The sequence below is a fragment of the Gossypium arboreum genome, chromosome 6 (assembly GCF_025698485.1).
Source record: "Gossypium arboreum isolate Shixiya-1 chromosome 6, ASM2569848v2, whole genome shotgun sequence".
In the NCBI taxonomy this organism is placed as follows: Eukaryota; Viridiplantae; Streptophyta; class Magnoliopsida; order Malvales; family Malvaceae; genus Gossypium; species Gossypium arboreum.
Window position 1 is genome coordinate 77285008 of NC_069075.1, and position 144179 is coordinate 77429186.

Below are 144179 nucleotides of genomic sequence, written 5' to 3' on the forward strand. Positions count from 1 at the left end.
CTGACTGGTTTATAATTTATACTGCTCTATTTCATCGGGTAGTTTGAGTGCTTAACAAAAAGGATTGGATGTGAGTGGTGTGTGAGAATTTGAAAAGGATGGGTCTTAGCAACTTCATGAAGTGTTCGGCCATGGTGCTAAAATGTTGTATTGTGTTTAAACTTAGAATTTTTAGTTATATGGCTAGTATAGATATGGATAACCGAATATGAGAGCATGAATAGATGAAGAGTTTTGTAATTATAAAAAAAATGGGTTAATTGATATGTGGTAAATGTTAAGTGTTAAATGAAATGGAAATGATATCATATTGGAATATGTATACTCAACCACATGAATGAATACATAGATTGGTGTTGCATGTATTTGGCTATAGCTAAGCATATTGATGATTCTATCTTGATTTAGATAATCGGCTAAAGGAGAATATTAGCTAATATGTTGAATTTGATTCATGATTTCATATATATGACTCTAATGTCTAATATATATATGGGCTAAGTACCTTGAATTTCTCTTGATGTTCAAGATGATTAAATCAGTTTATTTGTTAAATTAAGCTCAAGAGCAAAGGGGAACTAAATCCGATAAAGGAAAGGAAAAAGTAATTGAATAGCCGTTGAAGTCATTCGACAACATCCGAGGTAAGTCTTCGAGTAATGAAACTTAGTTTATGATTTGTTTAAGTCATGACACATAAGCGTAACAAATAAGCGGTGATATAATGATTCTACTTGAGTTATATATTGAGGTAATTAGTTTATACTTATGACGGGCAGTCGAATGTGTATAGAGATCATGTTATGAAGTAAATCAAAATCATGCTCTTTGTATGTGGCTATTGAGCTGAAAATGGTAATGGTTGATAAGTGTCTTGTGTTTGAGTTGTAGTAATAAAAATGAAATATAGATGTGTTATGATTTATTGATATATGTGCATGATTATTCGAATGATAACCGGACTAAGATCCGAAGGCATTTGTGCTAGTGATTATATCCGGGCTAAGTCCTGAAGGCATTTGTGCTAGTGATTATATCCGGCTAAGTCCCAAGGCATTTGTGCTAGTGACTATATCCGGCTAAGTCCCAAGGCATTTGTGCTAGTGACTATGTCTGGGCTAAGTCCCGAAGGCATTCGTACGAGTTGCTATATCCGGCTAAATTTCGAAGGTACTTGGGTTTGAAATGAGCGATCTTGCTGTAATAATTTCAATTAATACGCTCATAAAATCCAAAAGATAAGGTATGTTTCGTATATGCATCGGAAAAGTTTATTCCTTTTTAATAGTATTCGCTCAATTGATTAACGATCTTCCGGCCTTTAGATAGGTTTGATTCCCTGTGTATGAATATAATGGTTGAAGCGTGAAGTAAGTATGATTTTGAGAATATGCATATATGCAATTACTCATTTGGTCATATGAACGCTATACTTTAGTCGTAAATAATTTCATTACTCAAAACTTACTAAGCATTAAATGCTTATTCTGTTTCTTTAATTCTCTTTTTATAGATTTTGTTCGTCACCATCGACTCGGATTGTCAAATTGAAGTCGCCCACACTATCTAAGCCCTTTTGGTACTCTTTTAGTTGAACTTCGATAGTGGCATGTATAGGACTGACCTTTGTTGTTAATTAAGTACCTTTTGGTAATGTATACATTCGGATAGCCATGCGAAAATGGCTTATATATTTTGAGCATAGCATTATAATCATTTTGTATATATGGTTATTGAGTGGTATGGAAATGCTTGGTAATGACTAGCCATTGGAATGGTTAATCAGGATCATATTTGGTGCTATGTATGTCAAGTGGCTAGTTGAATCATGGAAACTATGAAATAGGTGAGATTTACCTTAAAGTATAGATGCTAAGAGCAGCAATGATGTGAGTTTGAAAAATCACTAAAAATAGTAAAAATGTAATTAAATAATGAATAAATTATGTAATCGAATCTTGATGAGTCTATTTTCATATGAAAGAAACGAAACGACCATATGAGCCGTATTTTATGAGATGTTTAAGTTTTCGTGAAAGCAGGGCGAGCAATTTCTGGATCCCTGTTCGACTTTGGAGATTCACCATAAATTAACCAGAGATAATTAGAAGTCATGCTTTATATGTACAGATTCCTTTTTTAGTCTAGTTTCATTAGAAATAAACGGCATAAGTATTGAATCCTTGTATAGGGAGATATCTAAGTCGTAATGCATGAAGGTCAGAGTAGTCGAACCCTGAAACAGGGGAGACTTTAACTAATAAAATGTACTAATTGGCCTGACCAAAAATTCTAGAAAAAAATTTGTAGATGGATATATAAGTCTAGTTTCAGGGAAAATTTACAGAATCAGTTTTCAAGTTTTGGAACTCAAGATATGATTTTTAAAGTGATTGTGATGCAGTTAACCAGCTTGTCTGGAAATTTTAAAATGAACTGTGTAATAAAGGAATTAAGTCTGTTAACACCTCGTGTTCGACTCCGGCAATGGTCTCGGGTACGGGGCTTTACAATTTTATTGGTATCAAAGCTACGGTTTAGTCGATTCTAGGACTATCGTAATACGTCCGGGTCTATCTATACATGCCATTATGTGTTTATTTGATAGTGTGGAGATTTCTGACAGTTAAAAATGTGTTTATTTATAGTAATGGATCCGGTCCCAACCGAGTGGTAGCTGATGATCTTGAGAGTGTAGCGCCTGCTCCCGCACAAGGGACAGCACCGGGGGACTCTCAACCTATTGCTAGTAATCATAATGATGAAGCTAGATAGGCTTTTTATAGCGTGATGAATGATTGGTTCAATCAGTATATTCGAACTAATACGGCTATTCCACAACCTCCATTCCCGACTAATATAGCCCCCACACCTGCGATACCTCCGGTAACTGACCAGATAAGGTTAAATAAGCCCTAGTTGATGAATCCAAAAACATGGGGCTACTCAATTTAAAGCTACGAGATAGCGATTTGCCGAGCAAGCTGAATTTTGGTTGGACAACACTATTCGGTACTTGATGAACTATCTTGCACACCCGATGAATGCCTACAGTGTACGATCTCCTTGCTTCGTGATTCCGCCTACTTTTGGTGGAATACGTTGATTTCTGTTGTACCCAGAGAGCAAGTAACTTGGGAGTTTTTCCAAACCGAGTTTCGAAAAAAGTATATCAGCCAAAGATTCATTGATCAAAAACGGAAAGAATTTCTTGAACTTAAACAAGGTTCCATGTCGATTACTGACTATGAACGAAAGTTTGTAAGGCTGAGCCGGTACGCGCGAGAATGCATTTCTTCAGAAGCCGTGATGTGCAAACATTTCGAAGATGGACTGAACGGTGATATAAAGCTGTATGTTGGCATTTTAGAAATCAGAGAATTTGTGGTACTTGTCGAGCGAGCTTGCAAAGCCGAAGAGCTCAATAAGGAGAAAAGAAAAGCTGATATGGGAGCAAAGGAGTTTCGTAAGAGATCTTTGGGAAAGCCCTTCCAACAGTCATCGAAGAAATTTAGAGATGATTTAGGCTGATCTAAAGACACTTCGGGCTTTTCTAGACGAGATCGTGATCGACCCCCTGTGAGTACACGAGTCACTTGGTTGCCGTGTTGGAAATGATCGTCGAGACGAACAGTGCCCGATTTGTGGTAAATGGCATTCGTGGAGTTGTAGATTCCATGACCGCTCTGTTATAAGTGCGGATCAGTGACCACTTTATTAAGGATTGCCCGAGACCGTCTCAACAAAATGTAAATCAGAGTGGGAAACCAGGTGCTACTACTGCTCGGGGTAGACCATCTAGAAATACGGGGAATGCTAGTGGTGGTCAGAGAGGATCTAGAGATGCTGCAACCAGATCTGAGGCTCGTGCTCCTGCTAGAGCTTATGCTATACGCGCACGCGAGGATGCTTCCTCGCCAGATGTTATTACCGGTACTTTCACTCTCTTTGATACTAATATGATTGCTTTGATTGACCTTGGTTCTACTCATTCATATGTATGTGAGACCTTAGCATCCAAAGAAGACTTTACTGTTGAGTTCATCGAGTTCGTAATTCGAGTGTCGAATCCCTTGGGTCGTTATGTGCTTGTCGATAAGGTGTGTAAGAAATGCCCCCTAGTAATCAGAGGTTCCTGCTTTCCGGCCGTTTTAATGCTTTTACCGTTTGATGAATTTGATGTTATTCTCGGTTTGGATTGGTTGACCGTACATGATGCAATTGTGAATTGCAAAAGTAAGACTATTGATTTGAGGTGTGCAAATAATGAGATAATCCGAGTTGAGTCTACTGTTTTGAATGGATTGCCAACAATAATATCCTCGATGTTAGCTTAAAAATATGTGAGAAAGGGGTGTGGAGCGTACCTTGCATACGTACTTGATAATAAAGAGTCAGAAAAGAAACTTGAATCGGTACCAGTGGTTTGTGAATATCCGGATGTTTTTCCCGAAGAATTACCGGGGTTACCACCTGTTCGGGAAGTAGAGTTTGGCATCGAACTTGTACCGGGGACTACACCGATTTCGATAGCTCCGTATCGTATGGCACCAACAGAATTAAAGGAATTGAAAGCTTAGTTGCAAGAGTTGATGGATAGAGGTTTCGCTCGACCGAGTTTCTCACCTTGGGGTGCACCAGTATTGTTTGTGAAAAAGAAGGACGGAACCATGAGGTTGTGCATCGACTATCGTCAGCTGAATAAAGTGACAATAAAGAATAAATATCCGTTACCGCGTATTGATGATTTGTTTGATCAACTAAAGGGAGCCTCAGTGTTTTCAAAGATAGATTTGAGATCGGGTTATTATCAGTTGCGAGTTCTAGACTCAGATATACCCAAAACTACTTTCAGAACGAGATACGGTCACTACGAGTTTTTAGTGATGCCGTTTGGGCTCACTAATGCCCCGGCAGTATTTATGGATTTGATGAATCGGATCTTCAGACCGTATTTGGATCGATTTGTAGTCATGTTTATCGATGATATCTTGGTCTATTCAAGAAATATTACTGAAGTTTGGAGCTTTTTGGGACTTGCCGGTTACTACAGACGCTTTGTAAAGGGTTTCTCGATGATAGCCACACCAATAACGAAACTACTTCAGAAAGATGTTAAGTTTGAATGGACAGAAAAATGTCAGGAAAGTTTCGATCAACTGAAAACTTATTTGACTGAAGCTCCAGTACTAGTGCAGCCCGAATCAGGCAAGGAGTTTGTCATTTACAGTGATGCATCCTTACTTGGGTTGGGTTGTGTATTGATGCAAGAAAGTCGAGTTGTAGCTTATGCGTCGAGACAATTGAAGCCACATGAGAAAAATTATCCAACCCATGATCTTGAACTAGCTGCCATCGTATTCGCTTTGAAAACATGGCGACATTACTTATTTGGTGAGAAGTGCCGTGTATATTCGGATCACAAAAGTCTCAAATATTTGATGACTCAAAGAGACTTGAATCTGCGACAAAGACGTTGGCTTGAGTTATTAAAAGATTATGAGCTTGTCATTGACTATCACCCGAGAAAGGCTAATGTGGTTGCGGATGCTTTAAGTCGTAAATCACTGTTTGCTTTACAAGCGATGAATGTACACTTGTCTGTTCTATCCGACAATGTGTTAGTAGCTGAATTAAAGGCCAAACCCTTATTGATTCATCAAATTCGTGAAGCTCAGAAAGTTGATGATGAATTGGTTGCAAAACGGGCTGAATGTGTTTCGAACATGGAATCATAGTTTCAAATTGACGATGACGATTGTTTGAGGTTCAGAAGTCATTTGTGTGTCCCAAGAAATTCAAAACTTATTTCGATGATTCTGAACGAAGCTCACTGTAGCCAAATGTCAATTCACCCGGGGAGTACGAAAATGTACAACGATCTGAGACGTCAGTTTTGGTGGCATGGTATGAAACGAGACATTTCCGATTTTGTTTCGGAGTGTTTAATATGTCAACAAGTGAAAGCGGAACATCAAGTGCCTACAGGTTTACTTCAGCCGATCATGATACCTGAATGGAAATGGGAACGAATCACGATGGATTTTCTATCTGGGTTGCCATTGTCGGCAAGTAAGAAAGATGTGATTTGGGTTGTTCTTGATAGACTGACTAAGTCGACTCATTTTATTCCCATACGTACCGATTATTCACTGGATAAACTAGCTGAATTATATGTTTCTCAGATTGTGAGATTACACGGGGTACCTATTTCTATTGTGTCGGATAGAGATCCGAGATTCACCTCGCGATTTTGGAAGAAATTGCAAGAAGCTTTGGGTACCAAGTTGCATTTTAGCACCGCTTTTCATCCACAGACTGATGGTCAATCCGAGCGGATAATTCAGATACTCGAGGATATGTTGAGATGTTGCATCCTTGAGTTTAGTGGTTCATGGGAGCGGTATTTACCTTTGATTGAATTCGCTTACAACAATAGTTTTCAATCAAGTATTAAGATGGCACCTTACAAGCCTTTGTACGGTCGTAAATGCCGTACACCATTGTTATGGACCGAGCTCAGTGAAAGTAAAATTTTCGGAGTTGATTTGATTAAAGATCTTGAGCGAAAGTAAAATAATTCGTGAAAGTCCAAGGCGAGATCGATCGTCGAAGTCGTGACGCGATTTAAAACGAAGAGATATTGAGTATCAGGTGGAGACAAAGTGTTTCTTAAAGTTTCACTGTAACGCCCCCATGCCCGAAACCGTCGCCGGAGTCGAGCTTGAGGAGTTACCGAACATAATTTATCAAATTAAGAACTTCAAATCTTTTGTTTCTACATTCACAGCTTTCTAGCTACTCGCGTCACAGTTACAAGAAAAATCATATCTCGAGTTATGAAACTCAAAATCAAGATCTGTAAGTTTTCCCTAAATCTAGACTCATATATCTATTTACTAATTTTTTTTTATAATTTTTGGTTGGGCCAATTAGTACAGTTTATTAGTTAAAGTCTCCCCTATTTCAGGGTTCGACTGCTCTGACATATGTGTATTACAAATCAGATATCTCTCTATACAGAATTTCAATGACTACGAGGTTTGTTTCTATTAAAACTAGACTCAATAACGAATCTGTAAATATAAAGAATGACTTCTAATTATTTTTGTAAAATTTATTATGAATTTTTAAAGTCAGAATAGAGGATCCAGAAATCACTCTGGCCCTGTTTCACAAGGTTTCAAATATATCATAAAGTATAGTTTATATGCCTCTTTTTTTTTATCCATATGAAAATAGACTCATTAAGCTTAAATTTCATAACTTGCTCGTCATTTAATTCCATTTATACTATTTTAGTAATTTTTCAAATTCATGTCATTGCTGCAGCAATATTCATTTTAAGGCAAATTTCATCTTTTCATGAGTTGTTATGAACTAGATAACCTATTAAACTTCCATGATATCAAACATGATCTAAATTTAACCATCACCATGACTTATCAATATCAAACATTTTCTCAACCAATCATGGCCATATCATAAAATTATTTACACAAAATAAATATATTGCTATACATGCCATACTTAAGTTTTACAAGCCATTTACCCGATGAAAGTCCTTTGGATAGTGTGATCGAACCTTCGACCCGTCCCCGATTCCCGAGCTGGCTTGTTCAAAACTACAGTAAATAAAGAGGAGGAGTAAGCATAAATGCTTAGTAAGTTCATATGTAAATAACAAGTAACATAACAATACAAATATACCAAACAACTTTAGCATGGTATCACCAAAACATATATCATATTTCTAAATATCACTCATCATCGTACTACCTTATCGTTGTTGTATCTATTATCAACCCGAGGGTTAAGAACATACCTGTCCAAAGTGTCCATTTCACAACACTTAACAAAACGCCACTTGCATCTTAAGTGTTCTTTTATTTCACTAGAAATTTCACCCGTTGAACACATCGGAATACAACTCGGATACACGGATAATTTGCACATAAGTGCCTCATATGTAATCAAGAAATCATGTAACCGCCCCTAAGTGAACTCGGACTCAACTCAACGAGCTCAAGCGTTCGCATCCATAAGTGAACTCGGACTCAACTCAACGAGTTCGGATGCCTAGTTACATTTCACGAACTCGGACTCAACTCAACGAGTTCGGACATTCGCATCCATAAGTGAACTCGGACTCAACTCAACGAGTTCCGATGCTCAACCATCCTAGTGACATGTCACTTGTATCCTAATCTATTCCTAAGGTTCAAACGGGCTTTTTTCCTCGATCTCACATTGCCGTCTTCCATGGAATATCGGAATCGATACTCGGTAGCAATTCATACTTATCAAGTAGTAAACATAATTTGCATATTACTCAACATTAAACCACAAAGCATAATATTTCACGACAAAAAAAATCAGCATATCATATAATTAACATCAATAACTTAAAAATAACAATTATGCTACATTATTTACACATGAACTTACCTCGTATGCGAAAATGGCTACTTTTACCATTTCGTCCACAACTTGGTATTTTTCCATTTTAGCCCGAATTTCAGTTTTCCTTGCTCTATCATTTAAAATATAGTCTAATTAGGACTCACATTATTCAAATTGACCCAAAATCATATTTTGGGAAAATTACAATTTTGCCCCTAAACTTTTTCATATTTACACTTTTGCCCCAAAGCTTGTAAATTAAACTTCAGCCTATTTTCTTATGTTTTATGACATGCTGATCATTTTTCCCTTCTATGGAAACATCAAATTCTCACTCTAACATGTACTTATGACTATTAGGTATTTTTACCAATTAAGCCCTTTTGCTAGTTTTCGCTTAAAATCGATTAGCACAAGTTGTCTAACATAATTTAAAACCCCATATTCTATCATAAAACACCAAAATACACAAATTTCACCTATGGGTATTTTTCCAAATATGAACCCTAGGTTGAATTATTGCTAGCATAAGCTTAATCGAGCTACCGGGACTCCAAAAACGTAAAAATCATTAAAAACGAGGCTAGAACGGACTTACAATCGAGCTTGGAAGCTTGAAAACCCTAGCCATGGTTTCTCCTTGCTATATTCGGCCATGGGGTTGAAGATGAGCAAAATTGGCTTTTAATTTTGTATTTTAATTCATTTTACCCTAAATGCCCAAAATGCCCTTACTACTAAACTTTCCAAAATTCCATCCATGTCCAATTTTGTCCATACACTTAGAAATTGGTAAAATTTCTATTTAAGACCTCCTAATTAATATTTCAAAACAATTTCATACTAGAAACTTCTAGAATGCAAGTTTTACAAATTATTCGATTTAGTCCCTAATTTCAATTTAAGCACTTTATGCATAAAATTTCTTCACGAAAATTTAACACAATCATGCAATCATATCATAGAACTCAAAATAATCATAAAATAATTATTTCTATCTCGGATTTTGTGGTCACGAAACCACTATTCCGACTAGGCCCAAAATCGATATTACAACTCTCCCCCTTTAGGGATTTTCGTCCCGAAAATCTTACCGTAAAAGTGGTCTTCACTTAGATTCCTCAATTTCATATTCGGTCGGAAGAACTTTCACTCAAAGATGCCTCCAATATATCTCAGTAATTTCTCATATATTCTGAAAGTTTACGAACTCATCTCTTAATTGTTCTTAAATTTTCAACCCTTCTCCGTTTCCCTTGTCATCTTGACATAAAACCAGATCTCAATTTGGTTAATGGAGACTAGAGTTCCAAGAAATTCAACAATCAAAAAGACCTGAAATTCCATGAATCTGATGAGTAGGAATTCATTCAATACCGATATGATTTATAGATCTCGCCAAACATTTAACAATAGGATACATCACATTTTCCTTTTTCCGCCATGGAAATAATTCTGATATGGCCTCAAGAATAATCCTTCTCATTTCCATCCCAATATCAACACCGGCAAGGATAATTTTGATAGATCCCATTGCTCGGCTTTAACCTCTTTAACAACTCAGATTTTATGTAACATCGAATGCTCTAAACTATCACATTACCTCACTGTCTTGAAACACATCACAATTCATACAATGGTACATTACTGAAAGTCAGGAAGTCTTTACTCAATGTAGACTAGTCTAGTTCAGATGCTTCGGTTATCAATATTCTCATCTATCCGAACTCTGTCAACATATAATAAACTTTTCAGCTTTCACAAGACGAAAACCTTATCATTCGTAGTGACTTTAACTAATATCCAACTCTTTCTAATAAATATACACTTCTCGTTCAAACTATTTACTCTTTTATCTGTACAAAATGAAATTCTATTATCAGACTTGAGAAAAATAATCCGGACATAATTGTCACATGAAATCTTTCAAATAAATAATTCACCATACCGACTGAAACTCGCGCTTTTATCACCTATGCCTTTACTGATGTCAAATCCTTACACAGAAATTAGAAAAAATCCCAATACTAAAATCACCACATTACCAAGATCAAATTAGAAGTATAGTCATATTTGACATGATTATAACGAGCTGAAGAACATTCTTCGAACACGAGTCATAATTGACAAATTATGGAACAAAGATAACAAGGAAACCGAATAAAGAAATCCAAGATAGAGAAATCCAGAATAAAGGAATCCATAATAAAGAAACCCAAGATACGATACTATACCGGAGAATCGAAAACCAAACTCATAGAGAAAATACAGAATACCCCGATAATTCTTCAAAGAAAGAAAGTCCAGAAGAAAACATCATTTAATCCCATCAAATCAAATATAACAAGATCAATATATCTTCCCATACATATATATCAGATGAAGCATCAAGTAGAAGAAACAGAATCATAATATCATATGTATTCTCTCATCAATTCTTATCAGACGAAATGAAATAGAATACCCGATGAAATAGAGCAATATAAATTATAAACCGATCAGACTACCAATGCTTTCATCCAACACCAGGATTAAAAGACATTCCCATATAACAAGAATTTGTTCAGAAGATCAATAGCCATAGAAATATTTCTGAGAACGGGTAAACACATAGAACATCTCAAAAGAGACTGCTAAATCTGTCCAGTCATAACTGTCACACTCAGATAGTTCACATTTCAATTATCATTTCCCCAACTAGTTCTGCCGTCACAAATTTCATATTAAACCATTCACTAAAGAAGGCCAGTTCTGAATAAATTTCGATTTACACTTTTCTCGACCTTGCACCTGAGTAATTTGGTTTACCAAGGAGAATTCCTTTTCTAACTGGGACAGTGCATAACTCTAATAATCTTTACGTCAATCCGATACTTTACTGGCTCTAACTTTACTTATCAGCTCATTTTCAATCTCTAATCATACTTATAATTATTCTATCACTGAACTCTTTGGGTTCTCAACCGAAAACTTATTCAATACAAATCTCATGAAATTCCATTATAAGTACCACTTTGGTAAGGGGGAGGGGTTGTAGGACCTCTGACTCGACTTTCTTATACATACACATATGACACAACTCCCATCATCATAGCAACATCATCAAAATCATGTCATTCATTCATGTTGGCTTACACCAATTTTCCTATTGTCCTATTTAGACAATATACTTATGCATACATTCTATGTTTTCTAGATAGCTTTACTTATCCATTCATTTAATTAAATTAATTCATGCTCATGACATCATATAAGGCCAAACAAACATAGATATTTGCATCACAATCACAACTTTCATTTCGTGCATCATCATGTACATATCATTACAATCATATAATTCAGGTCCAACAATTTAACATAGATAAGTTCATTTCATTATAATCCTTTATCTCATAAAAATTGTATATCATTAACATTTATCAACATTCAATGTCCAATCAAGACAAGGACATTTTCATTCGTATCATGATATTATGACCTTTATTCATACCTCTACTACTTTCTATTTATTCCGTTCATCTTATCAAGTAAGCCACATACACTACATCGTATGAGCATTAAGCAAATATGGATATTTATCACAACATGAACTTTCATCTCACATATTATCACATATGTATCATAAACTTTTATTCATACTTTTCTAAACCGAGACTTATCATAATCATAACTTTACTCAAATACCTTCGCATAACATTGAACATGGTCAGCACAGCTCGGTTGGAGAGTACCCTGTCTAAATAAGACGGTACTCATACGCGTCGGAAGACATCACACTATCACAGATCAGTGGCATGTATAGCTAAACTTTTACACATGCTAGGTTAGTCCAAGAATCGACTAAACCTGATCTGATACCACTAAATGTAACGCCCCCACGCCCGAAACCTTCGCCGGAGTCGAGCTTGAGGAGTTACCGAACATAATTTATCAAATTAAGAACTTCAAATCTTTTGTTTCTACATTCACAGCTTTCTAGCTACTCGCGTCACAGTTACAAGAAAAATCATATCTCGAGTTACGAAACTCGAAATCAAGATCTGTAAATTTTCCCTAAATATAGACTCATATATCTATTTATTAATTTTTTTTTATAATTTTTGGTTGGGCCAATTAGTACAGTTTATTAGTTAAAGTCTCCCTGTTTCAGGTTCATTGCTTCGACATATGTGTATTACGAATCAGATATCTCTCTATACAGAATTTCAATGACTACGAGGTTTGTTTCTATTAAAACTAGACTCAATAAGGAATCTTTAAATATAAAGAATAACTTCTAATTATTTGTTTACAATTTATTATGAATTTTGAAATTCAGAATAGAGGATCCAGAAATCACTCTGGTCCTGTTTCACAAGGTTTCAAATATATCATAAAGTATAGTTTATATGCCTTTTTTTCTTATCCATATGAAAATAGACTCATTAAGCTTAAATTTCATAACTTTCTTGTCATTTAATTCCATTTATACTATTTTTAGTGATTTTTCAAATTCATGTCATTGCTGCAGCAATATTCTGTTTTAAGGCAAATTTCATCTTTTCATAAGTTGTTATGAACTAGATAACCTATTAAACTTCCATGATATCAAACATGATCTAAATTTAACCATCACCATGACTTATCAATATCAAACATTTTCTCAACCAATCATGGCCATATCATAAAATTATTTACACAAAATAAATATATTGCTATACATGCCATACTTAAGTTTTACAAGCCATTTACCCGGATGAAAGTCCTTTGGATAGTGTGATCGAACCTTCGACCGTCCCGATTCCTGAGTGGCTTGTTCAAAACTACAGTAAATAAAGAGGAGGAGTAAGCATAAATGCTTAGTAAGTTCATATGTAAATAACAAGCAACATAACAATACAAATATACCAAACAACTTTAGCATGGTATCACCAAAACATATATCATATTTCTAAATATCACTCATCATCTTACTACCTTATCGTTGTTGTATCTATTATCAACCCGAGGGTTAAGAACATACCTGTCCAAAGTGTCCATTTCACAACACTTACCAAAATGTCGCTTGCATCTTAAGTGTTCTTTTATTTCACTAGAAATTTCACCCGTTGAACACATCGGAATACAACTCGGATACACGGATAATTTGCACATAAGTGCCTCATATGTAATCAAGAAATCATGTAACCGCCCCTAAGTGAACTCGGACTCAACTCAACGAGTTCGGATGCTCAACCATCCTAGTGACATGTCACTTGTATCCTAATCTATTCCTAAGGTTCAAACGGGCTTTTTTCCTCGATCTCACATTGCCATCTTCCATGGAATATCGGAATCGATACTCGGTAGCAATTCATATTTATCAAGTAGTAAACATAATTTGCATATTACTCAACATTAAACCACAAAGCATAATATTTCACGACAAAAAAAATCAGCATATCATATAATTAACATCAATAACTTAAAAATAACAATTATGCTACATTATTTACACATGAACTTACCTCGTATGCGAAAATGGCTACTTTTACCATTTCGTCCACAACTTGGTATTTTTCCATTTTAGCCCGAATTTCAGTTTTCCTTGCTCTATCATTTAAAATATAGTCTAATTAGGACTCACATTATTCAAATTGACCCAAAATCATATTTTGGGAAAATTACAATTTTGCCCCTAAACTTTTTCATATTTACACTTTTGCCCCAAAGCTCGTAAATTAAACTTCAGCCTATTTTATTATGTTTTATGACATGCTGATCATTTTTCCCTTCTATGGAAACATCAAATTCTCACTCTAACATGTACTTATGACTATTAGGTATTTTTACCGATTAAGCCCTTTTGCTAGTTTTCGCTTAAAACCGAGTAGCACAAGTTGTCTAACATAATTTAAAACCTCATATTCTATCATAAAACACCAAAATACACAAATTTCACCTATGGGTATTTTTCCAAATATGAACCCTAGGTTGAATTATTGCTAGCATAAGCTTAATCGAGCTACCGGGACTCCAAAAACGTAAAAATCATTAAAAACGAGGCTAGAACGGACTTACAATCGAGCTTGGAAGCTTGAAAAACCCTATCCATAGTTTCTCCTTGCTATATTCGGCCATGGGGTTGAAGATGAGCAAAATTGGCTTTAATTTTGTATTTTAATTCATTTTACCCTAAATGCCCAAAATGCCCTTACTACTAAACTTTCCAAAATTCCATCCATGTCCAATTTTGTCCATACACTTAGAAATTGGTAAAATTTATATTTAAGACCTCCTAATTAATATTTCAAAACAATTTCATACTAGAAACTTCTAGAATGCAAGTTTTACAAATTATTCGATTTAGTCCCTAATTTCAATTTAAGCACTTTATGCATAAAATTTCTTCACGAAAATTTAACACAATCATGCAATCATATCATAGAACTCAAAATAATCATAAAATAATTATTTCTATCTCGGATTTTGTGGTCACGAAACCACTATTCCGACTAGGCCCAAAATCAGGATATTACAACTCTCCCCCCCTTTAGGGATTTTCGTCCCCGAAAATCTTACCAGAAAAGTGGTCTTCACTTAGATTCCTCAATTTCATATTCGGTGCTAAAGAACTTTCACTCAGGCGGTGCCTCTAATATATCTCAGTAATTTCTCATATATTCTGAAAGTTTACGAACTCATCTCTTAATTGTTCTTAAATTTTCAACCCTTCTCCGTTTCCCTTGTCATCTTGACATAAAACCAGATCTCAATTTGGTTAATGGAGACTAGAATTCCAAGAAATTCAACAATCAAAAGGACCTGAAATTCCATGAATCTGATGAGTAGGAATTCATTCAATATAGATATACATCACATTTTCCTCTTTCCGCCATGGAAATAATTCTGATATGGCCTCAAGAATAATCCTTCTCATTTCCATCCCAATATCAACACTGGTAAGGATAATTTTGATAGATCCCAATGCTCGGCTTTAACCTCTTTAACAACTCAGATTTTATGTAACATCGAATGCTCTAAACTATCACATTACCTCACTGTCTTGAAACACATCACAATTCATACAACGGTACATTACTGAAAGTCAGGAAGTCTTTACTCAATGTAGACTAGTCTAGTTCAGACGCTTCGGTTATCAATATTCTCATCTATCCGAACTCTGTCAACATATAATAAACTTTTCAGCTTTCACAAGATGAAAACCTTATCATTCGTAGTGACTTTAACTAATAGCCAACTCTTTCTAATAAATATACACTTCTCGTTCAGACTATTTACTCTTTTATCTGTACAAAATGAAATTCTATTATCAGACTTGAGAAAAATAATCCTGACATAATTGTCACATGAAATCTTTCAAATAAATAATTCACCATACCGACTGAAACTCGCGCTTTTATCACCTATGCCTTTACTGATGTCAAATCCTTACACAGAAATTAGAAAAAATCCCAATACTAAAATCACCACATTACCAAGATCAAATTAGAAGTATAGTCATATTTGACATGATTATAACGAGCTGAAGAACATTCTTCAAACACGAGTCATAATTGACAAATTATGGAACAAAGATAACAAGGAAACCGAATAAAGAAATCCAAGATAGAGAAATCCAGAATAAAGGAATCCATAATAAAGAAACCCAAGATACGATACTATACCGGAGAATCGAAAACCAAACTCATAGAGAAAATACAGAATACCCCGATAATTCTTCAATGAAAGAAAGTCCAGAAGAAAACATCATTTAATCCCACTGAAATCAAATATAACAAGATCACTATATCTTCCCATACATATATATCAGATGAAGCATCAAGTAGAAGAAACAGAATCATAATATCATATGTATTCTCGCCTCAATTCTTATCAGACGAAATGAAATAGAATACCCGATGAAATAGAGCAGTATAAATTATAAACCAGTCAGACTACCAATGCTTTCATCCAACACCAGGATTAAAAGACATTCCCATATAACAAGAATTTGTTCAGAAGATCAATAGCCATAGAAATATTTCTGAGAATGGGTAAACACATAGAACATCTCAAAAGAGATCATAAATCTGTCCGATCATAATCGTCACACTCAGATAGTTCACATTTCAATTATCATTTCCCCAACTAGTTCTGCCGTCACAAATTTCATATTAAACACTAAAGAAGGCCAGTTCTGAATAAATTTCGATTTACACTTTTCTCGACCTTGCACCTGAGTAATTTGGTTTACCAAGGAGAATTCCTTTTCTAACTGGGACAGTGCATAACTCCAATAATTTTTACGTCAATCCGATACTTTCTCGGCTCTAACTTTACTTATCAGCTCATTTTCAATCTCGATCATACTTATAGTTATTCTATCATTGAACTCTTTGGGTTCTCAACCAAAACTTATTCAATACAAATCTCATGAAATTCCATTATAAGTACCACTTTGGTAAGGGGAGGGTTGTAGGACCTCGACTCGACTTTCTTATACATACACATATGACACAACTCCCATCATCATAGCAACATCATCAAAATCATGTCATTCATTCATGTTGGCTTACACCAATTTTCCTATTGTCCCATTTAGACAATATACTTATGCATACATTCTATGTTTTCTAGATAGCTTTACTTATCCATTCATTTAATTAAATTAATTCATGCTCATGACATCATATAAGGCCAAACAAACATAGATATTTGCATCACAATCACAACTTTCATTTCGTGCATCATCATGTACATATCATTACAATCATATAATTCAGGTCCAACAATTTAACATAGATAAGTTCATTTCATTATAATCCTTTATCTCATAAAAATTGTATATCATTAACATTCATCAACATTCAACGTCCAATCAAGACAAGGACATTTTCATTCGTATCATGATATTATGACCTTTATTCATACCTCTACTACTTTCTATTTATTCCGTTCATCTTATCAAGTAAGCCACATACACTACATCGTATGAGCATTAAGCAAATATGGATATTTATCACAACATGAACTTTCATCTCACATATTATCACATATGTATCATAAACTTTTATTCATACTTTTCTAAACCGAGACTTATCATAATCATAACTTTACTCAAATACCTTCGCATAACATTGAACATGGTCAGCACAGCTCGGTTGGAGAGTACCCTGTCTAAATAAGACGATACTCATACGCGTCGGAAGATATCACACTATCATAGATCAGTGGCATGTATAGCTAAACTTTTACACATGCTAGGTTAGTCCGAGAATCGACTAAACCTGCTCTGATACCACTAAATGTAACGCCCCCATGCCCGAAACCGTCACCGGAGTCGAGCTTGAGGAGTTACCGAACATAATTTATCAAATTAAGAACTTCAAATCTTTTGTTTCTACATTCACAGCTTTCTAGCTACTCGTGTCACAGTTACAAGAAAAATCATATCTCGAGTTACGAAACTCAAAATCAAGATCCGTAAATTTTCCCTAAATATAGACTCATATATCTATTTACTAATTTTTTTTTTATAATTTTTGGTTGGGCCAATTCGTACAGTTTATTAGTTAAAGTCTCCCCTATTTCAGGGTTCGACTGCTCTGACATATGTGTATTACGAATCAGATATCTCTCTATACAGAATTTCAATGACTACGAGGTTTGTTTCTATTAAAACTAGACTCAATAAGTAATCTGTAAATATAAAGAATGACTTCTAATTATTTTTGTAAAATTTATTATTAATTTTTAAAGTCAGAATAGAGGATCCAGAAATCACTCTGGCCCTGTTTCACAAGGTTTCAAATATATCATAAAGTATAGTTTATATGCCTCTCTTTTTTTATCCATATGAAAATAGACTCATTAAGCTTAAATTTCATAACTTGCTCGTCATTTAATTCCATTTATACTATTTTTAGTGATTTTTCAAATTCATGTCATTGCTGCAGCAATATTCTGTTTTAAGGCAAATTTCATCTTTTCATGAGTTGTTATGAACTAGATAACCTATTAAACTTCCATGATATCAAACATGATCTAAATTTAACCATCACCATGACTTATCAATATCAAACATTTTCTCAACCAATCATGGCCATATCATAAAATTATTTACACAAAATAAATATATTGCTATACATGCCATACTTAAGTTTTACAAGCCATTTACCCGGATGAAAGTCCTTTGGATAGTGTGATCGAACCTTCGACCCGTCCCGATTCGAGCTAGCTTGTTCAAAACTACAGTAAATAAAGAGGAGGAGTAAGCATAAATGCTTAGTAAGTTCATATGTAAATAACAAGTAACATAACAATACAAATATACCAAACAACTTTAGCATGGTATCACCAAAACATATATCATATTTCTAAATATCACTCATCATCTTACTACCTTATCGTTGTTGTATCTATTATCAACCCGAAGGTTAAGAACATACCTGTCCAACGTGTCCATTTCACAACACTTACCAAAACGTCGCTTGCATCTTAAGTGTTCTTTTATTTCACTAGAAATTTCACCCGTTGAACACATCGGAATACAACTCGGATACACGGATAATTTGCACATAAGTGCCTCATATGTAATCAAGAAATCATGTAACCGCCCCTAAGTGAACTCGGACTCAACTCAATGAGCTCGGGCATTCGCATCCATAAGTGAACTTGGACTCAACTCAACGAGTTCGGATGCCTAGTTACATTTCACGAACTCGGACTCAACTCAACGAGTTCGGACATTCGCATCCATAAGTGAACTCGGACTCAACTCAACTAGTTCAGATGCTCAACCATCCTAGTGACATGTCACTTGTATCCTAATCTATTCCTAAGGTTCAAACGGGCTTTTTTCCACGATCTCACATTGCTGTCTTCCATGGAATATCGGAATCGATACTCGGTAGCAATTCATATTTATCAAGTAGTAAACATAATTTGCGTATAACTCAACATTAAACCACAAAGCGTAATATTTCACGACAAAAAAAATCAGCATATCATGTAATTAACATCAATAACTTAAAAATAACAATTATGCTACATTATTTACACATGAACTTACCTCGTATGCGAAAATGGCTACTTTTACCATTTCGTCCACAACTTGGTATTTTTCCATTTTAGCCCGAATTTCAGTTTTCCTTGCTCTATCATTTAAAATATAGTCTAATTAGGACTCACATTATTCAAATTGACCCAAAATCATATTTTGGGAAAATTACAATTTTGCCCCTAAACTTTTTCATATTTACACTTTTGCCCCAAAGCGCGTAAATTAAACTTCAGCCTATTTTCTTATGTTTTATGACATGCTAATCATTTTTCCCTTCTATGGAAACATCAAATTTGTAACACCCCGTACCCGAGTCTGTTACCGGAGTCGGACACAAGGTGCACACAGACTTAACTTAATTAATTTCACAGTCCATTTAAAAATTTCCGGACAAGTCACATTTCTTGCATCACCGTCATTTAAAAATCATATCTTGAGTTTCAAAACTCGAAAATCAGTTTCGTAATTTTTCCCTGAAACTAGACTCATATGTCCATCTACAGATTTTTCTCTAGAATTTTTGGTCGAGCCAATTAGTACAGTTTATTAGTTAAAGTCTCCCCTGCTCCAGGGTTCGGCTACACTGACCTTCATGCATTACAATAATGTGTTCTATTTGATTAATCTGACCACTCTTCACTACGAATCAAATTTTTCATTGTACAGAACTCATAATGTGTTCTATTTGATTCCATTTGAAACTAGACTCATTAAGGAGTCTAAGCATATAAATCTTATCTTATAACCATTTTTGTACAAATTATAATGATTTTCCAAAAACAGAACAGGGGATTTTGGAGTCATTCCGACACTGTCCCACACAACTTTAAATATCTCTTTATAGGAAATTTCTTTTCTTCCACGGTCTCTTTTATAAGAAACTAGACCAACTAAGCTTTGATTACATATTTTATTCAGCCTATAATTCCACACCAACAATTTATAGTGATTTTCTAAAATCACATTACTGCTGCTGTCCAAGCAAATTATTACAATTTACTCTTAAATTCCAAGTCCAAACACTTATGAACTTACCATTTGGGTTTAAGACATATCATGGCCACATCATATCTTATTAAATCAACTCATTATGTCCTATTATGATTGAATTTACTCAACGATTAATCGCTTAAAACTTACCTCGGATGTGGTCGAACAATTTCGGCGGCTATTCGATCATTTTTTCCCTTCCCTTATCCAACTTTGGTCCTCTAAGCTCTTGATCTAATTCAAACAAATTCAACATATTAAAGTCTCATTATGCTAGCTTATGGCCGAATATGACAAGGAATTTGATAGGTCATATGGCCACCTTTAGCTCAAATACAAAATGGTCATACACATTTTTAATCATATTGAGCAATTTAACACAATTAATCTAACATTTCCTCATGTACACCTTTATGACCGGATACACCTATCATTAACCTAATATCACTTAACTAAGCACTTTAACAAGTTTTCTTTATCTATACACACATTCGGCAATGACAAGGACAACTTAACAAACCTTAAATTCAGCTTATAACGATACATACTCAATATTCAAAGCATTTAACATCACTTCATCATATTCTTACATCATGGCCGGATGCTCCTTTTAAACCATTTACCCTTACAAAGCATAAATTTCATCCTCAAGCTTACAAGCTTATAATCCCATGAATTTTAACCTCATAATATTCATCCAACTCTCACTCATTAGCTTCTAACATAAATCTCAAAATCTATATTTTTTTCTACCCATGGTCAAACCTCCATCAACACCAAATAAAAAAAATATACTCCATGGATCTAAGGTAGAACCAGAAAGGAACTCATAAATACCAAGGTGTAAGCAACTACTATTGTTCATCTAGATTTAGCATGAAACATAACCATCACCCTTATTAATCTCCATAGCCGAAAACCTTACTCAATCCAAAATCAAAATTTCAACATGGGTTACCAAAAATAACTTGATATCTCACTCAATATCCACTAAAATTTCAAGAACTAGCATAAACTTTCTTACCTTAATTTTGCCTAAGATGACAAAGTGCTTCATCTCCTTCTTCCTCTTTTCTATTCGGCCGAGGAGAACCGATTTCCTCTTTTTTTTTTCATCCCACTTTCATTCTTCTTTTTCTTTTATTATACTTAGTATTTCTTTTATTTTATTTCCTTTCTTTTGCATAAAATAATGGCCAGTTCATGGAGATTTACCACATATTCGAATATATGCTCAATCATGGCCGGCCACCATGTATAAAAAGGAGTATTTGACATGCAAAACCATTGTTTTCACTACATGCTTTAATAGGTCCTTATAGATTAACCTGTCACCTTTCAAAAGTGTCACACATAAGTCCTATTAACTAAATTCACATGCAATCGACTAAATCGACGCCTAAAACTTTCACACATTCTTATTCACATACTTTAGACAATAAATATCATATTCAAATACTTCGGTGACTTGGTTTAGCGGTCCCGAAACCACTTTCCGACTAGGGTCACTTTAGGGCTGTCACAACTCTCCCCCACTTAAGAAATTTTCGTCCCCGAAAATTTCTACCGATGTATAGTTTAAGATAACGTCCTCTTACTGAATTATATTCATATAAACATTAGCTCGTCGATAGCAATTGTAATTCATTATTGATTTCACATCGATCTATAAAATCATTTTCTTATCTTAAAACAAATACATAAACATTTCTACAAGTATGCACATATGTCTCATTTCATTGATTTCATAAGCAATAATCACTTAATTTAATTCACAATTGCATTTCAAACACATATCAAGCACATATTAACATGTATAATTCACATCATCAACCCACATATTTGTAACCCACATTTTCATCCATGTATAAGCTGTAACCTGACCGAAAGTACACATATACTCAAACATCCCATAGACTAAATCCTTAACACATTTATAACATGAATTCATTTCTTAACAACATATCCACCATCTTTTTACGTATTCACTTACTTAGTATACATAACATAATATAATATGAACTCACAAATTTTTACTTTCATTTGATTTTCACATACCTTCCGTACATACCCGTATCGCTTATTCTGATCTTACTTTATTTATCATCTTAAATATACCCGTTGAATCATTCGAAATCACTACGGATACTCATTAAGCACATATAGCTCTTACAATGCCATATCCTAGATATGGTCTTACATATTCTCACATATCGAGCCGATGCCATGTCCTAGACATGGTCTTACACACATGATCTTACACACTATCTCAAATCAATGCCTTCGTCCCAGACGAGGTCTTACATGAATTCCACTTTGCACACTTAGTGCCCACTGACCGATCTCGCACCCATAGTGCTCGGTTAAAGGAATTCGCACACACACAGTGCCTCTAATCATTCACACACATAGTGCTCTTATTCATTCGTTATCACACATTGAAATGACTTAACCAAGTCTATAAACATCATGTATGTACACTTTTAAACATATCATCTCATTCAAGTTTGAATTCGTATAGTAATGAACACTTAAACTTTGCTCAAATTACCGCAGACGAAGCCTACTAGGCACGAAGGCGAATACACGTCACCAAAGATGATTGCTCTTCGGGACCTAGCCGGATACATCACTAGCACGAATGCTCTTGAACTTAGCCGGATACATCACTAGCACGAATGCTCTTGAACATAGCCGGATACATCACTAGCACGAATGCTCTTTGGAACTTAGCCGGATACATCACTAGCACAAATGCTCTTGAACTTAGCCGGATACATCACTAGCACGAATGCTCTTGAGTTTAGCCGGATACATCACTAGCACGAATGCTCTTGATTTAGCCGGATACATCACTAGCACGAATGCTCTTCGATTTAGCCGGATACATCACTAGCACGAATGCTCTTTGGGATTTAGCCCGGATATATCACTCTCAATTCTCATGTACATATACACATATAGCAATACACATTAGTATATCATTTACATTACTTGAATACAAACACAACATGCTTATCGACCATTCAACTTCCAGTTCCATAGCCACATACAAAAATCACATTTATAGTCCTAACACTCTTTCAAAATTGCATCACTTATACCCTTAATTCAATCCAAATCGAAATTCAAATACGAGTACATGATACGTACCTGATCAACTTAATAATTTAGGCATATCTAAGTGAAGTTATATCGCAAATTCTCATAGTCAGAAGCTTGCTACAGCTCGATCGGGATCAAGATTCATTACAATACAGCAACCACATTTTAATAGTCGAAAATCATCACACTATCATTTTATCACTTTATGGCATGTATAAATTGACTCACGCGTGCTACGTTAGTCCTAGAATCGACTAAACCGTAGCTCTGATACCAATAAAATTGTAACACCCCGTACCCGTGTCCGTTACCGGAGTCGGACACAAGGTGCACACAGACTTAATTAATTTCACAGTCCATTTAAAAATTTCCAGACAAGCTGTTTACTGCATCACTGTCGCCTTAAAAATCATATCTTGAGTTTCAAAACTTGAAAATCAGTTTCGTAATTTTTCCCTGAAACTAGACTCATATGTCCATCTACAAAGTTTTCTCTAGAATTTTTGGTCAAGCCAATTAGTACAGTTTATTAGTTAAAGTCTCCCCTGCTCCAGGATTCGGCTACACTGACCTTCATGCATTACGACTTAGATATCTCCCTGTACAGGGCTTCAATACTGATGCCGTTTGTTTCTGTAGAAACTAGACTCAAGAAGGAATCTATAAATATATGGCATGACTTCTGAATGTCCCTGGTTAATTTACAATGAATTTCCAAAGTCGGAACAGGGAATCCAGAAATTATTCTGGCCCTGTTTCACGAAAACCTAAATGTCTCTTAACATATAACTCATATGACCGTTTCGTTTCTTCCATGTGAATGTATATTCATCAAGGTTAATTTAAATAATTTATTCACTATTTAATTCCATTTCTACTATTTTTAGTGATTTTTCACATCCACATCACTGCTGCTGCCAGCATCTATTTTTAGGGTAGACTTTATCTAACACATAGTTTCTATGATTCAACTAACCCTTTTGCATATATAGTCCAAAATATAATCATGATGAACCATTCTAATGGCTGATCATTGCCAAACATTTCCATGCCTCTTAATGAGCATATACATACCAAATGATTATAACATTATGCTCAAAACATTTATAAGCCATTTTCGCATGGCTATCCAAAATTGTACAAATCCAAAGGGTCCATGACCCACAACAAAAAGGGGTAGTCCTATACATTAACCAAAATATCCTCTCACTACTAGTCTATTCTATACATGCCATAAGATATTCCTAAACATAGCAGTACCAAACAAAGGATAGTGATAGTGTGACTAGTTCTTGACGATCCCGAACCTCGTAGCTTCCAAATGAGATCTATAAAACAGAGAAAACAAAGTAAACGGAGTAAGCATTTCAATGCTTAGTAAGTTTTAAGCAAAGTCAACAGATAACAATCAAATTATAACATAGTTGTTCGTATTTTTATTTCACTCTTCCCTCGGGCATACCATCCCTTTTACCGAATATGCACATCTCATCATATACAATAGGCAGATAAACTTTCACATAAAAGTGAGCTCATGTGACATAGATATATTGTATGATTTCACATAACCTCTCACACCGATCCGATGTCACATACTCATAGGAATAGTCTCATGGATTGCTCTCGTATGCATCACATAACTACCTTATGATTTAGTTCAAATCAAGCTCGCATATAAACTTGGAGTACATACTGCTTAACCTTTCGCATTGAATATATTTATAAGCAATTCTTATTACGAAGTTTTATAGCTTTAACCTCTACTCAGATTATCGACGAGACCTTTAGCTCGATTTAAATCTCCACACGGTTATCGGGTCTCACCGGACAAAATCTCCACACGTAGTCATCGGGTCTTACCGGACATAATCTCCACACGTAGTCATCGGGTCTTACCGGAATATATTTCCAAATTTCATGTACATTTAATCACATGTTACAACATTCACATTAGCCATTCCGCTTTACCACATATTCATATCTCATACATATTTCACATTCGCCATTCGGCTTTACCACATATACATATCACACATATATTTCACATTAGCCATTCGGCTTTACCACATATACATATCACACATATATTTCATATTAGCTATTCGGCTTTACCACATATACATATCTCATACATATTTCACATTAGCCATTCAGCTTTACCACATATACATATCACACATATATTTCACATTAGCCATTCGGCTTTACCACATATACATATCTCATACATATTTCACATTAGCCCTTCGGCTTTACCACATATACATATCACACATATATTTCACATTAGCCGCTCGGCTTTACCACATATACATATCACACATATATTTCACATTAGCCATTCGGCTTTACCACATATACATATCTCATACATATTTCACATTAGCCCTTCGGCTTTACCACATATACATATCACACATATATTTCACATTAGCCGCTCGGCTTTACCACATATACATATCACACATATATTTCACATTAGCCGCTCAGCTTTACCACATATACATATCACACATATATTTCATATTAGCTATTCGGCTTTACCACATATACATATCACACATATATTTATTTATCTTGTACATCAATTTCAGCCATAGCTTATAAGCAACTCAATTAGTTTGATCAATGTTTGCAACAAATTCAAATATTCACCACAAGCTGTTTTCCTGAGCAATAGTCACTAAATTATTTATAACTGGAGCTACAAAACTCAAAATCAATCGCCGTTAATTTTCCCTGAATGTAGACTCATATATCTTCCACCCATTAAATTTTCAGAATTTTAGGTTTGGCCAATCAATACCAGATTTTTCTTAAAGTTTCCCTGTTTCACTTGTTTGACTAATCGACCACTCTTCACTACTGAATCAAATTTTTCATTGTACAGAACTCAATGAGTTCTATTTGATTCCATTTGAAACTAGACTCATTAAGGAGTCTAAGCATATAAATATTATCTTATAACCATTTTTGTACAAATTATAATGATTTTCCAAAAAGCGAGCAGGGATTTTGAGTCATTCCGACAATCGTCCCCACACAACTTTAAATATCTCTTTATAGGAAATTTCTTTGCTTCCACGGTCTCTTTAATAAGAAACTAGACCAACTAAGATTTGATTACATATTTTATTCAGCCTATAATTCCACACCAACAATTTATAGTGATTTTCTAAAATCACATTACTGCTGTTGTCCAAGCAAATTATTACAATTTATTCTTAAATTCCAAGTCCAAACACTTATGAACTTACCATTTGGGTTTAAGACATATCATGGCCACATCATATCTTATTAAATCAACTCATTATGTCCTATTATGATTGAATTTACTCAACGATTAATCGCTTAAAACTTACCTCGGATGTGGTCGAACGGTTTCGGCGGCTATTCGATCACTTTTTCCCTTCCCTTATCCAACTTTGGTCCTCTAAGCTCTTGAGCTAATTCAAACAAATTCAACTTATTAAAGTCTCATTATGCTAGCTTATGGCCGAATATGACAAGGAATTTGATAGGTCATATGGCCACCTTTAGCTCAAATACAAAATGGTCATACGCATTTTTAATCACATTGAGCAATTTAACACAATTAATCTAACATTTCCTCATGTACACCTTTATGACCGGATACACCTATCATTAACCTAATATCACTTAACTAAGCACTTTAACAAGTTTTCTTTATCTATACACACATTCGGCAATGACAAGGACAACTTAACAAACCTTAAATTCAACTTATAACGATACATACTCAATATTCAAAGCATTTAACATCACTTCATCATATTCTTACATCATGGCCGGATGCTCCTTTTAAACCATTTACCCTTACAAAGCATAAATTTCATCCTCAAGCTTACAAGCTTATAATCCCATGAATTTTAACCTCATAATATTCATCCAACTCTCACTCATTAGCTTCTAACATAAATCTCAAAATCTATAGTTTTTTTCTACCCATGGCCGAAACCTCCATCAACACCAAATAAATAAAAAAAATATACTCCATGGATCTAAGGTAGAACCGAGAAAGGAACTCATAAATATCAAGGTGTAAGCAACTACTATTGTTCATCTAGATTTAGCATGAAACATAACCATCACCCTTATTAATCTCCATAGCAGAAAACCTTACTCAATCCAAAATCAAAATTTCAACATGGGTTATCAAAAATAACTTGATATCTCACTCAATATCCACTAAAATTTCAAGAACTAGCATAAACTTTCTTACCTTAATTTTGCCTAAGATGACAAATTGCTTCATCTCCTTCTTCCTCTTTTCTATTCGGCCAAGGAGAACCGATTTCCTCTTTTTTTTTTCATCCCACTTTCATTCTTCTTTTTCTTTTATTATACTTAGTATTTCTTTTATTTTATTTCCTTTCTTTTGCATAAAATAATGGCCAGTTCATGGAGATTTACCACATATTCTAATATATGCTCCATCATGGCCGCCACCATGTATAAAAGGAGTATTTGACATGCAAAACCATTGTTTTCACTACATGCTTTAATAGGTCCTTATAGATTAACCTGTCACCTTTCAAAACTGTCACACATAAGTCCTATTAACTAAATTCACATGCAATCGACTAAATCGACGCCTAAAACTTTCACACATTCTTATTCACATACTTTAGACAATAAATATCATATTCAAATACTTCGGTGACTCGGTTTAGCGGTCCCGAAACCGCTTTCCGACTAGGGTCACTTTAGGGCTGTCACAAAATTCTCACTCTAACATGTACTTATGACTATTAGGTATTTTTAACGATTAAGCCCTTTTGCTAGTTTTCGCTTAAAACCGAGTAGCACAAGTTGTCTAACATAATTTAAAACCTCATATTCTATCATAAAACACCAAAATACACAAATTTCACCTATGGGTATTTTTCCAAATATGAACCCTAGGTTGAATTATTGCTAGCATAAGCTTAATCGAGCTACCGGGACTCCAAAAACGTAAAAATCATTAAAAACGAGGCTAGAACAGACTTACAATCGAGCTTGGAAGCTTGAAAAACCCTAGCCATGGGGTTGAATATGAGCAAAATTGGCTTTTAATTTTGTATTTTAATTCATTTTACCCCTAAATGACCAAAATGCCCTTACTACTAAACTTTCCAAAAATTCCATCCATGTCCAATTTTTGTCCATACACTTAGAAATTGGTAAAATTTCTATTTAAGACCTCCTAATTAATATTTCAAAACAATTTCATACTAGAAACTTCTAGAATGCAAGTTTTACAAATTATTCGATTTAGTCCCTAATTTCAATTTAAGCACTTTATGCATAAAATTTCTTCACGAAAATTTCACACAATCATGCAATCATATCATAGAACTCAAAATAATCATAAAATAATTATTTATATCTCGGATTTTGTGGTCATGAAACCACTATTCCGACTAGGCCCAAAATCAGGATATTACATTCACCTTGGAAAAAGATACTCAGATTTGGCCGTAAGGGCAAACTAAGTCCGAGGTTCATAGGGCCGTATGAAATATCCGAACGAGTTGGTCCAGTGGCATATAGATTGATTTTACCCCCTGATCTCGAAAAGATTCACAAAGTTTTTCATGTTTTGATGCTTCGACGTTACAGATCCGATCCTTCGCACGTAATAAATCCCTCCGAGGTTGAAATTCAAGCCGATATGAGTTATGAAGAAGAACTGATTCGTATCCTAGCCCGTGAAGTGAAAGAGTTGCGAAACAAAAGGGTTCCGTTAGTAAAGGTGTTATGGCTCAAACATGGGGTCGAAGAAGCTACTTGGGAAACCGAGAACTCTATGAAAGAATGATACCCAAACCTATTTACCGGTAAGATTTTTGGGGACGAAAATTTCTTAAGTGGGGGAGAGTTGTGACAGCCCTAAATTGACCCTAGTCGAAAAGCAGTTTCGGGACTGCTAAACCGAATCACCGACGTATTAGAATATAATATTTATTGTCTAAAATATGTGGATATGAATGTGTGAAAGTTTTAAGCTTCGATTTAGTCGATTGCATGTGAATTTAGTTAATAGGACTTAGGTGTGACGCTTTTTAAATGTGATAGGTTAATCTATAAGGATCTAATAGTGCATGATGTTAAAAAAAGTGTACTTGCATGTCAAATTAGCCAAATCTTGGATAGTGGCTGGCCATGGTATGGGCTATTAATGGTAATATGTATTTTTCTATTAACATTTTTTAATTACAAAATAAAATAATGAATTAAGAATAATAAAACATGAGGTGAGTGGGAGGAGAAACCAAAGTTGTTTCATCCTTGCTCCTCCATTGCCATGACTTGAGGGAAGAAGAAGAAAAGAATTCTCTTGCTTCATGTTCGGTTGGTTGGTGATTAGGAAGAGGTAAGTTTGATGTTATTCCATGAAATTCATGCATATTTTTAGTTGTTAGTTTGAATTCTACCTAGCCCATGGTTTAAATCTTTGCTATTTGATGGAGATGATACTCGGCCATGGATGTTGTCTTTCTTGGTTGGTGTTTGATGTTGTGTTGATGAGGTATGAAGATGATAGAGTTTGAGTGCTTAACAAAAAGGATTGGATGTGAGTGGTGTGTGAGAATTTGAAAAGGATGGGTCTTAGCAACTTCATGAAGTGTTCGGCCATGGTGCTAAAATGTTGTATTGTGTTTAAACTTAGAATTTTTAGTTATATGGTTAGTATAGGTATGGATAACCGAATATGAGAGCATGAATAGATGAAGAGTTTTGTAATTATAAAAAAAGGGTTAATCGATATGTGGTAAATGTTAAGTGTTAAATGAAATGGAAATGATATCATATTGGAATATGTATACTCGACAACATGAATGAATACATAGATTAGTGTTGCATGTATTCGGCTATAGGTAAGCATATTGATGATTCTATCTTGACTTAGATAATCGGCTAAAGGAGAATATTAGCTAATATGTTGAATTTGATTCATGATTTCATATATATGACTCTAATGTCTAATATATATATGGGCTAAGTACCTTGAATTTCTCTTGATGTTCAAGATGATTAAATCAATTTATTTGTTAAATTAAGCTCAAGAGCAAAGGGGAACTAAATTTGATAAAGGAAAGGAAAAAGTAATTGAATAGCCGTTGAAGTCGTTCGACAACATCCGAGGTAAGTCTTTGAGTAATGGAACTTAGTTTATGATTTGTTTAAGTCATGACACATAAGCATAACAAATAAATGGTAATATAATGATTCTACTTGAGTTATATATTGAGGTAATTAGTTTATACTTATGACGGCAAATGAATGTGTATAGAGATCATGTTATGAAGTAAATCAAAATCATGCTCTTTGTATGTGGCTATTGAGCCGAAAATGGTAATGGTTGATAAGTGTCTTATGTTTGAGTTCTAGTAATGAAAATGAAATATAGATGTGTTATGATTTATTGATATATGTGCATGATTATTCGAATGATAACTAGACTAAGATCCGAAGGCATTTGTGCTAGTGATTATATCCGGGCTAAGTCCCGAAGGCATTTGTGCTAGTGATTATATTCGGGCTAAGTCCCGAAGGCATTTGTGCTAGTGACTATATCCGGGCTAAGTCCCGAAGGCATTTGTCCTAGTGACTATATCCGGGCTAAGACCCAAAGGCGTTCGTGCGAGTGGCTATATCCGGCTAAATTCCCAAGGTACTTGGGTTTGGAAATGAGCGATCTTGCTGTAATAATTTCAATTAATGCGCTTATAAAATCCAAACGATAAGGTATGTTTAGTATATGCATCGGAAAAGTTGATTCCTTTTTAATAGTATTCGCTCAATTGATTAACGATCTTCCGGCCTTTAGATAGGTTTGATTCCCTGTGTATGAATATAATGGTTGAAGCGTGAAGTAAGTATGATTTTGAGAATATGCATATATGCAATTATTCATTTGGTCATATGAACGCTATACTTTAGTCGTAAATAATTTCATTACTCAAAACTTACTAAGCATTAAATGCTTATTCTGTTTCTTTAATTCTCTGTTTTATAGATTTTGTTCGTCAGCTATCGGACTCGGGATTGTCAAAGTCGAAGTTGTCCACACTATCTAAGCCCTTTTGGTACTCTTTTAGTTGAACTTCGATAGTGGCATGTATAGGACTGACCTTTGTTGTTAATTAAGTACCTTTTGGTAATGTATACATTCGGATAGCCATGTGAAAATGGCTTATATATTTTGAGCATAGCATTATAATCATTTTGTATATATGGTTATTGAGCGGTATGGAAATACTTGGTAATGACTAGCCATTGGAATGGTTAATCATGATCATATTTGGTGCTATGTATGTCAAGTGGCTAGTTGAATCATGGAAACTACGAAATAGGTGAGATTTACCTTAAAGTAGATGCTGACAGCAGCAGTCATGTGAGTTTGAAAAATCACTAAAAATAGTAGAAATGTAATTAAATAATGAATAAATTATTTAATAGAATATTGATGAGTCTATTTTCATATGAAAGAAACGAAACGACCATATGATCCGTATTTTATGAGATGTTTAAGTTTTCGTGAAACAGGACCAGAGCGATTTCTGGATCCCCTGTTCTAACTTTGGAGATTCACCATAAATTAACCAGAGATAATTAGAAGTCATGCTTTATATGTACAGATTCCTTTTTGAGTCTAGTTTCATTAGAAACAAACGCCATAAGTATTGAAGCTCTGTACAGGGAGAATCTAAGTTGTAATGCATGAAGGTCAGAGTAGTCGAACCCTGAAATAGGGGAGATTTTAACTAATAAACTGTACTAATTGGCCTGACCAAAAACTCTAGAAAAAAATTTTTAGATGGATATATGAGTCTAGTTTTAGGGAAAATTTACGGAATCAGTTTTCAAGTTTTGGAACTCGAGATATGATTTTTAAAGTGACTGTGATGCAGTTAACCAGCTTGTCTGGAAATTTTAAAATGAACTGTGTAATAAAGGAATTAAGTCTGTTAACACCTCGTGTTCGATTCCGGCAACGGTCTCGGGTACGGGGCGTTACAGACTTCCTAACTTTCAGTAATGTACCGTTGTATGAATTGTGATGTGTTTCAAGACAGTGAGGTAATGTGATAGTTTAGAGCATTCGATGTTACATAAAATCTGAGTTGTTAAAAAGGTTAAAGCCGAGCATTGGGATCTATCAAAATTATCCTTGCCAGTGTTGTTATTGGGATGGAAATGAGAAGGATTATTCTTGAGGCCATATCAGAATTATTTCCATGGCAGAAAGAGGAAAATGTGATGTATCCTATTGTTAAATGTTTGTCGAGATCTATAAATCAGATCGGAATTGAATGAATTCCTACTCATCAGATTCATGGAATTTTAGGTCTCTTTGATTGTTGGATTTCTTGGAATTCTGGTCTCCATTGAATCAAGTTGAGATCTGGGTTTTATGTCATGATATCATGGGAAACTGAGAAGGGTTGAAAATTTAAGAACAGTTGAGAGTTGAGACTCTAAGCTTTTAGATCATATGAGAAATTGAAGAGATATATTGGAGGCACCGCATGAGTGAAAGTTCTTCAGCACCGAATATGAAATTGAGGAATCTAAGTGAAGACCACTTTTCTGGTAAGATTTTTGGGGACGAAAATTCCTAAAGGGGGGGAGAGTTGTAATATCCTGATTTTGGGCCTAGTCGGAATAGTGGTTTCGTGACCACAAAATCCGAGATAGAAATAATTATTTTATGATTATTTTGAGGTCTATGATATGATTGCATGATTGTGTGAAAATGTCGTGAAGAAATTTTATGCATAAAGTGCTTAAATTGAAATTAGGGACTAAATCGAATAATTTGTAAAACTTGCATTCTAGAAGTTTCTAGTATGAAATTGTTTTGAAATATTAATTAGGAGGTCTTAGATAGAAATTTTACCAATTTCTAAGTCTATGGACAAAAATTGGACATGGATGGAATTTTGGAAAGTTTAGTAGTAAAGGCATTTTGGTCATTTAGGGTAAAATGAATTAAAATACAAAATTAAAAGCCAATTTTGCTCATCTTCAACCCCATGGCCGAATATAGCAAGGAGAAACCATGGCTAGGGTTTTCAAGCTTGACTCGATTGTAAGTCCGTTCTAGCCTCGTTTTTAATGATTTTTACGTTTTGGAATCCTTAGCTCGATTTAGCTTATGCTAGCAATAATTTAACCTAGGGTTTATATTTGGAAAAATACCCATAGGTGAAATTTGTGTATTTTTGTGTTTTATGATAGAATATGAGGTTTTAAATTATGTTAGACAACTTGTGCTACTCGGTTTTAAGCGAAAACTAGCAAAAGGGCTTAATCGGTAAAAATACCTAATAGTCATAAGTACATGTTAAAGTGAGAATTTGATGTTGCTATAGAAGGGAAAAATGATCAGCATGTCATAAAACATAAGAAAATAGGCTGAATTTTAATTTACGAGCTTTGGGGAAAAAGTGTAAATATGCAAAAGTTTAGAGGCAAAATTGTAATTTTTCCAAAATATGATTTTGGGTCAATTTGAATAATGTGAGTCCTAATTAGACTATATTTTAAATGATAGAGCAAGGAAAACTGAAATTCGGGCTAAAATGGAAAAATACCAAGTTGTAGACGAAATGGTAAAAGTAGCCATTTTCGCATACGAGGTAAGTTCATGTGTAAATAATGTAGCATAATTGTTATTTTTAAGTTATTGATGTTAATTATATGATATGCTGATTTTTTTTATCGTGAAATATTATGCTTTGTGGTTAATGTTGAGTAATATGCAAATTATGTTTACTACTTGATAAGTATGAATTGCTACTTAGTATCGGTTCTGATATTCCATGGAAGACGGCAAATGTGAGATCGAGGGAAAAAGCCCGTTTGAACCTTAGGAATAGATTAGGATACAAGTGACATGTCACTAGGATGGTTGAGCATCCGAACTCGTTGAGTTGAGTCCGAGTTCACTTATGGATGCGAATGTCCGAACTCGTTGAGTTGAGTCCGAGTTCGTGAAATGCAACTAGGCATCTGAACTCGTTGAGTTGAGTCCGAGTTCGTGAAATGTAACTAGGCATCCAAACTCGTTGTGTTGAGTCCGAGTTCACTTATGGATGCGAACGCCCGAGCTTGTTGAGTTGAGTCCGAGTTCACTTAGGGGCGGGTTACATGATTTCTTGATTACATATGAGGCACTTATGTGCAAATTATCCGTGTATCCGAGTTGTATTCCGATGTGTTCAACGGGTGAAATTTCTAGTGAAATCAAATAGCACTTAAGATGCAAGCGACGTTTTGGTAAGTGTTGACAGGTATGTTCTTAACCCTCGGGTTGATAATAGATACAACAACGATAAGGTAGTAAGATGATGAATGATGTTTAGAAATATGATATATGTTTTGGTGATACCATGCTAAAGTTGTTTGGTATATTTGTATTGTTATGTTACTTGTTATTTACATATGAACTTACTAAGCATTTATGCTTACTCCTCCTCTTTATTTCATGTAGTTTTGAACAAGCCACTTCGGGAATCGGGACGGGTCGAAGGTTCGATCACACTATCCAAAGGACTTTCATATGGGTAAATGGCTTGTAAAACTTAAGTGTGGCATGTATAGCAATATATTTATTTTGTGTAAATAATTTTATGATATGGCCATGATTGGTTGAGAAAATCTTTGATATTGATAAGTCATGGTGATGGTTAAATTTAGATCATGTTTGATATCATGGAAGTTTAATAGGTTATCTAGTTCATAACAACTCATGAAAAGATGAAATTTGCCTTAAAATGAATATTGCTACAGCAATGACATGAATTTGAAAAATCACTAAAAATAGTATAAATGGAATTAAATGATGAGCAAGTTATGAAATTGAATCTTAATGAGTCTATTTTCATATGGATAAAAAAACAGCATATAAATTATACTTTATGATATATTTGAAACCTTGTGAAACAGGGCCAGAGTGATTTCTGGATCCTCTGTTCTGACTTTAAAAATTCATAATAAATTTTAAAAAAATAATTAGAAGTCATTATTTATATGTACAGATTCCTTATTGAGTCTAGTTTTAAGAGAAACAAACCTCGTAATACACAGATGTCAGAGTAGTCGAACCCTGAAACAGGGGATACTTTAACTAATAAACTGTACTAACCAAAAATTCTATAAAAATATTAGTAAATAGATATATGAGTCTAGATTTAGGGAAAATTTACGGATCTTTATTTCGAGTTTCGTAACTCGAGATATGATTTTTCTTGTAATCGTGACGCGAGTAGCTAGAAAGTCGTGAATGTAGAAACAAAAGATTTGAAGTTCTTAATTTGATAAATTATGTTCGGTAACTCCTCAAGCTCGACTCCAGTGACGGTTTGGGGCATGGGGGCGTTACACATATTTCCAATATTATTATAAAATATCATAATACAAGTAATATTGATGTATTACTTACATATAAACTTACATCTCATTTAATATCAAGGCAATAACATTAAATTACACATTGCCTTATTAAAAATCATATGAACTTACAATTTCCCATAATATCCATAATCATAGAAATCACATTTATGTATGATAATTCAAAGCACTTCATGTACCATAGACATAATTTTAAATCAATTCATAAACTAGGCACCATAATCATTTAATTTAACATAATTCAATTAATTCACAAAATTTAACTTTCAAATATAAATTACAGCATTATTGTCAGATTACTATCATACCAACTTACATACTTTCAACACCTCGGAAATCATAGTAAATATATCAATTTTACATTGAAATATGCATAAATTAATGCTTATTATACATATGAACTTACCTCGATACTAAAACGGCCATTTAACCAACTTTCGATTTTTCTCTCATTCTAGGTTCAAATCTCGTTTTCCGGGATCTAAAACATCATATTTTACTTATTTAATTAATGTACTATTCAAAACAGTCCTTAACTCAAACTTTGGAAAATTTACAATTTTGCCCCTAAACTTTTGCATATTTACACTTTTGCCCCTAGGCTCGGGAATTAAACTTCATCCCTTATTCTTATGTTTTATGACATGTTGATCACTTTTCTCTTCTATGGCAACATCAAATTCTCACTCTAACATATACTTATGACTATTAGGTATTTTTACCGATTAAGCCCTTTTACTTGTTTTCACTCAAAACCGAGTAGCACAAGTTGTCTAATATAATTTAAAACCTTATTTTCTATCATAAAACATCAAAATAAACACATTTCACCTATGGTATTTTTCCAAATATGAACCCTAGCTTAAATTATTGCTAGAATAAGCTTAATCAAATTACTGGGATTCTAAAAATGTAAAGAACTTGAAAAACGGGGTTAGAACAGACTTATTATTGAGCTTGGAAAGCTTGAAAACCCTAGCCATGGCTTCCCCCATGCTAATTTTTGCCTCCATGAAAAAGATGATTCAATTTTGGCTTTATTTTTGCTTTTTATTTCTTTTAATTACCAAATGACCAAAATGCCCTTCCTTACTAAACTTTCAAAAATTTCATCCATGTCCAATCTTTTTCCATCACTTAGAAATTGGTAAAATTTCTATTTAAGACCTAATTAATATTTCAAAGCAATTTCATACTAGGAACTTCTAGAATGCAAGTTTTGCAACTTATTCAATTTAGTCCCTAACTTCAAATTGAGCACTTTATGCATAGAATTTCTTCACCAAATTTTCACACAATCATGAATTCATATCATAGACCTCAAAATAATCATAAAATAATTACTTCTATCTCAAATTTTTTGGTCCCAAAACCTCTGTTCCAACTAGACCCAATTTTGTGCTATTACAGAATTTGCCTATTGTGATATCATTAACGTCTGCCCGGAAATGTTTGAGGAAAGGTTGTGAAGTTTATTTGGCTGTTATAATCAATGCTAAGGAGTTTGAGCTAAAGGTTGAGATAGTACCAGTTGTATGTGAGTATGCGAATGTATTTCCGGAAGAATTGCCCGGGTTACACCCTAATAGAGAAGTTGAATTTGGTATAGAGCTAATGTCAGGGACAACGCCTATTTCGATTGCTCTGTATCAAATGGCTCCAACTGAGTTGAAAGAACTAAAGTCACAATTACAAGAGTTGGCCGATAAAGGCTTTGTGAGACCAAGCTTTTCTCCATGGGGTGCTTCAGTGTTATTTGTGAAAAAGAAAGATGGGTATATGTGGTTGTGCATAGACTACTAACAGTTAGATAAGATGACAATCAAGAATAAATATTTGTTGCCACGAATTGAAGACTTATTTGATCAATTGAAAGGAACAGCATGGTTTTCTAAGATTGACTTGAGATCCAGCTATCAACTGAGAATTAAGGAGTTAGATATGCTTAAGACTGCTTTTAAGACGAGGTATGGCCACTACCATTTAACAAATGCTCCCGCCGTGTTTATGAATTTAATGAATAGGATATTTCGGCCATACTTGGATAAGTTCATCATTGTATTTATCGATGACATCCTGATATATTCTAGAGATGAGGTAGAGCATACTAAACATTTGAGAATCATTCTACAGACTCTGAGAGATAATCGGTTGTATTCCAATTTCAGTAAAAGTCAATTTTGACTTCTTGAAGTCAGATTTTTGGGTCACATCGTCTCGACTGATGGCATTAGGGTTGACCCCAGCAAGGTTTCTGCAATTGTTGAATGTAAACCACCAAAGAATGTGACCGAGGTTAGAAGCTTTCTGGGTTTAGCTAGTTATTACAGGCGATTTGTAAAGGATTATCCATGATTTCTACTCCTATGATGAGGTTATTGCAAAAAGAATTTAAGTTTGAATGGTTAGAGATAAGTGTCAGCAGAGTTTCGAGAAGTTGAAGAAGTTGTTGATTGAGGCTCCAGCATTAGTACAACCCAAATCAGGAAAGGAGTTCGTGATTTACAGTGACGCTTCTCTGAATGGTTTAGATGCATGCTTATGCAGGAAGGCAAGGTTATTAGCTTATGCCTTAAGACAATTGAAACCTCACAAGAATAATTATCTGACACATCACTTGGAATAGGCCACTATAGTGTTTGCCTTGAAGATCTGGCGACATTATTTGTTCAGAGAGATATGTCATGTATACACCGATCATAAGAGTCTTAAGTACTTGATGACTCAGAAGGATTTAAATTTGAGACAACGGAGATGGTTGGAATAAAGATTATGAGTTGATTATCGACTACCATCCAGGTAAGGCGAATGTGGTCACCTATGCATTGAATAGAAAATCATTGTTTGCACTAAGAGCAATGAACGCCCAATTGGCCTTGTCAAAGGATGGTTCGAGTCTAGCTGAGTTAAAAGCTAAACAGACATTTCTCCAAGAAATTCGTGAAGTTCAGATGCGTGACAGTGAATTGTTAGCCAAGAGAACTCAGTGTGAATCGGGTATTGAGTTAGATTTTCAGATTGATTCTGATGGTTGCTTGAAGTTTCAGGATAGGATTTGTGTTCCTGAGGATACCGAGTTGATTCAAAAAAATTTTAATTAAGGCACATAGTGGTTGTTTGTCGATACACCCCGAAAGTACGAAAATGTAAAATGATTTGAAGAAAATGTATTAGTGGCCGGGTATGAAAAGAGACATTTCAGAGTTTGTATCAAAATGCTTAGTGTGCCAACAAGTGAAAGCCGAGCATAAAGTACATTCGGGTTTACTTCAGCCTATCACGGTCCCCGAGTGGAAGTGGGGTCAGATTACTATAGATTTTGTGATGGGTTTACCGGTAACTTCGAGGAAGAAAGATGCCATTTGGGTCATGGTTCAAAGTCGGCTCACTTTATCCTAGTACGAACGAATTTCTCACTTGGTAAACTAGTCGACTTATACATTTCTGAGATTGTGAGGCTTCATGAAGTGCCCTTGTCGATTATTTCAGATAAGGACCTAAGGTTTACTTCGAGGTTTTGGAAGAAGTTGAAAGAAGCTTTGGGAACAAAGTTGAATTTTAGCACTACTTTCCATTCGCAAACCGACGGTCAGTCGGAGAGAGTAATTCAAACCCTTGAGAATATGTTGCATTGTTGTGTCCTGAAGTTCCAAGGTAGTTGGGAGAAGTATCTACCGCTGGTCGAATTCGCTTATAACAATAACTATCACTCGAGTTTGAAAATGGCACTTTACGAAGCCTTGTATGGGCATAAGTGCCGAACGCCCTTGTATTGGACCGAGCTTAGAGAGAATCAGATTCACGGGGTCAACTTAATAAAAGATATAAAGAAAAGGTTAAAGTGATTCGTGATTGTTTAAAGGTCACTTCAGATAGACAAAAATCCTACGTGGATTTGAAACGAAAGGAGATCGAATTTCAAGTCAACGACAAAGTATTTTTGAGAGTGTCTCCTTGGAAAAAGGTTCTCAAATTTGGTAAAAAGGGTAAATTGAGTCCACGTTTTATCGGACCTTATGCGGTGATAGAGAAAATAGGACTGGCAACCTATCAGATAGCCTTACCATCGAAATTGGAAAAGATCCACGACATGTTCCATGTGTCCATGTTACGCTGATACCGCTCCGACCCTTCACATGTGATTTCTCTGACTGAAGTGGAGATTAGACCGAACATGTCTTAAGGGGAGGAACCCGTTAAGATTCTAGCTCGAGAAGTTAAGTGATTAAGGAACAAGAACATTCCCCTTGTGAAAGTGTCATGGAAGAGACACGAAGTTGAAGAGGCCACGTGGGAAACCGAGGATACTATGAGAAATTGTAACACCTCTTACCCGTACCCGAGGCTGGGATAAGGTACGAGGCGTTACTGGACAAACATACAAACATTAAACTAAAATACGGGCCATAAAATTTCATTCATATTTCAAAACGTTCATTCACTTACACATAGTCCCTTATTTGAGTTTACGGAGCCCAAAACATACTTTAGAAAGGGTTCGGGACTAAACTAAAAACTTACGAAAATCTTGGAAATTTCATGCTTTAAGGCTCCACACGCCCGTGTCCCAAAGTCGTGTTCCATACACGGCTGTGACACATGGTCGTGTCTCTGCCTGTGTGGAATATACCTAGGCTATTTTCCAAGCTTTGGTCAACCTTAATCTTTTACACACTTATACATTTATACCAAGATTATCATCTTACCAAATATCTTAAGCTTAATCATCAAGCATTCATATTTAAAGCTAGATCATATCTTTATAAAATACCACAATTCAGATGCGCAGAATAACATGTTTTCCTGAAACATTTCAATTCAACTCTATACCCAACAAGCATTACATTAAGACTAGTCATATATATTTATATATATATATATATATATACATGTCATGATACATATCATTCTCTTTCTGTTTTCTTATAAACACATATCATTTATTTCATTATATCAATATTTTATATACCATAGTTTCCATGTATTCCACATATATTTATTTTTCTCCTCCTCCTCTCCATTCCACATCCTTAATGTATATAGCATTCTTGTAAGTACGATTTCACAATTTACTAATAAATGCTCACATCAAACTGTCCACACGAATCATAGTCACTTACTTATTTATAATTCGAGCTACAAAGATCCAAATTAGTACAGTTTATTCATTAAATTTTCCCCTATTTCACTTTCTGACAGTTATGACCTCTCTTCACTAAAAATTAATTATCTCACAGTACAGAACTCGGATAATGTTATTGTTGATTTATCATGAAAATAGACTCATTAGGGATTTTAAAAATATAAGTTTGAGCCTCTAATTATTTTTCTCCAAATTTTTGTGATTTTCCAAATTCAGAACAGGGAATCACGTAATCATTCTGAACCAGTCTCACAAAAACAGAAATATCTCAAAATATAGAACTCCTTTACTTGCTATCTTTATTTTCTATGAAAATAGACTCATTAAGATTTAATTTTATATCTCATTTAGTCTCTGATTCAATTTATACTATTTTTGGTGATTTTTCAAAATCACGTCACTGCTACGGTCCAAAACAGTTTTATTGCTAATTCACTCTTTCACACTTTCTTTGTATTAACCTCATTTTAACATACATATCACAAATCATTTTCACCACATTTCATACATCACAAGTATAGGCCCATGATCACAAGGTCACTATAAAATCATCCTCACATATAACTTACTTGTTTATAACCTTACCACATCCCGGTCACTTAATGTACACATCATTCACATAACCAAGTTCCTGCACTTATTCATCACAAAACTCACAAAGCAATACACAGAGAGTCTCCCGTTGAACACTTCGGATCAATCCTCGATACTTGGAGGTTTCAGCACATAGCTCCACCCATCATATAATTCGGCTCTCTTGTACACATGGTGAACACTTAGTACCACCCATGTGACCTAGCCAGTTTATCTCGTAGCTCTCTTGTCTACATGGTGTCCTTCACCTGGAACCACGCATGCGAGCTAGCTACATATATCCCGTAGCTCTCTTGTCTAATGGTGTACACATAGTATCACCTATGCGACCTAGCTACATCATAATGTCTTGTAGCTCTCTTGTACACATGATATGCACTCAGCACCATACATGTGACCTAGCTACATACCATCTGTATCATCCAATCTTTCTGAAGGTTCAACCGGGATTTCTCTCTCTTTTCCAACAATTTCACCAATCAAGTAATTATCAACAAAAATATTTCCAATATTATTATAAAATATCATAATACAAGTAAAATTGATGTATTACTTACATATAAACTTACATCTCATTTAATATCAATGCAATAACATTAAATTACACATTGCCTTATTAAAAATCATATTAACTTACAATTTCCCATAATATCCATAATCATAGAAATCACATTTATGTATGATAATTCAATGCACTTCATGTACCATAGACATATTTTTAAATCAATTCATAAACTGGGCACCATAAACATTTAATTTAACAAAATTCAATTAATTCACTAAATTTAGCTTTCAAATATAAATTACAGCATTATTGTTGTTTTATTATCACACCAACTTACATACTTTCAACACCTCGGCAATCACAGTAAATATATCAATTTTACATTGAAACATGCATAAATTAATGCTTATTATACATATGAACTTACCTCGATACTAAAACGGCCATTTTACCAACTTTTCTAATTTTTGATTTTTCACTCATTCTAGGTTCAAATCTCGTTTTTCGGGATCTAAAATATCATATTTTACTCATTTAATTAATGTACTATTCAAAACAGTCCTTAACTCAAACTTTGACAAAATTACAATTTTGCCCCTAAACTTTTGCATATTTACACTTTTGCCCCTAGGCTCTGGAATTAAACTTCATCCCTTATTCTTATGTTTTATGACATGCTGATCACTTTTCCCATCTATGGCAACATCAAATTCTCACTCTAACATATACTTAAGACTATTAGGTATTTTTACCGATTAAGCCCTTTTACTCGTTTTCACTCAAAACCGAGTAGCACAAGTTGTCTAACATAATTTAAAACCTCATATTCTATCATAAAACATCAAAATAAACACATTTCACCTATGGTATTTTTCCAAATATGAACCCTAGCTTAAATTATTGCTAGAATAAGCTTAATCAATTTAGCGGGGTTCCAAAAACGTAAAAAACTTGAAAAACAGGGTTAGAACGGACTTACTATTGAGCTTGGAAAGCTTGAAAACCCTTTCCATGGCTTCCTCCATGCTAATTTCGGCCTCCATGAAAAAGATGAGTTAATTTTGGCTTTATTTTCCGTTTTTATTTCTTTTAATTACCAAATGACCAAAATGCCCTTCCTTACTAAATTTTCAAAAATTCCATCCATGTCCAATTTTTTTCCATAACTTAGAAATTGGTCAAATTTCTATTTAAGACCTCATAATTAATATTTCAAAGCAATTTCATACTAGGAACTTCTAGAATGCAAGTTTTGCAACTTATTCAATTTAGTCCCTAACTTCAAATTGAGCACTTTATGCAAAAAATTTCTTCACGAAATTTTCACACAATCATGCAATCATATCATAGACCTCAAAATAATCATAAAATAATTATTTCTATCTCGGGTTTTATGGTCGTGAAACCTTTGTTCTAACTAGACCCAATATTGGGCTATTACAGAAATCAATACCCAAACTTATTCACCAGTAAGATTTTCGGGGATGAAAATCCCTAAGGGGGGAGAGTTGTAACAGCCCGATTTTGGGCCTAGTCAGAATAGTGGTTTTGAAAACACTATTCCAAAGCCAGAGAAATTATTTTAATATTATTTTATGTGTGACGGAATGTTTATAAAGGTGCATGAAAATTTTGGTGAATTAATTTTAGCGTTTGTGAGCTTAATCGCGAAAAAGGACTAAATCGCATAAAGTGCAAAAGTCCTATTATTATAGCTAAGGGTGTCAAATAACTAGAGAACCATAATTGAGGGTCTTTAAAGGGCAAATAGACCCTTAAAAGAAGCTTGGCCGGCCACAGGGGACAAATTGAGTCATGTTGACTAGGGTAGGTGAGCTTTCGGTAACTTATTTGACTAAAATAAAAATAAAAGAAAAGAAAGCTATAGTGTCATCTCCTCCACCGATTTTTCAGCAACAAAAGGGGGGTTTAGAGAGCTTAAAATATCAACAATTTGTATCTCTTGCAAGGAAGTCATTCAGAAGGTTATTCTTAGTGATTTTTGTTTTTTTGAACCCCTTGTAGCATGAGCTTTATAACAAGGAGACTATTTTGCAAAATGGTTGAAAGTCTAGGGTTTTACCATGAGTGTGTTCATGTTGTTTTCTAAAATTTTATGTAACAAAATGAGCTATGGTAGTGTAATAAACAACTTTTGTGAAGTAGTTTTCATGAAAACCCTAACTAAGGACCATTTTGCATAAGTTATAAAATAGGTGATAAATGTGTGAAATAATGAGAATTGTGGGCTGCTTCTAGAATAAAAAGTAATCGGCTCGGCTTGGTTAGTGAGAAAATGTGATAAAATTTGATTTTCGAGCCTAGGAATTGTAACACCACTAACCCGTATCCGTCACCGAATTAGGGTTATGAGGTATTACCGATCTTATTGAAATCCATACAGATTCACATTATATTACAATTCAAGATTTATGTTCACATCAATGTTTATAACAAAATCAACTATCAAAGCTTAAATATTCAATCATTCATAACATAGCATAAACAAAATATAATCCAAGATATATCAAACAACTTATACATATCTGAACATACAATACATCAACAACTCCATTATTGAATATTAAACCTATTTTTTATTATTTTTTATATGACATATTCTTACAGGATATACATCAATAGAAATAAATTTCCCTATCAACCCTTTTATTTCATATATGTGGCATTAGCATATTAATCTATATGAAACTCATATATTTTACATATTAATACCAAATAAAAACAAGCATTCGGTTATAAGTAAACTCGCTTCATTTCCTGGTCTATTCGGCTAATATAAATCATTGTACACATTCACAAACTTACACATAATTAGCAAGTTCATATAGTCATATACATATGTATATGGCATCCATAAATATGAACATCTTTGTGACAGCCCTAATTTGGCCCTAGTCGGAAAGTGGTTTCGGGATCACAAAATCGAGTCCCAAAAATAATCAAATGTTATATTATGTGTTTATTTCATGTGAAAGTGCATGTGTGAAAATCCCATGCTTTGATTCTGCCATTTGTGAGTGAAATTATGAAATAGGACCTATGTGAAAATTTTTGAAAATGCTATAGGCTAATATGTAGTGGCCTAATAAATAGTAGTGCAAAATAGGAAGATTTCCATGTCAAACTCCCCATTTTATGTGTAGTGGCCGGCCATGGTGTTAATGGTTGACAACATGTGCAAATTTTTTTTATTGAAGTTATGGCATAAGTATGGCACAAATAATATATGTTATTTTGTGTCATAAAATGTTTAGTCATAGAATTATAAAAAGGAAGAAAAGGAAGGTTTTTGTTCATTCTTGTTCATGAAAGCTGAAAATAGAAGAGAAAGGAGAGGAAAAGAGCTCTTGAATGTTCGGTCACTTGGGGAAGAAAAATCCAAGGTAAGTTCATGGTAGTTTGCTTCTATCTTGATGTTCATGAGTTCTTCTTGATTCTACCCTAACTCATGAAGCATATTTTGATTTTTGGTTGTGTTGTGAGCATTTGGTCATGAATTAAAATGAAGGAAATGGTTGTTGTTTCATGTCCTTTTGATGAAAAATGGAAGATAGGTGAAGTTCAGCCAAGCAAATGAGCATGCATGTGCCTTAGATGCTAAGGGAAAAATCGGCTAACATGTTGTGCTTTAAAATGATGAAATGAAGATTATGCTTAAGTAAAATTATAGATATGTGATGATTGATTGGTGATATGCATGTTTAAATAACATGCATGCAAGGTATGTGTGAAAGAGTGATTTGGTAATAAATCTGTTTGGGACAGCAGCAGTAATGTGATTTTGGAAAATCACCATAAATTGTGGGAGATGAGTTAGAAGATGAATAAATTATTTAATTAAAGCTTAATGAGTCTAGTTTCTTATAAAACAAACAGTGTAAGCAAAAGAATTTCCAATAATGAGATATTTGAAGTGATGTGGGACAGGGTCAGAATGACTTCTAGATCCTCTGTTCTGTCTTTATAAAATCATTATAAATTGTAAAAAAATGTTCATAAGATGAAATTTATATTCTTAGACTCCTTAATGAGTATAGTTTCAAATGAAATAAACGAGAACATATTTTTGAATTCTGTACAATGAGAAATTTGATTCGTAGTGAGGAGTGGTCAGATTAGTCAAACAGTGAAACAGGGGAAACTTTAAGAAAAATCTGGTATTGATTGGCCAAACCAAAAATTCTGAAAAATTTATGGATGAAAGATATGTGAGTCTATCTTCAGGTAAAAGTAACGGCACTTGATTTGGAGTTTCGTAGCTCGAGTTATAAATGATTTAGTGACTGTTGCTCAGGAAGACAGCTTGCAGTGAAATTATGATTATGTGGTAAACATTGACAAAAATTTGTTAATGAGTTGCTTATTGATTTCTTATATGATCACTAGGTGTGAAAGTCGAATATATATATATATATATATATATATATGTATATATTATATTTTGAAAGTGATGCTCGAATAGTCGAATAATGACTAGTTTAAAATCTTTGAATTTAAGCTCAAGAGCATAGAGGGGCAAAATTCGGATAAGGGAAAAGAGAAAGTAATCAAATAGCCATTGTAATCGTTCGGAAATATTCAAGGTAAGTTCTTAAGTGTTTAAGCTTGATTCCTTTTTATATGCCCAAGAGTTAAATTAATATGGAAGAGGGAATGTAAATTTTATTTAGTTAATGTGCCGAATATGTAATGATTTAAGGCTATAAGCCGATCATGGCTATTATGCTTAAGTTGAATTGGATTTGGAAATTTGATGCACTAAATGAATGTTACAATGAATAAACTGTGCCGTATATGTGCTGGTGGAGATATCACGATTTGTGATTATTAAATACCTAAAGGAAACCATGATGTGTATAAAATTATTATTATTAGTCCTTTGTGGTAGCTGAATATGGATTGGCACTAAAGTGATTAAATGTGAACTTCGATGAGGTAAACTATTAAAAGTGTGGTGCTATAAGACTATGGGCTAATACGATATGTGGATTCGTTCCGTAAAGTAAATTATTAAGGTATGTGATAAGTACTTATGCATGTTAAATCGATTGGAATTGAATCATGAATGTGAATTGCGAAGCATAGGTAAAAATGCCTATGACATATATGTGAGTAAGGGTAAAACCATCGTAAATTATCGATAAGGATGGGCTATGTGCGGAACCATCTTATAATTGCTAATTTGAAAGGTTGTGTGTGAATCAGTGAGCAATATGTATATATTAGATGAATCGTGACCTTTTGGTTCTACTTGAATTAAGTTGTGCGATAAATAATTTATGTATATGACTTATAGTCGAATGGTCACTATGGGTTAAGTTTGAATGGTGAAATGGATATGTGATATGTTGAATGAGATGTATTAATATATGATTAAATATGCATGATATTTGATGTGTATTCGGTTAAATCCCGAGCTTCGTCTTTGGTATTATATTATGGATAAATCCCGAGCCTAGTCTTTGGTATTATATTCGACGCCGTGCCTAGCGTGCTTAGTGCTTGATGTGTATTCGCCTTCGTGCCTAGCGAGCTTAGTGTCGATGATGTGTATTCGCCTTCGTGCCTAGTAGGCTTCGTGCGATGATGTGTATTCGACCTTCGTGCCTAGCGGCTTCGTCTTGCGTGATGTGTATTCGCCTTCGTGCCTAGCGGGCATAATGCCGGTGAAATGATATGTTATGTGAATTCGGTGTTCCTTATAAGATAAGGGTTTAGCCGAATGTTAAAGATGAAATGATAGTGTATTGTGTCATGCTTATATGGCCTAATGGCAAGTATAAAATGTTGGTAAAAATGCAATATGCTTTTATAATCGAATGATAAGTTTGAAACGAACGTGAGTGAAATGTTATGCATAAGCTATCAAATGCTAAGTGTGAAAATGAGATGAAAGAAAAGTGTTTGAGATGTATAATTATATACGTTCGAATGATGTTAGTACTTAATTGATATGAATATGTTATATGGAACTTGTTGACTTGATTATTCGGCCTTTGAGCTTAGCAAACTATAATGCGGGTGAGATACTATTCGGGCTTTGAGCCTAGCGGGCTATAATGCCGGTGAACTGATATCGGGCCTCGAGCCTAACAAAGAAATGCTGGTGATTTGAGAAAAGTCCATGACTAAGGTACCTCGTGTTAGGTTGACAAATGAATACATTCAGTATGTTAAGTGGGCCAGGTACGCATTATGTACTCATATATGAGTTTGATCTGCAATGAATCATAAGCGTGCATTGTGATACATACTTGAATAAATGTTATAACTATATCTATGATCATGATACACCGGGTCAGGGTGTGAAAGTATGTGAAAGTATTCGATTTAATTATGTTATACGAATTCAGATTAAGTGTGATAAGAATGCTGAACGTCCATTATGTGTTTGTGAATTCGGCCACATGGCAATATACCTGGAATATGGCCACTTAAGAAATTGAATAATCGAAGTATAATTGCGTTTATTTGTTTGCATTGCTTAAGACTTACTAAGCTTATGAAAGCTTACTCCGTTGTTACATTCCTCTGCTTTTATAGATTGTTGACTTGATTTACTGCTCGGGTTGGAGTTCGCCGGAGATATTACCACACTGTCGAGCTCACGCTATTGGTGTAAGTAGATCCTAGTATTTCGAGTCTATGGCATGTATAGGGTTTTAATGTTGAGTATGTTATATTATAATTTAGCCAAAGGTGTTGGCTAGTGATGTTTTGGGCCTCGTAAGCCCATATATGGGACAGATTGCATGTGAAAAGAAAAGTTTTAAATTGATTGAATTTTTCGGCACTGTTTTTGTGTGATTGACTGAGTTTAAGTCGGGCAACACCTCGAACCCTATTCTGGCGAGGGATATGGGCGAGGAGTGTTACAATCTTTATACACATGCAAGGCATATAAAAATCCAACTAATATGATAAGGCCAAAAGTCATGTACACATAACTTAACTTAATCCATAAGTGAACACCAAAATTTGTATCATGCATATGTCTTAATCTTTACTTAACGATTTCATAATTTACCTTAACTCAATAACATCCATAATGAACCATACGGCCGAATACATAACATCATCACAAATATCATGTATTTTGGTTACACTCCTGTTATAGACTCAATACAAGACAGAACATATATATAACCTAATCAATATATTCATGCCACATCCGGATTCAACAACTAACCACAGAATGCAATCACATTGCATAAGTTATAATCAACCATGACACATTACATAATAATCAAAAAGAACTTAAATCATAATCCAACAAAACCGAAACTAAACATAGAAATTAAGCCATTTTTGTATGGCCTTATACATAACCAAGGTTCATTATTTCAAAACGAAATCCAGCCTATACACGCCATAGTTCCAAAACGCAACTTATAAAATACCGAAAGTGCTCGATAGTGTGATAAACTTTGCTGACCATCCCTGAGCTTATAACTTGAATCCAAAATCTATAAAACAGAAGCAAATATACACACAATAAGCTATTATAGCTTTGTAAGTCATAAGCAAATAAACAACCCATTGATCTTATTATCTTAATTAAATTAAACCATAATATAATATAGTTATTACATTTAGTTGCAACTACCATGTTTCAGAATTAATGTGTTTTCATACACAAATACCACCTTGGCCAAACACTAATATAATCCAATAATTATTTATCATTCAACGTTCAAGCCAAAATGTCAACATATATATATGTGCCGAATATACATACACTTATATACTTGAGCTCAAAATCATAAAATAACATCATATATATACATATCTATATGGCCGAATATACATGGTCTTGTATATACCTATTCAAAAATCATTTTATAATATTCATATCATTTATTCATAAAACCAAACACATATATCATAGTCACATAAATCCTTTATTTGTATCACACATGATTTACAACAAATAACCAAATTACTTACTTACCTTATTTTAGTTAGGTAGCCAACTATTTCATACCTGTTCGTTTCCACTCATTTTACACTTTCGGTCACAACTTATCGATGCCCGATGAACCATTCAAAAGTGGATAGGGCACTCGGATAATCACACATATATCGTACAATGCCAATGTCCCAAACGAGGTCTTACATGTAATCACATTTTGATGCCACTGTCCCAAACAGGGTCTTACTCGCACACATATATCGGAGTCACATATAGATGCCGTGGTCTTACTCGCACACTTATATCAGAATCCTATGGCATGAAATATGTATCCTAACTAGTCCTAAGGTTCATACGAGACTTTCAGACGTCGTAACTCAGTCAAAACAAATTTGGAAACATAGTAACCAAGCTTATTCACATTCGGCTATAGCATGTATAAAATCATATATTTCATTTCAGCATATATATATTACATTTAATTAGAAATAAGTACGTCTATTTGCTTATAAACTTACCTCAGACTAAATAAAACGCAACGGGACAGCTAGTTGACAACTTTCATTTTTCCCCGACCCAAATCTGATTTCTTTGGTTCTTGATCAAAACATATTCAAATTAAGCTCATTCAAACATATTTTCTTTCAATTTAGTCCAAAAACACATAAATGGGCAAATTACCATTTTACCCCTGAATTTACACTTTTTACAATTTAATCCCTATTGCACAAAACACAAAATATGCAAAATTTCAATATTCCCATGTTTGGCCGAATATTCCTAGTATTCATACAAGCCTATATACTTCATTTATTTCACATTTTAGTCCCTCAAATTATTATTTTTACAATTTAGTCCTAATTACTCAAAATCATCAAAAACTCCGATACAAAACATGTTAATCTAAAACATATCGTTCATAGGTCATCATCAAACAACAATAATCACAAGCTCTCAACAATGGCATAACTCAAAATATTCACCAAAATAAAAAATTCAAGCATGGGTCTTGAATATAACTTAGCAATGATCTCAAAAACGTAGAAATTATAAAAAACTGAGCTAAATACATACCTTGATTGAGCTTAGAAATGGCCGAAACCTAGGTTTCTCTTTTTCTTTTCTTTTGTTTTTAGTTTCGGTGCAAGAACAAAGAAAATAATCTGAATTTGGCTTATTTTATGTTTATTATATCTTCTATTAACATTTTACCTAATTATACTTTTAACCTTAATTAAATTATAACAAAACTTTATAATATATGCCTATTACTGTCCATTTAATATGTCAATGGGCTATTTACAACTTAAAGATTTCCATTTAATAAACCAATAGCAATTCGACCCCTTATACTTTTAGCTACCAAATTTTTGTTTTACGCGATTAAGTCCTTTATTGAATCAAACACTCAAACGATAAAATTAAAGCACAAAAATTTCACAGATATAAATTCACACAAAATAAACACAGAAAATAATTTTTAAATATTTTCTGACTCAGATTATTGGTCCCAAAAGCACCATTCTGATTAGGGTCTAAATCGTCTGAATCAACTTTAAGTTCCTCGGGACACATACTCAGTTTCTGAATCTCAAACAGTCATCAGCATCAACTTGAAACTCTGAATCAACATTTGCATCACATTGAGCTCGTTTTGCTATCAACTTATTATCAACCTTCTGGGCATCACAAATTTTTTGTACAAATAGAGGTCTTGCTTTCAATTTAGCTATTATCGAACCATCATCAGACATTTCCATATGCGCATTCATTGCATGCAAGGCAAACAGTGATTTTCGGCTTAAAGCACCATAAACCACATTAGCCTTTCCCGGGTGATAGTCAATCACAAACTCGTAACCTTTTAGCAATTCTAACCATCAGCGTTGTCTCAAATTTAGATCTTTCTGAGTCATTAAGTATTTATGACTTTTGTGATTAGAATAAACATGACATTTCTCACCAAATAGATAGTGGCGCCATATCTTCAATGCAAACACAATAGCTGCCAATTCTAAGTCGTGTGTCAGATAGTTTCTTTCATGTGGTTTTAACTGTCTCAAAGCATAAACTATAACTCTACCTTCCTGCATCAAAACACAACCCAAGCCATTTAAAGATGCATCACTCTAAATAACAAATTCTTTACCCGATTCTGGCTGAACTAGTACTGGAGCTTAGGTCAAAAGGGCTTTCAACTGATCAAAACTTTTCTGGCACTTTTCTGACCACTCAAACTTAACATCTTTCTATAATAGCTTTATCATTGGGGCTGCAATCATAAAGAAACCTTTCACGAACTGTTAGTAGTAACTCGCAAGTCCTAGAAAACTTCAGACTTCAAAAACATTCCTCGGGGGTTTCTAATCAAGTATAGCTGAAATTTTACTTGGATCAACCCAAATACCCAATGCTAATACAACATGGCCCAGAAAACTGACTTCGTTTAACCAGAACTCACATTTACTAAATTTCGCATACAACTGTTTATCTCACAAAGTCTATAACACCAGTCTCAGATGTTCAGCATGTTCGGTTTCATCACGGGAGTAGATCAAAATGTCATCTATGAACACAACTACAAACTGATCCAGATACTATTTAAAGATTCGATTCATCAAATCCATAAAAACAATAGGTGCATTAGTAAGTCTGATAGGCATAACCAAAAACTCATAGTGTCCATACCTCGTTCAAAAAGTAGTCTTTGGCACATCGGAGTCTTTAACTCGCAATTGATGGTAACTTGATCTCAAATCTATCTTCGAAAACACTGTAGCCCCTTTCAGTTGATCAAACAAATCATCAATACGTGGCAACGGGTATTTATTCTTTATAGTCACCTTATTGAGCTGTCTATAATCAATGCGCATTTTCATAGTTCTGTCTTTTTTTTTCACAAATAACACTGGTGAACGCCAGAGTGAGAAACTCGATCGTGCGAAACCTCTATCTATTAAGTCTTACAACTGAGCTTTCAATTCTTTTAATTTAGTAGGTTCCATTCTGTACGAAACTATGGATATCGGTGTCATCCCATGAATTAACTCAATACCAAACTCCACCTCCCGAATAGATGGTAAACTCGACAATTTTTCAAGAAACACATCTGGATACTCGCACACAACAGGTACCGATTCAACATTCCTTTCAGCCATTTTGCTATCAAGCACATATGCAAAGTAAGCTTCGCAGCCTTTTCTCACATATTTTTGGGCTAACATCGAAGAAATCACTACTGGTAACCCATTCAGATCATTAGATTCAATCCGAATAATCTTATCATTCTGGCACCGTAAATCAATAGTCTTTCTCTTGCAGTTTACAACAGCATCACCCAAAGTCAACTAGTCCATACCCAGAATTATGTCGAACTCATCAAATGGAAACAACATCAAGTCAGCCAAAAAGCATGAATTTTGAACCATAAAGGGACAATTCTTACACACTTTGTCAATAATAACACACCAACCCAAGGTTTGACACTCTAATCATAAACTAAGTAGACTTAACAGGCAAAGTCTTACTGATTACTAAAGTCTCAAACATAAGAATGAGTCGAACCAGGATCAATTAATGCAATTACATTAGTATCATAGAGAGTGAATTTACCAGTAATGACATCTCGGGATGAAGCCTCCTCTCGTGCGTGAATAGCATAGGCTCTGACAGGTACACGAGCCTCAGATCTGACTGCTGTATCTTTAGTCCCTCTCTGACTGCCACTCGCATTACCTGTATTTCTGGGTGGTCTACCTTGAGCTGCAGTATTACCCGATCTCGTATTCTGCACTGGATTCTCTTCAACTAACATTAGGCAATCATGAATATAATGATCCATTGAACCACATTTAAAACAAGCCCTATCATGCAATCTGCAACTACCGGGATGTCTTTTACCGCAATGTTTACACTTATGTTGATTTGATCTGACATTACCCACACTAGCTATTGAGGTAGCTCTCGAGCTCATAGGTGGTCTACTCTGATCCTGTCTAGAATAACCCGAAGTGGCTTTAGAACGGCTGAAATCATCTTGGAACTTCTTTGGTGCTGATTGGAATGACTTACCAGATGTTCTTTTATGTGCATCTCTAGCTTCAAAGTCAGCTTCTCTTTTCTCTTTCCTGAGCTCTTCAACTTTCTAGGCTCGCTCAACCAGTACTACGGACTCTTTTATCTCAAGTATGCCAACTACCAATTTAAAGTCTTCGTTTAGCTCACCTTCAAATCTTTTACACATTATGGCTTTGGTAGAAACACACTCTCGGGCATACCGACTAAGTCTCACAAATTTTCGCTTATACTCTGCTTTTTCAACTCCAAAAATTCTTTGCGCTTCTAATCGATAAATCTCTGGTTGATATATTTCTTATGAAACTCATTCTGAAAGAATTCCCAGGTCACCCGCTCTTTCGGAACCACTGATACTAGAGTATTCCACCAGTGATATGATGTGTCTCGAAGCAAAGATATGGCACATTTTAAACATTCATCTGGGTACAGGACAGCTCATCAAACACACAAATAGTATTATCAAGCCAGAACTCAACCCGCTCAATATCCTCATCATTAGTAGCTTTAAACTCTTCAGCCCTATGCTTTCTCATTTTATCAACAGGTGGCTTATGTAATCTTAGTGGATCACTTATTTGAGGTATAGTAGGCATCGAAGATGGATTAGTCGGGGGTGGAGGTTGTTGTACAGCCAGGTTAGTCCGGATATACTGAGTAAACCAGTCATTCATCATTTGGTAAAAGGCTTGTCTAACTTCTCCCTCCTGGTTACTCGAAATCGGTCGAGAATCAACCGACGTTGTCCCTTGTACGGGAGCAGGCGCTACACTTTGGACATCATCAACTACAGCTCTGTCGGGATCCATTTACTATATGAAAATACATTTTCAAATGTCAGAAGTCATCACACTATCGCAATATATAATATGGCATGTATAGCTAGACTCATATGCGTTACTTTAGTCCTAGAACTGACTAAACCGTAGCTCCGATACCAATCAAATGTAACACCCCTAATGTATATCCGTCTTCGGATTAGGGTTATGAAGCATTACCGATCTTATTGCAATTCATACAGATTCACATTATATTACAATTCGAGATTTTATGTTCACATCGATGTTTAAAACAAAATCAACTATCAAAGCTCAAATATTCAATCATTCATAACATAGCATAAATAAAATATAATCCAAGATATATCAAACAACTTATACATATACAGAACATACAATACATTAACAACTCCATTATTGAATATTAAACCTATTTTTTTATTATTTTTTATATGACATATTCTTGCAGGATATACATCAATTGAAATAAATTTCCCTATCAACCCTTTTATTTCATATATGCGGCATTAGCATATTAATCTATAAGAAACTCATATGTTTTACATATTAATACCAAATAAAAACAATCATTTGGTTATAAGTAAACTCGCTTCATTTCCTAGTCTATTCGGTTAATATAAATCATTGTACACGTTAACAAACTTACACGTAATTATCAAGTTCATATAGCCATATACGTATCTATATAGCATCCATAAATATGAACATCTTTATACACATGTAAGGCATATAAAAATTCAACTAATATGATAAGGCCAAATGTCATGTACACATGACTTAACTTAATCCATAAGTGAACACCAAAATTTGTATCATGCATATGTCTTAATCTTTACCTAACGATTTCATAATTTACCTTAACTCAATAACATCCAAAATGAACCATATGGTCGAATACATAACATCATCACGAATATCATGTATTTTAGTTACACTCCCGATATAGACTCAATACAAGACCAAACAAATATATATAACCTAATCAATATATTCATGCCACATCCGGATTCAACAACTAACTATAAAATGCAATCACATTACATAAGTTATAATCAACCATAACACATTACATAATAATCAAAAAGAACTTAAATCATAATCCTGCAAAATCGAAACTAAACATAGAAATTAATCCATTTTTGCATGGCCTTATACATAAGCAAGGTTTATTATTTCAAAACGAAATCTAGCCTATACATGCCATAGTTCCAAAATGCAACTAATAAAATACCGAAAGCTGTTATAGTGTGATAGACTTTGCTGATGATCCCTGAGCTTGTAACTTGAATCCAAAATCTATAAAACAGAAGCAAATATACACACAATAAGCAATTATAGCTTAGTAAGTCATAAGCAAATAAACAACCCATTGATCTTATCAGCTTAATTAAACTAAACCATAATATAATATAGTTATTACATTTAGTTGCAACTACCATGTTTCATAATTAATGCACTTTCATACACAAACACCACATTGGCCGAATGCTAATTTAATCCAATAATTATTTATCATTCAACCTTCAAGCCAAAATGTCAACATATGTATATGTGTGTCGAATATACATACACTTATATACTTGAGCTCAAAATCATAAAATAACATCATATATATACATATCTATATGGTCGAATATACATGGTCTTGTATATACCTATTCAAAAATTATTTTTATAATATTCATATCATTTATTCATAAAACCAAAAACATATATCATAGTCACATAAATCCTTTATTTGTATCACACATGATTTACAACAGATAACCAAATTACTTACTTACCTTATTTTAGTTAAGTAGCCAACTATTTCATACCTGGTCGTTTCCACTCATTTTACACTTTCGGTCACAACTTATCGATTCCCGATGAAACATTCAAAATTGGATAAGACACTTGGATAATCACACATATATCGTACAATGCCAACGTCCCAGACATGGTCTTACATGTAATCACATTTCGATGCCATTGTCCTAGACAGGGTCTTACTCACACACATATATCGGAGTCATATATAGATGCCATGGTCTTACTCACAGACATATATCAGTATCCTATGTCATGACAAATGTATCCTAACTATTCCTAAGGTTCATACGGGGCTTTCGGACGTCGTAACTCGGTCAAAACGAATTTGGAAGCATAGTAACCAAGATTATTCACATTCGGCTATAGCATGTATAAGATCATATATTTCATTTCAGCATATATATACACATTACATTTAATTAAAAATAAGTACGTCTATTTGCTTATAAACTTACCTCGGACTAAGTAAAACGGAACGGGACAGCTAGTCGACAACTTTCGTTTTCCCCCGATCCAAATCTGATTTCTTTGGTTCTTGATCTAAAAATATTCAAATTAAGCTCATTCAAACATATTTTCATTCAATTTAGTCCAAAAAACACATAAAGGGGAAATTACCATTTTACCCCTAACATTTACACTTTTTACAATTTAGTCCCTATTGTACAAAACACAAAATATGAAAAATTTCAATATACCCATATTTGGATGAATAATCCTAGTATTCATACAATCCCATATATTTCATTTATTTCACAGTTTAGACCCTCAAATTATTATTTTTGTAATTTAGTCCTAAGTACTCAAAATCATCAAAAACTCCAATACAAAACATGTTAATCTAACATATCTTTCATATTTCATCATCAAACAACAATAATCATAAGCTCTCAGCAATGGCATAACTCAAAATATTCACCAAAATAAAAAATTCAAGCATAGGTCTTGAAGATAACTTAGCAATGATCTCAAAAATATAGAAATGATCAAAAATCGAGCTAAACACATACCTTGATTGAGCTTAGAAGTGGCTAAACCCTAGGTTTCTCTTTTTCTTTTCTTTTGTTTTTAGTTTCAGTGCATGAACAAAGAAAATTATATGAATATGGCTTATTTTATGTTTATTATATCTTATATTAACATTTTACCTAATTACACTTTTAACCTTAATAAAATTATAACAAAACCTTATAATATATGCCTCTTACCGTCCACTTAATATGTCAATGGGCTATTTACAACTTAAAGACTTCCATTTAATAAACCAATAGCAATTCGGCTCATTATACTTTTAGCTACCAAAGTTTTGTTTTACGCAATTAAGTCCTTTATTCAATCGGACATTCAAACAATAAAATTAAAGCACGAAAATTTCACAGATATAAATTCACACAAAATAATCACAGAAAATAATTTTTAAATATTTGTCTAACTCAAATTCGTGGTCCCTAAACCACTGTTTTGATTAGGGTGCATGTCGGTCATTACGGGGTAAATCATAATTTTTATAAAGTTCAAGTGTAAAATGGTCATTTTACCAAAGTATGAGTCTTAAGTTGAATTGTGTATTAAATAAGCTAATTGCGACATTATAGATCAAGAGAAATGTGATTCGGGTCTTGATCGAGGGAAGAGCAAAATTTATGAGGATTTGGCTCGTTCCTATCATTTTGTGCTGAGGTAAGTACATATGTAAATAATGTGTTATTGTATATTATTTTTAAATATTTTATAATTTTTCCATGTATCATAATCTTACTCGATACCATGAAAGTATAAAAAAAATGTGAAATAAGAGTAATCCACATTATGAACAAATGCGACAACATCAGGTTAGACACGAGATCCCGTCGATCCTTGGAAATAGTATAGGATATAAAATATAAGTCATGAGAAATTGAGTGTAACACCCCATACCTGTAACCCATGCTGGAGCGGAATACGAGGCATTACCTAACTCGACTTCATGCACACAATCATTCCCCAAGTCACCAAGACTTGGTGCAATTTAGAACTTTTTTGATTTCTACTTTAAACTTCTTATTATGGGCCTACGAGCCTCAAATCGACCATTGAAAACTATTCGGGATCAACCCGGGTCCTTAAACCATCTACAGAAAATTTAACTTTGAAACGGGGCACACGCCCATGTGGCCATTTCAACATGGTCGTGCTGTGTGGCTCACATGGCCTAAGAAATATAGGGACACACCTGTGTCCTCCACCCGTATGAATTAATTCTAAATGAACACCTACAGGGGTTTCACATGGCCTGGCACATGCCCGTGTCCCTGGCCCGTGTCCTTCACACGGCCATGACACGCCAGTGTCCTAGCCCGTGTACAAAAGCATGGACATTCTGTTTCTGACTTCAGCATCCCCAAAATGTCACTCGGCCAAGGCACACACCCGTGTGCTAGTCCATGTCCATCACACAACTGAGACACACCGCCGTGTCTCTGTCCGTGTGTTTACTACCTCATATACTGGCTTGAAATTTTTACGTGCAGGGGACACATAGCTGGACCACACGCCCATGGGACAGACCGTGTGTCACATACGGCCTAGACACACACCCGTGTGTCTACCCGTGTTGACGATATAAGGCTATTTACCAAGCCTCTTTGCCACCCTTACTTACACAGCCTATACAAAAGCAACCAAACCAATACAAGAATAACTTATTTAAACCAATCAGCCACAATAGACTACATATCAATTAAGCAATTACTCATTCATGAGAGTAACTTCATTTGCATATATCAAAATGAATATTTGCCATCATTCAAGGCTTAATACAAAATGAAGGGTTTCCAAGCGAAGCCAACACATTTGGCCAGTTCTCAATGACACAAAAATAGTGAAGTCTGATCCCTATACATGCCATATTCAAAAATATAAATCAAACTATACTGAATGCTTCAATTCATAGTGTGATCGATATCTCTGACTTCCTTTGGTCCTTGAGCTAGATAGGCGACACTATAAGAAAATGAAAAAGGAGAGGGAGTAAGCATAAAGCTTAGTAAGTTGCATATAAATAAATATACAACCTAACTTTACCATTCATCAACAAGTATCATAATATACAAGTGGCATAAGCAAAACTTACTCATCAATATAGCAACTCCAAATTCCACTACATCACACATTTATCATCTATTTTACAACTTATGCAAAATAGTCCTTTTAGGTGTTTTCATGCTAACACCTTTCACAAAAGTTGTTTATTAGACACCCAAGACTCATTTTCTTCCTTAAAAACTCAGCAAACATTACAAATCTTTTCATGGGAAAACCCTAAACTATTAATAATTTGGCAAAATAGTACCCTCATTTGAAAGCTCATGCTTCAAGGGTCTCAAAAATGTAAAAATCATCAAGAAAAACTATCAAAATCACTTACTTGTGAGGATTACAAGTTGCTGAACTTTTCAAGCTTTCAAACCCCCATCAATGATTGATTTTTGGTGGAGAAAGAAGATGAAAAAGGGATGATATCGTCTTTCCTTTATTTACTCCTATTTTAGTCAAAATAAGCCACCTAACTTACCAAATTTTGAAAATTTGACCACCTTTGTCTCCTATGGCCGGCCATGCCTCCCTAAATGGCCTAATTGCCCTTTGAAGACCCCCAATTTAGGTTCTCTAGCTATTTGGCACTTTTAGCTATCAAAATAGGACTTTTGCATTTTATGCGATTTAGTTCTTTTTCATAATTGGGTTCACAAACATCACAATTAACTCACCAAATTTTTCATGCACTCTTAAAAACATATTATAACATTTAAATAGTTATAAAATAATTTATTTGAATCTGAATTTGTGGTCCCAAGACCACTACTTTGACAAGGCCCTAAATCGGGCGTTACATTTTTCCCCTTTCGGGATTTTCGTCCCCGAAAATCTTACCGGCGAATAAGTTTGGGTACTGATCTCTCATAGTCACCTCGGGTTTCCATGTGGCTTCCTCGACTCCATGTCTCTACCACAAAACTTTCACGAGCGCTATGCTCTTATTCCTCAACTGTTTGACTTCCCGAGCTAAAATCTTGACTAGCTCTTCGCCATAATTCATGTCCGAATGAATCTCAACCTCTGTTGGTGCAATCATGTGTGAAGGGTCTGATCTATATCCACATAGGATGGATAAATGAAACAAGTCGTGTGTAACACCCCTTACCCGAGACCGTCGCCGGAGTTGAGCACGAGGCGTTACCAGACTTAGCTTACTAATTTGGGGCATAAAAATTTGCTTTTAAAATTAATTTAGTTTCATTCATTCAATATGTCCCTAAAAAGGGTTCTCGAGACCCTAAAACATGAAATTGAAACGGTTCGGGAACAAACTGGAATCAATAAAAACTTTTCGATCACTTAAACAAATCAAAACAATTTATTTCATCTTTCATAAATAAACTGTCCATTTGCGTCATATTCACTAAATAAATCAAAACTCATGTTACGAAACTCGAAATTTAGATCTGTAAATTTTATCTAAAACTAGACTCATATATCTTCTTATTAAATATGTTTCAGAATTTTTTGTCTGTAACATCCTAATTTTCGGGTTTTTCGCAATTCTTGATATTTTAAGTAAGTTTCTAAAATTTGGTATGTGATTATGGAATTCATAATTTGAGTATGTAAATGGGCTTATGGAAGGCCCATGTGTTGGCCAAAACCCGGTAGAATTTTCAAAATTTGGACTTAAGAGTTAGGGGTTCTGGCTAGGTGATTTTATGTAAAGTTGTGGGAGAAATGTATCACAAAAAGAGCTGTAGTAAAGTGGCAAGGGTGACGCCACTAAGCTCCTAAAAAGGTGGCATGTGGAGCATAGGGGAAGACATGGGATCGATTCCCTGTGTTGGAAAATAAGGTTATTTATTTTTATGAGCAGGAAGGGTAAGTGATGGAACCCAGGTGGATTCTGTTGGAGGAGTTTGAATTAGTCAATTGCATGGATTAAGGAGTGATAAGGGGAGAGATTTTAGGGATGATGGAGAGATAAGGGGGAGCATATCTAGGAGAGATTTTAGGAGATTTGAAATGGGGGAAGTGATGGCTGGCTAAGGGGGAAGGTTAGTGTAAATTCGGCTATTGGGTTTTAGAGTGGCATTTTCCTCTTTTGTTTTCTTTCTTTCTTCCCACTTGTGCTGATTTTTCTTAAGCAATTCCTCTCTTTTCTCTTCCATTATTTCGTCCATAAACTCTTTACCCCCATTCTTCCTCTCTTTCATTTATAGTAAAAGCCGAACTCATCCTTCTTTTCATTGCTAACCGAATAGCAACAAGCCAAATCCCGAAGGAGGCAAAGGAAGTCGATTTCTCCATAAAGGTATACACTTGTTCTTTTTTTTCTTTTAGTCGATTCATGTTATGTCAGAAGCCTTTCAACTCTTTTGTCAACACTCTTTTTGGTCCATAACCACTTCTTCTTCAGTGATCCAAAAGCTGAAAGCACAACATCCTTGGGTGACTTGGTGGCCGATTCTTAGGATCCTTGTGGTGCGATTTTTGCTAGTGTTTTGAAGCTGGGACTACGTTGAATCAGAGTTGACACGGTATTGGAACCGTTTGGGTAGGTGAACCTTGGTAAGCGCTCGTGGCTTTAATCAATTCGGTATTATGGAGGTTAAGAAAAGCCGAAACCCCTCTAGTTTAGGGAGGTGGCCGAATATGGGTATAGGCTTTATGGGGTTCTTCTTTTAATTTTTTTATGGTTTCTATAGTGGAGGGGTAGCAAGGTGTAGTGTCGATTTGGATTAGCTTAGATCACCGGAGTGGCTAGATCTCGTCATAAATCTCGGCAAAGGTAAGGTGCCTAAGGCCATTATGGATGGTGGCCGACTGTGTAAGTGTTAATATCAGATGGTTCTTGGTTTGGTTCAATTATTGTGAGCTGATTTATTAACGGTTGATTATAGGAGAAATCGTGTAAGAGATCTCGTCGAGGAATATCACAAAATAGGTGTGTAACGAACCCTTTTTCATAGCTTAAAGCGATAAATCTTTGAAAAGCGAAATCTCAAATTCGGCATTTCGAGGACTTGTGAGTAAGCGAATGCTCATTAGTTAGTTAGATTCATTGAGATGATGATTGGGAACATTGGAAACGGTAAAAGCGCAATTTTTGGCGTTTATGGTAAGTTGGGCCTCGAGGGGCCGAAGTGGGGCCCAATGGGCTTTTGGGCCCATTTGTAAAAAAAATTAGTAGAAAAATAAAACCTACTAAGTTGTGCATCGAGACTGATAAAACCGTTATGGAATATAGGCTAAATGGGCCTAGATGATAAAATCGACTAAGTAGGGCCCATTAGGGGTTTTAGGCCCAATAACTCGATTTCGTTAAAAATGGGCCAGAATCACTGTTTGCACCCATGAATTGTTAGTAACCGTTAATGAACATGGAAACCCTAATTTTTGGTAAAATTACAGGATTACCCTTATAACATGAAAATGACTGTTTTGCCCCTAGGTAAAAATGACCATTATACCCCTAGGGTTTATATATGAATTTAATACATGGGATTTTGATAAACATGGTATGTATGATATGCACATGATATGTATGATAGGCACATGATGTATTCATAAATGCATTGGGTTGGGTTTTTATATGGATGGAGGAAGTGCAAAAGGGCTTATGCCCCAGTTATTAAAAAAGGGCTTATGCCCCAGTTATCAAAAGGGCTTATGCCCCAATTATTAAAAGGGCTTATGCCCCAGTTATTAAAAGGGCTTATGCCCCAGTTATTAAAAGGGCTTTTGCCCGATTATTAAAAAGGCTAGGCCTCGGTTATATGATAAAGCACTATCTTTGCCAAAGGAGCGTTATGGTTGGGCGGGTTGAGTTATTCCCACATGGTGTGTTGGTTGGTACGGGTGGAGAGTAGCGGATGGTGGGTCGAGTAGTCTCCCAAATGGGCTTGCATTCATTTGTTTTATTGATGATACATGTGATATTGAAATGGGCCTATGGGCCATACCATTTCTGATAAAGGCTTGACCTAGTTATATGATTTATGAAGAGGCTACGGCCCAAGATATACATATTGAGATTGGACTTGGGCTAAGGCCCAGCAGGCTGATATTATTTTGGGCTCTGAAAGGGGCTTGTTGCACATTGAGTTTCCAAACTCACCCCCTTTCCTTAACCTTGCAGGTGAGCCTTGATGTGGGGACTTGGAGCCGGAGGGGATTCAAAGTGGCCACGGTGATCGCCTTTGGGCTTTTAAATAAGCATTGGTTTTCTTTAAATTTCTTTTAATTATTATTTATTCTTGGGTTGTAATAAGGCCACTTTACCTGTTCTTTTATTTCTTTTCGGGATTATTTTATTTTTAATAACTTTAAAACTGGTTGATAATTATTCAAATGGGTTAGACTTAGGACGTATTTTCCAAACGATACTTGATTTCAAAATATCACAACACCACGATTATTCAATTTATCAAAGACATCCACTTAAACAAATTTAAACTCGATATAACAAAGTGTGGCAATGGTCGTGGGCATGTCTAGGATTAGATCCAATCGAAGAGCTTGGTACTTAAGCAGCCTTCATGGCTCACCTCCTCTATCTCGGATACCTACCTGGTGCCCAGCTTCCATTCACTTTGTTAACTCAACAAGAAATATGGTTTTTAAAACACTAACACGGAACATGGGTTTTCAACTCCAATGTGGCATGTCAGATTCAGCCATAACGTCTGGGCCAGGTTTGGGGTGTTACATTGTCTATCCAATTAGTACATTTTATTAGTTAAAATTTCCCCTTTTTTAGTGTTCATCTTCTCTGCCCTCTGCTTACTACGAATTAATTTTCTCCTTGTATAGAATTCAAATAACCATGATGTTTATTTCTTTTAAAAGTAGACTCAGTAAAGAATTTATAAATATAAAGTATTACTCCTAATTATTTTTGTACAATTTTGAGTGAATATCTAAATTCAAAATAGGGGATTCAGAAATCACTTTGACCCTGTCTCACCAAAATATAAATATCTCATAAAATAAAACTCTTTTATTTACTCTGTTTCTTTCATATGAAAATAGACTCAGTAAGCTTTACTTATATATCTCATTCACTATCTAAATAAATTTATACTATTTTTAGTGATTTTTTAAATTCACATCATTACTCTTGTCTGATACTATTTTTAAAGCTAATTTCACCTTTTTCATGATTTCCATGGAATAACTAGCATTTAACCATTCAAATAGCTAATCATTATCAAGCATTTACATACCATTCATTAGCCATATCATAAGATCGTACACACAAAATGGCTACGATGCTATACATGCCATACTAAAAATGAAACGTCTAGCTATACCAAAATAATCCTTGTGATAGTGTGCCCGGACCTCCGACGTACTTTATGATCCCCGGGTTAGCTTGAAAAAACTATAAAAAGAAGGAAAATAAAGGGGGTAAGCATTAAGCTTAGTAAGTTGCATACAAATAAATAACAACATTCATAAGAATTATCTTACTACTTAGCATGATACTACTTAATGCAACTTCATTAATTGTCATAGACATATTTTAAACTTCTTCACTTACTCACTTACTTAAACATTTACTTAATCAAATTTATTAATACATTTTACATACCTTTTTCCTTATGAAGCATACATGAACATTATATACTTACCTTTGCTCTTCTAGCATGAACTTGTCTTACTTTTTTAGTATAACTCATCTTACCTTACCTTACCTTGATGTTCTCTTTAAATTTTCCCGTTGAACCACTTGGAATACTAAGGATACACGGGTACCTTACCATTTCCATGACTTGTCATGGTCTTACGTGGTATCCTTTTGAAATTTACCATTGCCATGTCTCGACATAGTCTTACATGGTATCTTGCCTTGTGAACTCACCAATGCCATTCCTTGGCATGGTCTTACATTGGACCTTTGCCTTATAGTAACTTATCAATGCCATGTGTTGACATGGTCTTACATAGTATCCTTGCTTTAGAAACCTTACCAATTTCCATGCCTTGGCATGGTCTTACATGGTATCCTTAAACCCTAATGTCATGCCATTTGTATCCTACACATTTCTAAAGTTCAACGGGATTTTTTGAAATTACTTCTCCGTCAATTCATGCTTGAGTCTTCTTTGAATAATTTCATAAAATAAATATACACATGCTGGAAATTAACAACATTAACATAAAATAATAGAATATTGGATTTATTTACCGCAAACTTACCTCGAAACAAAATACGATCAACTATATCGATTTAGTCCACTATATTTTTCTTTCCCCGGTCTAACTCTGAATTTCATTCTTCTTGATCTATAATAACAAATTTAGCTTATTTAATACTCACATTTATTAAAATAGTCCTTGACTCAAACTTTGGCAAAACTACACTTTTGCCCCTACACTTTTACATATTTACACTTTTTCCCCAAGGCTCAAAAATTAAACTTCATCCTATTTTCTTATGTTTAATGACATGTTGATCATTTTTCCCTTCTATGGAAACATCAAATTCTCACTCTAACATGTACTTATGAACATTAGGTATTTTTACCAATTATGTTGTTTTACTCGTTTTCACGTAAAATCGCTTAGAAAAAGTTGTTTAACACAATTTCAAGCTTCATATTCAAACATAAAACATAAAAATCAACACATTTTACCTATGGGTATTTTTCCAAATATAAACCCTAGGTTAAATTATTGCTAGAATAAGCTTGATCAAGTTACCGGGACTCCAAAAACGTAAAGAACATTAGAAACGGGGCTTGGAATCACTTACTATGGAGCTTGGAAGCATGAAACAAACCCTAGCTATGGAGAACCCTTGACATTCGGCCTAAGGAAGAACATGAGCACATTATTGCCATCTTTTTTCCTTTTTAATTCTTTTATTTAACACTTTACTAAAATGCCCTTCATTAAAATTTTTAGTTATTTCTACCTATGTATATCCATTTTTGTCCATGAAAATATAATGGTCTAATTCCATTTAAGGACCTCTATTTCAATTATGCACTTCAACTTAATCCTTTAGCATTTAGAACTCATATCTATCAACTTTTTCAAGTAAGCCCTAATATGCAACTCGAACATGCAATCATTAAAATTTCTTATCGGTATTCTAACACATGCATCTAATCACTCGGTAAATCATAAAATTAATCGCAATAAACTTTTCTATCTCGGATTCATGGTTTTGTAACCACTGTTCCATTTAGGCCCTATTTCGGGATGTTACATTTCTCCCCCTTTAAGGATTTTCGTCCCTAAAAATCTTACTTGTGAAGAGATTTGGGTACTATTTTCGCATAGCCTCTTCGGGCTCCCATGTAGCCTCGTCTACCCCATGTCTATTCCATAATAATTTGACAAGTGCAATACAAATGTTCCTTAATTGCTTTACCTCTCGAGCTAGAATCTTTACTTGTTCTTCACCGTAAGTCATGTCTGCCTGAATCTCAACCTCTATCTGAGAAATCACATGTGACGGATCTGAACGATAATGATGTAGTATAGACACATTGTAACATCCTTAATCCATATACGTCGCCAAAATAGGGTTATATGGCATTACCAATCAAATGCACAAATACAAATACTAAAAAAGCTTACCCAAGTCAAACCCATTATATATAAAAATAATATAGTCAACTTACATTTCCGTACATAAATTATTTTTCACATGGTAAACAAATACCTTATCAATTCCTAACTAATACTTACTGCATATAATGCGTATTTATATATATATTTACAGCAATAATCATCAACAACAAGGACAAACATACTATTTAATCACTTATGAAATTATGCAAACACCACCGGATATCACATGTATATTTATATATTTTAATAAGCCATAATACATAAAAATAAAATAACTAACATATACAACTTAAGTTTAGATCAATTTTGAATTTGCATATTTTGTACTTATATTCAATTTGATACATTCATTCGGCACTAACCATACATTACCACATACTTTATTTAAAATATTAACCATTAAAAACTATACACAATTATTTTAGGTCATTAAATCATGTACATTTGGCCTTAGTAATTTAACCATTTTATAAATACATACCACCTAAAAGAACTCTTATTACCTATGCCAACTGATATGCCTAAGAGCACATATACAATAACCAAACAACAGTTACCATTCAGACAACTTAAACTTGAGTTTACTTATTGATGTTTGAGACCCCACTTATTTAGCATAACCATGATATCTAAATTTAAGCATGCAGCATAATCTACTAATTTGACCGAATATACTTATCAACTAAAGGAGATTATATTATTTATTACAAGACACAAATCACACATAAACATACTCAAAGCATAAATCTTGCATATTACATGTGAAATAAATTGAGTTAATTTATCATAAGCATAAATAATTATATAAACATATGCCAAATCGCAAGATAGTCATAACCATCTTTATACCTTTATCTTATAATTTTCAACTAACTCATAATTCAATTTATACTTTAACAAAAATAAGACTTTGACCACAAAAAGACATATAAACAAATCATGAATCTTACCACTATGTAATAACCCAAACTAAATTCAAACCTAAAAATTAAGCCATTTTCGTTACATAAAATACATATCACAAATCAAACCATAATCAAGCATAATCACATATATCAAAACCAAGATCACAAAACATTATAACTAAGCACACATAAAATCAAATTTAAAAATAAATAGAAAGCCATTTTTGCATGGCTTTTAATACATAACCAAAATCAATACTTCATAAATATGTTCCAGCCTATACATGCCATAGTTCCCACAATGCAACTTAGAAAATACCGAAAGTGGTTGATAGTGTGATAGACTTTGATGACGATGCCCGAGCTTGTAACTTTATCCAAAATCTATAAAATAGAAACACATATAAAACAGAGAGTAAGCTTTTGAAGCCTAGTAAGTTATAAGCAAACAAGCAAACCAATAATATAATCAACTTAAGTTAACTAACCAAATTACAATGTCATTAACAAATTTATTCTTCACTTACAACTTCAATAAAAATATACTCAACACATATCTCTATTAGCTTGGCCGAATATTCACAAAGTTAAAACATCAAGTCATAGTTCAATTTTCAAAAGCCAAATTGTCTTAATATAATCTAACATACACTTACACAATTATACAAGTTCAAAAATCATAATTTAATATCATGCACTTATACCACTTATATGGTCGAATATACATGATCACTTATATATACATATCCAATAATCAATTCCATAATATACAAACCATTTGTTCAAAACCGAGTACACTTGTTTAATTCATGTATATTCAACCTTGCATCACTTATAACTTATCAACTTTCAAATCACATACATACCTTATTATCAATAGCTAACAAGCTAAATCATGCTTGGCCTTTTAGCCCACTTTACACATTCGATCACGATTTACCTTTGCCCAATGAACCATTCAGAATCGGATAGGACACTCAGATAATAACATATATCGTACAAGGCCAACGTCCAGACGTGGTCTTACATGTAGTCACATAACGATGCCACTGTCCCAGACAGGGTCTTACACGTACACATATATCAGAATCACATATCGATGCCATGGTCTTACTCGCACACATGTGTCAGAATCCTATGTCATGACATATATATCCTAGCTATTCCTAAGGTTCATACGGGGCATTCAGACGTCGTAACTCAGTCGAAACGAATGCTCGAACATGATTACCAAGCTTATACACATTCGGCAATGGCATATGTAAATTCATATTTTCCATACCAGCATAATATTTAGCATTTAACTACAATTAGATACGTCTATTTGCTTATAAACTTACCTCGGACGCTATAAAACGAGACAGGGCTACTAGTCGACAACTTTCGTTTTTCCCCGATCCAAATCTGATTTCTTTGGTTCTTGATCTAAACATATTCAAATTAAGCTCATTCAAACATATTTTCATTAAATTTAGTCCAAAAACACATAAATGGGAAAATTACCATTTTACCCGTGACATTTACAATTTTTACAATTTAGTCCCTATTGCACAAAACACAAAATATTCAAAATTTCAAGGTACCCATGTTTGGCCGAATATTCCTAGTGTTTATACAAGCCCATATATTTCATTTATTTCACATTTTAGCCCCTCAAATTAATATTTTTTCAATTTAGTCCTAATTCCCCAAAATTATCAAAAGCTCCAATACAAAATATGTTAATCTAAAACATATCTTTCATATTTCATCATCAAACAACAAAAATCACAAGCTATCAACAATGGCATAACTCAAAATATTCATCAAAATAAAAAATTAAAGCTTGGGTCTTGAAGATTACTAAGCAACGATCTCAAAAACGTAGAAATTATCAAAAATCGAACAAAATCGAACCTTGATTGAGATTTACAAAGTGCTGAACCCTAGCCTTTGTTTTCTTTCTTTTTCTTTGTTTTAGTTTCGGTGCAAGAACATGAAAATAGAATGATTATGGCTTATTTTATGATATATTATCATATATATTAACTTATTACTAATCTACCTAACTAACCTTGATGAAATAATAATAAAATTATATAACATATGTCCATTACCGTCCACCCACTTTAATAATGGCTTAATTATCTCTTAAAGGCTTCTATTTTAAAAGCCAAGTGCAAATTAGCCCCTTTAGAAATAACCGCCTAATTTTCATTTTACGCGATTAAATCATTTTATTTAATCGGACACCTAAACGACAAAATTAAATCTCGAAAATTTCACAGATATAAATTCACACAAAATAAACATAGAAAATAATTTTAAAATATTTTTCTGACTCAAATTCATGGTCCCAAAACCATCGTTCCGATTATGGTCTAAATCGGGCTGTTACACACATGAAATACATCATGAATCTTCTCTAACTCAATTGGCAAAGCTAACCGATATGCTAATGGTCCGATTCTCTCAATCACTTCAAACGGTCCAATAAAACGTGGACTTAGTTTGCCTTTATTGCCAAATTTTAGAACTTTCTTCCATGGGGATACTTTCAAAAACACTTTGTCACCAACTTGATACTCAATCTCTTTTATCTTCAAATCTGCATACGACTTCTATCTGTCTAAAGCTGCTTTCAAGCAATCTCGAATGACTTTTACTTTCTCTTCTATTTCTTTAACTAGATCAACCCCGTAAATTTGATTTCCTTAAGCTCTGTCCAATACAAAGGTGTACGACATTTACGTCCATACAAAGCTTTATAAGGTGCCATCTTCAAACTCGACTGATAACTATTATTGTAGGTAAACTCTATTAATGGTAAGTAATTTTCCCAACTGCCTTGAAATTCCAGTTCACAGCATCTAAGCATTTCTTCAAGTACCTGCATAACTCTCTCTGACTGACCATCGGTCTGAGGATGAAAAGCTGTACTAAAACTCAACTTTGTGCCCAAAGCTTCTTCTAACTTCTTCCAAAATCATGAAGTAAATTCGGATCTCTGTCTAAAATGATCGATAATGGTACCCCGTGCAGTCTGACTATCTCTGAAATATACAACTCAGCCAACTTGTCAAGTGAATAATCCATATGAAATGGGATAAAATGAGTCGACTTCGTTAACTTATCAATCACAATCCATACTGTATATTCTTTTCTCGGTATCAACGGTAATCCTGTCACAAAATCCATAGTAACTCGGTCCCATTTCCACTCAAGGACTAGCACAGGCTGCAATAAACCTGAAGGTATCTGATGTTCAGCCTTTACCTGCTGATAGATCAAGCATCTAGAAACAAACTCTGAAATGTCCCTTTTCATTCTTACCCACCAGTATATTTTCTTCAAATCATTATACATCTTTGTACTACCTGGATGAATAGAAAAAGAACTACTATGTGCTTCCTGTAAGATCTTTCGAATAAGCTCATCATTCTTCGGTACACATACCCTATCTCTGAACATCAAACAACCATCACAACTAATCTAAAAATCTGACTCTATATCCAACTCACACTGAGCTCTTTTGGCTAGCAACTCACTGTCATTTTTCTGAGCTTCACAAATTTCTTCAAGAAGCATCGGTTTAGCTCTCAACTCAGCTACGATAAAACCATCATCTGATAAGGCTAGACTAGTGTTCAAAGCTCTTAATGAAAACAAAGATTTCCTACTCAAAGCATCAACAACAACGTTTGTCTTACCTGGGTGATAATCGATCACTAGCTCATAATTTTTAATCAACTCTAGCCATCTTCTTTGCCTTAAGTTCAAATCTTCTTGAGTCATCAAATATTTCAAACTTTTGTGATCAATGAATATTCGGCACTTCTCACCATGCAAATGATGTCTCCAGATCTTCAGCAAAAAAAAACAATGGCAGCTAGCTCTAAATCATGTGTCGGATAGTTCTTCTCATGTGGCTTTAGCTATCTAGAGGTATAAGCAATTACCTTTCCTTTCTGCATAAGTACACAACCAAGTCCATTCAAGGAAGTATCACTATAAATCACAAACTCCTTACTTGGTTCTAGTTGTACTAAAATAGGAGCTTCAGTCAACAATGCCTTTAACTTGTCAAAACTCTATTGACACTTCTCAGTCCATTCAAAATTGACGTCCTTTCATAGCAATCTTGTTAGCGGGGTAGCTATCATGGAAAATCCTTCTACAAATCGTCTATAATATCTAGCAAGACCAAGAAAACTTCTAACTTCTGATACGTTTCTAGGAGGCTTCCAATCAACAATGGCTGAAATCTTGCTTGGATCAACCTTGATACCTTCACCTGAGACAATATGTCCAAGAAAACCAACTTCTCGTAACCAGAACTCACTTTTGCTGAACTTGGCATACAATTGATTATCTCTCAGAATCTGTAAAACTATACTCAAGTGCTCTGCATGCTCAGTTTCATCATGAGAATAAATTAAGATATCATCAATGAACACAATTACAAACTTACCCAAGTACGGTATGAAAATTCAGTTCATTAAGTCCATGAAAATGGCAGGAGCATTAGTTAAGCCAAATGGCATCACAAGGAACTCATAATGACCATACCTAGTCCAGAAAGTAGTCTTCGGGACATCTGACTCTTTAACTCGCAACTGATAATATCCGAATCTCAAATCTATCTTGGAGAACACAGTGTCTCCCTTTAATTGATCAAACAAATCATCAATTCTAGGTAGTGGATACTTATTCTTTACTGTTATCTTTTTAAGCTACTGATAATCTATGCATAATCTCATCGATCCGTCTTTCTTTTTCACAAATAGCACTGGTGCACCCCATGGTGAACTATTGGGTCTTGCAAATCCTTTATTTGTTAATTCCTACAACTGAGCTTTCAATTCTTTCAATTCCAACGGGGCCATTCTATAAAGAGCAATAGAAATGGATGTGGTACTTGGAATCAACTCAATACTAAACTCAACTTCTCTAATAGGAGGCAAACCTAGTAGCTCTTTCGGAAACACATTAGGAAACTCACATACCACAGACACTGATTCAATTTTTAGTTCTAAGTCTTTAGTGTTCAACACAAAAGCAAGATAAGCTTCATACCCTTTTTTCAAACATTTCTGAGCAGACATAACAGAAATAATGGAAAATGAACTATCTGACTCTTCTGAATTAACCCGAAGAATTTCACCATTTTCATATTTCAACTCAATGAATTTCTTTCCACAACTCATTATCACATCATGTGTAGTCAACCAATCCATACCAAGAATCACATCAAATTCATCGAACGGAAATAGCATGAGATCGACTGGGAAATAGTGACCTCTAATCATCAAAGGGCAATTTCTACATACTTTATCTACTAATACATGCTTGCCTAATGGATTCAATACTTTAATCACAAATTCTATAGATTCCATAGGCATACTCATACTAGGCATCAATTTCATGCAAACATATGAATGGGTCGAACCCGGATCAATCAAAGCAATAACTCTAGTATTATAGGGAGAAAATATACCCGTAATCATATCAGGGGGATGCCTCTTCACAAGCATGGATAGCATAGGTCCTCACAGGTGCTCTAGCATCTGGCCTCGCTGCTAAATCTCTAGATGCACCTCTATTACTTGCCCCAGCTCCCGGATTTCTCAGTGGTCTACCTCTGGGAGAAGCGTTGCTTGATCTTACACTCGATATTGCTTCTCTTTTAATCATCTCGGGACACTCCCGAATAAAATGGTCTGGTGCACCACATCGGAAATAACTTTTCTTAGTTGCTCAACACTGACTTGGGTGGCATTGACCACATCAGGGACACTCTAGTCTATCAGGCTGAACACTACCAACACTTGTAATCGAAGTGGTCTGAGCTTTAGGACATAAATCTTATGCCTCTATTTCGACTAGAATATCCAGCTAAAAAATTAGATCTAGTGGAGAACTCTCTAGGTCTCTTGGATGTAGACTAAAATGACTTACTCATTGGTCTTTTCTTCGTGTCTTGCATCTCAATTTCAACTTTGCCATTTCTTTTTAACAGCTCTTCTGCCTTACATGCTCTCTCAACTAGGATAACAAACTCTTTTATTTCTAGGACACCAACCGACAATCGGATATCATCATTAAGCCCATCTTAAAATCTTTTGCACATAATAGCCTCTGTAGACATACAATCTCGAGCATAATTGCTGAGTCTAACACACTCCGCCCATATTCAATCAATGTCATATTGCCCTGTTTCAACTCTAGAAACTCTTTTCTTTTCTGGTCAACAAACCTCTGACTAATGTACTTTTTACGAAATTCCTCCTGAAAGAAATCCCAAGTGACTCTCTCTTTCGGTACAACTGATACAAGTGTCTTCCACCAATGGTAGGCCGAATCTCTAAGAAGTGATACAACACATTTCATACATTCCTCAGGTGTGCAAGATAACTTATCAAAGACTCTGGTAGTATTCTTGAGCCAAAATTCTACCTATTCTACATCATCATCTTTTGTAGCTCGAAACTCTTCGACTCATTATTTTCTGATTTTCTCAACTGGTGGCTTTTCTCTTATAACCGTACCTGTAATTGGGGGAGCTAATGGGTGGTCTGAGGATAATGAGGGGGTGGAGGTCTAACAGCTGGATTTGTATGAACAAACTCGACAAACCATTCATTCATAGCTTGGAAGAAGGCTTTTCGAGCCCCTCCTCCCTGACTAGTTGTAATGGACCTTTCACTACTATTTGGTGGCACCGTCCCTTCTGTGGGAGCGGATGCGTTACTCTCTACATCATCTGCACCAGCTTGTTCGGGATCTATAAGTATAAAAGAAAACATTTTAAAATCATCAGAAGTCGTCACACTATCAACATATAAGTATGGCATGTATAGCTAGACTCTTACTCATACTAAATATTCTGAGAACCGACTAAAACTTTGCTCTGATACCAATAAATGTGACACCCCTTACCTGAGACCGTCGCCGGAGTCGAGCACGAGGTGTTACCGGACTTAGCTTACTAATTTCGGGTTAAAAATTTGCTTTTAAAACTAATTTAGTTTCATCCATTCAATATGTCCCGAAAAAGGGTCCTCGAGACCCTAAAACATGAAATTGAAACGGTTCAGGAACAAACTGAAATCAATAAAAATTTTCCGATGACTTAAACAAATCAAAACAATTTATTTCATCTTTCATAAATAAACTGTCCATCTGCGTCATAGTCACTAAATAAATCATAACTCGAGTTATGAAACTCGAAATTCAAATCCGTAAATTTTCTCTAAAACTAGACTCATAAATATTCTTAATAAATTTGTTTTAGAATTTTTGGTCTTGCCAATTAGTACAGTTTATTAGTTAAAGTTTCCCCTCTTTTACTGTTTGGCTGCTCTAACCTCTGTTCACTATAAATTAATTTTCTCCCTGTATAGAATTCAAATAACCATACTGTGTATTTCTATTAAACGGAGACTCAATAAGAAATCTGTACATATAAATTACTACTCCTAATTATTTTTGTACAATATTTAGTGAATTTCTAAATTCAGAACAAGGTATTTAGAAATCACTCGACCTGTCTCACCAAAATTTAAATATATCATAAAATACAACTCCTTTATTTACACTGTTTCTTTCATATGAAAATAGACTTAATAAGATTTAATTATATATCTCAGTCATTATCTAAATAAATTTCTAATATTTTTAGTGATTTTTCAAATTCACATCATTACAGCTATCTGATACTATTTTTAAAGCTAATTTCACCTTTTTTATGATTTCCATGGAATAACTAGCATTTAGGCATACATAACACCAAATATTTCCTTGATTGCCATTCCAATAGCTAATCATTATCAAGCATTTACATACCATTCATTATCCATATCATAAGATCATACTGTAACACCCCGAACCCGAGACCATCGCCGGTGTCGGACACGAGGGGTTAACAAGCCAAGTTCCTTGTTTTGCCCATCCATTTGACATTTCCAGTCAGTGGAAAACTGCGTCACTGTCGCCTTAAAATCATATCTCGAGTTTCAAAACTCGAACTGGTTTCGTAAATTTTCCTGAATTTAGACTCATATATCCATCCATGGATTTATTTCTAGAATTTTAGTCGGGCCAATTGGTACAGTTTATTAGTTAAAGTCACCCATGTTACAGGGATCGACTGCTCTGACCTTCGCGCGGTATAACTTGAATATCTCTCTGTACAGGGCTTTAATGCTGGTGCCGTTTGTTTCTAATGAAACTAGACTCAAAATGGAATCTGTACATATAAGTTATGTCTCCTAATTATTTTTGGATAATTTATAGTAAATTTTTAAAGTTACGACAGGGAACCCAGAAACCGTTCTGGCCCTGTCTCACAATAGCTTTAATATCTCTTAACATGTAACTCCTATGACCATTTCGTTTCTTCCATATGAAAATAGACTCATCAAGGTTCATTTACATAGATTATTCACTATTTAATTCCATTCCTACGAATTTTGGTGATTTTTCACATTCACGTCACTGCAGCTGGCAGCATCTGTTTTTAAGGTAGGTCTTACCTATTTGGTAGTCTCCATGAACCAACTAGTCTTGCCATACATAGGTTCATATATGATCATTTTAACCATGCCAATGGCTGATCATATGACCAACATTCCCATTTCCAAGCCATAGCCACATCATGACACCAAATATATACATACAAACCACAATTAGTCTAAGTTGATACTTCACTTTTACGAGCCATTTTCGCATGGCCGTACATATATACATCACCACATTTTTAAACCAACAAGGGGTAGTCCTATACATGCCATTTCAAAGTTCAAACAAAATTTATACCAAAATAGAGGCGTTGATAGTGTGGATGACTTCGACTTTATTGATCCCGAATCCGATTGCTATCGAGCGAAATCTATAAAACAGAGAGCCAAAGTAACGGGGTAAGCATTTTTATGCTTAGTAAGTCTCAAGGAATATAATCAACTCTAATTACAGCAATACATTCACATAGCCAAATGCATCATTTCATTAATACACATTCTTACTTCACACTTCATCATTATATACTTTCACAAAGTATCAATCAATTCAATAACTGAAATTCATTAGTCGATTGAGCGAATGTTGCTCAAACATGTCGACTTTCCAATGCACATATAACGTACCTTATCCTTTGGGCTTTTCGAGTGTACTAATTGAATTCATTACAGCAACCAACACTCACCTCCAGCCCAAGATTCTTCGAATATAACCGGATATAATCACGTGCACCAATGCCTTGGTCTTAGCCGGATAAAATAACTCGCATTTAATGCCTTGGTCTTAGCCCTGATATAGCCACTAGCACAATTGCCTTGGTCTTAACCGGATATAATTTCCAGCATAATTGTCTTCGGGCTTAGCCCGGATATCATTCAATTTCTCATGTACACATACATCAATAATCATTGGACATACATATTTCATTTTCGTTACTAAAGCTCAAACGCATATATATTCACAAGCATATTAGCCTTCGGGACTTAGCCCGGTATCATTCAATTTCTCATACACACATAAATCAATAATCATACACATCCATACTTCATCTCACATAATTCAAGGAAGGTCACTTCTTGAGGACTTACCTCGGATGTTGTCGAACGGCTTTTTCGGCTATTCGATCACCTTTTCCTTCCCCTTGTCCAATTGTGGCCCTCTTAGCTCTTGAGCTAATTGAAACAAATTCAATTTATTAAAACCTCATTGTGCTTGCTTATGGCCGAATATGACAAGGAGTTTAAATGGTCATATGGCCACTCTTTAGCTTGAATACACAATGGTCATGCACATTTTATACTACATCAAGCAATTCAATACAATTTATTTGAGCATCAAGGAAAAGCTAAGGCCTTCAATAGGCTACCCAAGGCCGAATATTCATGTACATGTTGAGGTCAATTTTGCACTTAATACCTCACAAAAACAGCATGCATTTTACTAGTTAATGCTTTGCACATTGTGGCCCAAAACTTATAATATAGCATCAAGCACTTATATGTGTGCTAGGCCGAATTGTGCTTGCAATTTCACAAGCATTCTTCCACCTCTTCTTCTTTAAACCAATATATTCATCACTTACTTCATAGCCAAAACATCATGTGCAAACATATATATACAATATGAGCATGGCCGAATTTCAAGGTGTCCATAGCCATCCAAAAATACAAATTTTAACTAACATGCAAGAAGCATGAACCATGCTCTGAATGCATCATGGCCGAATATGACAATCATGCTCCATTCAACTTCAATCATGGTTAAACACAAAAAGAAAACTCAAAATCTTACTCAAGAGTAGACAATCCATCATTGCATGCATCATCATCAAGCTTCACACTTAGCATGCAATGGCTTTATCACCATAACAACTTTGGCCAAATACCATTTCCATGGCATAACAAGGATTTGAGCCATGGCTAACATGCACATCAAATTAGCAACCAAACCATGCATGAAACTCCCAACACAACCTCATACATACCTTAATCTTGATGCAAACTTAGCCAAATCTCCTTCTAGGTCTCTTCCAACCCAAGCATGAAGCAAAAATCCTCCCCTTTTCCCTTAGTATTTTCGCCAAGAAGATGAGAAAGGATGAACAAATTTTTCTTTTCTTTCTTTAGGACATTCGCCAAAGTGTTTAGAATGGATGAACAATTTTTTTTCTTTAATGCTAGTCTTTATTTTATGACTTCCTACATACACCACTAGCAAAACATGTTGGAAACATGTTCCTTGCCCATATCCTTGTCATGGCCGGCCACTCCTCCTTAGGAAGGGATTATTTGACATGCAACTCCACCTTTTGTTAACATGTACTAACAAGCCATTTAAAATTAGCCTATCATATTTCACCATGTTTCACTTTGATCCCTATTTAATACTTTCTCATACAAATGGGTAAAATTAGAGAATGAAATTTCCACATATGCATGCACACACATAGTAAGCATAGAATATAACAATTAATTATTTTTATGACTCGGTTTAGTGGTCCCAAACCACATTCCGGCTAGGGTCTATTTTGGGCTGTCACAACTCTCCCCACTTAAGAAATTTTCGTCCCGAAAATCTTACCGTAAATAGGTTTGGATATCGCTCTTTCATAGAATTCTCGGTCTCCCAAGTAGCTTCTTCTATCCCATGCTTGAGCCATAACACTTTCACTAGCGGAACCCGCTTGTTTCGCAACTCTTTCACTTCTCGTGATAGGATACGAATCGGTTCTTCCTCATAACTCATTTTAGCTTGAATTTCAATTTCTGATGGACTAATCACGTGCGATGGATCGGATCTATAGCGTCGAAGCATCGAAACGTGAAAGACATCGTGAACCTTTTGAGTTCGGGGCAAAATCAAGCGATATGCGATCGGACCGACTCGCTCGATATCTCATATGGCCCAATGAACCTCGGGCTCAACTTGCCCTTACGGCCGAACTCGAGTATCTTTTTCCAAGGCGATACCTTGAGAAACACTTTATCACCCACGATACTCGATATCCTTACGCTTCAGATCCGCGTCGACTTCGACGATCGGAGGCTATCTTCGACTTTCACGGATTACTTTCACTTTCTCATTCAGCATCCCTAATCAAATCCACCGAAAATCTTGCTTTCACCGAGCTCGGTCCAAAACAATGGTGTACGGCATTTACGACCGTACAAGGCCTCGTAGGGTGCCATCTTAATACTTGATTGAAAGTCGTTGTTGTAAGCGAATTCAATCAACGGCAAATACCGCTCCCATGAACCACTAAACTCGAGGACGCAACATCTTAACATATCCTCAAGTATCCGAATTATCCGCCGGATTGACCATCGGTTTGGGGGTGAAAGGCGGTCTGAAATGCAACTTGGTACCCAAAGCTTCTTGCAACTTTTTCCAAAATCGAGAGGTAAATGTCGGATCTCTATCCGACACGATGGAAATAGGCACCCGTGTAATCTCACAACTGAGAAACGTACAATTCCGCTAATTTGTCCATTGAAAAATCCGTACGTACGGGGACAAAGTGGGCCGACTTAGTCAATCGATTTACCACGACCCAAATCGCATCCTTCTTACTTGCGACAATGGCGGTCCGGATACAAAGTCCATTGTGACTCGATCCCATTTCCACTCGGGTATCGTGATTGGTCAAGTAATCCTCAAGGCACCGATGTTCCGCTTTCACTTGTTGACATATTAAACATCTCAAACAAAGTCGGAGATGTCTCGCTTCATACCATGCCACCAAAACCGACGTTTCAAATCATTGTACATCTTCGACTCCCGGGTGGATTGCCATTCGGCTACAATGGGCTTCATTCGAATTATCGAAATGAGTTCAATTCTTTGGGACACACAGACGACTTTTGAACCTCAAACAATCGTCATCGTCGATTTGAAACTCCGAGTCCTTGTTCGAACACACGCAGCCGCTTTTGCAACCAACTCGTCGTCGACTTTCTCGAGCTTCTCGAATTTGGTGTGTCAATAATGGTTTGGCTTTCAATTCAGCCACTAACACACCGCCGGATCGGACGCACAAGTGCACATTCATCGCTCGTAAAGTGAATAACGATTTACGACTCAAGGCATCCGCAACCACATTCGCCTTTCCCGGGTGATAGTCAATGATCACTCATAATCCTTTAACAGCTCGAGCCAACGTCTTTGTCGCAGATTTAAGTCTCTTTGGGTCATCAAATATTTGAGACTTTTGTGATCCGAGTATACATGGCACCTTTCACCAAATAAGTAATGTCGCCAAATCTTTAAAGCGAATACGATGGCGCCAATTCGAGATCATGAGTCGGATAATTTTTCTCATGTGGCTTTAATTGCCTCGACGATAGGCCACAACTCGACCTTCTTGCATTAATACGCAACCTAACCCAAGTAGAGAGGCGTCGCTATAGATGACAAACTCCTTGCCGACTCGGGTTGCACTAGAATTGGGGCTTCATCAAATAAGTTTTCATTGATCGAAACTTTTTGGCATTTCTCCGTCCATTCGAACTTAACATCCTTTTGGAGTAGCCGTCATCGGCGTGGCTATCGTTGAGAAGCCTTTACAAATCGTCGGTAATAACCGCAAAGCCCCAAAAAGCTCGAACCTCAGAATATTTCTGAGGCTTCCAATTAAGTATGGCTGAAATTTTATTCGGTCGACTCGAATACCCGATCTGAGATACCACATGACCCAAGAAGCTAACCTCTCTTAACCGAACTCACACTTGCTGAACTTAGCATATAATTGCTTATCCCGTAAAATTTGCAGCACTAACCGCAGTGTTCAGCATGTTCGGTCTCATTTCTTGAATAGACCAAGTTGTCATCAATGAACACGACTACTTAATCGATCCAAATATGGTCTAAAGATCCGATTCATTAAATCCACAAATATCCGCTGCCACGTATTGATGACTTGTTCGATCAACTGAAGGGAGCCTCGGATACCAATAAAATTGTAACACCCGAACCGAGACCATCGCCGTGTCGGACACGAGGGTTAACAAGCCAAGTTCCTTGTTTTGCCCATCCATTTGACATTTCCAATCAATGGAAAACTGCGTCATTGTCAGCCTTAAAATCATATCTCGAGTTTCAAAACTCGAACTGGTTTTGTAAATTTTCCTGAATTTAGACTCATATATCCATCCATGGATTTATTTCTAGAATTTTTGGTCGGGCCAATTGGTACAGTTTATTAGTTAAAGTCACCCATGTTACAGGGATCGACTGCTCTGACCTTCGCGCGGTATAATTTCAATATCTCTCTGTACAGGGCTTTAATGCTGGTGTCGTTTGTTTCTAATGAAACTAGACTCAAAATGGAATCTGTACATAAAAGATATGTCTCCTAATTATTTTTGGATAATTTATAGTAAATTTTTAAAGTTGCGACAGGGAACCCAGAAACCGTTCTGGCCCTGTCTCACAATAGCTTTAATATCTCTTAACATGTAACTCCTATGACCATTTCGTTTCTTCCATATGAAAATAGACTCATCAAGGTTCATTTACATAGCTTATTCACTATTTAATTCCATTCCTACGAATTTTGGTGATTTTTCACATTCACGTCACTGCAGCTGGCAGCATCTGTTTTGAAGGTAGGTCTTACCTATTTGGTAGTCTCCATGAACCAACTAGTCTTGCCATACATAGGTTCATATATGATCATTTTAACCAAGCCAATGGCTGATCATATGACCAACATTCCCATTTCCAAGCCATAGCCACATCATGACACCAAATATATACATACAAACCACAATTAGTCTAAGTCAATACTTCACTTTTACGAGCCATTTTCGCATGGCCGTACATATATACATCACCACATTTTTAAACCAACAAGGGGTAGTCCTATACATGCCATTTCAAAGTTCAAACAAAATTTATACCAAAATAGAGGGGTTGATAGTGTGGATGACTTCGACTTTATTGATCCCGAATCCGATTGCTATCGAGCGAAATCTATAAAACAGAGAGCCAAAGTAACGGGGTAAGCATTTTTATGCTTAGTAAGTCTCAAGGAATATAATCAACTCTAATTACAGCAATACATTCACATAGCCAAATGCATCATTTCATTAATACACATTCTTACTTCACACTTCATCATTATATACTTTCACAAAGTATCAATCAATTCAATAACTGAAATTCATTAGTCGATTGAGCGAATGTTGCTCAAACATGTCGACTTTCCAATGCACATATAACGTACCTTATCCTTTGGGCTTTTCGAGTGTACTAATTGAATTCATTACAGCAACCAACACTCACCTCCAGCCCAAGATTCTTCGGAATATAACCGGATATAATCACGTGCACCAATGCCTTCGGGTCTTAGCCCGGATAGAATAACTCGCACGAATGCCTTCGGGTCTTAGCCCGGATATAACCACTAGCACAATTGCCTTCGGGTCTTAACCCGGATATAATTTCCAGCATAATTGTCTTCGGGGCTTAGCCCGGATATCATTCAATTTCTAATGTACACATACATCAATAATCATTGGACATACATATTTCATTTTCACACTAAAGCTCAAACGCACATATATTCACAAGCATATTCGCCTTCGGGACTTAGCCCGTATCATTCAATTTCTCATACACACATAAATCAATAATCATACACATCCATACTTCATCTCACATAATTCAAGTAAGGTCACTTCTTGAGGACTTACCTCGGATGTTGTCGAACGGCTTTTTCGGCTATTCGATCACCTTTTCCTTCCCTTGTCCAATTGTGGCCCTCTTAGCTCTTGAGCTAATTCAAACAAATTCAATTTATTAAAACCTCATTGTGCTTGCTTATGGCGAATATGACAAGGAGTTTAAATGGTCATATGGCCACTCTTTAGCTTGAATACACAATGGTCATGCACATTTTATACTACATCAAGCAATTCAATACAATTTATTTGAGCATCAAGGAAAAGCTAAGGCCTTCAATAGGCTACCCAAGGCCGAATATTCATGTACATGTTGAGGTCAATTTTGCACTTAATACCTCACAAAAACAGCATGCATTTTACTAGTTAATGCTTTGCACATTGTGGCCCAAAACTTATAATATAGCATCAAGCACTTATATGTGTGCTAGGTCAATTGTGCTTGCAATTTCACAAGCATTCTTCCACCTCTTCTTCTTTAAACCAATATATTCATCACTTACTTCATAGCCAAAACATCATGTGCAAACATATATATACAATATGAGCATGGCGAATTTCAAGGTGTCCATAGCCATCCAAAATACAAATTTTAACTAACATGCAAGAAGCATGAACCATGCTCTGAATGCATCATGGCCGAATATGACAATCATGCTCCATTCAACTTCAATCATGGTTAAACACAAAAAGAAAACTCAAAATCTTACTCAAGAGTAGACAATCCATCATTGCATGCATCATCATCAAGCTTCACACTTAGCATGCAATGGCTTTATCACCATAACAACTTTGGCCAAATACCATTTCCATGGCATAACAAGGATTTGAGCCATGGCTAACATGCACATCAAATTAGCAACCAAACCATGCATGAAACTCCCAACACAACCTCATACATACCTTAATCTTGATGCAAACTTAGCCAAATCTCCTTCTAGGTCTCTTCCAACCCAAGCATGAAGCAAAAATCCTCCCCTTTTCCCTTAGTATTTTGGCCAAGAAGATGAGAAAGGATGAACAAATTTTTCTTTTCTTTCTTTAGGACATTCGCCAAAGTGTTTAGAATGGATGAACAATTTTTTTTCTTTAATGCTAGTCTTTATTTTATGACTTCCTACATACACCACTAGCAAAACATGTTGGAAACATGTTCCTTGCCCATATCCTTGTCATGGCCGGCCACTCCTCCTTAGGAAGGGATTATTTGACATGCAACTCCACCTTTTGTTAACATGTACTAACAAGCCATTTAAAATTAGCCTATCATATTTCACCATGTTTCACTTTGATCCCTATTTAATACTTTCTCATACAAATGGGTAAAATTAGAGAATGAAATTTCCACATATGCATGCACACACATAGTAAGCATAGAATATAACAATTAATTATTTTTATGACTCGGTTTAGTGGTCCCAAACCACATTCCGGCTAGGGTCTATTTTGGGTGTCACAACTCTCCCCACTTAAGAAATTTTCGTCCCGAAAATCTTACCGTAAATAGGTTTGGATATCGCTCTTTCATAGAATTCTCGGTCTCCCAAGTAGCTTCTTCTATCCCGTGCTGGAGCCATAACACTTTCACTAGCGGAACCCGCTTGTTTCGCAACTCTTTCACTTCTCGTGATAGGATACTGAATCGGTTCTTCCTCATAACTCATTTTAGCTTGAATTTCAATTTCGATGGACTAATCACGTGCGATGGATCGGATCTATAGCGTCAAGCATCGAAACGTGAAAGACATCGTGAACCTTTTGAGTTCGGGGGCAAAATCAAGCGATATGCCACCGGACCGACTCGCTCGATATCTCATATGGCCCAATGAACCTCGGGCTCAACTTGCCCTTACGGCCGAACACGAGTATCTTTTTCCAAGGCGATACCTTGAGAAACACTTTATCACCCACCGATACTCGATATCCTTACGCTTCAGATCCGCGTCGACTTCGACGATCGGAGGCTATCTTCGACTTTCACGGATTACTTTCACTTTCTGCTCAGCATCCCTAATCAAATCCACCCGAAAATCTTGCTTTCACCGAGCTCACCAAAACAATGGTGTACGGCATTTACGACCGTATAAGGCCTCGTAGGGTGCCATCTTAATACTTGATTGAAAGTCGTTGTTGTAAGCGAATTCAATCAACGGCAAATACCGCTCCCATGAACCACTAAACTCGAGGACGCAACATCTTAACATATCCTCAAGTATCTGAATTATCTGCTCGGATTGACCATCGGTTTGGGGGTGAAAGGCGGTCTTTGAAATGCAATTTGGTACCCAAAGCTTCTTGCAACTTTTTCCAAAATCGAGAGGTAAATGTCGGATCTCTATCCCACACGATGGAAATAGGCACCCGTGTAATCTCACAACTGAGAAACGTATAATTCCGCTAATTTGTCCATTGAAAATCCATACGTGCGGGGACAAAGTGGGCCGACTTAGTCAATCGATTTACCACGACCCAAACCGCATCCTTCTTACTTGTCGACAATGGCGGTCCGGATACAAAGTCCATTGTGACTCGATCCCATTTCCACTCGGGTATCGTGATTGGTGAAGTAATCTCAAGGCACCGATGTTCCGCTTTCACTTGTTGACATATTAAACATCTCAAACAAAGTCGGAGATGTCTCGCTTCATACAATGCCACCAAAACCGACGTTTCAAATCATTGTACATCTTCGTACTCCCGGGTGGATTGCCATTCGGCTACAATGGGCTTCATTCGAATTATCGAAATGAGTTCAATTCTTTGGGACACACGACGACTTTTGAACCTCAAACAATCGTCATCGTCGATTTGAAACTCCGAGTCCTTGTTCGAACACACGCAGCCCGCTTTTGCAACCAACTCGTCGTCGACTTTCTCGAGCTTCTCGAATTTGGTGTGTCAATAATGGTTTGGCTTTCAATTCAGCCACTAACACACCGCGGATCGGACGGACAAGTGTACATTCATCGCTCGTAAAGTGAATAACGATTTACGACTCAAGGCATCCGCAACCACATTCACCTTTCCCGGTGATAGTCAATGATCACTCATAATCCTTTAACAGCTCGAGCCAACGTCTTTGTCGCAGATTTAAGTCTCTTTGGGTCATCAAATATTTGAGACTTTTGTGATCCGAGTATACATGGCACCTTTCACCAAATAAGTAATGTCGCCAAATCTTTAAGGCGAATACGATGGCGCCAATTCGAGATCATGAGTCGGATAATTTTTCTCATGTGGCTTTAATTGCCTCGACGCATAGGCCACAACTCGACCTTCTTGCATTAATACGCATCCTAACCCAAGTAGAGAGCGTCGCTATAGATGACAAACTCCTTGCGGACTCGGGTTGCACTAGAATTGGGGCTTCAACAAATAAGTTTTCATTGATCGAAACTTTTTGGCATTTCTCCATCCATTCGAACTTAACATCCTTTTGGAGTAAGCCGTCATCGGCGTGGCTATCGTTGAGAAGCCTTTACAAATCATCGGTAATAACCGGCAAGCCCCAAAAGCTCGAACCTCAAGAATATTTCTGAGGCTTCCAATTAAGTATGGCTGAAATTTTATTCGTCGACTCGAATACCCGTCTGAGATACCACATGACCCAAGAAGCTAACCTCTCTTAACCGAACTCACACTTGCTGAACTTAGCATATAATTGCTTATCCCGTAAAATTTGCAGCACTAACCGCAGGTGTTCAGCATGTTCGGTCTCATTTCTTGAATAGACCAAGATGTCATCAATGAACACGACTACGAATCGATCCAAATATGGTCTAAAGATCCGATTCATTAAATCCAAAAAATATCCGTTGCCACGTATTGATGACTTGTTCGATCAACTGAAGGGAGCCTCGGATACCAATAAAATTGTAACACCCCGAACCCGAGACCATCGCCGGTGTCGGACACGAGGGGTTAACAAGCCAAGTTCCCTTGTTTTGCCCATCCATTTGACATTTCCAACAGTCGGAAAACTGCGTCACTGTCGCCTTTAAAATCATATCTCGAGTTTCAAAACTCGAACTGGTTTCGTAAATTTTCCTGAATTTAGACTCATATATCCATCCATGGATTTATTTCTAGAATTTTGGTCGGGCCAATTGGTACAGTTTATTAGTTAAAGTCACCCATGTTACAGGGATCGACTGCTCTGACCTTTGCGCGGTATAACTTCAATATCTCTCTGTACAAGGCTTTAATGCTGGTGCCGTTTGTTTCTAATGAAACTAGACTCAAAATGGAATCTGTACATATAAGGTATGTCTCCTAATTATTTTTGGATAATTTATAGTAAATTTTTAAATTTACGACAGGGAACCCAGAAACCGTTCTGGCCCTGTCTCACAATAGCTTTAATATCTCTTAACATGTAACTCCTATGACCATTTCGTTTCTTCCATATGAAAATAAACTCATCAAGGTTCATTTACATAGCTTATTCACTATTTAATTCCATTCCTACGAATTTTGGTGATTTTTCACATTCACGTCACTACAGCTGGCAGCATCTGTTTTTAAGGTAGGTCTTACCTATTTGGTAGTCTCCATGAACCAACTAGTCTTGCCATACATAGGTTCATATATGATCATTTTAACCATGCCAATGGCTGATCATATGACCAACATTCCCATTTCCAAGCCATAGCCACATCATGACACCAAATATATACATACAAACCACAATTAGTCTAAGTCGATACTTCACTTTTACGAGCCATTTTCGCATGGCCGTACATATATACATCACCACATTTTTAAACCAACAAGGGGTAGTCCTATACATGCCATTTCAAAGTTCAAACAAAATTTATACCAAAATAGAGGCGTTGATAGTGTGGATGACTTCGACTTTATTGATCCCGAATCCGATTGCTATCGAGCGAAATCTATAAAACAGAGAGCCAAAGTAACGGGGTAAGCATTTTTATGCTTAGTAAGTCTCAAGGAATATAATCAACTCTAATTACAGCAATACATTCACATAGCCAAATGCATCATTTCATTAATACACATTCTTACTTCACACTTCATCATTATATACTTTCACAAAGTATCAATCAATTCAATAACTGAAATTCATTAGTCGATTGAGCGAATGTTGCTCAAACATGTCGACTTTCCAATGCACATATAACGTACCTTATCCTTTGGGCTTTTCGAGTGTACTAATTGAATTCATTACAGCAACCAACACTCACCTCCAGCCCAAGATTCTTCGGAATATAACCGGATATAATCACGTGCACCAATGCCTTCGGGTCTTAGCCCGGATAGAATAACTCGCACGAATGCCTTCGGGTCTTAGCCCGGATATAGCCACTAGCACAATTGCCTTCGGGTCTTAACCCGGATATAATTTCCAGCATAGTTGTCTTCGGGGCTTAGCCCGGATATCATTCAATTTCTCATGTACACATACATCAATAATCATTGGACATACATATTTCATTTTCGTTACTAAAGCTCAAACGCACATATATTCACAAGCATATTCGCCTTCGGGACTTAGCCCGGGTATCATTCAATTTCTCATACACACATAAATCAATAATCATACACATCCATACTTCATCTCACATAATTCAAGTAAGGTCACTTCTTGAGGACTTACCTCGGATGTTGTCGAACGGCTTTTTCGGCTATTCGATCACCTTTTCCTTCCCCTTGTCCAATTGTGGCCCTCTTAGCTCTTGAGCTAATTGAAACAAATTCAATTTATTAAAACCTCATTGTGCTTGCTTATGGCCGAATATGACAAGGAGTTTAAATGGTCATATGGCCACTCTTTAGCTTGAATACACAATGGTCATGCACATTTTATACTACATCAAGCAATTCAATACAATTTATTTGAGCATCAAGGAAAAGCTAAGGCCTTCAATAGGCTACCCAAGGCCGAATATTCATGTACATGTTGAGGTCAATTTTGCACTTAATACCTCACAAAACGGCATGCATTTTACTAGTTAATGCTTTGCACATTGTGGCCCAAAACTTATAATATAGCATCAAGCACTTATATGTGTGCTAGGCGAATTGTGCTTGCAATTTCACAAGCATTCTTCCACCTCTTCTTCTTTAAACCAATATATTCATCACTTACTTCATAGCCAAAACATCATGTGCAAACATATATATACAATATGAGCATGGCGAATTTCAAGGTGTCCATAGCCATCCAAAATACAAATTTTAACTAACATGCAAGAAGCATGAACCATGCTCTGAATGCATCATGGCGAATATGACAATCATGCTCCATTCAACTTCAATCATGGTTAAACACAAAAGAAAACTCAAAATCTTACTCAAGAGTAGACAATCCATCATTGCATGCATCATCATCAAGCTTCACACTTAGCATGCAATGGCTTTATCACCATAACAACTTTGGCCAAATACCATTTCCATGGCATAACAAGGATTTGAGCCATGGCTAACATGCACATCAAATTAGCAACCAAACCATGCATGAAACTCCCAACACAACCTCATACATACCTTAATCTTGATGCAAACTTAGCCAAATCTCCTTCTAGGTCTCTTCCAACCCAAGCATGAAGCAAAAATCCTCCCCTTTTCCCTTAGTATTTTCGCCAAGAAGATGAGAAAGGATGAACAAATTTTTCTTTTCTTTCTTTAGGACATTCGCCAAAGTGTTTAGAATGGATGAACAATTTTTTTTCTTTAATGCTAGTCTTTATTTTATGACTTCCTACATACACCACTAGCAAAACATGTTGGAAACATGTTCCCTTGCCCATAACCTTGTCATGGCCGGCCACTCCTCCTTAGGAAGGGATTATTTGACATGCAACTCCACCTTTTGTTAACATGTACTAACAAGCCATTTAAAATTAGCCTATCATATTTCACCATGTTTCACTTTGATCCCTATTTAATACTTTCTCATACAAATGGGTAAAATTAGAGAATGAAATTTCCACATATGCATGCACATACATAGTAAGCATAGAATATAACAATTAATTATTTTTATGACTCGGTTTAGTGGTCCCAAAACCACATTCCGGCTAGGGTCTATTTTGGGCTGTCACACATACACACAAAATGGCTACGATGCTATACATGCCGTACTAAAAATGAAATGTCTAGTTATACCAAAATAATCCTCCCAGACCTCTAACGTACTTTACGACCCTCAGGTTAGCTTGAAAAAACTATAAAAAGAAGGAAAATAAAGGGGGTAACATTACGTTTAGTAAGTTGCATGCAAATAAATAACAACATTCATAAGAATTATCTTACTACTTGGCATGATACTACTTAATGCAACTTCATTAATTGTCATAGACATATTTTAAACTTTTTCACTTACTCACTTACTTAAATACTAACTTAATCAAATTTATTAATACATTTAACTTACCTTTTTCCTTATCAATCATACATGAACATTATATACTTACCTTTGCTATTCTAGCATGAACTTGTCTTACCTTTTTAGTATAACTCGTCTTACCTTACCTTACCTTGATATTCTCTTTAAATTTTCCCATTGAACAACTTGGAATAGCAAGGATACACGGGTACCTTACCATTTCCATGACTTGTCATGGTTTTACATGGTATCCTTTTGAAACTTACCATTGTCATGTCTCGACATGGTCTTACATGGTATCCTTGCCTTATGAACTCACCAATGCTATGGTATGGTCTTACATTGGACCTTTGCCTTATAGTAACTTATCAATGCTATGTCTTGACATAGTCTTACATGGTATCCTTGCCATAGAAACCTTACCAATTTCCATGCCTTGGCATGGTCTTACATGGTATCCTTAAACCCTAATGTCATAACATTTGTATCCTACACATTCCTAAGGTTCAACTAGGACTTTTTGACATTACTTCTTCGTCAATTCATGCTTGAGTCTTCTTTGAATAATTTCATAAAATAAATAAACGCATGCTGGAAATTAACAACATTAACATAAAATAATAGAATATTTCATATATTTACCGCAAACTTACCTCGAAACAAAATACGATCAACTATATCGATTTAGTCCACTATATTTTTCTTTCCCCGGTCTAACTCCGGATTTCGTTCTTTTTGATATATAATTACAAATTTAGCTTATTTAATACTCACATTTATTAAAACAGTCCTTGACTCAAACTTTGGCAAAATTAAACTTTTGCCCCTAAACTTTTACATATTTACACTTTTGGCCCAAGGCTCAGAAATAAAAATTCATCCTATTTTCTTATGTTTTATGACATACTGATCATTTTTCCCTTCTATGGCAACATCAAATTCTCACTCTAACATGTACTTATGAACATTAGGTATTTTTACCGATTATATCGTTTTACTCGTTTTCACGTAAAATCGCTTAGCAAAAGTTGTTTAACACAATTTCAAACTTCATATTCTACCATAAAACATAAAAATAAACACATTTCACCTATGGGTATTTTTCCAAATATAAACCCTAGGTTAAATTATTGCTAGTTAAGCATGATCAAGTTACCGGGACTCTAAAAACGTAAAGAAAATTAAAAACGGGGCTTGGAAGCTTGAAACAAACCCTAGCTATGAAGAACCCTTGACATTCAGCCTAAGGAAGAAGATGAGAACATTTTTTCCATCTTTTTCCCTTTTTAATTCTTTTATTTGACACTTTACTGAAATGCCCTTCATTAAAATTTTTAGTTATTTCTACTTATGTATATCCATTTTTGTCCATGAAAATATAATGGTCTAATTACCATTTAAGGACCTCTATTTCAATTATGCACTTCAATTTAATCCCTTAGCATTTAGAACTCATATTTATCAACTTTTGCAATGAAGCCCTAATATGCAAATCGGACATGCAATCATTGAAATTTCTTATCGGTATTCTGACACATGCATCTAATCACTCGGTAAATCATAAAATTAATCGCAATAAACTTTTCTATCTCAGATTCGTGGTTTTACAACCACTATTCAATTTAGGCCCTATTTTGGGATGTTACATCGTGAATCTTTTTCAACTCTGGTGGCAAAGCCAATTGATAGGTAACCAGTCCTACTCTCTCGATAACCTCATAAGGTTTTATGAAACGAGGACTCAACTTGCCTCTTCTACCAAATCTAAGGACTTTCCTCCATGGGGATATTTTCAAAAATACCTTATCGCTGACTTGAAACTCAATTTCCTTTCGTTTTAAATCCGCGTAGGATTTTTATCTATTCGAGGTGGCCTTCAAGCAGTCACGAATCACTTTAACTATCTCTTCAGTCTCTTTGATTAAATTGACCCCGTGAATCTGACTCTGTCTGAGCTCAGTCCAATACAAGGGCGTTCGACACTTTCGCCCATACAAAGCCTCATAAGGCACCATTTTCAAACTTGTTTGATAACTGTTGTTGTAGGCGAATTCAACCAATGGCAAGTACCTTTCCCAATTGCCTTGAAACTCAAGAACACAACACCGCAACATGTCTTCTAAAATCTGAATCACTCTTTCTGACTGGCCGTCGGTTTGAGGGTGAAATGCCATGCTAAAACTCAACTTTGTTGCCAATGCCTCTTGTAACTTTTCTAAAACACGAGAAATAATATTTAAACATTTCTCTGATGCAAATTTGTGGTCCCAAAACCACTGTTCTGACCAGGGTCAAAATTGGACTATTACAATTCTCCCCCGTTTAGGGATTTTCATCCCCGAAAATCTTATCGTTAAACAGATTCGAATATTGTCATCTCATAGCATCTTCAGGCTCCCACGTGGCCTCTTTAATATCATGTCGATGCCACATCACTTTTACTAACGAAATTTTCTTATTTCGCAGCTCCTTAACCTCACAAGCTAAGATACGGATCGGGTTTTCTTCGTAAATCATATCAGACTGAATTTCGATCTCAATCGGGGAAATTACATGTGATAGATCAGATCTGTATCATCGAGGCATCGATACATGAAACACATCATGAATCATTTCTAACTCTGGTGGCAACAACAATCTATATGCTACTGGCCCAATACGCTCGGTAATCTAATACGGCCCAATGAATCTCGGACTAAATTTTCCTTTTCTACCAAACCAAAGTACTTTCTTCCATGGAGATACTTTCAAAAACACTTTGTCACCGATTTCCAATTCAATATCTTTCATTTTCAAATTGGCATAAGATTTCTGACAATTAGAAGCTGTTTTTAAGCCATCTCGGATCACTTTTACTTTCCGTTTAGTTTCTTTTATCAAATCAACATTGTTCAGTCCAATACAAAGGTTCACGGCATTTGGAACCATATAAAGCTTCGTACGGTGCCATTTTAATGCTCGATTGGAAACTGTTATTATAAGCAAATTCAATTAAACATAGATATTGTTCCCACGTACCTTCAAACTCAAGAATGCAACATCTCAACATATCCTTGAGTATCTGAATAATCCGCTCAGATTGACCATCCGTTTGTGGGTGAAAAACAGTACTAAAATGCAATTTAGTACCTAGAGCATCTTGCAACTTCTTCCAGAATCGTGATGTTAATCTCGGATCTCTGTCTGATACAATAGATAATGGCACACTGTGCAATCTTTCAATATCAGAAATGTATAACTCAGCCACCTTATCTAGAGAGTAATCAGATCGCACCGGAATAAAATGAGCTGATTTTGTCAATCTATCAACTACAACCCAGATTGCATCTTTCTTTCTCGGAGACAGGGGTAAACCCGAAACAAAGTCCATTGTCACTCGATCCCATTTCTATTCTGGAACCATAATCAGTTGTAACAAACCAGATGGCACCTGATGTTCAGCTTTAACTTGCTGATAGATCAAACATTTAGAAGCAAATTCAGAGATATCTCTTTTTATTCCGGACCACCAGTAATGCTGTTTCAGATCATTATACATTTTCGTACTACCTGGATGCATAGATAACTGACTATTGTGAGCTTCATTCAAAATCATCTGAATTAACTATGAATTTATTGGAACACAAATTCGATCTTAGAATCTCAAACAATTATCTTTATCAACTCTGAATTCTAAATCAGACTCTACATTACACTGAGCTATTTTAGCTAAAATCTCATTATCAATCTTTTGAGCTTCGATAATCTGCTGTAAGAACAAAGGTCTTGCTTTCAATTCAGTTAGAACTGAACCATCATCGAACAGAACCAAATGGCTATTCATCGAATGCAAAGAAAACAACGATTTTTGACTCAAGGCATCAGCAACAACATTTGCTTTTCCCGAATGATAATCAATCACAAGTTCATAGTCTTTTAGCAACTCTAACCATCTTCATTGTCGCGGATTCAGATTTTTCTGAGTCATCAAATACTTCAAACTCTTATGATCAGAATACACATGACATTTCTCACCAAATAGATAGTGGCACCAAATCTTCAAAGTAAACACAATTGCAGCTAACTCAAGATCATGCGTTGGATAGTTCTTTTCGTGTGGCTTCAACTGTGTTGAAGCATAAGCAATGACTTTGCCTTCTTGCATCAAAACACATCCTAATCCGATCAATGAAGCATCACTGTAGATTAAAAATTTTTTAGTTGATTCAGGTTGTACCAATACCAAAGCTTCAGTCAACAAAGTTTTCAACTGATCTAAGCTGTTCTGACACTTTTCAGACCACACAAATTTCATATCTTTTTGAAGTAGCTTTGTTAATGGAGTTGCAATCATAGAAAAGTCTTTTACAAACCTTCTATAATAACCGACAAGTCCCAGAAAACTGTGGAATTCAAAGACGTTCCTCGGAGGTTTCCAATTTAGTATAGCTAAAATCTTATTAGGAGCAGCTCGAATACCAGATGCTGATACAATATGACCCAGAAAACCAACCTCTCGCAACCAGAATTCACATTTACTAAACTTTGCATATAATTGTTTATCTCGCAAAGTCTGTAGCACTATTCTCAGATGCTCAGCATGTTCAGTTTAATCTCGTGAATAAATCAATATGTCATCAACGAATACGACAACTAATCGATCTAAATATGGCCTGAAAATTTATTCATCAAATCCATAAAGATAGCAGGTGCGTTAGTCAAACTGAAAGGCATAACTAAGAATTCATAGTGACCATACCTCGTTCTAAAAGTAGTTTTCGAAATATCTCAATCTTTTACTTGCAACTGATAATAACCCGATCTCAAATCTATTTTTGAAAACAAACGGCTCCTTTCAACTCATCAAACAAATCATCATTACAGGGCAGAGGATACTTATTCTTAATAGTCATTTTGTTCAACTGACGATAATCGATACACATTCTCATCGTACCATCTTTCTTTTTCACAAATAGAATCGGAGCACCCCAAGGTGTGAAACTCGATCTAGCAAACCCTCTGTCTTTAACTCTTGCAACTGAGACTTTAATTCTTTTAGTTCGGTCGGAGCTATTCTATATGAAGATATCGAAATCGGAGTAGTACCAGGCATTAATTCAATGCCAAATTCTACTTCTCTAACCGGAGGTAATCCTGAAAGTTCTTCAGGAAACACATCAGGAAACTCACATACAACAAGCACTGATTCTACTTTCTTTTTTGACAATTTCGAATCAATCACGTATGCAAAATAAGCTTCACAACCCTTTCTCACCATACTCAAAGCTTTCATTGAAGATATTACAGCAGGCAATCCATTCAAATCACTAGATTCAATTCTGACTATTTCATAATTCATGCACCTTAAGTCAATAGTTTTCTGTTTGCAGTTCATAACAGCATCATGCAAAGTTAACCAATCTATACCCAGAATTATATCAAATTCATCAAAAGGTAACATCATCAGATTAGCTGGAAAACAAGTGTCTCGAAACATTAATGGACAATTCTCGCAGACTTTATCAACCAAAATACATCTGCATAGAGGGTTCGAAACTCTAATTACAAATTTAGTAGACTCTACAGGAAAAGTCTTGCTGTTCCCTAAATTCATGCATATATACGAATGTGTTGATCTAGGGTCTATCAAAGCAATTATAGAAGTATCATAAAGTGTGAAAATACCCATAATCACATTGGAAACGAAGCTTCCTCATGAGCTTGGATGGCATAGGCTCTGGCAGCTGCTCTAGCATCAGATCTAGCTGTAATGTCTCTCGTCACACCTCTACCACAACTCACATTTACTGCATTTCTCGGTGGTTTACCTCTAGTTGCAGTGTTACTCAGCCTCGTATTCTGAACATTATCTTTTTAAGCTAAATCTGGGCAATCTTTTATAAAGTGATATCGTGAACCACAATTGTAACAAACTCGGTTATTACTTTTTCCCCAGCATTCTCCAAAATGACGTCTTCCATATTGATTTCACTCAGGCTTTCCATTCTTTGCACTACCAACACTCGATAATGAGGTAGTTTGAGCTTTAGGATTAGTATATTGTTTCCCACGATCTTTATTCTAATGTCCCATTGAAGCTACTGATCGATCATTAAAATCTATAAATTTCTTTGACGAGGAATAATAAGTCTTATTCATTGGTCTCTTCCTCGAATCTCTTGCCTCTGAAATAGTTTTTCTCTTTTCTTTGCTGAGATCTTCAGCTTTATAGGCCCTCTCAACCAGTATTACGAATTCTTTCTATTCAAGTATCCCATCTAAGAGTTTTATCTCTTCATTCAATCCATTAACAAATCTTTTACACATGATCTCATTAGTAGACACGTATTCTCGGGCATACTTACTCAAACGTACAAATTCTCTTTCATATTTTGTTACAGCCATTCATCCTTGCTTCAATTCTAGAAACTCTTTATGTTTCTGATCGAGGAATCTCTGGCTTGTGTACTTTTTTTGAAACTCGATTTGAAAGAATTCCCAAGTAACCTGTTCCCTAGGAACCACCGATATCAATGTCTTCCACCAGTGATATGCACTATCTCTAAGCAAGGATACCACACATTTGATACATTCATCTAGAGTACAAAATAGTTCATTGAATACTCGGATAGTATTCTGAAGCCAAAACTCAGCCTTCTCGACATCATCATCAATCGTAGCCCAAAATTCTTTAGCCCCATGTTTACCAATCTTATCGACAAATGGCTTATTTAATCAAATCGAATCTATTAATTGGGGCACAATTGGAATTTGTTGAAGAACAAGTGAGGGAGGAGGTTGTTGAGCAGCCGGATTCATTCGTATAAATTCCGTGAACCACTTAGTCATCATTTAGAAGAAGGCTTGCTTAGCCTCTCCTCATTGACTACTAGACATTGGCCTAGACTCGGCCAGGGCTATCCCTTGAGTAGGAGCAGGCGTATTGCTTTTTACATCATCAGCTATTGCTCGTTCGTGATCCATTTGCTAAATGGAAAACACATTTTTACTATCAGGAATCATCACACTATCGAAATTCATATGTATGGCATGTATAGATAGACTCACACATGCTATGGTAGTCCTAGAACTGACTATACCATAACTCTGATTCCAATAAAATGTAACACCCTAACCCGTATTCGTTGCTGCGGACAAAATTGAAACATTAACATTCATTTCAGAAGCATCGAAGCATTAAAGATCAATCATCAATATAGAGTCCCTTATATAGGTCATCGAGACCTTAAACATGTATGAGAAAGGGGTCGGGACTAAACCAAACACATACAAAATTTCTCAAAAATTTAAACATCTTTTTTCAAACAAGTACAGGTCACATGCCCGTGTGAACAGGCCGTGTGCCTCACATGGCTATCAATACGCCCGTGTCCCTAGACCATGTCAAAACAGGGAATACATACTGACTTGTTCACACGGCCACAAGACATGCTAGTGTGCTTTGGCCGTGGTCGAATCTGACTTGGGCCACACGGCTAGCCACACCCCCGTGTGCCTTGGTCGTGCTCAAGCCTAACTTACGATTGTAAGGTACCCCAGTAGACACACGGCCGTGCAAGATAACCATGTATCGCACACGGATGAGACCAAGCCAATGTCCCTACTCGTGTGGACAAAAATAATCCATTTGAATAGCGAACTTGCCACCCCAAATGCGTCAAACCTATAAGTACCAAGCCAAGCATATTTACACAACAATTTCAGCCAATTTCTATACCAAACCTTACAACATTCATGACAAAACATTATCAACCATTTACATGCTTATAAACTCAACTCAATTGTGCTAAGACATAAGACCAAATCTTTTCAAAACATATGTTCTCATAATCTCTAAACTCATGACCAAATCTCACACCAAAACTTACCAAACTTTCCATTTCTCTTAACCATAAATGAACACATCAAATAGATTGTTTTGCATCACATTTCAAATACCAAAATCAAAACCTAAACACAACCATATCAAACCATATCACATGGCTAATATAAACATTACAAACCTATCCAAAGTACTTCTAGCCTATACATGCCATATACCATATATACAACTCTCAAAATGTACCAAAATAGGTTTCCGATAGTGTGAGTGAGTCGCTGATGATTCCCGAATCCGAGCTAGCTTTATAACACTGTAAGATAGAGGACATTTCACACAATAAGCTTAGACCTTAGTAAGTTCGTGGTACAATAATTTAATTCAACATTTAAAAGCTATAAGACATATTAGCTGACACATAGTTCAATTCATATCACTCCTCAACCTCATTCATTACCATTTCTCATTTCATACTATTTTCTTAGTTCACATATCCTTGCACATAACTCATACACAATATTATCGGCCACAAAGGTTCATCTATCTCATACACCATATCGTTATCCATAAATATTCATTACATACCTGCATAAACTCGTACTTAACTATTATATTATCACTTCAATGCTCGATACACTAATTCGTTAGATCATCTTTCCATGTACAAGAACATCGCACATTTGGTACCAGTAATCTAGCCGAAGCTATAAAATATCGTACAGTTAGTGCCATCATATTATACCGAAACTATCTCAATATTGTACACTTAGTGCCACATATAGCTGAAGCTATTCCAATTCACACACTTAGTGCTATTTATAGCCGAAGCTATTTCAAATCACACACTTAGTGCCGAACATAGTCTATTTATCATTGTACTCACACCATAGTCAAATACATACAATTTAAGCATTATCAAAGAACTAAAATATAAATTGTAACATTATTTATCCCGTACGAACTTACCTCGTACTTGGTATTGTCGATTAGGATTGTCTACTCTATAACCTTTGAGTTTCCTCGGTCTAAGTCTGAATTCCTCTTTTCTTGATCTATATGTATTCAAAATTAACCCTTTCATTCAAAAAGTCATTCAATTTGATCCATATACATATATTTAGGGTATTTTGCAATTTAGCCCTCACATTTTCACATTTTAACATTTTAACCCCTATTTTATAAACTCACAAAATACACAAAGTTTGCTTGTGCACAAGCTTAGCCAAATTTTCATAGCCCTCATACAAGTCCACACATTTCATTTACTTCACATTTTAGTCTTTTAATTTACAAATTTCACAATTTAGCCCATTTTATACATTTTTACTCAAAATCACTTTACAAAACATGTATATCAAGCACTAAGCTTTCATATATATATTTAGGGCATTTTGCAATTTAGCCCTCACATTTTCACATTTAACATTTTAGCCCTTATTTCGTAAAACCACAAAATATACAAAGTTTGCTTGTGCACAAGCTTAGCCGAATTTTCATAACTCTCATACAAGTCCACACATTTCATTTATTTCACATTTTATACATTTTTAAGTCCTTCAATTTACAAATTTCACAATTTAGCCCATTTTATACATTTTTACTCAAAATCACTTTACAAAACATGTATATCAAGCACTAAGCTTTCATAATTCGTCATTTAATATCACAAAACTCATGAATTCATCAATGTCATCTCATCAAATCATCAACAATTTCATGCATTTAAGCATGGGCTAGCTAGAACACTTAACAACGATCACAAAAACATAAAAATCATCAAAAACCAAGTAAAACTCATACCTTAATCAAGTTCTTCAATGGCCGAATGTTAAGACACAAAACCTAGCTTTTCTTTCTTCAATTTCAGCATGAACAAGATCATAGTGGCCATTTTCATGCTTTTGTTTTAATTAGACAAACATTAATTAGCCATTTACAATTTTAACCCTTTTATTTTCATTAGAATTCCACTAACTCATGACTAAATATGTCCATGCATTAATTCAATGGTTTAATTGCATCATGAGGACTTCATTTGTAACACACTGAATTTGGGCCTAAAAGTTTTGGGCCTTGAGCATGGAAGTGGTTGAAGGTAGCTTATAATATTTTGTTGTGCATGTAAATTTCGTTAATGAAGGCTTGTTTTAGTGGTTAAGTGTGCTGAGAAGTGTTGGAGAAGTCCTAGGTTCAAACTTGAACTCTAGCAAAAATTTTGGTTTAAGGTGAATCAAACCCTGGGTGTAGTAGGTAAGCCTTAAGAATATTGTTGTAGAAATTGTGCCACAAAAAACCTTGTGGTCTAGTGGCAAAGTAGTGCCACATAAGAGGCAGGAAGGTGGCGTCATAGAGTTGGCAAGGAGGTCCAGATTTCGAAACTCATGGCAATCAAAGAGCATTTATTTTGCTAACAGGGGGCAGCAAGAGTTGGTGTTGAATTTAAACTCTGATGATGGAGGGATCCCACATCAGGAAGCTAACATAAGAGTGGATACGAAGTTGGCTTTAAATAGAGAGAACCATGAGGAGAGTAAAGGTACCTTTCTTGGCTGATCCCTTTCGCTTTATGGCGTGCTCTTTTGGGTTGGGCGTCGGCTAAGAGTGCTCGAAGCATGGATTAACTCTAGTCTCCTATCAGGTGTGTATTTCTCACTACTCTAGTCAGAGGATGGCTACTTGGTCATGATAGGTAGAAAGGGGCCATGTGGGCCCAATGGGCCTACGGGCCCAATTAGATAAGTTGTTTGATTGTGTAGTAATTATTGAACTAGGCTAGGTGAATCTCATATCCATGGCTAGATTTGGGCAAAAAGGGCCACACGAGCGTGTGGGCCCATTTGGGCTGAGAAGGGTTTTAGGCCCATTCGTATTGTTATCCCTGTTTAGAATACTTTAGTTTACCAAATTACTGAAATACCCCCAGTTGTAAAATTACTAAAGTACCCCCAGTTTATAAAATTACCCAAATATCCTATATTTGTAAAATTACCGAGATACCCTCAGTTTGCAAAATTACTGAAATACCCTCGATTTGTAAAATTACTGAAATACCCTCGACTTGTAAAATTATCAAAGTACCGTCGATTTATAGAATTACCATTTTACCGTCGATTTGCAAAATTATTGAAATACCCCTGTAGGGTAGAATTACCGAAATACCCTTGTAGGATAGAAATACTGAAATACCCTTGTAAGATAAAAATACCGAAATACCCCTGTAGGGTAGAATTACAAAAATACCCCTGTAGGGTAGAATGGTAGAAATACCCTTGTAGGGTAGAAATACCGAAATACCCTTGTAGGGTAGAAATACTGAAATACCCTTGTAGGGTAGAAATACCGAAATACCCCTGTATGGTAGAATTACCGAAATACCCTTGTAGGGTAGAAATACCGAAATACCCTTGTAGGGTAGAAATACCGAAATACCCCTATAGGGTAGAATTATTGAAATACCCCTGTAGGGTAGAATTACCGAAATACCCTTGTAGGGTAGAAATACTGAAATACCCTTGTAGGGTAGAAATATCGAAATACCCCTGTAGGGTAGAATTACTAAAATACCCCTGTAGGATAGAATTACCGAAATACCCTTGTAGGGTAGAAATATCGAAATACCCCTACAGGGTAGAATTACCAAGATACCCTTGTGGGGTAAAATTACCATTTTGCCCCTAGGGTGTTAGATGACTATTTTGCCCGTGTGGGCAAGTGACTGACTTGGACGGTGTGGTTGACGGATTTGATTGTGAATATATGTTGGTGAAATGAATGACTTAACTGTGATTGTTTGATTCAAATATGGGCATGACATTCTGCATACATGACATGTTGCATGGGTTGGGATTTTGTACGAAGGAAGATCTGATATGTTAGGATCGCATGGTTGCTTGACGACTGTGGATCCACTGAAGTCTTAAGAGTCGTATATTCGTACTGATTTGATAAGGCCGCACGGGTCACCGGAGATGACTGTGGATGAATCGATGGCTGACTGCCGATCATATTTACCCGAGGATGTGTGCCGACTATATTACCGTTGCTGATGGCTATGTGCCTAACATGATATAGCTACCGATGGCTTAAAGCCTTCTGAGTATGGCTTTGTGCCAACCTACATATGGCTCTGTGCCAACCTGATTATGGTTTTGTGCCAAACGTATTTGCCTAAGGATATGTGCCAACATATGATTATTGACGACTCTGTGTCGATCACATTTACTTAAGGCTGTGTACCGGTTATGTTACTCTAGTTGAGGGCTATGTGCCTAACATAATGCAGTTATCGATGGCTTTGTGCCACGTATTCTGTTAAGTGGCTTTGCCGCATTATCTGTTCTGGTGGCTCTGCCACAATATCTGTATCTGGTGACTCTGTCACAATATCTGTTCTGGCAGCCATGCTGCAAATTCTGTGGTGTGTAGCGGATGGGTGGGTCAAGATGTCTCCCCACATGGTGTAAGGTTGGTACGAGGGTGTATACGGCTGGATTGGGTTGGGATTGCATTCACATTCTAATTCGATTACATTCGATATTGATTCGATTACACACCGATTCTAATTCTAATTCTCATTTTGATTCTAGTTCCGATAATGTTTCTTATTCTGTAATGGGCTAAGGCTCATCTGGTACTGTCTGTTAAAATGGGCTAAGGCCCAATTGATACTGAAACTGTAAATAGGGTTTTAGGCCAAACTTTTAATTCTTTTATATGACTGACTGTTCCTTTTATATAGTAGGGGATCTCACATTGAGTTTTCGTAAGCTCACCCCATTTATTAACCTTTCAAGTAATTTCCAACCTTAGACGGATCAGAGCTGTGAGGGGTTCGGAGGAAGCCACACACACTGTTTATGTTACAGTTTTGATTATTACTTTTAAATGTTTTTATGTGGGTTGTAGTAAAGCCGTTGTAATTTTCTGGATTTCAAATTTGGAATTTTATTTATTGTTGTTATAATTGCTAGTATTAGAACACGATTTTCCAAAGCAACTACTGTTGTTCAAAACATCACGTATTCGCAATTGTTTTTAAATTAAGCTTTCGCAACTGCCAAGGTTTTTAGAAAGTTGTTAAGAATGTTATTCAGCTGAGGTTTTCTAACAAGGTTTAAAAAGGGTATAAGTTTTTAATTATTAAGAAGAGTTTTTAATGGAAACATGGTTTTTGAAAAACACTTCAATGTGACACGCCAGATTCGAGCCAAACTTTCAGGCTGGGTTTGGGGTGTTACATCATTCTTAAAAAGCCATGTCAATTCAGCACTTTAACAAACAATAGGCAACTATTACATTTTACGCGATTAAGTCCTTTCTATCAAATCGACACACAAACATTCAAATTTTCATACGAGACTTTCACACATGCTAATTCACACATCATAAACACAAGAAATAATATTTAAACATTTCTCTAATGCGAATTTGTGGTCCCCAAATCACTGTTTCAATGAGGGTCAAAATCAGACTGTTGTATAAACTCTTAATTAGTTTGCAAAATAGTACCCTCATTTGAAAGCTCATGCTTCAAGGGTCTCAAAAATGTAAAAATCATCAAGAAAAACTATCAAAACCACTTACTTGTTAGGATTACAAGTTGCTGAAATTTTTATGCTTTCAAACCCTCTTCAATGAAATTTTCACGTTTTCAAACCCCCTTCAATGGCTGATTTTTGATGGAGAAAGAAGATGAAAATGGGATGATATCATCTTTCCTTTATTTACTCCTATTTTAGTCAAAATAAGTCACCTAACTTACCAAACTTTGAAAATTTGACCACCTTTGTCTCCTATGGTCGGCCATGCCTCCCTAAAGGGTCTAATTTCCCTTTAAGGACCCCAAATTTAGGTTCTCTAGCTATTTGGCACTTTTATATATCAAAATAGGACTTTTTCATTTTATGCAATTTAGTCAATTTTCATAATTGGGCTCACAAACGTCACAATTAACTCACCAAATTTTTTATGCACTCTTAGAAACATGCTATAACATCTAAATAATTATAAAATAATATAGTTGACTCCAGATTTGTGGTCTCGATACCACTACTCTGACTAGGCCCTAAATTAGGCTGTTAGATTGAGTGGTCTGAACTCATGAGTTGAGTTTGAGTTCATGAGATAAGTGAATTATGTAATATGGGTCCAGGTACTGAATTTGTCTGCAAACCCATGAGTAGCTCAATGAGCGGGCATTACATGATAGAGCTATGGGGTCCGGGCACTGACTTGGTGAAAAGGCACGTGAGTAGCTCAAATATGCAAGTATTACAAAGTACGAGGTAGCTTTGGCTACTTGTATAGTACTTAAGAGTAAAATATTCATGTATTCATTGATATTATCGAGTGTTCAAAAAATGGTAACTCGATGAATGGATTGACGATACTTCCAATGAGGTATGTTAATAGAGAGAATGTACTTGAGTTATTTTACGGGTAATTACAGATATGTATACTAAACTATCGAATGAAGACCTTAGTATGTGATGAGATGTAGTAGATATGCGTAAAAGAAGGAAGAGCAAGATAGTGAGGTTAAAATGATATATCACTTAAGTATGATAAGCCATTGTTTGACGAATGTGTTTCTAATTACACTTATTTGCATATATGTACTTACGAAGTTTCCATGTTTACCCTTTTTCCTTTCCATTTCCTTTAGTACCGCCAAAGTAGTTCGAGGATTGTCTCCTACGTTGGAGAAGCCAGTCGCACTATCCTTGAAGTACTTGGTATAGCTAGATTTATCTTTTTCATTATGGCATGTATAGGAACCTTTGATTTTATTTTTGTGTCACATTGTTTTGGGGCCAAAGGTGTTGGCTTGTTTTAACATTTGACTTATTTTGTATAAGGCTAGGAAAATGGCTAATATTGTAAGTCATTATATGGATGCAAGATAGTCTTTTAGGAATGTGAAATGTTTATAGGCCTTAGCTATGGTTGTTGGTCAAGAACTCATATTAAATTCGACTTTGACATGTTAGTTGGTATTCAATTTTATATCAACGTGGCATAAGGCTTGGTAAATAGCCTTATATTGTCCACGCGGGTAGACACACAGGTGTACGTCTAGGCTGTGTATGACATACGGCCAGCCCCATAGGCGTGGTGTCTGGCCATGTGTCCCCTGCACATAAATTTTGTAAATCTGTACACATGGTAGTAAACACAAGGGTAGAGACACGGTCATGTGTCTCAGCCGTGAGAAGGGCACGGCTTAGCACACCAGTGTGTGCCTTGGCCATGTGCCCTAAAATAGACGCTGACATCAGAAACAGAATGTCAAGGTTTTTAGACACGTGCTAAGACACGGGCGTGTCATGGGCGTGTGAAGGACATAGGCCATAGACATGGGCGTGTGATAGGTCATGTGATAACCCTTGTAGGGTCAAATTTAGAATTTAGTTCACACAGGTATGGGACACAGGAGTGTCCCTAGATACTTAAGTCGTGTGTGTCGCACGGGCCATTAGCATGGCCATGTTATAATGACCACACGGGCATGTTGCCCTTTCACATGGGCATGTGCCCTGTTTTATGAGTCATTTTTATTTAGGCAGTTTAAGGACCTGAGTTGGTTTCCAAGGAAAGTTTGAGACTTCGTAGGCCCACTTTAAGGAGTCTAAACAGAGTTCAAAGAGTTTTAAATTTAATCAAGTCTTGGTGACTCGGAAACGAATGTATGCATGTGGTTAAGTATGGTAATGCCTTGTGCCCAGTCCTGGCCTTAGACTCGAGTAAGGGGTGTGACATTTAATGGTATCAGAGCTATGGTTTAGTCAGTTCTCAGACTAAACTAGCCTGTGTACGAGTCTAGCTATACATGCCATAAATAAATTGTGATAGTGTGATGGCTCTTGATTTTGTTATCATGTTTTCTTATAGTAATGGATCCCGATCGAACTATGGTGGATGATGTAGAAAGTAATGCACCGGCTCCTCCTGAAGGGGCGGTGCCATCCGATAATCGATCTCCCACTGTTAGCCAGGGAGGGGGAGGAGGGGCTCGAGAAATTTTTCTCCACATGATGAATGAGTGGCACACAGAGTTTTTTCGAGCGAACCTGTAACACCCCAAACCCGGCCTGGATATTATGACCGGATCGATCGCCACATTGATGCGTTCAAAACACTTAGTTTGGAAAAGTGAGTTGGTGTTGTAAAGACACTTTTAAAAGTAAGTTAAAGTGAATGGAAGCTGCGCACTGTAGGAAACCAGAAGAAGAGGAGGTGAGTCTGCTTGATTTGCTAAGTACCAAGCTCTCTTGGATCCAATCCTAGACATGCACACCGCCATTGCCACACTCTAACATCTTGTATAATTTTGAGAAAACTGTTTGATTATGACCACTTAAGAAAATGATTAAGGTTGCAAATCGTTTGCTTAAAATATTTATTTTCTTGGGAAAACATTTACTTTGGAAACTTTATGCGTCATCGTGATCTTTTAAAAACAAGTAGATTTTATAAAACGAACCCTAGTGCTAGCCAGTTTAATAATCCCCAAAATATAAGTAATTAAAAAGAGCGACCTTATTACAACTTTAAGCATAATAAAAATAATCCAAAATAAATGCTAAACTTATTTAAAATCGGCAATCAATCTTCATGGCCACTCTGAATCCCGACTCCAAGTCCACCAATTCTAGGGCTCACCAAGGATGGAAGAGGAAGGGGTGAGTTTGGGAAAACTCGGTGTATCTGAAAACCCATCCAAAGCCCAATTCAGCTCGAGCCCATTGGGCCTAAGCCCTATTTAGATAACAGAGACACGAGGGTCAAGCCCTTTCGTAATCTGATGCAAGGCCTTAGCCCTTTTTACATAACAAAGTGTGGCCCATAGGCCCGCTTCAATAGCATGAGTAACAACAAGTAATAATGAATGCAAGCCCATCCGGGAGACTACTCAACCCACCAACCGCTACACCGCCTGCACCAACCCTACACACCATGTGGGGAATATCTCAACCCAACCAAATTTACACACCACAGTTGCGAGAACGCACTCAAATTCGATCGATTGAGGCAAAGCCTCCAAGACTGGATGAACCACTTTCATACTTCCTCCATTAATACCCCAATCCCATGCAACATATATTAATAAATGCATATCATGCAAAATACAGAGTAATCAATCAAGCGCTTCACTAATTTAAAACCCTAGGGGTATATCGGTAATTTTGCTCTTTAGGGTAATTTCGGTAATTTTGCTCTTTAGGGTAATTTCGTGATCTCGTTCTGCACAAGCTAATTCAGAATTTTATCCGTTTTATGCAATTTGATTCCACCATCTACCTAACATGAGCTAATTTGCCCATCTCTTACCCATATTGGTCCAGAAGCCCATTGGGCCCAGCTTTTGGCCCATCGAGCCCCTTTTTCCAAATATGCTAAACGTCACGCTGAACGTGCTTACCACCTTGCGGTGCCAGATCTAACAATTATTCTATGACTTGAGAGCATTCGCATACCCACATGACCATGAAATGCCGGATTTCGGATTTCGCTTTTTTTAATTGAACTAAAGAAGGGTGTTCGGACACACCGATTTGCGATATTCCTTGACGAGATCTCCTATGCGATTTCCCTATAATCAACCACTTATAGATTAGACCATGTTGTATTAAACCAAATCGAAACTACCTATTATCATCACTTACACATTCGCCACCATCCACAATGGCCCTTGGGTACCTTACCTTTGTCACCAAAATCGACACTAGTCTCGAATCCGATTGCTCCAATGATTCACGCTTTCAATCCCACACTTAAGAAGGCACTAACCAATGAAAGAAAACAACCGTTAAAACCCTTAGAGCCACATGCCCAAATCGACACCTCCCTAATTTTAGGGACTTGACTTTTCTTAACTTTGCAAAATAAGAACAGATCTGAGATGATACGTGCTTACCCCTTACTCCCACTTGATTTCCACGCAATCTAGAGTAGATTTATCTATCAAACGACAAGAGAACTCGATTCCCCAAAGTCTTGTAGTTTTGCTACAAGCCCCAAATCTATGGTTTTTCGCTTTTGTGTGATGAAGAAGATGATAGTGTGGGGCTACAACCTTGAAGTAGAATTGTGGTCAGGAATCTAGGATTGAGAAAAGATAATTGTAAATTAATAACAGCAAAAGAACATAGGAGAACCTGGCTTTGAAGAAATCGGCACAAGCAGTGATCACAGGATTTCGGCTTTTATGGATTCGGCAAAAGTATTGATGAATAGCAGGTATGATGAATAGTTTTGAAGAAGAAAAATAGAAGAAGAGGAATAGGGGAGGTGGTAGTTTCGGCTAGAGAGGAAAAAGAGAGGAAAAAACAACCCTAAGGTGTTAAAGCAGAAGAAAAACGGCACCACTCAATACCCTAAGTGCGAAATACTAACAACATAGCCCCCGCCGATTTTTCCCTCTTCAATTCCCATAATTGACCAACTCCTAGCCTCATCCAAATCCTTAAATCTCTCCCTTATCCCTCCTTAATCCAAGCATTTAAACCGATCCAACTCTCCTCTAGCGAAATCCACCAACTCCAACACTTACCCTCCCGCACTAAAAAATAAATTTATCTATTTGCCAATACAGGGAATCGATCCCTTGCCTTCCCAAAGCTCAACACGCCACTTTTCTAGGAGCCTAGTGGCGTCACCCTTGCCACTTAGTCAAGGCTCTTTTTGTGATGCACATTACCCATCACTCCACTTAAGGCCACTTAGCCAGAACCCCTAACTCCTAAGTCTAAAATTCCAAAAACTCAACTGGGTTTTGGCCAACTCATGGGCCTTCTATAAGCCCATTTACCTACTCAAAATACTAATTCCACATCCAATTACAAAATTTTAAAAATCTTTACAAAATATTGAAAATTGCGAATAAACCCGAAAATCAGGATGTTACAGAACCAGAATGCTCAACCCCCTCCACCCCCACCTATTCCTCAACCTGTTCCTATAGCACCCCAGAGTATGGATTTTTTGACACTGAATAGACCCCCAGTAGACAAGATCCGAAAGCATGGAGCCGAGGAGTTCTGTGCAAATAAAGATGGTGATCCCGAAAGGGCAGAGTTCTGACTTGAGAATACGATTAGGGTATTCAATAAGTTATCTTGTACTTCTGAAGAATGCTTGCAGTGTGTCATATCCTTTTGAGGGATACGGCATACCGTTGGAGGAAAATATTAGTTTCAGTGGTGCCTCACGAGAGAGTTACATGGGAATTCTTCCAAAAAGAATTCCGGAAGAAATACATTAGTGAGAGATTCATGAATGAAAAGCATAAGGAATTTCTTGATTTGAAACAAAGCCGCATGACTGTTACTGAGTATGAAAGGGAGTTCGTCTGACTCAGAAGTATGCTCAGGAGTGTTTGTCCTTTGAGGCTAAGATGTGTCGAAGATTTGAAGATTGACTTAATGAGGATATCAGATTGTCAGTGGGTGTCCTTGAATTGAAGGAGTTTGTGGTGCTCATTAATTGGGCTTGTAAGGCCAAAGAATTGATTAAGGAGAAGAAGAAAATTGGGGCGGAATCTAGGGATGCAAGGAAGAGACATTCGAGCAAGTCATTTCAATCTCCATCTAAGAAATCTAGAGATGTTTATTCTCATTCTCATGTGTTAGCCGGACACTCATACAGAGATCATAAGAAACATTGGTAGCTAGTATGGGTAATGTCAGGTCTTTTTGACTAGAGTGCCAGCATTGTGGTAAAAGTCATTTTGGCAAGTGTAGAATAAACGATGGATCTTGTTTCTGATGTGGTTCTCAAGACCATTTTATCAAGGATTGCCCCGAGATGATCAAGAAAGAAAAATTTCAAAATACAAGGCCAAGTGGCACAAATTTTAAAGGAAGACCTCAGATGAATGTCGGAATTGGGGCTAGTAGCAAGAATGTGACGAGAGACACCATAGGGAGATCCAAAGCTAGAACTCCAGCTAGAACCTACGCCATAGGTGCACGTGAAGATGCATCTTCTCCTAATGTGATCACCAGTACATTTTCTCTCTATGATAATACTATTATTACTTTGATTGACCCTGGTTCTACTCATTCCTATGTGTGCATGAAATTGGTGTCTAGCATATACATACCTATTGAGTCTATGGAGTTTATGATTAAGGTGTCCGACCCCTTAGGCAAGCATGTGATAGTCGATAAAGTATGCAAGAAATGTCCTTTGATAGTTAGAGGTTACTATTTTCTGGCCAATTTGATGTTGTTACCATTTAATGAGTTTGATGTCATATTGGGTATGGGCTGGTTGACACTCCATGATGTTGTAGTAAATTGTAGGCAAAAGGTTATTAAATTGAAGTGTGAAAATGGTGAAACTCTTTTGGTTAAATTAGATTAACCAGAGAATTTGTCATATTGTGATATCCTCAACGTCTGCCAGGAAATATTTGAGGAAAGGTTCTGAACCTTATTTGGCTATTATAATGAATGCTAAGGAGTCTGAGCTAAAGGTTGAGACCGTACCAATTGTATATGAGAATGCGGATGTATTTTCGGAAGAATTGCTTGGGTTACCCCCTTATAGAGAAGTTGAATTTGGTATAGAGCTAATGCTAGGGACAACGCCTATTTTGATTACACCGTATCGAATGGCTCCGATTGAATTGAAAGAACTGAAGTCACAATTACAAGAGTTGACCGATAAAGGCTCTATGAGGCCACGATTTTCACCGTGGGGTGCTCCGATGTTATTTGTGAAAAAGAAAGATGGGTCTATGAGGCTGTGTATAGACTACCGATAGTTAAATAAAATGACAATCAAGAATAAATATATGTTTCCACGGATTAACGACTTATTTGTTCAATTGAAAGGAGCAGCATGGTTTTCTAAGATAGACTTGAGATCCAACTCCTATCAACTGAGAATAAGGAGTCAGATGTGCCTAAGACTACTTTTAGGACGACGTATGGCCACTACGAATTCCTTGTCATGCCTTTCGGTTTAACAAATGCTTCTGCCGTGTTTATGGATTTAATGAATAGGATATTTCAACCATACTTGGATAAGTTTGTCATTGTATTTGTCAATGACATCCTGATATATTCTAGAGATGAGGTAGAGCATACCGAACATTTGAGAATCATTCTACAGACTCTGAGAGATAATGGGTTGTATGCCAAGTTCGGTAAAAGTGAGTTTTGGCTTCGTGAAGTTAGATTTTTGAGTCACATTGTCTCGAGTGATGGCACTAGGGTTGACCTCAGCAAGGTTTCTGCTATTGTTGAATGGAAACCACCAAAGAATGTGACTAAGGTGAGAAGCTTTCTGGGTTTGGCTGCTTATTACAGGCGATTTGTAAAGGAATTCTCTATGATTGCTACTCCCATGATGAGGTTATTGCAAAGAGAAGTTAAGTTTGAATGGTGAGATAAGTGTCAGCAGAGTTTCGAGAAGTTGAAAAAGTTGTTGACTGAGGCTCCAGTATTAGTACAACCTGAATCAGGAAAGCAGTTCATGATTTGCAGTGATACTTCTCTAAATGGTTTGAGATGCGTGCTTATGTAGGAAGGCAAGGTTGTAGCTTATGCCTCGAGACAATTGGAACCTCACGAGAAGAATTATTTGACACATGACCTGGAATTGGCAGTTATAATGTTTGTCTGGAAGATCTGGTGACATTACATGTTCGGAGAGATATGTTATGTATACACCGATCATAAGAGTCTTAAGTACTTGATGACTCAGAAGGATTTAAATTTGAGACAACGGAGGTGGTTGGAACTATTAAAAGATTTTGAGTTGATTATCAACTACCATCTGGGTAAGGCGAACATGGTCACTGATGCATTGAGTAGAAAATCATTATTTGCAATGAGAGCAATGAACGCCTAATTGGCCTTGTCAAAGGATGGTTCGATTCTAGCTAAGTTAAAAGCTAGACTGACATTTCTCCAAGAAATTTGTGAAGCTCAGATACGTGACAGTGAATTGTTAGCCAAGGGAACTCAGTGTGAATCGGGTATTGGGTCAGATTTTTAGATTGATTCCGATGGTTGCTTCAAGTTTCGAGATAGGATTTGTGTTCCTAAGGATACTGAGTTGATTCGAAAAATTTTAATTGAGGCACATAGTGGTTGTTTGTCGGTACACCCCGGAAGTACGAAAATGTACAATAATTTGAAGAAAATGTATTGGTGGCCAGGTATGAAAAGAGACATTTTGGAGTTTGTATTAAAATGCTTAGTGTGCCAACAAGTGAAAGCCGAGCACCAAATACCTTCGGGTTTACTTTAACCTATCATGGTCCCCGAGTGGAAGTGGGATCGGATTACTATGGATTTTGTAATGGGTTTATTAGTAACTTTGAGGAAGAAAGATGACATTTGGGTCATGGTTGATGGGCTGACAAAGTCAGCTCACTTTATCCCGGTGCGAATGGATTTCTCACTTGATAAACTAGCTGACTTATACATTTTCGAGATTGTGAGGCTTTATGGAGTGCCCTTGTCGATTATTTCTGATAGGGACCCAAGGTTTACTTCAAGGTTTTGGAAGAAGTCACAAGAAGCTTTGGGAACAAAGTTGAATTTTAATACAGCTTTCCATCTGCAAACCCATTAAGATTCTATCTCGAGAAGTTAAGCGATTAAGGAATAAGAACATTCCCCTTTTGAAAGTGTTATGGTAGAGACATAGAGTTGAAGAGGCCACGTGGGAAACCGATGAGACTATGAGAAATCAATACCCAAACTTATTCACCAATAAGATTTTCGAGGACGAAAATTCCAAAAGGGGGAGAGTTGTAACAGCTTGATTTTGGGCCTAGTCAGAACAGTGGTTTTGGAACCACTATTCCAAAGCCGAATAAATCATTTTAATATTATTTTATGTGTGACGACATGTTTATAAAGGTGCATGAAAATTTTGGTGAATTAATATTAGCATTTGTGAGCTTAATCGCGAAAAAAAGACTAAATTGCATAAAGTGCAGAAGTCCTATTTTTATAGCTAAGGGTGTCAAATAACTAGAGAACCATAATTGAGGGTCTTTAAAGGACAAATAGACCCTTAAAAGAAGCTTGGCCCGCCATAGGGGAGAAATTGAGTCATGTTGACTAGGGTAGGTGAGCTTTTGGTAACTTATTTGACTAAAATAAAAATAAAAGACAAGGAAGCTATAGTGCCAACTCCTCCATCGATTTTTCAGCAACAAAAGGGGGGTTTAGAGAGCTTAAAATATTAGCCATTTGTATCTCTTGCAAGTAAGTCATTTAGAAGGTTATTCTTAGTGATTTTTGTATTTTTAAACACCTTGTAGAATGAGCTTTCTAACAAGGAGACTATTTTGCAAAATGGTTGAAAGTCTAGGGTTTTACCATGAGTGTGTTCATCTTTTTTTATGAAATTTTATGTAATAGAATGAGCTATGGTAGTGTAATAAACAACTTTTGTGAAGTAGTTTTCATGAAAACCCTAACTAAGGACTATTTTGCAAACGTTATAAAATAGGTGATAAATGTGTGAAATAATGAAAATCGTGGGCTGCTTATAGTATAAAAAGTAATCGGCTAGGCTTGGTTAGTGAGAAAATATGATAAAAATCAATTTTCGGGCCTAGGGTTAAAATTGTAGTTTTTGCAAAGTTTAAGGGCAAAACGGTCATTTTTCCAAAGTATAAGTGTTAAGTTGAATTGTGTATTAAATAAGCTAATTTGCAACATTTTAGATCAAGAGAAACATGATTCGGGTCTTGATCGAGGGAAGAACAAAATTTACGAGGATTAGGCTCGTTCCCATCATTTTGTGCCGAGGTAAGTACATATGTAAATAATGTGTTATTGTAGCTTATTTTTAAATGTTTTATAATTTTTCCATGTATCATAATCATACTCGATACCATGAAAGTATAAAAAAATGCGACATAAGAGTAATCCACATTATGAACAAATGCGACAACATTAGGTTAGACCCGAAATCCCGTCGAACCTTAGAAATAATATTGGATATAGAATATAAGTCATGAGAAATTGAGTGGTCTGAACTCATGAGTTGAGTCTGAGTTCATGAGATAAGTGAATTATGTAATGTGGGCCTGGGTACTGACTTTGTGCGCAGACCCATGAGTAGCTCAATGAGCGGGCATTACATGTTAGAGCTATGGGGTCCGAGCACTAACTTGGTGAAAAGGCCCATGAGTAGCTCAAATATGAAAGTATTACAAAGTACGAGGTAACTTTGGCTACTTGTATAGTACTTAAGAGTAAAATATCCGTGTATTCATTGATATTACCTAGTGTTCAAAAAGGGGTAACTCGATGAATGGATTGATGATACTTCCAATGAGGTATGTCAATAGAGAGAATGTACTTGAGTTATTTTACGGGTAATTACAGATATGTATACTAAACTCTCGAATCAAGACCTTAGTACGTGATGAGATGTAATAGGTATGCGTAAAAGAAGGAAGACCAAGATAGTGAGGTTAAAATGATACTGTTTGACGAATGTGTTTCTAATTGCACTTATTTGCATATATGTACTTACTAAGCTTCCATGCTTAGCCTTTTTCCTTTCCATTTCCTTTTAGTGCTACCAAAGTAGTTCGAGGATCGTCACCTACGTCGAAGAAGCCAGTCGTACTATCATTAAAGTACTTGGTATAGCTAGTTTTATCTTTTTCATTATGGCATGTATAGGAACCTTTGATTTTATTTTTGTTTCACATTGCTTTGAGGCCAAAGGTGTTGGCTTGTTTTAGCATTTGACTCATTTTGTATAAGGCCAGGAAAATGGCTAATATTGTAAGTCATTATATGGATGCAAGATAGTCTTTTATGAGTATGAAATGTTTATAGGTCTCAGCTATGGTTGTTGGTTGAGGACTCGTATTAAATTTGACTTTGACATGTTGGTCTGTATTCAATTTTGTTTTAGGGTGGCATAAGGCTTGGTAAATAGCCTTATATTGTCCACGTGGGTAAACACACGGGTGTGTGTCTAAGCCGTGTGTTAGCCCCATGGGCTTGGTGTCCGGTTGTGTCCCCTGCAAGTAAATTTTGCAAATCAGTATGCATGGTAGTAAACACATGGGTAGAGACACGAGCGTGTACCTTGGTCGTGTGCCCTATAATGGATGCTGCCGTGTGAAAACCCCTGTAGGATCGAATTTAGAATTTAGTTCACATGGGTATAGGACAAGGGCGTGTCCCTAGATGTTTAGGCCGTATGTGTCACACGGGCCATCAGCACGGCCATGTTATAATGACCACACTGGCATGTTGCCCTTCCACACGGGCATGTGCCCTGTTTCAAGAGTCTTTTTTATTTAGTCGGTTGAAGGACCCAAGTTGGTTTCCAAGGAAAGTTTGAGTCTTCATAGGCCCACTTTAAGGAGTCTAAACAGAGTTCGAAAGTGTTTTAAATTTAATCAAGTCTTGGTGACTCGGAAACAAATGTATACATGTGGTTAAGTATGGTAATGCCTCGTGCCTAGTTTCAGCCTCGGACTCGGGTAAGGGGTGTTACAATATACTTCCCAATTTAATTTTATAAAATGACCGAATATATATACCAACATTAGCCCCATGATCAAGCCATTTTCGAATGGCTATATATATACACAAATTTCAAAACCAAATATATCAAAACTAGCCTATTTATGCCACATAATCGAATCTCAAAATATTATTTATCGAAATGATTGTCAGATAGTGTGATGACGTCTCCATCGACTTCCAACCCGAGCAGATCTCCAAAAATTTATAAACATAGGAAAAAAAAATAGAATAAGCTTCGAGAGCTTAGTAAGACATAAGCAAATAAATCTTCATAAGATCATGTATATAATTCAACTTGAATAAGCCAATTTTAGTTAACTTCATACACATATTCAATCACTTATTGATATAATCCAACATCACCACATTAAGTAACTTCATTAGGCTTATTTATCAGTGAACATATAAACCATTCTTTCTTTTTCAAATAATGACCATTAGATCATTCATATAAATTAAGCTTGCACAATTTCATTACATAACCAACCGAAACATGGTCCTTTATTACATTTCATGCATAGAAATATATCAATTTCTTTTTATGCATATCAAAATCGAATAACCATAACAAATCACACATCCAAACCATGTTCCATTTTTCCATAATTCTCATGTCCAAAACATAGGACCACAATTTGATATAATGAGCATATATAATATCGTTCATTATCATATATTTCACATATCGTCATTTGAATCATACTCACATTTCATATCAGAATTTCATAAACAAATCACATATACCTAAATCATATATGGCAAAACACAATTAAAATAATGCATTTTTTATAAAATTCATTTAATCATAGTTCACTAGCTAGTATCCACATCTCATTTTCACATAGATCATATATCAACTGATCATAATCATACTCACTTTCATTGCTTAATTTCATATACATCGAAACATACCTGATTTGGATGCACATTCATATACTCATTTATTTCTCAGAATTCCCATTGAACCATTCGGAATCAATAAGGATACTCAGATAGCTCATTAGCTTGTACAATGCCAACGTCTCAGACGTGGTTTTACATGTAATCAAATAACAAAGCCACTGTCCCAGACAAGGTCTTACAGGAAATCATATACGATGCCAATGTCCCAGACATGGTCTTACACATAAATCACAAATTAATGCCAATGTCCTAGACATGGTGTAACACCCCAAACCCGGCCTAGACGTTATGGCCAAATCTGGCGATGTCACATTGAAGTGTTTTTCGTAAAGTGTGATTTCGTTGAAAACCCTTTTTCTAATTAATCTCTTTGTGTGATCGTAATGATGATTATGGGATGTCGTTCTATTCAAAACTTATGTCACTATCAAAATGTATTCACTTTTAAAAAACGTTATTAACTTCAAAATGTCATTTTATAGTGGAAGCTTTTAAAAACAGTTGCGTACTTGCATTTACTTTGTAAAAACATTGTTTCTTTTGAAAACTTGAGTTTTTCCTAATACTAACAGTTATAAACCAAAATAAATAAAAACCCCAAATTAAAATAAAAATCCGTAAAGGCCTTATTATAGCAAAATACCTAAAATAAAATTACTTATAATCTAAATCAAATATGAAAATTTATGCGATTGTGTGGCCACCTTTGAGTCCCTCGCAGCACCGACCCGACTATGTCTGGGGATTACTTGTACAGTTTAAAATAGAGGGGTGAGTTTATGAAAACTCAGTGTCTAATCCCTTACAAAAACAACCAGACAGAGAGCATAAAGAATCTGGGCCTAAGCCCAATTCAGTATTGGTTCAGTTTCAGTTAGGGCCTTAGCCCATTACAATATCAGTATCAGTTTGGGCCTTAGCCCATCTCAGTGACAGTAACAGTATAGATATGCAATCAAGAAATCCTACACAACCAGCCTCTACACTCCATCTCCGTCCAACCCTACACTCTATGAGGGGATATAATCAACCCACCCATCCCTACACTCCAAGTAGTACCGGTTACAGCACTAAACAATATTTGCAACAGAGTTGCCAATACAGTACACTTCCTTTAATCATATTAAACCCATCCCCATGCAATGCATCATGCAACAAGTCATGTCATATCATAATATTACACATGTACTCAACGCAGTTACAATAGCATGCTAAAAGATATCCATACATGAATATAGATCCACACATCACCTAGGGCAAAATAGTCAATTTATCAAATAGGGGGTCTAGGTAAACTCACCGACCCAACAGTAGGTCCACAGTCATCTCGGGAGACCTGTACAACCTTAATAGTCAAATAGTAAAAATGGGCCCACGATCCATATTGCGGACCTATGTAGGGTCGCACGCCCGTAGGGCCCACATAGCCTAAAAATGGCCCAAAATTGCCCAATGCAGCCTCAGCCCATGAAATCGCTCATAGCCGGTCATGTCAACTATACGCCCATGTAACACCCCGTACCCGAGACCATTGTCGGAAGCGACCACGAGGTGCTAACAGGCATAATTCATGTATGTTCACAGTCCATTTTAAAAATTTCCAGACAGTTGGCTAACTGCGTCACTGTCACCTTAAAAATCATATCTTGAGTTCCAAAACTCAAAAATCAGTTTCGTAATTTTTCCCTGAAACTAGACTCATATATCCATCCACAAAGTTTTTCTAGAGTTTTTGGTCGAGCCAATTAGTACAGTTTATTAGTTAAAGTCTCCCCTATTACAGGGTTTGACTACACTGACCTTCCTGTATTTCAACTTAGATAACTCCTTATACAGGGCTTCAATACTTATGTCGTTTCTTTCTAATGAAATTAGACTCAAAAAGGAATCTATACATATATGGCATGACTTCTAATTATCTCTGGTTAATTTATAATGAATTTCCAAAGTCAGATCATGGGATCCTAAAATCGCTCTGGCCCTGTCCCACGAAAAGTTAAATATCCCTTAAAAATACGACTCATATGACCATTTCGTTTCTTCCATATGGAAGTAGATTCATCAAGGTTCGATTACATAATTTATTCACTATTTAATTCCATTCCTACTATTTTTAGTGATTTTTCAAATTCACACCACTTCTTTGTCAAGATTCGCCTTTAAGGTAGACTTTACCTATTACATAGTTTCCATGATTCAACTAACCCTTTAGCATATATAGCACAAAGTATGATCGTGATTAACCATTCCAATGGCCAATCATTGCCAAGCACATCCACACCTCTCAGTAACCATATACATACAAAATGATTATAACATTATGCTCAAAAATATATATAAGCCATTTTCGCATGGCTATCCAAATTTGTACAATACTGAAAGGTACATGACCAACATCAAAAAGGGTAGTCCTATACATGCCATTTCAAAGTTCAACCAAAAGTGTACCAAAGGGGCTTTGATAGTGTGGGCAACTTCGACTTCAATAATCCCGAGTCCGATAGCTGACGAACCAAAATCTATAAAACAGAGATTCAAAGAAACGGAGTAAGCATTTAATGCTTAGTAAGTTTTGAGCCATGAAATTAGACACAACTAAAGTGTAGCATTCATATGGCTAAACAGATAATTTCATATGCACAAATTCTCAATATCATACTTACTTCACATTACCAACCCTTATATTCATACAAAAGATCAACTTAGCCAAAGGCCGGTAGCTCATTTATCGATCGAAATAATACTATTTGTAAGGGATCAACTAATTCAATGCATATACGAAACATACCTCATTGCTGGGATTTTACGAGCATATTAATTAAAACTATTACAGCAAGGTCGCTCATTCCCAAGCCAAGTACCTTCGGGAGTTAACCGGATATAGCTACTCGCTTGAATGCCTTCGGGACATAGCCCGGATATAGTAACTCGCACCAATGCCTTCGGGACTTAGCCCGGATATAGTAACTCGCACCATTGCCTTCGGGACTTAGCCCGGATATAGTAACTCGCACAAATGCCTTCGGGACTTAGCCCGGAACTAGTCACTAGCGCAAATGCCTTCGGGACTTAGCCCGGTTATCATCCGAATATTCACGCACATATCAATAAATCATGACACATTTGTATCTCATTTTCATAATTAGAGTTCAAACACAAGTCACGTATTATTAACATTTTCAGCTCAAGAGCTACATACAAAGGGCATGATTTTGATTTGCTTATAACATAATCTAATCGAATCATAATCTAAGTTTCATTACTTGAAAACTTACCTCGGATGTTGTCGAACGATTTCGATAGCTATTCAACCACTTTTTCCTTCCCTTTATCGGATTTAGTTCCCCTTTGCTCTTGAGCTTAATTTAACAAATAAATTGATTTAATCATTTGAGCATCGAAAAGAGGAACTCAAGGTACTTAGCCCATATATATATACATTAGACATTAAAGTCACATACATATGAAATCATGAATCAACTCAACATATTAACCCACACTTCCTTTTAGCCGATTGTCTAAGCCAAGATAAAAGCATCAATATGCTTGCCTCTAACCGAATACATGCAACACCAATCTTCTTCCTATGGCCGAATATGCATGTCTATGTTGAGGCCGATTATATGCTTAATACTTCCTACAAGTATGGTTACTTGTATTGATTATATATCATCTTGTTTCAAGTTCAAAACTCGGCTAATACGCATATATACACTAGTAATCAAATACTAACATTTTGCACTTCACCTTACTACCATTTCACATCTATTTTCTACCATGGCCGAATGCATCAAGACACCATACCATTCAATTTTGGTCATGGGTTACACAAAGAACTTAATGTCTAACTCAAAAATGCCAAAAAGAAAATCCAAGAGTCATCAATCACCATACATGTATCATTACAAAGCTTCACACTTAGCATGCAAATGACATCAACACAAATCCACCTTAGCCGAAACTTAACTCATCTTCATGCCTCATCACCACAACATCAAACATCAACCAAGAAGACAACACCCATGGTCGAATATCATCTCCATCTCATAGCAAAGATTTAAACCATGGGCTACGTAGAACTCAAACTAACAACTAAAAACATGCATGAATCTCAAGGACAACATCAAACATACCTTAGTCTAGCAAACCACCATAGCCGATTTTCTCAAGCTCTTCCCCTTCCTTTCTTTCCTCTATTCGCCAAAGATGTTCAAGAATGAACACTTTTTTTTGTTTTCTTTCTTCAATTCACGGCAATGGGGAACATGGATGAGACAATTTTTTCATATCATTTACCTTTCCATTATTATTTTATTACCCATACTCCTTATTTTATTTTTCCTAACATAAATCACTAACATAACATGTTTATGACATGTTTTGCCCATAACATTTTGTCCTCCTTCCTTGTCATGGCGGCCACTACTAAATTAAGGGGAAATTGACATGCAAGTCCACCCTTTTATTACATGCACTAATAGATCCTTATAGATTAACCTATCACATTTCAAAAGTGTCACACATAAGTCCTATTAGCTGAATTCACATGCAATCGACTAAATCGAAGCTTAAAACTTTCACACATTCATATTCACATATTTTAGACAATAAATAAAATATTCAAATAATTTGGTGACTCGGTTTAGCGGTCCCGAAACCGCTTTTCGACTAGGGTCACTTTAGGGCTGTCACAACTCTCCCCCACTTAAGAAATTTTCGTCCCCGAAAATCTTACCAGTAAATAGGTTTGGGTATCGTTCTTTCATGGTGTTCTCGGGTTCCCAAGTAGCTTCTTCCATCCCGTGTTTGAGCCATAATACTTTTACTAAAGGAACCTTTTTGTTTCGCAACTCTTTCACTTCACGAGCTAGGATACGAATTGGTTCTTCTTCATAACTCATATCGGCTTGAATTTCAACCTCGGAGGGACTTATTATGTGCGAAGGATCAGATCTGTAATGTCGAAGCATCGAAACATGAAAGGCGTCGTGAATCTTTTCAAGTTCACGAGGCAAAATCAATCTATACGCGACTGGACCAACTCGTTCGGAGATTTCGTATGGCCCAATGAATCTCGGACTCAACTTGCCCTTACTACCAACCGAGTATCTTTTCCAAGGTGAAACTTTAAGAAACACTTTATCTCCCACGATATTCAATGTCTTTTCGTTTCAAATCCGCATACAATTTCGACGATCCGGCTACCTCCGGACTTTCACGGATTACTTTTACTTTCTTCAGATCTTTAATCAAATCAACTCGAAAATTTTACTTTCACCGAGCTCGGTCCAAAACAATGGTGTACGGCATTTACGACCGTACAAAGCCTCGTAAGGTGCCATCTTAATACTTGATTGAAAATTGTTGTTGTGTTTAATTCAATCAAAGGTAAATACCGCTCCCATGAACCACTAAACTCAAGATGCAACATCTCAACATATCCTCAAGTATCTGAATTATCCGCTCGGATTGACCATCGGTTTGGGGGTGAAAAGCGGTGCTAAAATGCAACTTGGTACCCAAAGCTTCTTGCAATTTCTTCCAAAATCGTGAGGTGAATCTCGGATTTCTATCCGACACAATAGAAGTAGGTACCCCGTGTAATCTCACAATCTGAGAAACATACAATTCAGCTAGTGTATCCATTGAAAAATCCGTGCGTACGGGGATAAAGTGAGCCGACTTAGTCAGTCTTTCAACAACAACCCAAATCGCATCTTTCTTACTTGCTGACACTGGCAACCTAGATACAAAATCCATCGTGACTCGATCCCATTTCCATTCAGGTATCATGATCGGCTGAAGTAAACCAGTAGGCACTTGATGTTTCGCCTTCACTTGCTGACATACTAAGCACTCCGAGACAAAATCGGAAATGTCTCGTTTCATACCATGCCACCAAAACTGACGTCTTAGGTCATTGTACAATTTCGTACTCCCCGGGTGAATTGACATTCGGCTACAATGAGCTTCGTTCAGAATCATTGAAATGAGTTCTGAATTTCTTGGAACACACAAACGATTTTTGAACCTCAAACAATCGTCATCATCAACTTGAAACTCTGATTCCATATTCGGAACACATTCAGCCCGTTTTGCAACCTATTCATCATCGACTTTCTGAGCTTCACGAATTTGATGAATCAACAATGGTTTGGCCTTTAATTCTGCCACTAACGCATTGTCGGATAGAACGGACAAGTGTACATTCATCGCTCGTAAAGCAAACAGTGATTTACAACTTAAGGCATCCGCAACCACATTAGCCATTCCCGGGTGATAGTCAATGACAAGTTCATAATCCTTCAACAACTCGAGCCAATGTCTTTGTCGCAGATTTAAGTCTCTTTGAGTCATCAAATATTTGAGACTTTTGTGATCCGAAAATACATGGCACTTCTCACCAAATAAGTAATGTCGCCATATTTTCAAAGCGAATACGATGGCAGCTAATTCGAGATCATGGGTCGGATAATTTTTCTCATGTGGCTTTAATTGTCTCGACGCATAGGCCACAACTTGACCTTCTTGCATCAATACGCAACCCAACCCAAGTAGGGAGGCATCACTATAAATGACAAACTCTTTGCCTGATTCGGGTTGCACTAGAATTGGAGCTTCAGTCAAATAAGTTTTCAGTTGGTCAAAACTTTTCGACATTTTTCGTCCATTCAACTTAACATCTTTTGAAGTAGCCGTCATTGGTGTGGCTATCATTGAGAAACCTTTACAAACCGTCGGTAGTAACCGAAAAGTCCCAAAAGCTCGAACCTCAAGAATATTTCTGAGGCTTCCAGCTAAGTATGGCTGAAATTTTGCTCGGTCAACTCGAATACCGCATACGGATACCACATGACCCAAGAAGCTAACCTCTCTTAACCGAACTCACACTTACTGAACTTAGCATATAATTGCTTATCTCGTAAAATCTGCAACACTAATCTCGGTGCTCAAGATGCTCGGTTTCATCTCTTGAGTAAACCAAGATGTCATCAATAAACACAACTACAAACCGATCCAAATACGGTCTAAAGATCCGATTCATCAAATCCATAAATACCGAGGGCATTAGTGAGCCCAAACGGCATCACTAAGAACTCGTAGTGACCGTATCTCGCTCAAAGCGGTTTGAGTATATCCAAATCTCAATTCTGGCGATAATAACCCGATCTCAAATCTATCTTTGAAAACACCGAGGCTCTTTTTAGTTGATCAAACAAATCGTCAATGCGCGGTATCGGATATTTATTCTTTATTGTCACCTTATTCAGTTGACGATATTCGATGCACAACCTCATGGTTCCGTCCTTCTTTTTCACAAACAATACTGGTGCACCCCACGGTGAGAAACTTGGTCGAGCGAAACCTCTATCCGTCAACTCTTACAACTGAGCTTTCAATTCCTTTAATTCCGTTGGTGCCATACGATACAGAGTTATCGAAATCGATGTAGTCCCAGGTACAAGCTCGATGCCAAACTCTACCTCCCGAACAGGTGGTAAACCCGGTAATTCTTCGGGAAAAACATCCTGGTATTCACAAACCACTGGCACAGATTCAGGCTTCTTTTCTAACTCTTTGTCATCAAGTACATACGCAAGGTATGCTTCACACCCTTTTCTTACATATTTCTGAGCCAACATTGAGGATATTACAGCTGGCAACCTATTCAAGTCAGTAAACTCAACTCGGATTATCTCATTATTTACACACCTCAAATCGATGATTTTTCTTTTGCAATTTACAATTGCATCATGTACGGTCAACCAATCCATACCGAGGATAACATCAAACTCGTCAAGCGGTAAGAGCATCAAATCGGTAGGAAAGCAGAACCTCGGATTACTAGGGACATTTCACACACTTTGTCGACAAGCACGAACGACCCAAGGGATTTGACACCGAATTACAAACTCGAGAGACTCAACGGTAGAGTCTTACTAGATGCTAAGGTTTCACATATATAAGAATGAGTAGAACCGGGGTCAATCAAAGCAATCACATTAGTATCAAAGAGAGTAAAAGTACCAGTAATAACATCCGGCGAGGAAGCATCCTCGCAGTGCCAGATATAGCGTAAGCTCTAGCAGAGCACGAGCCTCGAGATCTGGTGGTAGCATCTCTAGATCCTCTCTGACCGCCACTAGCATTGCCCATATTCCTAGATGGTCTACCCCGAGCAGTAGTAGCACCAGGCTTCCCATTCTGATTTACGTTGTGTTCAGACAATCTCGGGCAATCTCTAATAAAGTGGTCAGCTGACTCGCACTTGTAACAGGAGCTGTCATGGAACCTACAACTCCCCGAGTGCCATTTACCACAATACTGACACTCCGTTCTGTCTCGACGGTCATTTCCAACACTAGCGACCGAAGTGACTCGTGCACTCACAGGGGGTCGATCACGGTCTCGTCTAGAAAAACCCAAAGTGTCCCTAGATCGGCCCAAATCATCTCTAAACTTTTTTGATGATTGTTGAAAGGGCCTCCCCGTAGACCTCTTACGAAACTCCTTTGCTCCCATATCAGCTTTTCTTTTCTCCATACTGAGCTCCTCGGCTTTGCAAGCTCGCTCGACAAGTACTACAAATTCTCGGATTTCCAAGATGCCAACATACAAGTTTATATCATCATTCAGTCCATCCTCGAAACGTTTACACATTATGGCTTCTGAGAAAATGCATTCTCGAGCGTACCAGCTAAACCTCACAAATTTCCGTTCATAGTCGGTAACTGACATGGAACCTTGTTTGAGTTCAAGAAATTCCTTCCGTTTTGGTAAATGAATCTCGATGATATTCTTCTTTGAAACTTCGGTTTGGAAGAACTCCCAAGTTACTTGCTCTCTGGCACTGTGAAGTCAACGATTCCACCAATAGTAGGCGTAATCACGTAGCAAGGAGATAGTACACTTTAGGCACTCATCGGTGTGCAAGATAGCTCATCGAGTAATCTTGATAGTGTTGTCCAACCAAAATTCAGCTTGCTCGGCATCATCGCTATCTCAGTAGCCTTAAATTGAAGAGCCTCGTGTTTTCGGATTACATCAACTGGGGCCTTATTTGACCTTATTTGGTCAGTTGCCAGAGGTATTGTAGGTGCGAGGGTGGCATTAGTTGGGAATGGAGGTTGTGGAACAGCCGTATTAGTTCGAATGTATTGGTTGAACCAATCATTCATCAGGCTATAGAAAACTTGTCTAGCTTCATCATTCGGATTATTAGCAATAGGTTGAGAGTCCGCCATCCCCTTGTCTTGGGAGCAGAGCTACACTCTCAAGATCATCACTACCGCTTCGGTGGAATCGGGATCCATTACTATAAATAAACACATTTGCAAATGTCAGAAATCACCACACTATCAAATAATCACAAAATGGCATGTATAGTAAGACCCAAACGTATTACGGTAGTCCTAGAATCGACTAAACCGTAGCTTTGATACCAATAAAATTGTAACACCCGTGCAGAGACCGTTGTCGGAGCGACCACGAGTGCTATGAGACATAATTCATGTATGTTCACGATCCATTTAAAAATTTCAGACGGTGGCTAAGCTGCGTCACTATCACCTTAAAAATCATATCTTGAGTTCCAAAACTTCGAAAATCAGTTCGTAATTTTTCCTGAAACTAGACTCTCTAGAAAAAAATTTGTGGATGGATATATGAGTCTAGTTTCAGGAAAAATTACAAACTGATTTTCAGTTTTGGAACTCAAGATATGATTTTTAAGGTGACAAGATTTAGCTTAGCCACCGTCTGAAATTTTAAAATAGACTGTGAACATACATGAATTATGTCTGTTAGCACCTCGTGGTCGCTTCCGACAACGGTCTCGGGTACGGGGTGTTACAGCCCATGTTTACTCACATGGCCTACCTACACGGCCACGAGCACGCCCGTGTGGCGTCAATGTTCACTTATTCCGGCTTTTTCCTTTTTCTAAAGTTAGAGTTGTGTTTGTACACACTTGGCTTCTATTTGCCGAAAGAAAGACTGCCCACACCCTACACTTGTTCAACAATCCCCAATTACTCACTTAATCAAGTACTCAATCGAATACACACAAACTACCCCATTCGTTAAACTCATAACAACATACCTTTTATCAAGTAAAGAGGGGAGTCTTGTCCACCCTAATGCCAACTAAAGATCTTTCACCCTTTGAAAAGTCCATAAGCACCAACCGAAAATAGGTAAGCACTCAATCAACAAGTAACAAGATAACACTATACTATTATACTTAAATCACCCAATCGACAACCACTTACTTGATTGAACAACCGAGGCCCTATCCACCGAAATCGTCAAAAAAGAACGATCACTTAAGCCCTCGGTTACAACCTGCAATTCAGCCAAACCCCTATTAACAACTATTTGAAAGAACAATTTTAACTAAACCAATAATTAGACTTACCGAAACGCAAAATCAAAGAATTTTAATGACCACAAAATCGACAGAAAGCAATGAAGGAAAGTTTAAGACAGTGAGGGTAGGATAATGAGTAGTTTAGACAATAAAGAGGAAGAAGAGACGGATGGAGAAAAAGGCAAGGTTCGGCTACAAGAAAGGAGAGTATACGGCCACAACAACTAAGATAACAAGAGAGAGGATTGCTAACATTGATTCAGAGAGAGAAGAAGAAGAAGTATTCGGCCCAAAGCAAAACTGTAACACCCCATACCCGTATCCTACACCGTGACAGAATATGAGGCGTTACCTAACTTAAACTCATGCTTACAACCATTTCCAAGTCTCCAAGACTTGGAAAAATTTAAAACTTTCTCAAACTTATCAACATATCCTTAATATGGTCCTTTGAGGCCCAAAACATACATCGTAAATTACTCGGAATCACTCGGGTACTTTTGCCAACTATAGAAAAATGTCACTTGACATAGGGGCACACGCCCGTGTGCCCAATTCAACATGGTCGTGTTGATGGTTGTGTGGCTCACACAGCCTAAGCAATATAGGGACACGCCCGTGTCCTCCACTCGTGTGGAATTTATTTTAAATGCACACCTACAGGGGTTTTCACACAGCCTGGCATACGCTCGTGTGCCTAGCCCGTGTCCTTCACACGGCCATGACACGCCTGTGTACTAGCCCGTGTACAAAAACATGGACATTCTATTTTTGAAGTCAGCAACCCAAAAATGTCACACGGCCAAGGCACACGCCCGTGTGCTAGGCCGTGCCCTTCACACGGCTGAGACACATGGCCGTGTCTCTACCCTTGTGTTTATTATCATGCATACTGACTTAAATTTTTTACGTGCAGGGGACACACGGCTGGACCACACGCCCATGGGGTAGACCGTGTGTCACACACAGCCCAGACATATGCCTATATGCCTACCCGTGTGGACAATATAAGGCTATTTACCAAGCCCCATTGCCACCCTTACATATGTAGTTCTATACAAATACTAACCAATACCAAAATAAGCATAACTCCTATAAACAAATAAGCCACAATAGACATTCATTCAACCATGATAATGCATCTTTTATAAATTTAAAATGAATGTTAGCTATCATTCAAGGCTTAATACAAATTGAAGGGTTTCCAACCCAAGCCAAAACATATGGCCAAATCTCAATGACATAAAATAATAAAGTCTAAGTCCTATACATGCCATATTCAAAAATATAAATCCAATTATACCGAATGCTTCGATTGATAGTGTGATCGATATCTCTGACTTCCGGTGATCCTTTATCTAGTTAGGCGGCACTGTAGGGAAATGAAAAGGGAAGGGAGTAAGCGTAACAGCTTAGTAAGTTGCATATAAGTAAGTATACAACAACAATTTATCAATAATCAACATGCTCATAACACCAAGGTAGGCATAAGCATAACTTACTCATTACCATCCATACATGTCACATATTATATATTGAGCTCATATCTCATACGTACCAATTAGGTACTTGTACCACTCACAACACGGTTATACTTTCCTCATTATCTTAAGAACATAACTTTCACCATTGAACCATTCGGAATACTACTGGATATTACATAAGCCTCAAGCATAGGGTAAGGTTCCTATGCCATATCCTAGACACGGTCTTACACTGGCTCATATCTCAAGTCGATGCCATGTCCCAGACATGGTCTTACACTGACTATCATCTCGTAGCAGATGCATGTCCCAGACATGTCTTACACTGGCTTATGTCTCGAGGCCAATGCATGTCCCAGACATGTCTTACACTAGCCCTCATCTCAATGCTGATGCCATGTCCCAGACAGGGTCTTACATTGGTTTACACACGAATGACCCAAATGTCATGGCATAAATATCCGATTTACTTTCTAAGGTTCCAACGGAAATTCTACTATCTCATTTATCATTATACATTCTCAATTTCACAATCAAGCAATTTATGCTGTAATAATTCAAGCACATGTAATTAACAATGTAGTTGTATTATTTACATACAACTTACCTCGGATTACAAAATGTGGCGACTAGCTGATTTAGTCGGTTTGCTTGGCTTTCACCCGGTCTAGGTTCGGACTCGGTATTTCTTGATTTATAATAGCAAAATAAACTTATTAAGTCATTTTATCAACCTAAGCACTCAACAATTCACAATTGGGCTAAATGACCATTTTGCCCCTAGACTTTTGCAAAATGACCATTTTACCCCTCGGTCCGAAAATCGATTTTTATCAAATTTCTTTATTTCTTAAGACTAACTGAACCTTTTTGACTCTACATTCCCACTATTTCATACATTTATTATCTATTTTACAACTTATGCCCATTAGTCCTTTTAGGTGCTTTCATGCTAACACCTTTCACAAAAGTTGTTTATAAGACACCCAAGACTAATTTTCTTCCATAAAATTTCAGAAAACACACTAAATACTCTCATGGAAAAACCCTAGACTTTCAACCATTCTGCAAAATAGACCCTTCATTTGAAAGCTCATGCTTCAAGGGTCTCGAAAGTACAAAAATCATCAACAAAGGACATGGAAATCACTTACTTGTGAGTGCTTCAAGTTGCTGAAAATTTTAAGCTTTCAAACCCCCTTTAATGTCTGATTTTTGGTAGAGGGAAGATGAAAAAGGAATGATATCATCCTACCTTTATTTATTTCTCTTTTAGTAAAAAATAAGCCACCCAACTCTCTAAATTTGAAATTTTTGACTCCTCTTTGACTCTATGGCCGGCTATAAATTCTTTTAAGGGTCTAATTGCCCTTTAAAATCCCCCATTTTTGATTCTCTAATAAAATATCACCTTTAGCTATCAAATTAGGACTTTTGCACTTTAAGCGATTTAGTTTTTTTTTTTTTTTTTTGCAATTGGGCTTACAAATGTCAAAATTAACTCACCAAATTTTTCGTACACTAATATAAACATGCAATGATTCCAAAATAATGATAAAATATTTTAGTCGAATCTGGATTTGTGGTCTCGAGACCACTATTCTGACTAGCCCCCAAAATTGGGCTGTTACAAAAACCGATTAAGAGAGGAAGAACAGAAAAGAAAATCGATAGGCAATGGGATTGAAGGGAAAAGCAAAATAAAAAACAAAACAAAACCGAAAGGTACCCGAAGTCTCTAGAAAAATTTGACCTCCAAGAAGAAAAATGAAGAAAAATCGATGAATGAAGAGCAAAACCAAAAGAAAAAATTTGGCACAATGGGAAAAAAATGAGCCATGACCGAAAATGAGACTCCCATTTCGGCATGACCTCTAAACACTCCCCTCACTTGACTCCTCAAAACTCTCCAACCACTCTACTATCCAAATCCCAACATTTCCTCATAAATTCCCTCCATCATAATCCCTTCAACTAGCAATTTCCAACCCCACTCAACTCTGTAGTATTTCGATCAACCTCTACTACCCACATGACATAGGCAGCAAAAGAAACACTCCATTGCACATGCCAAGACTCAAACTTCAGACCTTAGGTAAGAATAACATGCCACTCATCCCCTAGACCAGTAGGCCCTTTCTGAAATGTTTTACCCATATTTATTTAAAAGCCTACTGACTAGAGACAGAGGTTTATCCATTTAAAATAAAACATTTGCACAAGCCAAGGCTTGAACCCATGACTTCTCAATCTCTTCCCAGGACACTTAACCACTGAAGTAGACATGCATTTGTGTCACACAAACATACAAAAACAAATACTTAGGATTTTTTGGGCGTTACAACTCTACCCCACTAACAAGAAATTTTGTCCTCGAAATTTTACCTGATCAGAGCAGATGAGGGTATTGTTGTTACATCGCCTCCTAAGATTCCCATGTGGCCTACTCAGGGTTGTGATTTCGCCAAAGAACCTTAACCAATAGGATGCAGTTCCTCCTTAAGACCTTTACATCATGATCTAATATTTGAACCGGCTCTTCCTCAAAAGTCAAATTTGGCCTAAACTCAACCTCCTCAATCGAAATAACATGCTTGAGATCAGAGCAGTAGCGCCTCAGCATGGAGACGTGGAACACATGTGAATCCGGTCTAACTTTGGAGGTAAATCTAACTGATAGGCAACCGGTCCCACACATTTTAGTAAGCGGTAAGGCCAAATAAACCTAGGGCTCAACTTGCCCTTATGTCCAAACCTCAGTGCCTTCTTCCATTGTGAGACCTTGAGAAATATGAAGTCCCCCATAGAATACTCAATCTCTTCACGCTTCAGATCTGCATACGACTTCTGTTTGTCTGATGCCCCTTTCAGTTGATCCCGAATTAGTCTAACTTTATCCTCGATATTAGAAACTAATTCAGGGCCCAGAACAAGCCACTCGCACAACTCAGTCCAACACAAAGGAGTTCGACACCTACGACCATATAATGCCTCGTAAGGTGCCATCTGTATGCTCGACTGATAGCTATTGTTATAAGAAAACTCTGTTAGTGGCAAGTAATCCTCCCAACTACCTCAGAAATCAATTACGTAACTCCTTAACATGTCCTCTAGCATCTGAATCACCCTCTCTGATTGGTCAACTGTCTTAGGGTGGAACGTAGTACTGAAGTCCAACCTTGTACCCAGAGCTTCATGTAACTTCTTCCAAAACCGAGACGTGAAGCGAGGATCCCTATCAGATATTATTGAAACTGGTACCCCATGCAGTCTCACTATCTTAGACACATACAGTTTAGCTAGCTTCTGCAAATAGTAATCAGTACAAACTGGTATGAAATGGGTAGATTTGGTCAATTGATCCACGATGACCCATACTGAATCCTTCTTAGTAGGCGTTAGGGGCAGCCGACTAACGAAGTCCATAGTCACTCTCTCCCTTCTAAAGTGGAATTTTAGCTAGCTGCAGCAACCATGAAGGCAACTGATGTTCAGCCTCACCTGCTAACAAGTCAGACATTTACCCATGAAGTCGGTAACTTCACGCTTAAGACCTGGACACCAATATAACTCACGAAGGTCTTGGTACATCCTATTTCCACCAGGATGCATAGCAGAAGGACTACTACGCACCTCTCACAGTATAGACTGCCTCAAATCAGTATCCTTTGGTACACAGATCCTCCCCCAAAAATAGAGCACCCCTTCACCACTCAGCCTAAAATCCAAGTATCCCCACTCTCAACTTGCCAGAAACGAAAACCCAATGACTCGTCCTCTAACTGTTACCTTTAATCTGCTCAATCTGTATTAGTTTAACTTGGAGCTCAGCCAACAAGCTACCATCATCAAATAAACTGAGGTGAGCAAACATCGCTCTCAGATCAATCATAGCTATACGACTTAGTGCGTCCGTCACCACATTGGCCTTTCCAGGAAGGCATTCGATCGTACACTCATAGTCTTTAAGGAATTCAATCCATCTACACTGCCTAAGATTCAGCCCCTTTTGAGTGAAGAGATATTTGAGGCTTTTGTGATCAATATAGATGATACACTTCTCATCGTACAGATAATGCCTCCAAATTTTTAGTGCGAATACCACTGTAACCAACTCCAAGTCATGCGTCGGATAATTTGCCTCATGAGTCTTAAGCTGATGAGATGCATACGTAACCACCTTACCCTCTTGCATCAACACACATCCCAAACCAACATGTGATGCATCGCTGTAGGCAGTGAACTCTTTCCTAGACTCTCGCTGTATCAAGATAGAGGCCTCAGTCAGTACGTTCTTGAGCTCCTCAAAGCTCTCTTACTGCGCATCAGTCCAGTTAAATGGCACACCCTTACGTAATAGCTTAGTCAAAGGTGCTACAATTAATGAAAATCCCTCTACAAATCGTCGATAATACCTTGCCAGTCCCAAAAATAGCGGATCTCAGATACAGTCTTAGGCGGCTTCCAATTCAAAACGGCCTTGATCTTTTGAGGATCAACCCTCATCCCTTCAGCAGATACCACATAGCCTAAAAATGTTACCTTTTGTAACCAAAACTCATATTTACTGAACCTGGCGTATAGCTGCTTCTTCTTTAGAATCTATAGAACCACTCGGAGATGTTCATCATGCTCATCTTCATTCCTCGAATACACTAGAATGTCATCAATAAAAAACACTACGAACTGATCTAGATAGGGATGGAACACTAGATTCAACAGACCCATAAAAGCCACAGGTGCATTCGTTAGTCCAAATGGCATGACTAGGAACTCGTAATGACCATAACAAGTCCTAAACGCTGTCTTGTATACATCAGTCTCTTTAACCCTCAGTTGATGGTACCCCGATCAGAGATCTATCTTAGAGAAAATTGAAGCTCCTCGAAATTGGTCAAACAAATCATCTATCCTCGGTGGAGGGTACTTATTCTTAATGGTCAATTATGCACATATGCATAGATCCATCCTTCTTTTTCACAAACAAATCTAGTGCTCCACACGGAGACACACTAGGGCAGATGAACCTACGATCTAACAACTCTTGAATCTGAGCTTTAAGTTAAACAAGCTCCTTTGGTGCCATTCGATAAGGGGTGATGGACACCAGAGCTGTATCAAGCAGGAGCTCAATCCCAAACTCAACTTCACAGTTTGGATGTAACCTAGGTAGCTCATCAGGAAAGACATCTGAAAAGTCTTTAATCATTCTGATATCTTTAACAGAAGAAACCCCAGAATCTGAAACACTAATGTAGGCCAAATATGCCTCGCAACCCTTACGAACCAACTTCTCGGCCTTTTGTGCAGGAATCACATTCAACAAGTAACTCTGACATTTCCCAACTATAACTACCTCGACATCCTCCACAGTTCTCAGTACCATCTGTTTAGCAGCACAATCCAAGCTCGCTTGATGTTTAACCAGCTAGTCCATTCCTAGTATTAAATCAAATTCTCAAAAAGGGAGTTCCATCAAATCTGCCAAAAAGATAAACCCTTGAACTTCCAAAGGAACATATCTGAACAGTTTATTTACCCTCACCGACTGACCCAAAGGACTCAACACAATAACCTCACTTGTAGTGCTCTGAACCAAGATACCCAAAGTTTTAGACACAGGACAAGCTATATAGGAATGAGTAGATCCTATATCTATCAGTGCAGTATAGAGTACATTATAGATAAAGAATGTACCCGTGATAACATCCAAAGCATCTCTCCTCCAGGCATCCATATAACTAGCACCCACATACTTTCCCTGAAAAGTAGTCTTGAAAAATTCCCTGGTCAATTAGTCGGGCTGAGTGCCTTCTTTAACCGTAAGCCACCACTGGTAAGCTTCATCTCTCATTAGTGACACTCCACCCTTTAGTTTCTACTCAGGGGTGCAGTTGAGATCATCCATCATCCTCTTTGTGGCCTCAATCCAATACTCAGCCACATTAGGGGCAACTCCAGCAATACCCCTGAAAATTTTAGCTCTATTAGACCGGAGACGTTCCGTAACCGACCCTCAGCCCACAGCACTAGTATTGGGCCCAATGACTCTCTAAAATCTGTAACATGGCTTGGGACAGCCCGTCATCCCCAGTCACACGATCATGAGACCTAGTCTCAGTCACAGGTGAAGCCAGCACCTCCCTAGCTTCAATATTAGGCATGTGGCCAAATGACGAAGACTCAACTCGAGTACCCCCACGGCCTCCACCGCAGCCTCTTGTACCTCTTCTGTGAATACCTCTAGTGCTCATTATCGAATTGCATTTTATCTGTGTTAACAAATTTATGCATCAATTTACAGTCCAACTATTTATTAACGGATATTTTTTGGAAAACATATTAGTAATTCGGAGTTCGTTTTCGCAAATTGCAGTCTAACAACAGTTTTTGTTTACCCTAACTAGGGTGTTTTAGTACAGTCTACTACCAATAGTATTTTAGTTTAAACAAACAACAGTTTCAGAAGACTTATAGAATCGGCGCCGAAGACTCGGTGTACCACACATTCAGTAAAACCTTTCAAAAACACTTCAAATCATTTGAAATAGTTCTTTTAGAAATTTCAAGTTTTTAAAAGAAACTCAAATCCACAGCCGAGTTTTGCAACTAGGCTCTGATACCACTAAATGCAACACTCTAAACTCGACTTAGACGTTATGGCTGAATCTGAAGATGTCACATTAAAGTGTTTTTCGTAAAGTGTGATATCGTTGAAAGCCCTTTTTCTAATTAATCTCTTTGTGTGATCTTAATGATGATTTTGGGACGTCATTTTTTTTTCAAAACTTACGTCACTATAAAAAATTATTTGCTTTCAAAAAATGTTATTAACTTCAAAATGTCATTTTATAGCGGAAGCTTTTAAAAAGAGTTACGTACTTGCATTTACTTTGTAAAAACATTGTTTCTTTTGAAAACTTGAGTTTTTTCCTAATATTAACAATTATCAACCAAAACAAATAAAAATCCCAAATTAAAGTAAAAATCCATAAAGACCTTATTACAACAAAATACCCAAAATAAAATTACTTATAAATTAAATTAAATATGAAAATTTATGCAGTTGTGTGGCCACCTTTGAGTCCCTCGTATCACCGATCCGACTATGTCTGGAGATTACCTGTATAGATCAAAACAAAGGAGTGAGTTTATGAGAACTCAGTGTGTAATCCCATATCAAACAACCAGATAGTGCGCAAATACAGTCTTGGCCTAAGCCCATTTCAGTAATGGTTCAGTTTCAGTTAGGGCCTTAGCCCATTATAATATCAATATCAGTTTGGGCCTAAGCCTTTCTCAGTGACAGTAACGGTACAGATACGCAAATAGGAAATCCTACCTAACAAGCCTCTACACTCCATCTCTGTCCAACCTTACACTACATGTCGGGATAAAATCAACCTACCCATTCCTACACTCCAAGTAGTACCGGTTGCGGCACTAAGTAATATTTGCAGTAGAGCTGCTAGTACAGTACACTTCCTCCAATCATATTAAAACCCATTCCTATGCAACACATGATGCAGCATTTTATGACATATCATATTATTATACATGTGCTCAATACAGTTAAAAATAGCATGCTAAAATATAGTCATACATGAATATAGATCCATACAACACATAGGGGCATATAAGTTTTTCAGTCAATTAAGGGTCTAGGCAAGCTTACTCACCCAACAATAGGTCCACATTCATCTCGGGTGATCCGTGCAGCATTTAGTAGTCAAACAGTAAAAATGGGTCCACGGCCCATATTGTGGGCCCATGTAGGCTGACACACCCACGTGGCCCACATAGCCCAGAAATGGCCTTGGCCGTGTAGATTACACAACCTGGTCCAAATATTTCCTCATGTCTATGTGGTTCACCCATGTGGGGCCCATATGCCCGTAGGGCCCACACAGCCCAGTTCGGCCCAAAATGGCCCAATATGGCCTCAACCCATAAAATCGCTCATGGCCGGCCATGTCAACTATACGCTCATGTTTACTCACTGGCATACCTACACGGCCACGAGCACGCACGTGTGGCGTCAATGTTCACTTATTTCGGCTTTTGCTATTTTTTAAAGTCAGAGTTGTGTTTGTACACACATGGTTTCTATTTGCTGAAAGAAAAGACTGCCCACACCCTACACTTATTCAACAATCCCCAATTACTCACTTAATCAAGTGCTCAATCGAATACACACAAACTACCCCATTCGTTAAACTCACAACAAAGCACCAACTGAAAATAGGTAAGCACTCAATCAACAAGTAACAAGATAACACTATACTATTATACTTAAATAACCCAATCAACAACCACTTACCTTGATTGAACAACTGAGGCCTTATCCACCTAAACCGTCGAAAAAGAACGATCACTTGAGCCCTCGGTTACAACTTGCAATTCAGCCAACCCCCTATTAACAACTCTTTAAAAGAACAGTTTGAACCAAACCGAAAATTAGAGTTACCAGAATACAAAACCAAAGAATTTAATGACCACAAAAATGACAGAGAGCAATGAAAGAAAGGTCGGCACAGTGAGGGTAGGAGAATGAGTAGTTTCGGTAACGAAGAGGAAAAAGATATGGATGGAGAAAAGGGCAGGGTTCGGCTACAAGAAAAAAGAGTATACAGCCACAACAACCAAGATGAGAAGAGAGGGATTGCTAACAACGATTGAGAGAGAGAAGAAGAAGAAGTATTTGGCCCAAAGCAAAACCGATTGAGAGAGGGAGAACAGAAAAGAGAATCGGTAGGCAAGGGGATTGAAGGGAAAATCAAAATAAAAAACAAAACAAAACCGAAAGGTACCCGAAGTCCCTTACAAAATTTGGCCTCCATGAAGACAAAAATGAAGAAAAAACCAACGAATAAAGACCAAAACCAGAAGCAAAAATTCGTCACAATGGGCAAAAACTGAGGTATGACCAATTTTTTGACAAAATAAGACTCCCATTTTGGTATGACCTCTAAACACTCCCCTCACCTGACTATTTAAAACTCTCCAACCACTCCACTATCCAAATCCCAACATTTCCTCCTAAAATCACTCCATCATAATCCCCTCAACTACCAAATTCCAACCCCACTCAACTCTGCAGTATTTCGGTCAACCTCTACTACCCACACGGGATAGGCAGCAAAATAGACACTCTATTGCACATGCCAGGACTCGAACTTCATACCTCAGGTAAGAATAACACGCCACTCATACCCTATACCAGCAGGCCCTTTCTGACATGTTTTACCTATATTTATTTAAAAACCTACTGACTAAAGACAGAGGTTCATCCATTTGAAACAAGAATTTTGCACAAGCCAAGGCTTGAACCCATGACTTCTCAGACTCTTCCTAGGACACTTAACCAATGAAGCAAACGTGCATTTCTGTCACACAAACATACAAAAACAAATACCTAGGATTTTTGGGGCGTTGCACATGGTCTTACATGATAACACATATCAGAATCGTATGTCATGACATATGTATCGTAACTATTCCTAAGGTTCGTACGAGGCTTTCGGACATCGTAACTCGATCAATTCAAACTCGTAAATATTGCTCCCTTGCTTAATTGAATTTGGCATATACATATACACAAGTAATAATTCAATTCGACACTATTAAAATATATACAATCGAATTTAATGACATTTATTTACTTATGAACTTACCCCGTATAGACACAAACGGACCGGAACGACTATTCAAAAATTTTCGACTTTCCCCGATCCAAATCCAATTTCCTTATTTCTTGATTTAATTAAATACAAATTCAACTTACTTAATCTTATACTCAACGAAATTCATCCAAAATCACATAAATGGGCTAATTAAACTTTTGCCCCTATCATTTCACATTTTTTGCAATTTAGTCCCTATTTCACAAAATACAAAATATTCAAAATTTGACCACACCCATGCTTGGCCGAGTTTCACTAAGGTCCCTAGAAGCCCATTTCTTTTATTTATTTCACATTTTAACCCCTCAATTTACAAATTTCTCAATTTAGTCCTTAATACACATTTTTATCAGAAATCAGTTAATTAAACATGAAAATCAAGCATCAAAGATTTATTCTTCATCATAAAACAACAATTTCATCACATTATCAACAATGGAAATTCAAAAATTCTTTATCAATTCTAAAAATTAAAGTATGGGCAACTAATTTACGAAGCAACGATCTCAAAAACGTAAAAATTATCAAAAATCAAACAAAATCCATACCTTAATTTGATCTTCAAGGTGCCAAACCTTAAACAAAGAAAATAGCTTTTTATTCTTTCTTACATTCGACCAACAAGATGATAAACATGCATATTTACTTTATGTTTTATTTAATTACATATTAATGCATCATTTGCCTTTTTAACCTTTATAAATTAATATGAAATTTTCATAATGGTTATCCTTTAGCGTCCATATCATTATTCAATGGCCAAATTTCACTTTAAGGCCTCCACATTAAAAGAACATAGCTATAAAACACTTTAACAAATAGCAAGCCATTTTTACAATTTATGTGATTAAGCCCTTTTTATAAAATCAAGCACACAAACGATAAAATTTTCATACGAAAATTTCGCACATATCAATTTACATACTTTAAGCATGAAATATAATATTAAAATATTTTTTGACTCAGATTCGTGATCCTAAAACCACTGTTTCGACTAGGGTCTAAATCGGGTTGTTACAAACTACCTTATCTATCTTGAATAGGTTAAGAAGGCAAAGCAAAGTGGGGTGTCCACTTTAGGTATTTATGTTATTGATATTAATTTATCAACGTCTGCTTCTTGGGTATTAAATACAGGTTTTGGTTGTCATATGTGAACCTTTGTGCAGGGACTACAAAGGAGTGGGAATCTGGCAAAAGGATATGTGGACCTGCGACTTGGAAATGGAGCAAGAGTTGCTACATTAGATGTAGAAAGACATATTTTATCCTTGCCTAGTGGACTTGATTTATGTTTAGAGGATTTTTATTTTGTGCCCATTATTTCAATTTCTTATTTAGACAAAATTGGTTTTGACATAATTATTAAGAATAATTATTGTTCATTTTATCTCAAAAATATTTTCTATGGTTTGGCACAATAAGTAAATAGCCTCTACATTTTAGATCAAGATATGCCCATTTATAGCATAGATACTAAAAGATAAAAAATAAATTACTCTAATCAGACTTATCTTTGGCATTGTCGATTTGGTCATATAAGTCAGAAACGTATATCAAAGCTCTATAAAGATGAATTTTTGCATTCTTTTGTTTTTGGATAATTTGATATATGTGAGTCTTGTTTGTTGGGAAAATGACTAAAGCCCCTTTTAATAGTTAAAGTGAGCGAGCTAGTGATTTGTTGCGCTTAATACATAGTGATGTATGTGGAACAATGAATAAATAAGCTAGGGGAGGTTTTCAATACTTCAACACTTTCACTGATGACTTTAGTAGATATGAGTATATTTATCTTATGCGTTATAAATATGAAGCCCTTGAAAAGTTCCATGAATTTCAGAATGAAGTACAAAATCAGCTAGGAAAAAGTATTAAGGCACTTAGGTTAGAGCAAGGAGGAGAATACTTAAGCTTTGAGTTTGATGAGCTTTTGAAGGAATGTGGGAGTGTCTCACAACTTACACATCCTAGTACTCCACAATAGAATGGAGTTGCTAAAAGGAGAAATTGAATACTATTAGTCATGGTTTGATCAATTATGAGTCATGTTGATCTTTCAGGTTCATTTTGGGGGCATGCACTTAAGACAACTACCTCCACACTAAATCTTGTTCTATCTAAATCGGTTCAAAAACCACCATATGAGATGTGGACTAGGAAGCAACCTAGTATGCATTTTATGAAGATTTGGGGTTGTGAAACTTATGTTAAACATCAAATGTCTACAAAGCTCGAACCCAACTCTCAAAAGTGCAAATTTGTAGCATACCTTAAAGGAACTAAAGGATATTATTTCTTCAACCCTACCGAGAAGAAAGTGTTTATTGCTCGGGCAAGAGTCTTTATTGAGAAAGAATTTGTCTCTAGAAAAGGAAGTGGTAGAAAAATTTAACTATGATAAATCAAGAACAATAGTAGATCATTGAACCAAAAATTGAACAACAGGAGATTCCACAAGTTATTGCAGAACAGCCAACTATTCTAGACACACAACTATCGCAAAGATCTTTAAGAGAATGCCATGTGCCTGAGAGATATGAATTTCTCATTACAACATATGGTGCTATTTTGCTTTTGGATCAAGATTAGCCTAGGACTTATCAAGAAGAGGTGGCGAGAAAAGATTCTAAGAAATAGCTTGAGGCCATAAGGTTTGAGATGGATTTCATGTAAGAAGACCAGGTATGGATCTTGGTTGACCTACTTAGTAGGGTTAAAACCATAAGGTGCACGTGGGTTTTCAAAAATAAAATTGACATGGATGGTAATGTACAAACATACAAAAGACAATTAGTCACTAAAGGTTTTCGACAAGTTCATGGTGTTGGCTATAACGAAACCTTTTCTCCTATTGCTATATGTATTTCATGATTATGAAATCTGGCATATAAAAGTTAAAACAATTTTCTTTAATGGGAAATTGGAAGAGGATGAGTATGACACAACTTGAAGGTTTTGTCGACCCTAAAGATGCTAGAAATATATGCTAGCTACAATGATCCATTTATGGATTGAAGCAAGCTTATCGAAGTTGGAATCTTCACTTTAATAATGCGATCAAAGAGTTTGGCTTTATCAAAAATGAAGATGAGCCTTGTGTTTACAAGAAAAATAGTGGTAGTACTATTGCATTCTTGGTATTGGCTGAATTTGACATACTTATCATAGGAAATAATATCCTACCTTACAGTTTGTTAAGACTTGCTTAGGAAGTTTTTTTTATATGAAGGAATTGGGTGAGGCTACATACATATTATGATTCAAAATCTATAGAGATAGATCAGGATGACTCCTAGGTCTAAGCCAAAGTACATACATAGATAAAGTCCTTTAAAAGTTCAGCATGTAGAGGATTCTTACCTATGAGACATGGTATTTCACTCTCGAAGGAAATATGTCCTTTAACTCCACAAGAGAGAGAATGTACGAGTAAGATTCCATATTCTTCGGCTATTAGGTCTATCATGTATACCATGTTATATCCTTGTCCACATGTATCGTATGCTTTAAGCTTGACGAGTCGATACCAAGTAGATCCTCATGAAGGTCATTTAATTGCACTTAAAAATATTATTAAGTACTTGAAAAGGACTAAGGATACATTCCTTATATATGGAGGAGATGAAGAGTTGAGTGCAAAAAGGTTACATTGATGCTAGCTTCCACATAGACAAGGATGATTCACAATTGCAATCGGGTTTTGTGTTTTGCCTTAATGGTGGCGCTATGAGCTAGAAAAGTTCAAATAAAGATAAGTAGTTGATTCTACAACTAAGGCTAAATATATTACAGCCAATAAAGGTGCAAAAGAAGATGTTTGGATCAAGAAGTTCATTTTTGAACTAGGGGTTATGCCTTACATACCAAATACTATAGAACTTCATTGTGACAACAACGGAGCCATTGCACAGGCAAAGGAACCTAAATCTCACCAGCGATCCAAACATATACTTAATGTAACAACCCGTTTTTTAATGGTGTTGAAAACAGTGGTTTCAGGACCACAACTCTAACGTAACAGTCCGTAAATATTATTTATTTAATATTTATGAGGTCATTAGGGATGTATTAAAATTTGGTTATAAAATGTTAATGTTTAGTTATTTAATTTAGTAAAAATGCCTAAATCGTAAAAATTACAAAAGTTAATCACTATTAGCTTATATGTGTTAAATGGTTATAAAACCATGATTTGAAGGATTTAAAAGGTAAATAAACATTAAATGGTTATTATGGATGGTTCAATGATTAATAATGGGTATTGTATGTGTTACAATTATATTATTATTAATAAAATAATAAAGCTAAAGTAAAAAGAACATAAAACAAAACACTTTACCTTATTTTTTATATTTTTATTTTTGTTTCATCTTCTCCATGCTGTAAACCTCCATGAAAACTTAAAGAACTTTCAGCCTAGCATATTTGGGGTTGCATGGTAGGCATTTAGAGACTCATTTCTTTTGATTTTCATATTTTTGGAGTCTTAAAAGCTTCATCTAGTTAGTTTATGGATTTATTTGTAGAATTATCAAATGTTTAAAAATTTTCTATTGATGGAAATTTTATGTTTTGAGGTTAATAAATGTATTTTTTTATCTTATTGATAAATCTAGACTATTTATTAAGGCACTTTGAAATGGTCTTGTAGCTAGGGATGTAATTGTGACAATGTAGTAAAATTAAGGACTAAAAACTAATATTTTAACTACATAGGATTGTTACAAAATCAGCAAAATTTCTTTAGCTTAGTTTCTTTAAATTGAAAAGTCTAACGTAGATGGGTAAATGGAGTAAAAGAAAAAGTTTAGGTTAAATATGTTTACTTTCATTTAAGGTTAGTTATGTGAATTATTTGAGATTGTTGAGATGGTTGAGTTCATTTATTGAATTAATGATTTTATCTAGATTAAGAATCAACTCCATCGATCGTTAATTGGGGAAAAGAGAAGGTCGTTGAGTAGACTTAGTCACATTTCCACCTCTATCGAATTCCAGTAAGTTTGTACTATACAATTTATGTTTACAATTAATTATCACTATTAGTTGCACTATAAATTAGTATGGTATTATAAATTGTTTATTTGAGAAGTAAGTCATCAATATGATTGGTTGTACCTTATAACTATTCAGGCTTAGTGCCTAGCAGGCTTCGTGTCGGTGTGTTATTCAGGCATAGTGCTGAGTAGGCTTTGTGTCAATGTGTTATTCAGGCTTAGTACCTAGTAGGCTTCCTGCCAGTGTTATACAGGCTTTGTTCCTAGCAGGCTTTGTGCCGGTGTGTTATTTAGGCTTAGCACCTAGCAGGCTTCGTGCCGGTGGTACTTAGGATTACTGCCTAGCATGCTTTGTGTGGGTCAATTAGGCTTAATGCCTAGCAGACTTTGTGCTGGTGTATCAAGTTGTTTAGATTATTGATGTTTTATTAAAATTCAAATCGAGCTAAAAAGAAATTCGATAAATTTTCAAAACTTTCTAAGCTATGTTGAGCTTACTAGGTTGATTTCATTTTGTAGATCTATTGGAATCATGTTGTTAGTCGGAT